The sequence below is a fragment of the Chiroxiphia lanceolata genome, chromosome 1, assembly GCF_009829145.1.
Source record: "Chiroxiphia lanceolata isolate bChiLan1 chromosome 1, bChiLan1.pri, whole genome shotgun sequence".
NCBI lineage: Eukaryota > Metazoa > Chordata > Aves > Passeriformes > Pipridae > Chiroxiphia > Chiroxiphia lanceolata.
Genome location: NC_045637.1, coordinates 80,651,960 through 80,796,138, shown reverse-complemented (window position 1 = coordinate 80,796,138; position 144,179 = coordinate 80,651,960). Strand labels below are relative to the sequence as shown.

The 144,179-nt window shown below is 34.4% G+C and overlaps 1 protein-coding gene across 5 annotated transcripts; it reads left to right on the top strand.

The window, feature by feature from the left end:
* The first annotated feature begins 35,092 nt into the window (after positions 1-35,092).
* On the top strand, positions 35,093-135,050 carry CDH10 (cadherin 10). Of its 5 annotated transcripts, none has more exons than XM_032698125.1 (13): positions 35,340-35,635; positions 68,354-68,465; positions 75,636-76,014; positions 100,372-100,666; positions 109,937-110,056; positions 110,638-110,805; positions 115,738-115,925; positions 118,711-118,964; positions 121,728-121,864; positions 124,125-124,246; positions 130,864-130,972; positions 132,864-133,115; positions 133,977-135,050. In XM_032698125.1, exons 3-13 carry the CDS (start codon positions 75,784-75,786, stop codon positions 134,468-134,470), a joined length of 2,370 nt encoding a protein of 789 aa, XP_032554016.1. In that variant the 5' UTR covers positions 35,340-35,635; positions 68,354-68,465; positions 75,636-75,783; the 3' UTR covers positions 134,471-135,050. The 5 variants fall into 5 exon arrangements, with proteins under 5 accessions (XP_032554010.1, XP_032554016.1, XP_032554000.1 ...); XM_032698109.1 differs by lacking the exon at positions 68,354-68,465 and adding an exon at positions 62,609-62,760; XM_032698119.1 differs by lacking the exons at positions 35,340-35,635; positions 68,354-68,465 and adding an exon at positions 35,093-35,235.
* Positions 135,051-144,179: the final 9,129 nt, after the last annotated feature.

Genomic DNA, 144,179 nt, shown 5'->3' with positions numbered 1-144,179 from the left:
GAAGATAAATCAGGCAATCTTAGCAGGTCAAACATGATCTGAAATTCTTAGTAAAAATCTTGACAATTATATGAGACAATTGAATGTACTTCCTGAAATACAAAATAACTATTTCTTCCCTTTAACTAAGTTTGTATATTTAAATATTAGCTCAACTGTGTTACGTAGTTGACATTCTTTTTCCCCTGTTTTGTCATTTTTCATGTGCAAAATTCTTTAATAGACTTCTGTAACAAAAGCTCCATCAAAGCATGAATTCTTGCAGAGGAAAAAAGTGAAATGACGTTGAAGTGAGATCTACATCATCGTTCGAAGGAAGTAGCAAACTGTGTTAATTCATGTTTATTTTCACTACCACACGCAACTGCTGCCTTTCCGAAGTGTTTATCATTAATAGAAGGAAAATTGCTATTTTTTTTTTGCATGTGGTCCAAGCTGGAGAGAAAACACAAGGCTCTTTTGATGCAAACCTGCAATGAAAATATTTAGTTAAAGCATAGAATTAATGTGGACAACTACTCTATTAATTTGGACAAACACTCTAGTGTTTTAAATAATATCTGTGAAGAAACTTTTGATAAGTAATAAGTGGTACTATGCCTACAATGGTCTTTAGAGTCTTGGAAACATAATATCATCTAATATATGAAAAGATTAAATGGGAAGAGCAAAATTAGCTATAAAGATTTGTAAGCAATCAGGCAACTGAGTTACAAAAAAAGAAAAATTCATTTTGTTAATAGGCTCTAGAATGGACTTTGTATCGCAACAACTTATTTAGTTCACTGAGCTTGTATGTCAATCACATATGTAATGTTCTAAGACAGTGATAGTACTTTCTCTCTAGCTTATAAGTGATCCTTTTTCACAAAAGCAAAATCTGAATTCTTCCTTAAATGAGAATTCTTGAGACAAGTCAAAATACTAATGAATCTTGAAAGCACGAACACCTTACTGTATTATCACATTTGGTGATTATCATGTAATAATGTTTTATCAGGTTAGAGAGTTTTATTCCCAAAAATAGAGGCACTTGAAAGAAGATACTCTAATGGCAAACAGTGTAGTATATGGATGTCCTCTTGCCAGAATAATGGGAAGATAATTTTAAAATGTGGATTGGGGGGGGGGGGGAAGGAAAACTAAGTCTCTTTCATAGTGCAAATTATTTATTAATAGTTATCTATTTCTAAAGAAAAGAGACAATAAATTTCCTCAGAAAGATGGTAGGCTTGATAAAAAACAGACTGCCTCAATATGCATATCAATACTTCGTTCTCCAGAGGTCTCTGTGCTCCTCCAGAAGCCAATACTTACCACTGCTACTCCTATTATAATCTGTCTCATGTGAGATGCACACAGGTTCACAAACACTGTTCTTATATTCTGGATTCAGAAAACCTTTCAGACAAGGTAGGTTGGCTATGCTTAGATTGTACCTATGATTTGATAAAATGCTACCCTACACTGTAAAAACATCTTCAAGGTGAGCAGGCTTCTTGTGGAAGAGTGTTGCTGACCCTACAAGAGTTAACAGAAGCAAGCCAGCTGTCACACTCTCTGCTGACCAAATCCTTTTAACAAGACAGAATATAAAACTATGAGCAAAGAAAACATGTACTTTCCATCAAAAATAAAAATCTTGAATGGCAATCATGAACTCCCCTAATTAGGAGTATATTTGTGCAATTAGGTAATAACATATTTAGAAAGATAATCAAATCTCCAACATCTTCTGTGTATAATGTAATCTGAGACTGTATGCAGCCTCCCTAGACAAAAGAATGTATTTAGATTGCCCCAATACTTCCAGCAGCATCAGGTAGGCATGCGATAACAGATTTTCCAGATGCAGATTTCCTGTGAGTGCTCCATAATTAATTCCAGGCAAAATCAACCAGATCAGTCCGAATAGTTTAAACAGATATTTTGAGCACTTGGATGAACTGCCTTGTCAGCAGGGTAGCAGGGATGTTAGTTTCCATGTCATGTTGGTGGCATACAGAGCAGAAAAACAACAAAAGGAAACCAAGATGACATCTGTAGATATCACTAAACTGTCCCCTGATGATGTCAGGTCTAACTAAACTCCTGACAAATACCAAATCTTTTAATATATGAAATAAAGTTTCTGCAGCACTGTGGCCCATAGGTAAATCTTGTCATTTGTCTGATCACATTAAAAAACTCTTAGGTTACAGAAACTTGTTGCTAATAGTAACGAGTGGCTGATAATAATGTTTTGTCACAAAAACAAATCAGAAAACTTGAGTTCTATTGTTTAGGATGTTCTACTCTATTACTCTTTTAACAATAAATCATTTAATGCCTCTTTCTCCATTCCTCATCTAGAAAATGAGGATTACGTCAATGTTCTTTGAACTTGTGAAGTATCTGTATGAAGAAGGTCCTTAAATCACAGAATCAAGGAATAATTTAGGTTGGAAAAAAACTTTAAAATCATCAAATCCAGTTGTTAATCCAAATCCAACACTGCCAAGTCCACTACTAAACCTTGTTTCTAAGTATCATGTCTACACCTCTGTTAAATATCTCCAGGAATGGTGACTCCACCACTTCCCTGGACAACCTGCTCCAATGCCTGACTACCCATTCAGTGAGGAAATTTTTCCCAATATTCAATCTAAACCTTCTCTGGCACAACTTAAGGTCATTTCCTCTTGTCCTATTGCTTGTTACTTGGGAGAAAAAATCAACTCCCACATGACTGGCTACAACCTTCTTTCAGATACTTGTAGACAGTGATAAGGTCCCCTCTGAGTTTCCTTTTCTCCAGGCTAAAAAAACCCAGTTCCCCCTGCTGTTCCTCATCAGACTTGTGCTCCAGAGCCTTCACCAACTCCATTGCCCTTCTCTGGACATGCTCCAACACCTCAATGTCTTTCTTGTAGTGAGGGGCCCAGAACTGAACACAGGATTCGAGATGAGGCCTCACCAGTGCCAAGTGTTGGGAGATGATGACTGCCCTGGTCCTGCTGGCTACGCTGTTGCTGATACAGGCCATGTTGTTGGCCTTCTTGGCCACCTGGACACACTGCTGGCTCATGTTTATCTGGCTGTCAACAAGTACCTCCAGGTCCCTTTCCATCAGACAGTTTTCCAGCCTTTCTTTCCCAAACCTGTAGCATTACATGGTGGTGTTGTGCACTAAGTGCAGAATTATTATACATAGAGAAGAAAAGATAAGTGTTTCTTTTAGGATCAAAGGCAAAGTAAGACTCTGAAGGTAATTTTTTTGAACCTTTGTTTTGTTTTCATAATCTGTTATTGAACTTCTCTCACCTCTATGTACATGCACCCCAGGGGACATGTAAGAAAATCTGGAATATTTGATAATGATCTGTATGTCCTTGGAAATACTGTGTGTGCATTACAATTCTGGTGTCTCCCTTGAACACATTACCTATGTTGTTTTTCTTTGGAGCAGTGCATGGGTAACTGCCTATATTAGCTTTCTGTGAGAAACCATATCCCTCTCCTCTACCTTATCCAGAGGAATGCTGACATTCTTATCCTTCAAAATGTAAAGGATAAAATGTGAGAACAGAATGTGAGCGACATATACTCTGCTTCTGGGAAGGGCTTTTTGCTAGCATGGCTAAGGCATGATGTGATTCATCAAGCAATAATTTGAGTGTGGATTAGATTAGGAATGATTTCTTAAGTGATAAATTGAGCTGAGTAAACGGCTATCTCCATGAGAACCCTTTTCATTGTTCTGAATAGAGTAGAATATTGTTAAATCCTTTGATTTAATTGAAAATTTGTTTTCTTAAATAGCAGCTCCCAGAGTTGTACAGTTTTATGGAAATCTCAAGGTTTTTCTTACCTACTCCACCATACTTAAGAGTTCATATGTATTATTTAGATCATATTTGTCATCATAATTTTTTTCTTGATGATAAGATATGAAACATTTGAACAAATTATTGAGATATCAAAGGAGAAAATTTAGAAATATGATGTATTGGGTCTGACTGAGATGGTGTTCATTTCCCTATGGGAAAACACAGTGCAGTGCTTTACACTGGCAGCTAGAAGGGCATTGATAACACACGAGTGTTTTGGCTACTGCTGAGCACAGCATCAGCACTGTAACATTCCTTCCTCAATCGAGGGCAAGATCTTTGGACGGGATACAAGTAGGTCAGCTGACCCAAACTAACCAAAGGGATATTCCATACCATATGATGTCAGCTCAGATATAAAAGCTAAGGCAAGGAGCAAGAAGGCAGGTATTCACTGTCTGTAATGGCTACCTGATGAGGAGCCATTACGTGTGCTGAGGCCCTGCTTCTCGGGAGCGGCCGACCATCGCTGCTCGTGGGAAGTAGAGAATAAACCCTGCTATCTTTCGTTTCGCTTTTGCACACACAGGCTTTCACCTGGCTTCTGCTTTAATAAACTGCCTTATCCATACCCACAAGTTGTTTTCCATCTTACTCCCTCCCCTGTCTGACTGGGAAGTGGAGTGATAGAGCGGCAGGGTGGGTACCTGGCATCCAGCTGAGGTTAACCCAAAACACATGATAATTTGAATTCTTTTTTTTTTTTTCAAAGAAAACAAAATGCTACTCTCTCTTATTGCTTGTAAAATTCCCAGGAGCCCAGCAAGTTTCATGTAGAAGCCTTAAGTTGTTGTATATGTCACTAGCCAAGTGTAAAGTTTAAATTTTACTTGGGTAGTCCTGTTTAGATAATTTTAACTGGGACCAAAGGAAATCTTGAATGTGAAAATAGTATTAAAATATATTAATTTCTATATGTGAGCATCAAATAATGGGCAACATTTTAATAGGATTTGCCAATTTACTTTCTTTTTTTTGTAATTCTATTTCCATTCAATTTCTCACATAACAAATATTAATTTTTTTTCCTTTACAGCAAAACAGCCTTAGATATCAGTATGATCATTAATTCTTCCAATTAATTAGTCTGTTTAAGTACCTATTTTCCAACAAATGAAGGGAAAGATAAAAGACCAAAGCATTAACAATCAAAACCAGAAACATCCTTTCAGTTTATCAACATACTGGTATTTTCACTGATCTTTCTTCAACACTTTAAGTAGGAATGGGCTTTGGAGAAAGAAATTGAAAGAGTTTGCTATCACATATTGTATTACATGCTTTCAAAAAGTACTGCAGTGAATTGCACAGTCATCTGATCTGACATAGATGGTAGTGACATTCTCTCCTGTGTTTTAGAGCTACTATATCATATATTTCAAGTCAAATTTAGACAAATTCAGAAACTTTGTATTGCTAACACTGAAGAATATAAACTTGTGCAAAATATTTTGATTTTATGTTTAGAATTATTTTCTCTCTTTCTCCTCCTGTATTTCAGTGCATGTATTACGTATACAGTACATATGTTGCATACTTATTTGAAAGAGAGAAAGTCAAATGATATTATGCAATCTAAAAGAAATGGATGGAGACAATAATAGTGATTGTCCCTCCCCTGAAATGTATCTTAGATTCCTTCACAGAATTATTTTCAGTCTAATACAGATTAACATGATGATCTCTAGTTCTTCACATCTGTTTCCCTTATACCAGATCAATTGCTTCCACAGGCCTAGATTATTTCACCTGTATATTTTTGCTCTAGATATTGTCCTCAGTAAATTTGTGTAACAGAAACCTTCATATCACATAAAAACAAGTTTAGAAAGCAGTTAATTTTCTATTGCCAGTTTCAGAAATAAAACATAGGCATAGGAGAATGAAGTTCATTTTATTTGCCAAAGCCATTTACCACTGATTATTAGTTACATGTGTTTAAACAAAGAAACAAACAAAACAAAAACAAAAACCAAAATATGCAGGTGAAGTACAGTTTGCACAAATCAGTCATGGTTCCAAAGTAGTGTCTGTGCACTTTCATTCAGAGTGACCTGTATTTTCTCTATATATTACACTGATACTAAATCTACAGCTCTGATACGGTAAGCAGGTAAGATAATACACAGTACTGAACAACATATACAGAAATATCTACAACAGAACTAATTCATATGTACTGTAACATAGCAAGGAAAAGGATTTTAGCTTCATTCTTAACATTAGGAAGCTTTAAATGTAGGAATGTTTTAAATGTAAAAATATTTTTAATACTTTTTACATAAATTATCTCCAACTTCTGTGAAAAAAATAAACCACCAGTTCTTGAAAAATCAACATTTTATGTCATCTCTGATTTTGTATTGTCAGAAAGGTTTTTTTTTACTAATCTGATTATACTATTTGTAAATAATTTTTTCTCCCCAACCCTCTAAAAATTGAATAATTTAAATTGACACATATTCCTTTTAGGGTAATCAAGGTCTGCCTTATTTATACAATATAGAGTATACTTTTGTTGAGGTACATGGTACGTAACTGTTGATGTTCGTAATTGCATAGATATTATCTAATTTAGTATAACTACTACCACTATGGTGTGTCAAGAACACATTTCATTTCTGAGGATTGTCTGACTAGCATGGTTAATGTGAAAAGGCTTTGGTATGTCCTGGGAAATGGTGACTAATCACTAAATCTTTGCATCACTGAAGATCTCATGTTTTGGTCAGAGCTGAGATACTACAATGTATGTTTTTCTCTTTGTTAAGCATTGATCCCCTGGGAAATACAGTGGTGTCTTTTCTTTACATCTCCAAGTATTCTTCTGGACTGCAGTAATCAATGGATCTGTATCAATGGCTGATGAGGACCACTGTGTCCAAAACTGGAAAAATCTCCAGTGGTATCACTCTTCTCTCTGGTGACCAGTGACAGAAACTGAGGGAATGGCATGAAGCTGTGTCAGGGGAGGTTTAGGTTGGGTATTAGAAAAAGGTTCTTTACCTGGAGGGTGGTTGGGTAGTGGAACAGGCTCCCCAGGGAAGTAATCACAGCTCAAAACCTGACAGAGTTCAAGAAGCATTTGGACAATGCTCTTGGGTACACAGTGTGATTTTGGGGCAGTCCTGTGCAGGACTTTTTTTTCCCTTTTTTTTTTTGAAGGAGAGCGGGACATTTAAGTGAAAGAAATGTAGTTTTTAAATCTAAAACTGAACTTTTTATATATTTGTGTTATTATATTCTAATTTAAATTTCTTAAAGCCTATAACACTGCTTTGCATTCAACAGCATACAGCGCTTCTGCAGACTCAGTTGCAAAATATATCTGCAGTGCGAATTGGTAATGGGACGTTCAATCAGCCTAAAACAAATTCTTTCTACACAGAATATATTATAAGGTAGAAAAGAATTCTGAAGTCTAATTTCAGCTGTAGCTTTTTGCTTCAAAGATGTTTCGAACTATGCTTACTGTAACAGTTTATGTACTGAGTAGCATAGTTGGTAAAGATAACTGGAACTGCCTAACACTTTTATCGAATTTATTAATATAGAGGGGAAAACCAAACCAAATTCAGCTTCTTAATTTGAGAGGTCACTTGAGGCTAATCATGCCAATGTTTGAGGTCTATTTATTTAGTACTAATGATGCTTAGTAGATTAGCAATTATTGTAAGACATATTTAGCAGGTTACTGAGCATGACTTTTTTATATAAAAGAAATCATATGTAGATGCATTATTTGCTAGAGAATATTCTGTAAAATTCTGGAATATAACTGTCTTTTATCCAAAGTAAGATACTATTTAATAATTCTCATTTCTCTTAAACACACAGGAAAACTTTACCTATACCCCATATTTAGTGTAACATTTCTGCATTGATATTTCAGCTGAAAAATCAGGCACATCATTCCTAGTCAAATTTTTAATCTAAGATTTCTAACTGTATTCAACTATTTCACTGTGAAGTTATTTTCACTATGAGCAACCAAATAATGATGGTATGCAAACATCATAATGTACTGTTGAAGAGGAGTTTTTTTGTGGATTCACTGTATGTTGCAGTGTCCTTCATTTCCTCCCGCCTCCTAATCTTTATAAATTTAAATTTAAATTAGGACTATTAGCATCCTTCAAGCTGAAAATAGGGTAGTTTGGTTGTTAAATTCATATCAGCTAGTTCAGTGGTTATTCTCTTTCTCTGAATATGAAAAGTCTGTTTCATTTTCTGACTGAGGACACCTGATCCTGTGACTATGTCTACACTGAACAGACCATAATACAGCAAGTTATCACCATTCTATCACAATTGTCTTTCCTATTATTGCAAATATATGAACCTCTTACCTGTCTCTGTAGGGATTGCATGAAATATATGTTGAATGTCAGACCTGATGACCTGCTTACCCTCATAAATATTTTTCATAGTTTTCATTTAAAAAGTGAAAATAAAAACAGATCAATATTAATACAGTCATTCTTGATATTTAAAGAACTTTTCTAAGAAAAAAATGTTCTGTGGATTTTTAAAACATAGATAAGATAAAATGATGAAAATATAAATGTCTGCTCAGGAATGTAATGAATTTCTTTTCAAGTTATATACAGTTGAAGATGTGATGCCTAGTAAAGGAAACAGAGGATCCTATAAAATTGTATTAATGAACTATTAGACAAGCTACTTACACTGGAAAATGAGCTAGAAATAAAGGAATTACATATAAAAAAAGAGGATTTGAAATGTGTGAATGACATGATTCTTTATGCTTTCCTTTGAATTTGCAGAGTTTTGCAATATCTGAGGCAGGAGGAAGTACTTAAATCTCCAAATTTGATGTATTTATTTAATAATAAATTGTACTCTAAGTCAAAAAGCAAAATTAAGCAACTTTAAGAAACTTTTTGTACTGTTGTACTAATTTTCCTTTTTGTTTGTTTATTTGTGTCAGCTTAGACTCCATTACTTTAAACATAAGGGTCACATCTCTTCCTTCAGACACTATGGTAATGATTCTTCTCTGTATGTTTTGTTACTGTGTGCTAAAATCTCTCAGGCATATAAGAACTCCACAGCCATGCACTGGTGCAGTGCAAAACTGGCAATTGCAGGGGCTAGATTTCTGTTCCCATTTCTTTTTCCTTTATTTTTTCATCCACCCATATGGTGGAAGCACTTACCATTTTCCTTTTCCTTGGCATTAGGAGCAACCTGCGTGTCTTTCCTGTGTGCAATAGGGAAAGAGGTGCAAGGGGAGGAACTGTCAGGACATCATATAAGTTCAGTTGTATGGCCGGTGTCCAGAAGGATGGTAGTAGCTACTCTCAGGAGTAGCAACATATTGTCTTTCCCAAGCTATGAACAACTAGTAAGTAAACAGGTATTCCTCATCTTTCAGGGAAAAAGACGGCAGGCCAGATGGTAATGGATCTCCAGGGTGTCATTTGAGTGGTGCAAGACTAAACTGTGTCTTATTAATCAGTTTGATTCTTCCTCATTATCCAACTGCATTTGTCTAATGCAGACCGCTTTAACATCCAGATAGCCTAATTCATGTGTTATTTGGCATGTTAATGCAATGTGTTATTTGGCATGTTAATGCAGGAGACTGTTTAAGCTGCACTGTTCAAAACTTAGAATTCAAAGCAACTTTAATTGCACCCTCTATTCAGTTAAGCACAAGTGCCTTTATTTATCAAAGAAGCTGTAGAATGCAGAGGGACTAAGACAAGAAGATGACACATGAATGCTGTCTTTAAGAAATGGCTCATTTTTGTTTCTACTACGGAGGAAGTACTGCAGACACTCAATTAAAAATAAAATACCGTTTATGAAGGCACTGAATGACCAGTGTTGAAGAAGGATGTTATTCAAACTTAACTTCTTGCTTCTTTGCAGTATATTATCTATCAACGGAAAGAAGTAGATTTTATGTAGACAATTTGATTGTGTCACTTAGAAACAGTTTGCCAGTTTGTAAGAAACTTAACTGAATATAGTATTGACATGAATATTTCTAGCTTTTGAAGGTTTTGTTTTGCAAGCTACAATAGTCTCTCGGTATGAAAAGCAAATTTAAAATTTCTATTTCATTTTTAACTGATCTTTCCACTTTAAACTTTTTAAGTGACTACCCTGCAACGCAAAAGGACTTTATGAGGACAAGGACAATTTTCTTGTAAACATTTTAAGTCAACAGAGTATAGAGGAAAGAAAGTTGGAGTAAAGTTTTTATTCCTAATTCAAATTATTACTGTTAGTTTCTTGTTATCATGTATCAGACATGATCTATGCTGTCATATGAAATATATGCTGTCCTATGAAATACAGGTATTAATGTGCATGTTAGATAAATATTTCTGTATATACATGTATGCGTGTACTGGAAATTATAATCAAAAATCTTATAAGTCAACAATTTCAAGGTTTTACTTCTGTATGTAGTCAGGGACAGATATTAATTTGTACTTGGGATTTAATAATTTTGTAAGGTTTGATATAGAAGATTGACTTGTTGGCTTTATATTTTTCTTTTTCTTAGCAGTGTAGGGTACTTCATAGAATAAAAAACTTGACAGCATAAAGTGTGGTATTTCTGGAAGAAAACACTAAATGAAGACTTGATTGTAAATCCTTCTATTCATAAAGTGTATGAATAAGACATATTTTTAATCACAGCTATTATTTAAAATTTTATTTACAAATAATTATGTCAACACTGGCTAAAGCCTTCCTGTTTAATGATGCTTTACATCATTTTTTTTATAAAAACCATCAGCATAAGAAAGTTATGATGGACTGGAGTTCACCGAAGTTACCTTATTATCAAGGGATATACCTTGAAAATATCAGGGAGAGACCTGTGGGGTTTTTTTATAATCTGTAAGAGCAAGCAATGGTAAAACATTTTTCAGAACACTTTTTATCTCTTCTTTCCTATTCTTGGGAGAAGACATTAGGCATTTACTCATGGATGTAAGGACTTCTTGATCTTGCACTCAAATTCTTGACTAGTTACTCATAGTCCTCAAAGATTGTTTTCCTATGCTGTAATTCCCTATGGAAACAGTGTCAGGTAACCAGTGTACTTGAGCATGTTCCATCCCCAGCTGACTCGGTACACCTACTTTGAGGCAAGACAGATATGAACTTTCTGCAGTATGTCTTGCATGGAATAAATGTGCCCTAACAGATGGAATAAGGAATTTAGAAATATTTGCAGAAAATTGGGCAAGCAAAACGTAAAGTTGGTGATGCTGGAAGAGCATGTGGTATGGATCAGTGTGATGGAGCAGCATGTAGACATGGGCTGAATGAAAGTTGTTTGACAGTGTGGCCAAAACTGAACATCATTGGACGCTATACCAGAGTCATATTTTATCTTATTATCAAGAAACCATGGAGAAGAATGGAGATGGATAAGAATTCCTGTTTCTGATACTGCTGGTAGGATGGAAAAGCGAAGTACTAATGTTAGAAATTATCACCTCTGCTTATGACTGGCCATGACCAAAAAAGCTTATACTTTATTGGAGACAAGTTGCAAGCATTATAGGTTTCCAGGGATATAGCCTGGACAAAGTAAGCATCAGTGTAAAGTTATTTTGTTGCCCCAGGTGACCATGTTAAGGTCCATCTCATGTCTTAGTGTATCCATTCTTCAAAAACACCCACATTGGCTCATTACCTAAATCTGTGGATATGTCTTCATGGGTCACCAGCAGATAACTTGTGGCTTTTTAGCTAGTATGTTTAAAAAAACGTGATTCATAATACTGTAGCAATTTCTCACAATTCAGAAATAATATTTTGATCATCATATCAAGGAATTATAGTCGTAACATACTTTCAAAGTACCATGCACCCATTCCAAGTGTTCTTAGTTTGTGCAGAGTTGCCATATATCCAGAATTTATTTTGAGAAAATATACAGAAACATATATAGTAAACTAGATTATGGAAATATTTTGTTAATTTATGGCAATTTATAAAGCAGTTATTGGTTTTTCTTTTAACTGAATTGTATTTTATATTGATTTATGCTGGAAAGGAAAAGAATTAGGCCTAATTTCTGATTAAAGACAGCCACAGTAAAACCAAGCAAAATAGCCTTGGTTTGTTTTGTTTCTTGTAACTTTCTGATCTGTGAGTTAGGTCTATTGTAAAAAAAAAAAAAGTAAATTTGTTTGTGTAAGTACATGAGGAGTACCTTTTTTTTAATTTCTTCAAAAAAGTTCTAAGTACCATTGAAAAACTTTGTCATAGTATTAGATGAACATAGTAATTTATTGAGTTTTTTAAGAGTTCTAAAATATATTGTCAAGAGAAATTTTTTATATATTTAGAAACCATTACTAACTCAGTGGGTTGCTGCCATCGTTTTCTGTTAAACATGTCATATAAACTTAATTACAAAACACTTGATTATTAATTGCAATTGTGAACCACCTCCTCCACACCAGTTTACAGAGATTCACTCAGTACTGGTCTCTTGCACTGTGTCATTAGTAAAAGAACCCACTGTTTTACATTTCCTGCTGCCTAACAGTCTTCTCTTTGTCACCTTAGATTAATTTTAAAACTCAGCTGAAAAGTTTTTTTCCTAGCCAGGGCCTCTGAATATAAGGGTACTAAAAAGTAAAAGATTTTTTTTTTAAATTTAATTATGTAGATTCATCTTATCTGTCTCACAAGAAGAAAACAATTAAGAGTATTTCAGCAAAGATGGTGTCTAAGGTTTAATGCTGGTAGAACTGCAAGTAGGCCTATAGATAATTTTGGAGAAAAATATTTGAGGTATGTGCATCATGCATTGACAGTCATCACTGAATAAGTATGCAAGATCCTAACCAAAATAGGTAGAAGCATGCAAATTGTCTGAATATATACTACCTATTACATGAAAGATCTTACAGTTTCACAAATTTCATTATAAAAATGTCATTAATTTAATTATAGGACCTTAAAGTGAGAAAAATATCTGAAATGTTTTGACTGGAAAATCATCACTATAAAACTAGGAAAAACAATGGTGGTTTGAAACTCTTTAACTTCAGCTCTCAAAATGTGGGGAAAGGAGCCAGACTACTGAGAATTGAACTTTCAGGGCTGTTACGGGGGAAACATGGCCTGAAACCAAGAGCAGCCTAATCAGATGGAACAGAAATGGAACAACAGAGAACTGAAAGCATCTATGAGATGAGCCAAAAGGAAATTAGGTTTTTTTCAGAACTGTGGAAACTTAAATGTGAGGTACAAAAAGAATGCAAAAAGAGTGAAAAGATTTTACTGTTTTCACTGGATGAGATGAGGAAGGGTTGTGATCTAAAAGAAAGGGGAAGGAAAGAACCATAATAAGAACGAAATCTTGAGGGAAATATTGAGATGGATACAGTATTTTAGAGGGAGAGAATCATTTAAAAAGGGAGAAGCAGCTAATATCTTCATGCTTACAGCAGAAAAACTAACTTGCCAATAAAGACAATTAATATCTTTGTGAGGGGAATGAGGACTTATAACACTTAGGAAGATAGAAATTAGACTTTGCAATTCTCTAAAACTAAAATGTCACCAGAATACTTAATAATTATTGGAACCTGACATACACAAGTTCAGTCAATTTCCTCTCTTAACATTTTCAATTGGTCTGATCCTTTAACTTTTCTTCTTTAAAACTAACATTCCGTAAGGTAGTTGGGCAACAAGATCAATACTACCAATGTCACTGTGACATTTCATTAAGTAAAGTCTTGCCTGGTTTATCATGAGAAAATTCTGGATTCTCATTGCCAGAACTTAATTAAGATGCAAGTTGAATTTGCAAAGGTAATCAAATTAGAAAGATGGGAGTTAATTGTGAGCAGTGTTCAGAAGTTAAATACTGCCTAGATTGCCAGAACCATTGAGATTTGTTTAGTTTAGTCTTCTTATTTCCAAAATGTCTTTATGGACTAGGTACTTTTTTCTTTTTCTTTTCCTTTTTCTTTTCACATGTGAAACACGTGGTTTGATGTAAAATCTGGTTTCTATTTGGGCTTTAAGGATGAACAGATTAGATTGTGACTGCACTTTTAGTTTGTTATTTTTCTACTATAACTTTGAGAAACTTAGCTTACTTGTAAGTCTTCCTTTCCATGGCATAATCACAATTGTCTTGTTATCATGTCTAGCTACCTTCTGTGACCATCTAACCACTTAAATTGTGCTTAAATTGGTATTTCAATTTAACCTATAGTGTGGAGTGCTTGTGGATTGTCATTGGGTCTTTTGGCAAGGGTATTTTGTGTTGTGGGGTTTTTTTTGGTTTTTGTTTGTTTGTTTGTTTATATTTTTTCTTTTTTTTTTTTTTTTTTCAAGCTACAAAAAACCCCATGAAATATAAAACTTAATTATAAAGGGTTTTCTTTTTCCCATGAACAGAGAAAGGTATTGTACTTAGTCTCTGCATAGTTTTTCCGGAAAACAACACAATAGCTCTTGGTTTAGATAGAATTGTCTAAGTGAAACATTCATATGAAAAATGTGCATCAGCAGGGAGGCTATGTTTGAGGCCATAGGACGAATTAATGGCCATTACTCTCAAGCTACTGGGAAAAAAAAAAGGAAAAGTTGTGCTGAAGCAATTTGAGTTCACAAGGAATCTCAAATATATCTGGACTAGGAAGAAGCTAAAGCTCTCTCCTACAGACCTGCTACTCTTTTGAGTTTTTTGAAATGTCACAGATCTTGAAACAAGTAATTCATTTATTATTATTTTATTATATTCCCTTTTGCACAAAAATAGATATTGATGTAAAATCTATCATATATGTTTCCCACTGATTCTTCAGTTTAAGTTTTACGTATACAAATGAGAATAATTTTGGGCTCTCTAAAAACCTTAGTGACACTTGACATTATTCCCAAACTCTGAGTTTGCCAGAGGTCAGAAGTCTGCTGACCATCCAGCGATTAATTTTACGTAATAATTTCTAGCATTATTAAGAACCCCAAACAGGTATTTCAAAATTGGTCTGTACAACTTGTAAATAAATATATTGACCCAAAACTTGCTTGTTTGTACATCATCTAGGAGTCTATCAGTCTAATCTGTGCTCACAGCAAGTCCAACATCATGTTGTGCAGCACCTAAGGGATAGGGCTTTAAGGGATGGAGAATTTGGAGATGGGTTTACTCACAAGATGTTGCTACAGTGGGCAGTAAACCCTGTGTGGAGTGGCTGCAGCTGCCCAGTATGGACACATAGTACTCAAATCTCTTTTATTTAGAAATTATTTAGTTTTCTTTTTTCCCTTTGATTGTAATTGGTAAGAGATGTCTCTGTCTTTATTTCAACCCATGAGCCCTTTCATCCTTTTTTCTCCCGGATCTGTTGTAAAGGGAGAGTGAGAGAGTGGCTGGGTGGGCATCTGACTATTAGTTATGGTAAACCCACCATGTCTCCCTTCAAGGTAGATGTATATAGCAATTAAATCACCCTTACACTTTCTATTCTTAAAGGCAAACTTTTCCTCACCCTTGTGGCCCTTTGCTGGAATCACTCCAGCGCGTTATCTTCCTTGTACAGGGGTCCAAACCTGGACACAGATTCCACATGTGGTCTTGTAAGTGCCTGTTACTGAACTGAGATATATATTTCTGTGAATGTTATCTCTCTGCTAAGGTTAAAAGCTAACATCAACATTTATTTGAAAGACTTTTGCATCCAGTAGTCCTCTTTCTGTTCTCTCGCCCCTATTTATTTGCTCTACATTTCTAGTTTTCAGCTTATTGCATCATAACAATGAACAAATGTCACATTAATTTTGTTACTTAAAAGCTTTTAATTCTATCCCTTGCCTCAGATGCTTTGAAATATCTGAAATGTTTACTTTTTTTTTTTTAAACAGAATTTTAGATTAGGTTTATTCAAAACTAGCATTTGGTTGGCTAATAAAATATTTCAGTTTCAGTTACAAACCAAATCTTAAATTATCTTTATTGAATGGTTTGAGATAAGTATAGGTACTTAATTTTGGAGATTTGTTATTGGGCAAAAAAAAAATCACAGGATTTCTCCTACTTATTAATGTTCCTTCCTTTGCTTTCCAGTAATTACTTTTCAGTTTCAGCAGTTTTTAGTTTTCTTAGGTATGAGAGACTGAAATGTTAATGGTTAATGACTCAAAAAATTGGCCATGTGTAGATCATGAAGATATAAAATGCATGGTATCATTTTCTTGCAAACAGTTGCTTTGAAAGGGAGAAAATATGATACAATTGCAATGTTTCTTGAAATAATTTTCTCCAAAGTAATACATACAATTTTTATGTAATGCACTATATATAAAAGTGTATAAAAGTGTACTCGTTAAACAGCATTATTTAATGTGTCTTCCAAATGTACAAGGTTAACAAGACAATTAAACACTTTTACAACACCTTTCCAAGAGAAATTAGGCAAGGAATTAACTACTCTGTGTAGCCTCCTAACTTAAGTCAGAAGCAAGTTAATTAATTCATTTTTTTATGATACCTAACACTGAAATCCATTGTAACTTTTGTTAATGAAGAAATTACTAATTTCTAAAAAGAATGAGAGAAGAAAAAGTGTCAGTAACAGTGTAAATATTTTCCCCTTTGGTTTCAGACCAAGAGATTCTGCATTATTAAATATATTAATAACTTCTTGGTATCAGTTTTATTTCCATCCTGTATTGTTTTTCTCTAAATTCTAGAATATGTGTCTCAAGGGACTTTAAACACCCTAGAGTGTACTGCTGGTTTGAAAAAGAAGCTGAACACCGACAGCAGCCTTTCCAGGCAGCTTCAAATACAGAAACCAGTGACTTGTCCAAGTAGAGTCAAGCAACCATGTACCTCAGATGCAGAAGATAGTCAATAGATATTTGATATATATATTTGAGATATATAATCAATATACAAGCATCAATATGCTTTGATAATCAATAGATATTGACTATCAAAACAATAGATAGCTGTGAATATTCTTATTCACTATGTAGTAAATATTCTTAGAGAGCAAAAGTAATCAGAACGTTATTAATACATACAGTATTGGACTTTCAGGGAGCACACCTCTAAGTAACAAAAAAATAAATGAAGACATCATGCTGAAATTGCATATATTGGTATTTTAAATGGAATAATTTTAACATTCAAAACCAAATAAAAAAAAACAACAAACAAACAAACATAATCACAGATTCATAGAATGCATAAGGTTGGAAGGGACCACAGTGGGTCACCTAGTTCAACCTCCCTGCTCAAGCAGGGTCAGCCTAGAGTACATGGCACAGAATTGCATCTGGACAATTTTTTAATATCTTCCACAACCTCTCTGGGTAATCTCTTTTAGTGCTCTGTCACCCACACAGTAAAGAAGTTTACCCTCATGTTCAGGTGGAAGTTCAATATAACAGAATGAAAAAGTGCTTGCTGTCCTAGTGAAGAAGTTTCTGCTTCCACAGATAGGGACTTGATGACTTTTGATAAATTATGTCACAATCAAAGATTTTTCCTTCAACTTAAATCAAGTTTTACCTGGAGGAGAGGTGAAATATCCTTTTGATAATTTTTAATAATGTAACCAAGGTTCAAATATCATCTTTCATTACACATGATCCTTAATGCCATTTTAAAATCAACCTGTCCACTCTGGATGGTAACCTAATGGTATGCAGACAAATCCAGGCAATGGTTGGTGCCAAGTAATGGCTTGTGATGTGTACCAGTGTCCTAACCTCTCTAGTTGTTATTTAACTATTATATTACTATTATATATTTACCAAAAATTCAACTTGAATGATAAATTTTCATGCTAGTATTATCAGTTTGCAGATGTTTCCTGGGCTGCCAAATAACTGATTTTTTTTTTTCAGTCAGTCATTACTGAATACATAATAATAATGCCTCCTGCCAATTGTGTTCTGTAGATTTTTTTTTTTCCGAGACAAAGTGATGTATTTATTTCTGGAATAAGTTTTTTTTAAATTATGGAAGTAAATTGACAAATTATATAGATGCCACTTCCCTACTTCATCTCAGTTGTAATAGCAGGAAAGGTTTTTGTAACTAATGGCTCAGTCTACTAAAGTAGACTGAGATAAATACTCCAGATCTCTTAACTTGTTAATTAACTTTACTTAACTCTGTAAGCAAAGTTATGCATCTGTCAAGGGAAAGAATACAGTTCATTCTTTTAGTCATTAATTCCTTTTGGAACTTAACCTCAGAACTCAAACAAAATAAGGTGTTTACCGGCCAACAATAATATATTAGTGGTAGAACTTGTTTTCAGAGAGCCACTGAACTGGAGACCTTCTAGATATTGCACTGACATAAACAATAGAAATAAGAAAATATATTTTTGAGGATCAAATAAATAAAAACAGGTGGGGTTTTTTTAATAGTTCTCTGAGTTATTGGAAGACTTATGAGCTTGTAGGAGGCTAATTTCCAGTCCATTTGTTCCTTCTTGTTGGCTGACTCTTTAAGCTAAATTGTGCTAAAGATTTAGTGTGCACTCACCCCTCCTTAGATACCGGAAAATGCTCATTCAGGAGAAATGTCATATCTTGGTCAGCATATCTTGTGACACAATCAGAGGTACACACTCCCACTGTCAATGTCTGCTAGGTTTCTCACTGTTTCCTTTGTTTTTGATGCATAGGCTAATGTTTTTTCATGGTATAAAAATGTTTAGTATTAATCACTTTTTTTTGGTATCTCTAATTCCTTTAGGAATTTATTTTTTTATTTTAATCTAATGTTCAAATCACACAGCTGCCTACTCCTCCATCCCAAAATATGCTGACATTCAGAGGGATGTTTTATTATATATGTAGTAATACTTTTATATGAAATTTCATAGGTTGTGTATGTATGTCATATATACAACTGTCTTACTGTATGCACACAATTTTTTTATTATCTTATTAAACAAAATCTGTGTAGGAGCTTGTGCATTACTGTGATTTCTTCTGCAAACTGCCAAAAATATATACAGCACAAAATTTAGTGTGTTCATATGTATCTAAATGACACAAAAAGGGAAGAGAAATACCTTCAAAAATGATGGAATATCGCCTCTGAGCAGTTTAAGGTAATTGTATATACAGCTAGCTGTGTTTTTCTTAGATTAAAAAGTGTAGTTTATTTGGAAATTATTTTACTTTATACATACTATTTTACTGTTTGACCACCTTGTGATTCACTCACAAGATTTACTTTAATCAAAGCTGTATTTTTTGTTGTTTAAAAGCTGTGAGCCTTTACATCTCAAGATGACAGGACATCTGAGGATGCAGTACAGTGTGTACTCCAGTTCTATACTGCATCCTGATTTGGCTCAGTTTTTTACACTAGAAATTAGTTACTGCTGCATAATCATCTTGAGCTAATATTTCTTTAATCCCTTCTTTATCAATTAAATGGTAAGAGAATTATACGAAGAAAACTTACTAAGTGTTAAAAAAATTCAGGGTCGCTCTTACATACAACTGCTTCCTTTTCCATTCTTGACAGAAGAAAACCCACATTATACATCCTCCTAACCCAAAAATAAAGATTTGTTGTCTGTATTGGTTTTCTGCAGAACACCCTGCCATATGAACAGACTTTTTTCTGAAATGGAGGAAAAGGCTTTGGGGTATACGTAACCTAGACCTAACCTATTGTACGTACCTGGAGGTATTGTATACGACTAACTAGTAACTTAGGGCTCTGGGAATAATAATTAAAGAATTATTGTTGCAGAAATTGCCACAACAGTAGCAGTTTAACCCAAATAATTTTTTAAGTTTAAAAGTTCTTTTGCCATGCAGAAAGTTTCTCAGTTCACAAGAAAAAGTAACAGCAAATAAATAAGAAACACCGTGCTGTTTTCCTGAATGACATACAAGAATTAAGCTTGTATTCCCTGGTTACTAATTGATTTACTTATGCATTGCTCAAGAGAAACTGAATGATTTCCGTAAAGCTGGTTAGATTAGAACTGCTATATTTTTTTTTTAAATTCAGTGTATGACTTAGATGAAGGTTTTCCCTAAATTTGTTTGACACTCCCATCTTTTAACAACTACTTCTATTGTAATGAAGTTTCCCTCTTTATCCCTCTTTTCTATTCTTTTTCACAGGAAAATAGAAATCCAACAGCAGTTATGAAGCAGAAACTGGATGCTGGTTCTTCAAAAATGAACTAATGCATACTCAAGGTAAGTAGATAACAAAATAGTCTTTTTTTAAGGATTAGCTTGTCTTATTTCAAAGCCAAAGAATTGTAAAGGATGATTTCTAGCTTGAAAATAAAGCTAAATGCAATTTTCAGAGTTTACAAATAAGTCTGAGATGAATGTATTTTGAAATTAGGGGTACATATATTACTGTTTAAATGAAGTGCTTTTTAAATTGGCTTTCCATCACAGTATGTTCAAGTTCTTTTCTGAATGCTTCCATTCAAAGTAAAGGAGTTTATTTTTAAAAATATTTCACATTAAAGATGCACAGAAAGCTAAACAATGAAACAAAGCACATCTTGATATGGCTATTCACTTACTTGTATATTCACAGCATATCTGAAGGAAAGTCAGCAGGTACATGACCTAAATGTAGTATCTCTGTCATATGACAGAGGCTAACTCTGTAGCAGTACCTGTCATCTTGTAATAAAGCACAGTGTTCTTGCTTCTCAGTTGTTATTTTGTCAGAATCTGAAGGGACATTTCTAATTTATACCTTGAAAACAAAAAAAAAATACTTATTCTAAAAGGATTGAAACTTCAGAATATGACTGTTGTATAAGAGTGTTGCTTTCAATATTCTGGCTATTTTAATAAGATTAATTTCTCTCTCTTATTCCTGCACTTAAAGTGAAAAATAAGGATTTAAATCCCAAATAACTTTTAAATATAGCATGCTTTTATAAAATAACAAAATTGTATCTTGCCTGTATGATATGAAGGTTACACCAACAAGGCATATTACATTCACCAGAAAACCTGACTTTCTGTAAGCTTGACTCAGAAAGAATGTCATTTTGAGAAAAGCAGTATGTCTTCAATGAACACAACAGCTGTCTTACTCTGGTTTTTTTTTGCTTTCCTGGTGATCCATAGAAGGTTTGTTTAATCCATTTGCAGCGACCTCAACTCTGGAGGCTAGAATGTTTTGGGTTGATTTTTTTTTCCTTTTGGCCAGTATTTTCTATTTAAATATTACTTGACACAGTGAAAATGTAACTGCTACTCTCTGCAAGCGCTATTTCCATCTATCTCTGTCTTGGTTCTCACTGTGGATTAAAAGATTGTTCTGGGGAAAATCTTTTCACGTTTCAATGGGAGTGGTCATCTTTCAAATTTGTCAAATTTACTGAAAACCTTAGAATTGTTCTTTCGCACCCAAATAAAGCAAAAATAGCAAAATATTCTTATAAAAATATAATGTTTTTAATACGTTTTGTAGAAAACATATAGTCACTGTAAATAAATTCTTTTTATAGCTCTTATTGTTAACATCCATTGCTTTCTAAGAGAATGGTATGAACATTAGTATGATACTTTTTACAGGTCTTGGGAAAGCCAATGAATAAAAATTAAATAAATACAATTATTATTTGGTAGTTCTTACTGCAATTATTTCATGTTCTTTAACATCAGTTGAGATATTATTTCCCATTATATTTCTGCCAATATTTTTTGGTTGGTAACAGAATTTCAATTGTTTAAAAGCTAGACTTACACAATCAGAAAAAAACCAAACCACATATTATCATACATTTTTCAAGAAAAATTAGCTGACGTTGCCTGAGTTTCAGTGGAAAACAAAATTGTTAGCTGAGAATTAAATGATTAATTACGCAGGAGAAATGCAAGGAAACTGTAAGCTTTGCATGAGTAATTTATAAATTGAAGGTGAAATATATTCATTCTGTAATTAATCCCTCCATCATAGTGATGGACACAGATAAGTGATTGGCCAAAACTCCAAAGAGGTATTTATGATAGAGATGGAATAGAGGTTATTATCTCTAGAACTTGCTATGTGTAATTACTGTTAGACTAGACAGATTTTATAGCTTTTAAGCTACTGTATAATACCTATAGAAGAGATTTTCTGCAGTTATCAGCTTCTTCCAAGTACATATTAATAGTGAGTTATGTCCCATACATCATCTTATAGCCTTCACAGTTTAGCATTAAATTTTACATTTTTTGACTCATTTAAGTTATGCCAACTTTTCAAAAATTCAGGAGTGTTCTTTTCTTCACAATGAAACCTAGAAGGCTGTCATGGTATTCTCTCTGAGTGTACTGTGTGTTTTTTATTTTCCATACAATTTAACTGTCCTGAGACCTAATAGACCTGAGACATTTTAAAGAAATTTCCTTTTTTTTTTTTGTACTTAAAAAACTAATCAAGGGTAATATTATATTAAAAATGTTAAACTATGATATTCTGTTTTCCAGGGTTGTGTTCTTTCTTCTGTGTCTCTTAATTACTAATTCTGCATATGGCATTTATGACAAAATGAATATTAAAAATTATTTGCTAGGTCCTAAAAAAACTATGCTAATAGTCTCCTGTAGGCCTTCATTAAACCTTATAACTTCATGTTATACTGCACAGAAGCATAATTAAAAAATGCCAGAAGTTGGAACTCTTGAATATTTGCTTTTTGGGGATCAGAATGTAGCACAATAAATGATCTGACAAGACAATATACCCAAGCTTCTTGTCTCATGTGCAGTTTAAAGATAAGCTATACAAGAGTTTTGGCTCTTTTGAGTCTTCCTTGACTTTTTTTTTGTTTGCTTGTTTGTTTTGGTGGAGTTTGGTTTGGTTTGGTTTGTGGGTTTTTTTTCCTTTTGTAATCCTATTTTCCTGAGGCTAGAATATTATGATCTTTTAGAAAGCTGTATGAAGAATTCATTTTATGCTACGTTGTGACATTTTTGAACAAAAAAAGAGAAAGCATTAAATGATTGAACTGTGAATCGTTGTTTAAAGGTTTATGATACTATTATATTATTATCTTAATAAAGGCCATATTGTGCTGAAATGATCAAGGGTCAGGGTTTGAAGGTAAATTCTTTTCCTACAACTTTTAGGTCACTTCCTGACTCCTGCATAAAAACATCTTGTTAAAGAGGAATATGTTCCTAGAAAGGTATCTATTTAATTTTATTCAGTATATGTATCAGTATATTTTCAAAATATGTGTTGCAACCTATATGTTGCTAGTAGCATTGTGGTAACAATATGTGTATAAACCTCAGAGAAGTTTTACAGCTAGATTTGGAATAATATCAATTTAACAATTTCTAAGTTGCAAGTAGTGATGAAAATAATTTACATCTGTTGCTATCAAAATATCTAACAAAACACAAAACTAGCACTTTCATTTTTGTTAATGCCAGAAATATACAATTTTATACAAAGAAGCATAAAACTATACACAAAAGTAATATGTGGTGACTTTAAAGTATTGGTTTAACTGTGGTTTGTTATACTATCAGTAAGAAATTTCATTTGTCTTATTTTGACTAAACCATGAAAACCAGCAAGGCAGCAACATACTACATGCATTAGCTTTCATTTGATTTTGGGACAATCAAATGTAACTGATTGATTGATTTTAAACTCATGTGACTTCCTAGGTGGTATTCTGTGCTAATGTTTGTCCTTCCATTTTTATTTTGGCATCAGAGGTTATGCTGTCACCTAAGAAATTCTCCTTTCCTTTTCTGTTGAGTCTGTTGACAAGGTTGCTACCCTAATGAGTACTGATTTTATGTGTGCATATTTATGATGTGGGTACTTATTTGTTGGGCAGTTGTCCAAGTAACAAAGTGATTTTATTTAAACCACTAACTGGACATTAAATGGTGAAGACTTCTTATATTAAGTACAGACTTAATTTTAGTATAAGGTACCTGCGTAGGCATTTCCTCAGTTATGTATATATTTCCCTATTCTGGAAACATTAATTTCTAAAAGGAGACTTGCCTGTAGCTATCACATGATTTGGAGTTGCAATTAAGTATGTTGTTATTTGGCTAAAACTTGTCTTTTGATGATTAACATGTCTTTTTCAGAGCTTAATGATAATAGTTCTGCACATAACCTAAGTGCTGATCTTTTAGCTGGAAACACTAAAGGACAGATGGACTTGAAAATGAGTTTCTTTTGGTGACGCTTCAGTGGTATTCTTTTCACCATACAGAAAGATCAGATTTCAAGGTTCCAGGAGGAGCAACTGTGCCATCCAAACACAGACAGAAACATTTGTTGACTTCAAGTGACTTGCCCTTGGGGTTAGAGTAGAGCAAATACCTGCACTCTGAAGTCTTTCCTGCCAGGTGAGGAGAGTTGTTCTTCTGCAGCCTGCAGTTCTGTGTGTCTTTTGTATCCCACTGAAATATTAAAAGCATGAACTCTAATCTAGGGTGCTATTTAAAACCTAAATCCCTACAAGTCTCCTGACTGATCTGTCTCTGGTATAGGCTTTAGAACAGAGGAGATGATGATTTCATTAAATTTTCCAAAAAAAACCACCCAAAATTTAAAACATGTGAATACAGAGGTTAGAAAACAAACAGATCTGCTCGCAGATATTGATGATGGTTTTGCAAACCACTATGAGTGATTTGACCTTGTCTTTTTAACCCTTCCTCAGAGAAAGATATTGCTATTCCTGTAGCAAAGTTGAGGAAGTTCAAGACATGCTAATATATGGAGGGAAAAAAAGAAAAAAAAGTGCTATGTGCACCAGCTACATTGTTTTAACACATATACAGAGTTTCAGTGAATTATCTGCTAGGTTTCTTTTTGTTTGTTTGTTTTGTTTTGTTTTGTTTTTTAAAAAGCATAATCCCTCTATTTTATGGGAGCCTGTTGTTGGGCATTTTCACCTTAATTCGACATAAATCATACAGAGAAGAGATTCAACTTTGTGATTGGGAACTCGGATACTAACTTTATTTATTTCAGTACCTTGTTCTTTTACTACAAAAATACTAAAACTTCCTTCTGAAGCTTGCTACATGTCTTTTAACATGCATCTATACAAGTCATAATTTTATTTGGTTTACAGTGGCACTTTAATTTTTCCTTACCTTTTATTTTCTTTTACATCTAGTCTAAAATGTGTTAGTTAAGCTATATATTACTCTTCTCTTTAAGGTTCACTACCTTCCCAAGTTTTCTGCCCTTATACTTATTTTTTATTGATGCTTTTATTTATTTCTATTTATTCTGACATATTATCTTCAAATCTTGAGTTAGAAACACTTTTAATTAGTCTCTATTGCAAGCACAACTTTTCTAGGGTTATTTATCCTATTAGTGCACAAGAAAACAAAGAGAGGCATTTGTAGAGGACAGTTCTGTCAGTCTAATGGGACCAATAAGACTCTTCCTCATACTGCCATGGTCTAACCTAAGTGTCAGGGGACAAAGCATTTTACATCTCTTGATGTTTCAGTTTCTTGAAAGCTATCAGGGACAGTAATGGCCTTAAGGATATCCTTCTGAGGAGAAATTTGTCATTACATGTGAAAAAACCAGATCACACGACAGTCCAAGTAGAAAGGAAGAACACTGCAGCCTTTTAGGTAAGGATGAAGCCACTATATTGCCAAATTGGATCAGCCTAGGCAACAGAAATTTTTAATTTCAATCCCGGTTGAAATTGTGAACCAATTTTACATTATTTCTTTTTCACCCATTGTCTGCCTTGTTTCTTTGCTGACTATATGATTGCATTTGGAGTCTCACACTGTTGTGTACTAGTTTCTTGAGTTCTCTGTCAAAATACAAGCAACTCAAAAGCTTCTGATGATGAAGTCAGTAAACACTGAAGATATTATCCTGGGTGGAAAATGCATTTTATTAAGACAGAATAGGTCACAGTGGGAACATTTGGTGGGATGCAGATGGCAGGTCTCGTCCAAGAATTCCAATGAGGGACAGCTAAAATATCAGACCAAGAAATAGTTTTCAATATGACAGAATATTGGAGTTTAATGAATTCAAATGTATAAAACCTGTATTTGACTTCTAGTAGAAGAGGAACACATTTCTATGAAAGATTAGCTGATTTGGTTTTGATATATTTATAATTAAAACATAAGAAATCAATTGTTACTGATACTTTCTACCTCCTAGATGTATGCTTTAAGCATAGATAAAAATTTCTAGTAATAATTACACATTCCATGGAAAACAGCACTTACTGAGCATCTTGACTGCCTTCACATTATGAACATCACATTTCTCAGAATAAGATTTCACACTGAAGAAATTAAAAACAATATGTGGCAGTCCTCCTCTTTAATCCTTTTGTTAATAATTGGGTCAGATCCTGCGAGGTCTAGGAGAATTCTGACACTGTCAATAGAATGATCACTACTGTCATATTGTGTCCTAAAAGATGTGCATGCCATTTTCAGGTACTTGAGTAAAATGATTTTTAAAAAAATATTTGTTGAAGTTTTACAGTGTCCTAATTTCATTTATACTTGATTCATGTGCAAATTGCTGTTGCATGAATTTTTGCCAAATTTTTTTGGCTTTAATCATGACAGTTCTGGAATTCATGCTAATACCACTGATCACATACAATATGTGAGTCTGAAATATAAAATCGAACCTTCAACAGTGACAGCAATAATTGAAAGGATTCAACCTTTTCTTCCCAAAATTAAGAGAGAATCATTTGCTGTTCATATTGTATTCTGGTTAAGTTTTTATCTATTTCTACTTTTAGCTATCTAGACTTCATCAGGAGGTGAAGCTATGCCAATTTACTACCAACGACTCAGTTCTTACATCTGGATATTGGACTATGTGTGACATTGGACTTGTATGTAATAGCTATAAGCAGAATCTGGAAGTATTTGATTTGCATTTTGTCAATCTGATTTAATTTTTGGTAAAGACCCTAGGTTCTGTCTTATCACTTCTGTAGTGTTTAAATGCATGTATTTTAAGTGTATGAACTGAAACATCTGTTTTTCTCTTTGAGTTTTGGTAGTAAGAAATTATACAGTGAAGTCCCCCTTTGCCTATTCTCAAAAGTAAACTAGATTATTGTCCAGACTGTCTAGAATAGATAGAAATATTTTTTTTAATTATTTGGAAAAGCCCAGGTTGATCTTCCACAGGGGACTTATCATTACTGTTATTTTTAGTAGGATGTGAAACATTCAATGCCACATCACTTTTCTGTTGTTAGACAATTTCCTTCTCTCTAACTATGAAGTTTTTCCTTATGCAACTATAGATATCAAAGAAGAGACCAAATATGCCTAGACTTGCAAATCAAGAATCATAAAATCATAGAGTGATTCAGCTTGGGAAGGGACCTTAAAAATCATCTAGCTCCAACCCCCGTGCCATAGGCAGGGCCACCTTCCATATGACCAGGTTGCAAAGAGCTCCATCCAACCTGGTCCTGTACACTTCAAGGGATGGGGCATCCACAGCCTCTCTGGACAACCTGTTCCAGCACCTCACCATCCTCACAGTTAAGAATTTTTTCCTAATATCTAATCTAAACCTACTCTCAGTTTGAAGCCATTCCCCCCTACATGTTCTTGTAAATAGAATCCGTAAAAAAACAAATCTCGAAACCAGTGCTAATAAAAATAGGAAAAAAAATACCTCTGCTGTTACATAGTTTTGTATTGTCAATCAGAACATGAATTCTCATCCAGTCACTAGTATAGGCTCTACTAAGGAGGTATTTCAAAGTAAAGGTGGAGTACAAGCACATGGTTGATTCCTATTGGGAGAATCTGTAGGTGCAACTTAGAAGAATCAGGAAAGACTACAAATTGAACTTCCAGACCTGCTGGTTGCAGCTGGACTTGGTAACTGCAAATCATTTAAGACCTGTTAAGAAAGATTTGGAGCTGAGAGAATTGTTTTTGTTGTATTTTTTTCTTTGTCTATCTTGTGGTCTCTATTTGTCATTCTCTTTGAGGTAGGTTCTTTGGAAATAGAAGAAAAATTCTCAGGTGTACTGCTTTGTACATTGGAAGCTTGACTCATATCAGGGAGAGCATAAGAACAGATTCTTTCTTTATTTCACTTCTTATATGCTAGCCTAACTTGAAGGTGTATCTCTTGGTAAGTAGAGCCAAGTGCTAGAGTAGCACTTTTCATAATCTGTTAAAGCTGAAAAAAGTCAAAGTGGATCCTGCTAATTGTATATGAACAGTTCAATGAATAAGGAGCTTAAAATATCCCTAAGTCACTGAATTCAAATGTTATGAAGCTGTATGTTATACACATGTTGAAAGGGAGTATTTCTTTTTATTTTTGTCTTTTTTTCTGAACAGGGTTATGGTTTACTGTTTGTTTTTGTCTATGAACATAATTCCTGGTATTGTTTAGACTGAAAATGTATGCTTAACTTGATTTTGTTCTCTGTGGAAACATAGCTTCTTTCAAGTGTAAGCAATTGATCTAAAGCTGTTTAGTGGTTTAGCTGTTCTTAACATACAACCATCACACTTGCCAAATGCAAAATTGATACATTTAATCTGTGTTCTTCCAGATATGTTATCAAGGGAGGAAGGATTTCTTGTGTATTTGTTCATTTATTTGCCGTTGTGTATACATCACATTCTTATTTAAGTGTAATGGAATGACTCTAAACCTTCTTATAAACCTGAAGAGACAGATAGATGTATAAAACATTGGTATATGATAGTTAAATGAAAACCATGCAACTAAGGCAAATATCTGAATAAGCCCAAATATAAAAATATCATCTACTTATGAATGCAGAGAGATGTATTAATGTTAGATGGGAATCAACAAGCTTTTGGAATTGTTTTTAACATTTCTGTTGTGGTTGCCACTGAATGGAAACTAAGAAATAGAAAGATCAAGGAAAAGATGGATCTGGTAACCTTCACATAACTATTACTAAGGACATCTTGCATTGCAGTGTTGTGTTTACACCATGTAACATATATTTGCAAGTTAACCTCAACAATGCACAAACCAGTACTAACAGAGAAATAACAAACAACCAGCTGACTTGAAAAGGGGAAATCCACAGAACAATTTTAGTGAAGTCAAGTAAAGATATCTTTTGTTATATTTATTTTCATATAATTATGCAGAAATAATTTTTGTCTAAATAAGGGGGTATCTGTTCTATCAAAAGACTTCTGCTTGCTTATATTAATACAGCATTATTTCATAAAAGTAGTCTCTCTGTTCTAAATTCTAAAGAAGTGATGGGTGATTTGAAGACTTCTACCAATAATCCATAAAGATTTCTCTCTATGGTTGTTATAAATTTTTTTCCATAATCATTAAGTAAACCATAGACAATATACAATTGTCTTTTTATACAATATAGATGTTTTATTGACATTCTCCTTAGTAATTTAATCTTTTCTGGATGTAGTCTTCTGTATGAATTATGTTCTCTTTTTAAATGGAACATAAACCCATGTTTATGGATATTTTCTAGGTAACTATAAATTTTTTTAGTTTCTTGTACTAAAATTCACTTGTATCAACAGAAAATATGCACTCTAAGATAGAAGAGTAGGAGGGCAGGTGATTTATAAAAACAGAAGAGTTTTAGCAGATGCCCGGATGTGTGTACTATGGAATAACTACAACAAATGAAAGAATGGCTATTTGATTCTTTGGAGGCAGCTACTTACTTATGGCTTTAAATAACTACAATAAAGGGTATGTGTTTTGATTAAAATGAGATGCCAGAAACTCAAAGAAGTCAAATAACTTTCTTGGGTTTTTTACCTATCACAGTAGATAAAAGGGGATTTATAAAAGAAGTTGGGGCATTGCAAGACATTGCTGAGACTACATGGAGAATTAAAGGGAATGGTGGTATTTTTAAAGCAGTAGCTGGTACGAACACTACTGAACTGAATGGAGAGGTGATTTACTTTTAGAAGAATAATATTTTGGACTGGGTACTGTTCTGTTGGATTTTTTTTTTTTCTTAATGCATGTACTCTGAAATATTTTGCTCCTCCTTCCTTTATGAGCAGCCTTTTATTCCTAGCACTGTCTATGTATTCCTCCACTTTACTTAGACTGTTTGACATGGGAATCTCTGCTCCTTTATTACCACCACTTCTCTCTACTATTTAATGTCATTCTTTTCCCGTATTTTTGTCTGTGTGTTCTCACAGAATGACTGAATGGTTGTGGTTGTAGAGACCTCTGGAGGTTGTCTTGTCCAACCCAGTCCAGCTCAGGAAAGACCATCTAGACTCAGTTTCCCAGGACTGTGTTTAGACAGCTTTGAATATCTTCAAAGATGAAGACTCACAACCAGCTGCACAACCTGTGCCAGTGTTCAATCACCCTCACGCTACAAAAGTGTTTCCAGATGTTCAGAGAACCTCTTGCATTTTGTTTTGTACCCATTGTCTCTGGTTATGCTACTGGGTAATTCAGAAAAAGAGCCTGACTCTGTCCTTTTTGCACCCTCCCTTCAGGTATTTGTGTGCATTGACAAGATCCACCTGCACCTTCTCTCCTCTAGTGTGAAGAACTTCAGCTCTCTCAGCCTTTCCTCATATGTGAGGTGCTCCGGTCCCTTAATTATTCTTTGCTGGACTCTCTCCAGTATGTCCATGTCTCTTTTGTACTGGAAAACTGGACACAGGACTCCTGGTGTGGCCTCATCAGTGTTGAGCAGAGAGGAAGAATCTCCTCCCTTGACCTGCTGGCAGTATTTTGCCTAATGCAGCCATTAGCCTGTTTAGAGGAAGGGCACATTGCTGGTTCATGTTCAGCCTGGTGTCCCTCAGAACCACCAGGTCCTTTTCTGCCAAGTTGCTTTCCAGCTGGTCAACCCTCAGCATATATTGGTGCCTGGGGCTGTTCTTCCCCAGATGCAGGACTTTGCACTGCACGTTGTTGACTTCATGAGGTTCCTATCAGCCATTTCTCCAGCCTGTTGAGGTCTCTCTGAATGGCAGCATGACCTTCTGGCACATCAGCCGCTCCACCCAATGTGGTGTCAGCAGCAGACTGGCTGAGGGTACACTCAGACCATCAATGAAAATGTTCAACAGCATTGTACACAATATTGATGCCTGAGATATACCACTAACTAGTGGCCTCCAACTATATTTCATACCTAAGTACCTAGTACATTCATGGTCATTTCAAGAATAAATAGTAAACATTTCATATGCTGATGTGCATGCAATCATTGTAACGCTACTAAGACTTCAGATTCAAACATGCAGAACTTAGGGAAATGTTAAAATTATTTGCTTATCCCACACTTAACAAGAGGTGTACAAGAATAATGATATTTTGGTATATTATTGTATTAAAAGTACATATTTTCTTTAATAAAAATTCTGCTTCAATGTCATTATTTGGTGTAGTTTATGGCAATTTTTCTGGCTTCAACACTACAAAAGACAATATTTTCTAGACAACTGTTTCCATGCTGTGACTTACCCGTAGACCAGTTCATCCATTAAGGAGGGGTACTTTTGGAGTTTATGAATGGAGATGGAAAGTGATTAGGAGATGTGTGCAATAAGTTGACTTATTTTCATATATGCATTATAATGTGTTTTAATTTTTTAATTTTATTTACCATTAACAAGCAATTCTGGCCTTTGTTAATTTTGGAGTACTTGAGTTTTATTCTTAGGTTTCTATGTATAGTTTTACAGAGGTTAAAAATATATCAAACACGGAATAAAACTATGGAGAAATAGCATCATCAGATTACATACAACTCATTACTAGGTTTGGAGTCTTTACAAGCACCACATTGATCATTATTTCACGAGCTCATGAGGCTACTAATGTGCTCTCATACTCCATGTGAGCCAACGTTGAGTGGAGAGAATTTCAGTAGGTTTGACAAAGATTTACCAATAGCAATGCTTAGGAAAATACTGGGTCTAATTCTACATATTTTCTTTCTCATTTTTCATATACCTTTTCATCTTCCTAAAAATTCAACTGTTGGCTTATTGGATCTCTGCCGGTATTGCAACCAGAAATGAAAAGCAAGAAAAGCATCTCCACTCAGTCTAAGTAGGTGTTATACTAGATATATCACTTCAGAGGATAAAATTGCCTACCTTGAAGACAGAGATGGCAAAAAGAAATGTTACAGTCGCTGGTAAGGTCTTTATCTCTCTTTCTGAAATTTTATCTCGCATGCTTCTTTTTTTACCCTTCCCTCCCTCCCCACTGCAGGTTTCCTTGTTCAGTCTCCTTCCCCCTGTTCTACCACTGTTTCTTCCTTCTTGCTTCTTTATCAGAAATATGTTGTTGCTTTTTTTTTTCTCTTTGCTGGTCAAGAAGGATTCATCCTCCAGTGTCCACTCCTTCTGCTCCTACCACTCTTTCTTTATTTTAATGCTCCTTGACCTAATCTGTCGCCATTGGTAAGCTTCTCTGATTCAAAGGCCAGCTGTACCCTGTGGAGTTTCACATTCTACCTTCAAAGCATGAATGTTATTTTATTGCTGTGAGAAAATTTCAACTCTATAATTTTTCCTGATTCTCTGAAATTTCAGTATCATTTTGGCTGAAATGTTTTTAAATTATTTCTGCCCAAGGCAGACCACCAGTGTAGAAAATTTAATCCTAAATAATTTGTTTGGTAAATTTATAAGCACTCTAAAAGGATTCTTCTAATGGGAATTATTAAGTAGTGTTGAAAAATAGGCTATGATGCCACCTTGTTTTAAAGTTACTGTCATGTGTATGAATAAGTATACGGTTGAATAACTGTTTTGCCTTAGATGCCCATGTGCATCTATACTATTCAGTATACATAGACACTGGATTTTAAGCAACTGACCATATCAACAGAAAAAAGAGTTCATGACAAAGTATGTCTTTTCTAGGGTTAAACCTTAACTCCCAAAATCAGTCCAGTTTAAGGGTGCAAGTGTGATTTGCAGTAACTATGCCAGAATAAATTAATATACATCTAAGATTAGATAGTTTCACTCTAACTGAATAAAACCCTAAAAGAAATATACCAAAATACTTTGCAGAAAAGGGAGCAAGCACACATTCATGGTCTCTGACTTTCTTGTTCCAGAATAATTCCACTAGACCATTTATTTTCTTTGACTTCAGAATGTGGCATAGTTCTGTCTCCCTCTCCCTCTGTGTGTGCGTGTGTGCGTGTGCGTGCGCGCTTGTGTAGGATAGACTTTTGTGTCTATACAAAAATTGTCATTTATTACCTACTTCCTGGTTGCAACTTAAATGACAGAAGAGAAAATGTTAAAAGAAACTGAATTTTTAAATTTCATATTTAACACAATATTCTGTTCATTGTCCAAAAAGCAGTCCAGCTTTAAAAAGCTATTTCCAAGCCATGTTTCACGTTTCCATATATTTCCACATATTTTTGTCTCCCTTCATCATAATTTAATTTGTTGGTAATACCAACCAAAATGAAAGTGAACATTTTATTCTAAGACAATTGTCAGCTTTCCCCTATGGATTCAAAGCCTAGTTCTAATATTTTAGGAGACAAAAGCACAGTTGGTACTTTTAGAAAAGAAAGTACGATGAACTTTACCTTCAGATCAATGTGACAGGGTTTGTTCAAAATAAAAAAATCTTACATTTCCAGTTTTGCACAAATAAATGGGTAAACTTGGAAGAGAGCATAGATCTCTCAATATTGTCAGTTCCAAATTGATTACTGGGAACTGTGAATGTATCTTTACATAGCACAATATCAAATTCTGTCAGAGACTAGAAAGCTTGAAAGTTAGATTCTGCAACCTCCTCCTTTCCTCTGAAAGGACTAAGAATGAAAGGTCTAAGAATGAAACCAGGAGCAGACAGGTATACAGCAGTTCTGATTTTTATATTGATACAACAATGAGAAAGGGAAAAGGAAAGAATTTTTTTTTACAGAAGTTTTATACATGGCACTGTGTATTTATGTGCCCAAGTATAGTGAAAGCCAATGAATTTAATTACTTTCCTTGAAAGATTAAAAAGCTGTGACAGTAGATAATTTTTTCAGAAACAAATCTTTTCATATATGGCAGTAAAATGATACTCCCCCTACCTTTCGTCTTGGGATTTTGCTGCTTTACGTGTTTCTATCTCCAGATGATGTCTTCATATGCTAGTATAGCATGTTACTTAAATGCTGACTTGCTCATCTGCCAAAAGGTTGTGCTTAGGTGATGGGTCATTTCTGTTCCTCCTGATTATTACAAATAAGGGAAAGCAACAGCAGGTGGTTACATTAGGAAGTGATGCCAGTCATGATAAGGATCTTGCCTTTTTTTTTTGTTGTCTTTTCTCCTGACAGAAGTTGAGAACAAGCAGAATAGGTAACACAGCTTAACAACAGCCAGTAATCTATTTCTGTATTAGATTTTCTAACAATGAAATAGTTTTCACTGTTACTTTCTTCCTCACTCCCAAATACATTTTTCAGCTTCTATTTTAAGAGAATTTGGTTAGGTTTTTTTCTTTTTTTGGAAGACTTTTCTACAACCAGAGAAAGTCCCTTATGACACTTCTTAGATAGAGCAATACTGACATCCATTGGTTTAATCTTATGTGACTATTTGTTAAATCTCTTCTAACTAATGTACACATAACCCTCTACAGTATCACAATGGAAGGATTGAACTTGATATGATCCAAGGAGGATTGTACTAAGTCCAATTTGCTGTATTAGAAACATGAAACCCACTCAGATTAACTCAATGAAAAGAAACACATTGCAAAATGTGAATTCCAAATACAGTGACTGAAATAAAAAGAGATATCACAAGTATCAAAAGGGGTAAATATTATGGCGAATTAGTAGTGATACTGAATTTTTTTTGTAACCTCTGGAAATGTGAAAATACCTGATTTTATATGAACCTGTCTTGTTTTGTATTAATCATAACGCAAAATAGAGAAGTATGAGGAAAAATCTCAGAATCACAAAATGTTTCTAACCTAATAGGAAAAGCAGTTTAATAATCAAAATTACTCCCTGGTTTCTTCTGAGCCCTCCAAGCCTTTCATTTAACTTAGCAGCATACTATTTTTTAAAATATGTACATATATATTTAATAAACATTGCTGTAAGATCACTGGTGACACAGTAAAGTGGTTATATTTAATCAAGAAATACACATCACAAAAAGCGGAGGTGTTTTCAGTATTCATTAGTACGACAAGCTAAGCAGATGAGGCTTAGACTTCAAAACCAGAGAACCATTCTGGCAGTGAAGGGAGGGCGACAGGCTTTAACAAAAAAAGCTTTCCGTTTGCTGTACCCTCCCACCGCATTCACTTGCAAATCACTGTGTGCTCGGAAAAGCCTGCGCTTCCCCGATCTCCAATCTTCCCAGGGTAAGTGCTGCGGCTCTGTCAGCAGCGCCTCTCTCCCGCTCCCCTCCTCGGAGGGAGAGTGACAGCGTGTGTGTGTGTGTGTGTGTGTGTGTGTGTGTGTGTGTGTGTGTGTGTGTGTGTATCTGGGCACTCTGTGCGTGTGTGTGGTGGTGTTCCTTTCCCCCCCCCTCACCCCCCCCTAATCTGGAGCTCTGAATGAAAGCCAGTCGAAGGGAGAGCTCCCCCTTAGCTTTGGTTCCCGACTGTCCAGAGTTAAGTGATGCTGGGAGAAAAAGCCTGAGTTAGATCCAAGTGGGATCAGTCTTAAAAAAATAACAGGAGAAAACAGACCCCAAAAAAGGACTCTAATAGCTCGTTTTTCATTTGGTTGGGGTGGACTTTCTCAGAAGCAGAATAAAAGGTAGGAACCTTTCTTATTTTCTTTCTATTGATATTATTATAATTATAGCAAGAGCTATAGCATGGTGTTTAATGCAATTCATATATTTGTTCTACTATATACAACTTTTTACATTTTATAAATATGTGTCAGAAGTAATGACACAAGGGATAGGAAATAATTGCTGTGCGTTCGCTCCTCAAATTAAACCAATATCATATGTATTCAAGATTGAAACACCAAGTATTTTATGTTTTTTTTTTCTCCTAGTAAGCAGACTCTCTTTTAAGTAGCAGTTTCCATCTGTATTCAGTTCTTGCAAATTCAGTGTGGGGGGAACAATAGTGATTGAATTGAAAAAAGCACAGTTTTTCGTAGTGTAACAGTTATGAACATAGCATGAAACGTACACATATGTGCCCTCACTTACTGTATACCTGTGCAAGTCTGTTGCAGCTTCCACTGTTATTCATTCTGCCCTGAACTGAATTTCAGAAAAATTATCCACACTCACACTCGCAGCAAATGCTTCTTACGAAGGAAATCCCTGTGGAGAGGGATAGCAGAGTGAATACAGGCAATATTTCAAATATCTGTACAGAGCTATTTGCACGCAAATGGGGAAAATATCGCCTGGTTTGACATTTCAGTAAAGAGGGAGTGGAGGGAGAAGGGAAAAGGAGGGGGAAGAAAGGAAAAGGTGGAGGGAAAAAAAATTTTGTCCACACCTGTGTGAGCATTTATTGTCACTGACGCAATAAAATCCATATTTGATATGGTGTTAAATTAATGCAGCACAATACAAGTCTAAATCCATGCTTCCAACTACTAACTATTGATGGCATTGTTAGCTGTGTTAGGAATTTTCAATAGGCTAATACTGTACATGAGTCTACTTGTAGCTGTAGAACTCTAGCAGTCCTTCAGCTTAGGAGAATGCATCTGCACGTGCAGTCAGTGACAAGTAGCAACCAGCATTTTAAAACTGACCTATCATCACTGTTGCCTGTAATCTTCATCTTTCATTTCAGTAAAAGCATCTGTATTATCCCAACTGCATTCCCATTGCTTTTAAGGTATTTTTTGAGTTATACAACTTGTTGTACATGTTTGTGTATATGCGTATATGGGTGTGTATGTGCACAGGGTGAGGAAGCAGGTTTGTAGAAAATTGTGTGGGGTTTTTTGTGTTTGTTTTTGGGTTTTTTTTAAAGCTAGTAGGCTTTAAATATAGATGGTAACATTACTGGAGGGGAAAAGCAGAGTGGGAGACTGGAACATACTTCTGAATCTCTAAATCCATTTAAAATATGCTGTTTATTGGGGATATTATGAGTCTGGTACAAGCATTTATTGAGATTTTTCCAGTTACTCAAAATTTTATGTTAATTGTTTACTTTTTGAATTTAATAGTAATCTGTGCTGTTTCAGAGGAGGAAAAGAAAGAAGGAACTTAGGGAACTAAGAAAAGCAAGAAGGAAACATAAGTTATCTTCCTCAGGAGTTGAAAAACAGCTTTGTAGAGTCAATATGGGTTTATGTCAAGAGAGGAATACTTCTTGGATTATAAACTGTTAATCTAATTTGTGCCTGAGGGAGTCTTCTCATATTTTTATATACTTTGTTACATAAAAGTTTGAATGAAGAAGTGAGGTCATTTCTTTAGCAGCTTCTGTTAATTTTAGGTTAGATTTCTCTCTGGTTTTTTATGTGTGGCGTCAAGACAATTTTGTACACTCAGGTAGGAACTTTGAAATGTCTGAAGAGTGCTGACTATAAGGCATATATTTAAGCTTGAAACTGGTTCTGATTATTTGATTTTTTGTTACTTTGGATAGCATTGGAAAATACGTGTTGACTGCTTGCCTTGCCAACTCTTTTATATTCATAATGCTTTGTAACAGTTCACGGAAAAGAAAATAGCAAAATACATCTTAAAGAGTGTATATGTAGGACCTTATATATTCTTAAATAGTTTTGTTGGTTTTGCTTTAGAGTAAATGAATGTAGATTAAGACTAAAACTTCATACTTGCATGTTCTCAGTAGACAAAGGATCTGTGAAGAAACTGATGAAATACTGAAATGTGCTCACAGTAGACACTGTGGTTACTGTTCTTTTCTGTGCCTAGTTGCAGTTGAAAAACACACAAAAATAATGTTATATGTGGCAGCAAATGAACACATAATTAAATGTAGAGAGATATTCATAAAATACACATTTATACATGTAAAGCAGTATACAAATTTCAGTTGAGTAATGTAAGGTTTTTTCTTGTTAAATAATTAAATGGAAAAGTCAGAAAATGTAATTTGAAAATAATATCTGCCTCTGATTCTGAGAGAATAATTTCCTGATCTCAATGTGATTTCCCAAGGAAATGTGAATGAAATAGAACCTGTCTCATCTGGATAATTCTATGCAGGTGACTTAGTTGCTAGGTCTGTTAACCATATTTATAGGCAGATTGCAGGTCAAAGAAGAATAATGTTGTACCCTATCACACCACTGGGTTGCAGCACTAGTACAGGGGGGTCAAATGAAGATTGAAATACTGTTGAATAGTAGTAATGGGATGAATGTAGGGTTATGATAGCATTGTTTTAATTGATTAATTATTATCACTTGAAATCAAGTTTGTAAACACCAAGGTACTTTAACATCACATTATGTCCATCATAAATTGAAAAAAATCTACTGTATAATTAATTCTTCAATATTATGTGGCAGACAGAAATGGAAGCAAAACACTGATTATTTGGGCAGAAAATAAGGGTTTAAGAAACATTCTGCTATGAGCTTTTTAATAACATACTATTCGATGTATCATTTATTGTAAAGGAGGAAAATTGAAATTAAAAGAATATAAGCTGTTTTCTTATGAGCAGTTTAAAATATGCCTGAGTAGAACATTATGAAGAGAGACTTCACTGCACATAAGGATGCCCCATCATAACATGCTTTCAATTTCTCCAAATAGTTTGGAACTATCAATAAAAGATCGTAGAAACTAAAGGTACAGTTCACTGAAATATTGATTGACTAAACAACACACACACTGCACATCCTGCACCTTCAGATCTACTAATATGAACACTTGCTTTTTGATAAAAACCCCATACTTCCTCTGTTGTCCAATTTCTGGAAAAACTTGAAAGCCAAAAAAAAAAAAAAAAAAGAAGACACAGTGGTAATGTGAGCTCTAAATATTACCCAAATCTCTCTTCAGGCCAAGAGGTACTCCTATGTTAAAAGCTGCTTGTGTTTAGTTCCCTGGATTTACAGCTCTTCAGCTTTGAATCCTTGGCATGGTGAATTCTCTAACATGTCTGTTTCTGTGGGTTAACAACTCTACAGCAGAGCAATAGGAAAAATCATCATCTCTAGGGAGCTAAATGTGTTATCAGGCTGCATTACCACACACAGAAGAAAAAAATCAACTGGACCTGAGCACTACTCTTTTCCTTGCTCTGTTTTCATCTGGTGGGAAGCCAGAACACCACCCAACCAAAGGCTACTGAGCTTATATGTTCTCTTTATTGGTTTATCAGTCTATTTTTTAATATGTGGAGGATCTGCCAAAAATCTGCCAGCTGAAGCTTTATACACATTTCTTTTTACATGCAGTCTTCTTGATTATTAAATGTCAGAGACAATTACCTCAAATACGTGTGTGTGTGTGTATAGAAGAGGTAAAACAGGGACAACCTTTAGCTGGTATAGGGATTGCATTCTAGCAATCAGAATACTGTAAAGTTTCTTTCTTAATTTATCTCAGCATTTTATTACTTGACTTTTTCTGTAAGCTCCCACTACTGTTTCTTGCTTTTATGAACATATATGAAATAGATAATGTTTATCATTTGTTTGTTAAAGAAGTGTGTCCAGCAGGAGACATAAAGCTCTAGCAACACCTCAGAGGTTCTCCCCAGCTTGTACTGTCACAGGACAACTGCTCTGGGATGCAAACTCAAGTCTGCTAATATCTGTACCAACAAGCTGCATCAGGGGAATACAGAGATTTAGGAAGTTAACTGGGTACAATGAAAAACAACATGGCAGGTGTCCTTTTTAATATTATTCCCACGTGTACATCATTCTTCACATAATGTTTTTTATTTATAACTTCATTACAACATCTCTCAATTATAAATCAAAGTGAATGTTGAATCATATTCAAAGAGTAAGGAATCATGTAGGGTAGAGGGCATGTGTGTGTGTTTATGAAAAGGTAATGATCCAAAACATTATTTGTAAATAGGTGTTTCCAGAGTTCTGTTGCTCAAAAGCTGTAACTGTGTTCTTCTGTGTTTTACAAAAATGAAAAACCCTCTCCAAATATTTTCTCATGAAGAACTGTGTATGATATGACATACCTGTATGAAAGATGTATGTTTAGTGATTTTATTGTTGATATTCCATCACTTATCACATTAGAGATTGGTTTTATTGTATCATCCTATTGCTGTGCTTTGCATTACAACATAAAGAACACGAACATACCGTCACTTACCTAGATCAGATCACAATCCTCAAAGGTGAGTGCAATCCTCATGAACTCTACAATGCTATAATATCCAAACTTTTAGGACACAAAGAATGGATACCAATGTAATTTGAAGCACTATGAGCAAGGCTCAAAATGCAATGTCGAAGAGGACTGTTATTTTTTCTACTCTAAACTACCATAAAATATATATATAATTGAAGTTTTATTGGGTGCATGTGTCTACCACACTTCAGTAGTTCAAATGATATTTACACCTGTTTAATGAATGCTACCCCAAATAGCGAACATAAATAAACCAGATAAACCTGTGTCTAGGAAACTTAGATGCTGTGCATTCTGTCACTGGTTCCTCTAAGTATCACAGCCAAGTCTTACTTCCGCTGGAATCAAAGAGAATTCTGACCATGTTTCATATCTTACACATAAGGCAAAATACATGGAGAAAATTTTTGAGTGTTTAAATGAGGGTGAGAAAAGATGTAAGAACCCAAGGTATGTGTAACTATTTGGAAGTAATATTCAGAATAGAGGGAGAATGATCAAGTTTATTGTGCTTCTAAGGATTCTAAGAAAAATTATCCCGTAAATGTTTAAAACTCCTTTCTCTTACAAATAATGACCTGCCATTTTCCTGATGTGTTTTTCACGGGGAGTGGAACTGGGAAACATAAATGCACATCGATTCTGTTTGTGTGTTACTTGAAAACTAGTTAAAAGTAGACATTTAGATTAGATGTTAAGAAGAAATTCTTTATTCAAAAGCTTGTGAGGCATTGGAAAAAGTTGCCCAGAGAAGTTTGGATACCCTATCCCTTGAAGTGTTCAAGGCCAGGTTGGATGGGCCTCTGAGCCACCTGCCTAGTGGATGGCATCACTGCTTATGGTAAGTGAGGGTTGGAACTAGAGGTTTTTCAGGTCTCTTCCAATCCAATGCTTCCTATGACTGTAACAAAATGTCATTGATTCTCTCCATCATGAAAATTATAAGTAATACATTTACTAGAAGTTTGCACGTGCTAATCAGATTGATAAGATTTAATTCTTAAGTTACTGTTGGTTGTTTTTTTAATGTAGGGGTTATTTAGAAGATGATCTGGATTGTCAGATTTTAAAAATGATTGCAAAAGAAAATCCAAAAAAAATAGGAAGAATATAAAGAAAAAAATAGGTGAAATGTGTTTAAAACAAAAAAAACCTCCAAATATGATGAATTGAAGAAGAGAATGACAATACTTCAGTTCTTATTTTCTCTCCACCTGCACATAAATTTTAATAGCAAATTATGCAAATAACCCTTCACCAAAAGTTTACACCATGTTATAGATCATATATTCATTATGAGTACAGATATCTTCTAATTTTTTTTCATTTAGTACAGAAAAGATGTTTACATGTCAATACTGTTGTCTGCTATTATTATTTTTTCTTGCATCATAATTTTGATCCTGTGACATAAGCTATCCAGAACTACTAGCCTGCTGTCATAACTTTCTGCTAAAAAAAACAAAGCAAAAGCAACGTTTAATTAAAATAGTATTGTATTAAATGGTAAATAATACTGCAGACCTCGATTTTTGAACTAATTACTGGCATACACCTAATTATTTTGCACCGAAAAGAAACCATTTCCTTCTAAGGTTAGGGAAGCAAAACATTTCATTATAACATGAAATACAGTTTAAGATCTGCTTTAGCATATTACATCCAAGTTCCCTAAATACGCTACTGCTCCCCACTTCCCATGGCCAAGTTTTAAATAGCATTTTTGTCTTCTACTACTATTTCCCTTTGGGATAGTTTCCATAGGTTTTTGGCAGAAATCTGTAGAATCTATAAAAGAGCAGGATGTAGAACACTGTTGTGAGAACCATTTGGGGAAGTGTGATTTTTTTCTCCTTTGTTGGACAAAGTCTTTTCTGTCATTCGTGTGCTGAGATGCGCCCTTTCCCTTGAGTAAGAGCATGGTGCTCATGGTGAAGATATCACTGAACCTGACATCTTGATTAAAATGAGTGAACAGTGCCCCAGGTATATTAGATACAATTACTTCTCTCCATGACTTAATACTTAGGAGCATTTTATTAAGCTTCTGATTCAGAAGTTAAGGCAAGTGTTATGTGTGACTCGATCTACTTTTTTTCTTCTAGTTGAGACTGAATGGCATGTGTACAGATACATACTAAAATGGATTTTCCTCTGTAATAGTACTCTTTTATAAAATACATTCTTTTTTTCTAGCTTATACAATTACTTCAAATTTCCCTTCTTAAGTGTTTTCAAATGAAGTAGTACCCTGATTTGACTAATTAATTTGAGAAAATCTTTCTCAAGGTGAAAATGTTTTACTTTGTTTATATTATTTAGGCAGTCTTTAATCATTCTGATGGTCAGAAGAAACTGACATCTTCTCTAAAATTTATGTATATATGTGGAATATACATACAGGATTGAAAAATAAGACAAAATCATACATTTCTTCTTTCTATCCTTGGTTAGTAAGGCATCTGAACCACTCCGAAATACTTGTGCTATTTGCGAATATATCTTTATTGTGTCTTGGTTTCCTCTAGTTTTCTTTTGAGGTCAGAATAATGAGAATTAGAAACAAAAGAAGACCTAAGGTATAGTGCATTATAGTAATAATCCCTTTAAAGTTTTGATGGGCATAAATCTTCAAGAAAATTTAGGTCACTAGGCTTGAGATATTCCAAACTGCATACTCAAAATTTTGTGACAAAGAAGGAGAAATCATTTAAGTTCTGAAATGAGAAGTTTGGGTTTAAAAAAAAAATAAAATAACAGCATAATTGCATTTCACCACATTCAGAAGTTTAAATGATATTTGTTGTATTGTGTTTTAGAACTGAACTTACAGTCATGTACAAGTGAGCTTTTAAGTTTTCACTTCTAACAACAATCACTTAGCTAAAGTTAAACACAAATGGTAAAGCTCAAAGTAGTTCAGCCTTCTAAATTACAGGATCAAAAGCCCTGTGTTAACACACCAGTAAGTTCTTGTTAAATTTTGGGTTATGCACATTCAGGAGAGAAAATACCTGCTCATTCCTTTCTCCATGGCTGCAGCCATCGAGATCCAACCAGTAAATGCTTATGTATGTACTGCCTAAGGTTGTTTTGCCCCTTGAACAGACTGTGAAAGTCAGGTCTAATGGCATGAAAGCAGCCTAGGTGGATCAGACCCACAGCTACCAGTTAAATGGTTCAAGTTCAACCTCTGGAAAAGCACCCAGACAGTCTTGTCTTAGAGGTATCTGTGACTATTGGGTCATTTTAGATTTTAGTGATGTGACCGGTTCCTTGTTATTCTGGGTATGCTGGTTGGAGTCCATTTCTAACTCTAGTATATTAAAATCCTTCTTGAAACTGGGCTATTAGTTGTCAGGAAAATAGCATGAAAAAATGGTTGTGTAATAATGGTATGATGATTGAGAAAAAAGAATAAAGAATAAAAGTCAATTCTAAGTAAACAAAATTCATCTAAATGATTCTAATGTTTAATCGAGCCCTGACTTCCAAGTAATCTATTAGTGCTTTAAAATATATGAGCTAAAATGAAGTGATGTGAAGAAAAAAATGTTTGAGGGTAGCTTAATATTTTTCTGTACAATCAAAAATACTGACAATGGAGATCATGACAATACTGACACTGTTTTTAATAGTTGCTTTGCTGGATATTTAATAGATAAATGAAATGTGTGACATGAAATAATTTCCAGTGAAGTGATTATGTTTTGAATTTTTTTTGTCCCACATGAAGCTTTGGGGTTTTCTTTCAGTTTGGCTTTATGCAGTTAGTCCACTCTGAGCTGTTTGTGTCGTTTAGTACTACTCTTTGTGAAGGATGAGGTTTTGCTGTGGGAATAGAAAAACATTCACTTGACCAGCTGATATCTTATAAGCTAGAAATATAGTTTCTTCAGTATTCTTCACATTATATACCATACAGCTTTTGAAAGAGTTCACTAAATTTGAGATCAGCTTCTTTTTTTTTTTTTTTTTAATTGCAATTGGGATGGAAGATTGAGTGCAGTAAAGACATAATTCCTAATACATAGATTGTTGACCTTTGATAAATTTTCCTTAGGGAAGACTATAACTTTTTGATATTTTTTTCTTATGTCTGTTTAGTTTTTTATTAATATATCTACTGATTATGTTCTCACTTCCCTGTCCTAAAGAGGAAATATATCATTCTGAATGTCCACTACTTGTTCTTTGCAATTTGCAGAACACTTAAGCTTTAGTAAAACAATTTTTCTCTCCATATTCATCCACTCTATGGTAAGTCTCTACATCTCAGTGCTTGGTCAAAGCAAGCAGAATGGTATTCATAACTTGCTAACCAAATGAAAAGTCAAATACTGAAGACATTTCTTGTGAAATTCCCTGAAAAGTTTGTTCATTTTTTCAGATGGGAGCCCTAGGAATGCAGATATTTTTAATCTTTTAGTGCCATCTCGTGGCAAGAGGATAATTATATGAAACAAGGAGATAGTCTTTTCTAGCACACAGTTTCTATGCCTACCAGCAAAATTCCTTGCTTTGGCGATAGGTATGTACGTATGAATTTTAATAGTTAATGTCAAATGGCAAACCAAATCACTCACAGGACAAAACTCTCTTTGTTTTTTTTTTCTTTGCAAATGCCTATAAATATCAATTTGAGAAATCTCACAAAAATTGACTGTCATTACCACATAGAAATAGATTTTCAGTCTGTCGCATCAGATCCCTGTAGAACTCTTAAATTCTTAACTGATGCAAGGCAATTGTCATAGATTTTTATTGTATTAGTGTATTATATCTCTGTAGAATGCTTTAATACTTAGCTAGCTCAAGGCAATATCCACTTCAGCATCCTGTAATGTTTAACAGAAAGCCAAGATCTGTGGTAGCATTCTTGTTTTTCATTTTACTTTCTGGTTTTAGCTCAGAAAAATTCATACCAACCTGCATCCAAAAGAGAAGTAGCAGCACAAGAATGCTGTATATTTTCCTGATATTTTCACTGGAATTCAGCAAAATTAGTGATTTTGGTTCTGTGCTAAATGAATACTAATTTAATACCTTGGGTTTTTTTAAGATAATGCCTGTAGGTGTCTGTAATCAGTACAGATCACACTCTTGCTCAATTTCTGAAGGAGTTTTCTATGTCATAGTCCATATTTGATTTCTTAGCCCTAACTTCCATTCTGATTAAAGTTCCTAGATGCAAAAACGCTACTCCCTGTAAAAAGCTGGAAAAAAAATAAAGATGTAACTCCTGCTTATACTTAAATTTTTAAGTCGGGGTTCTCATTCCTTCAAAAGAAAGGTTGATTTTTTTTTTCTTTTTGAAAGACATATATTATAGTCTACTTCAAATAACATGAAAATATGCTCGTCATTGAAAATCTGTTGCAAATTATTACTTTGTGAGTTATTATTCCTCCCAGCTGAGGGAGTAAATACTATCAATCAAAATTAGTACTGAATGAAAACACTGTTTAAGATCTCACCTTTGAAATAGAAGTAGTGTTCCAATTGGATATTTTTGTAATGTCAGATGATTTCACTACTTTCTGTACACATGACCAATACTACCTTGTTCTGTAGTACACGCTTTCTAAATTTGTTCAGAAAATAAAAATATTATAGGAATAGCAATGCAAGATATGTTTTCTCTCAATTATATGGTGTATATTAAAATGTTACTCACTAGAATGTGATTTTTAATAAACAATCAGTAACTGAGGTACAGTTGCATACTGTGCCAACTCATCACTGTGATGAATCAGTCAACAGCTGAAGCATTCCTTTTGGTTAGAGATAGTGTGATTTTTCTGCTTAAGGTTAGTTGGGTTAGCTAGAGAGAAAACTCTGTTGTCTATCAGCAAGAATGGAGAGAAGAATCATAACATTAATGTAAGAAGATACAGAATTTCAACAGTTTTGTACATGTATGTGATAATGTCATGATTTCCTCCTCATCTCAGTAAAATTCTAGTAACAAGTAACAGACTCAAAAACTTTTCTTGATGCAAATTGAGCACAGAATATTTTAAAGAATATTCAAGAGAGGAGATGTAGAATGTTTTGGAGGGTGTTTTGTACATTTGGTTTAAGGGTTTCTTAAAACATATTCACTTATAAAAGCTTCAGGTAGGCAGACAACATGCTTCACATGAAAAACACGGAAGCAGACGGGTAAAAAATCAAGCACAGATACAGAAAGATGATGCAGAATGTCATAAATTACCAAAAAGAAAGTCTCCAGTGAGATGTGATTGTGTTCATGCAGTGCAGAAAAGCAAAAATATAACTGTGATAAGTCAGTTGACATTGTGGAGGAACAATGGATTGATTGATATGCATCCCTGAAGCACTTCAAATAAGCATTCACTTAATTTCCTGAATAGAAGAGTTTTGAAATTTAGAAAGTGTTGTAAAGGTTACATCTCTTAATTCACATGAAAATGCACTGCACCATCCTTCAATAAATGAAGGATAAAGCCATATGTAAAAGAAGCATGATATTCAGATAGAAGAAATAATAGTTTGGCCAAGGATTTGAGTAGAAATAAATTTGACATGAGATTAAGTGAATTTGCAGACAGTGCTATGTGGAAAAGAGGGACATAAAAGAAGGTGAAGGGATAAAAAGAGTATGTAGATAGCTAGGAAACTGTTTTGAAAAGATGAAATAATTCAACCAATCAAAGTCTTCATTGAAGTTAGAGAGGGAAGAGGAGACATGGTCAATTAAAGTGATTGTTCCTATTTGTGGAGCATCTGGAGGTGAAAAGAAAACAGAAATTAGTTATTTTGTGATTATATTCAGGAAAGTCTGGAAGTATGTAGAGGCCCATTTCAGAATATGTTTTTGAAAGAAGTAGAATTGCTAGAATCTCCTCATCTCTATTGTAAAATCCCTTGTATGACCTCTCTGCAAATTACACCTGTTGAATAGTAGATTTTTCTCTTTCAATCCCAGAGTGCATAATTTAGTTAGAATTTTAGGTAGGTAAGTAAATACATTATTTATGCTGGAAACCGTTAGATCCTGTATATAAAGGAGAGACTGAAAAGTATCTGTCACCTAACTTGTCTAGATGATCAAAAGGAAAAAAATGCTTTTTAAAACTGTTTCTGGGGTTAGACTGTCAGATAAGGTTGATCATTGATCTGTGGAACTTGTGTATTTAGTGTGTACTCCTGACTGTCAAAATTACTTATATCTAGTGTGACAACCATCTAGTCTAAGCAACATGTACCTTGGCTGTGGCAGTGAAACAAAAAAAACCCATCCTGCTGTACAACTGCAGTAGTACATAACTGACATGTTTCAGGGCCTGCATGCCTAGAGAAATTCTAAAGAAGACATAAAGGTCACAAAAGCACAGTTTCCCAACAATCACAACCGCTGTTCTTACATCCTAGAAGTAGGTATACCGTCTTTTCAGATACCTGCAGGAACAGTCTGAATGAGTTTGCTGCTATGACTTTACCCTTTGGAGATTACAATAGTCAGGACAAACTGAGAAGGTCTGTTTAAGTTGAAAAGAGAAGTGCTAAAATAGGAGCTGTGACACTGATATGTACTTTTTGACATTAGGTTAAAAAATCTTTCCTTTACCAAAGTGAACTTGGTTGTTTTCTCGTGAAGATGAACAGAGAAGACTAGGTATACATTAGCTGCAAATGAAGCAATTTTTTCCTTCCCTAAGTTTTACAGTGTAGAAATAATTTAAACACTCTTTGAAGCTTGAATACAGAAATAAGAAAAAAACTAAAATTATTTCTTACTGGACTGATGTAATGAAGTCAATGTGCTTCAGAAATAAAACTATGTTTTCCTGCAATGGATTTATATCCATCTTCTCTAATGTAAAGCACTATGAAACACTGTAGTGGAGATAACTGTCCCTTTTTAGTAAGCAAAGAGTCAGTGGAATTCACAGAATATTCTGAACTGGAAGGGACCCGTAAAGATCATTGAGTCTAGTCTTAAGTGAATGGCCCATATGGGGATTGAACCTTGGCAACTAACTGAGGCAACAAAAACCAAAAGAAATTGCAGTTTCTGAAAAACAGGAGCAAAATTCCCTGCCTTAACACATTTAAAAAGAATTTAACAATTTTTTTTAATAGCCTCAAGATGTCTTATGCAGGACAGAAACATTTTCAGAGAAACTAAATCCTTATGTCTCTAGAACTGCCTCTCCAAGAGTAATCAATCAAGTTGTTCTCAGCCAAAGAAAAAAAATATATCTCCAGATATTCCACTGAACTTATGCTAGTCTTAGACCAGGCTACAGCTCTTTTCTAGCTCCTCTGAGTTTCTGACTACTGATTTACACAAGAAAGAAATGGTGACAGTGATCAGCTCTCCTGCTTTCTCTTTGTTAGTCTACATTGCTATCCACAAGGACTCCACAGTTTTTGAAAAGACCATATTAGAGTCTTTCTTCCTACTCATTTAAAAAAAAAATCCCAAAGGAGAGTAAATAAGACCTAATCTGCACTGCCTCTTTCTGTGTGTTTTGGTACTTTCTCTGAAAGGCATTTTGGTTAACAACAGCAGTCAGGTGCTCTTGTCAATTAGGCCATGCTTGAAGTACTGTGTGCTTGTTCAAGTGGAAGAGTCATGAATGTGAAGAACAGGAAATTCGGGGCTGGACAGCACTGGGGAAGCTCCTCATTGTCAGCGGATTTCTGATGTCCTCTTCATAATTAGAGGGAAAAAGTTTGCCTCCAGGAAGGATTAAAAGCCACCTCCTACTCTGCATCGCAAACTTGGAGCTTGTATGAAGAAAACTGTAGAAGTTTGAGGGCCAGGGCATGTTGATAAACTCCCATGCTTCTGTGCAGGGGAGACTCAAGCATTTCAAAAATTATTTAAACTTGTATTTAATTTCCATAAGTGTTGACAGGATTTGATCAGATTTATAAATTTTAGCACATTTTATTTTTTTCTTTTAATGCTATGTAGATATGTACACACTCGTGCTTTGGCCAACTTAGTCCTTAATCAAAGCTGTCCTTATTTTGAGACTAATTTTCTAGCAGAAAATAAGAATAAAACAACTCTGTATTTCTGAGGTTAACTACTTTTAACTTCCAGTTAGCCATCAGTCTTACACACTTGTCTCAGTTCATGCTTAGTAGTACCATGTTTAGGATGTATCATTTTTTCAGACAATTCACTGGTTTCCACCTTGATTTTAATAAAAGCGTAATTTTAATTTCTCAAGAAATTTTAAGAAGGTAGTGTCTTTTTGTATAACCTTTCAATGATGTCCAGTAAGTATTTGTCAGGTAGTTGATTTAATTGATTTAAGGACCACAGTGCACATTCTGCTTAAGTAATGAAATGAAGAGGACACTGGAATGAATGAATCTTACATAGAATACACGTGATCAGAGCTTGTCCTGGCAGAGAAATGTAAAAAGAGAACGTACGCTGAGCTGATCATTCTTATTACCTAGGAAGCACTTAATTGTGCTTTTGCTTCAGGGTGCACTGAGTAGAAATTTTCACATCTAAAGCACTATATAAAATTATATATTTAATAAAACAATAACAAGTTATCTCACTTAAATACTACAGTGTTGTAAGTCTCACACTGCCAAATATTTTAGAATTATTAAATCTTCCACATAAGATTATAATATAAAATGATAAGGGAAATCAAATTACAAACTTTCATTTTTGTGCCTTTTTATGCACATATTTTACTCCTAAAATTTTAATGTTTGTTGTGTCATCCTTTATGTATTTCTGTTCACAAAGTTATAACCAACATTTTTGTAATGTTTTTCTATTGCCCAACTATTATCCAGAACTTGATCACCTACTTTCTTTCTATGCTGTGTGGGTGTTCGTATTATGTTCCTTTTATGTGTTATACTCTTTGTTTAGGACATATTTATGTTCATTACTTCTCACTTCATATTTCCTGCCAACCACAGATGCTTGACTTTCATCTGTATGATGTAATATAACAAATTAAAAATTGAATGCTTTGAAATCCTGGTTCTTGTGAAAGAACCAGGTTAAAAAGAGCCTGAAGTCCTTTGTGAGAAATTTTATTATGTAGCTGAAACATAGAATTATTTTTTATATCAAGATATATGAATTCTGGCTCGGCATACAAAATTCCTGTTTTAGTGTGTCACTAAGTACTGTCATATCTCTTCCAGGTATAATCTTCATGGGCTATATAACCAGGATCCACAAAAATTGGTTAAATTTGAATAGACCTAATTTTGGTAACAATACCCTGAAACCACATAAAAGGCAATTTGGCACAGTAGCAAGGAGAAACAGTAAAAAATTTTTCAGACATCAATAATCATGGGATGAGTCACTTTACATCTGCCTGGAAGCATAAACTATCTCCAGGTATCAGTACACACATCTAGATAATTCTGGAGATGCTATGATACTTTGCGTATGCTTACAAATATATTTTTTCTAGTGTTTCTTCACTCTTTTGCTCATTTTTAAACATTGATTTTACGGTGTACTCCAGTGCTTTTAAGAATATTCAATGCTCAACAGTGTTCATGATGTACAGCTACAGTTTCTGAATAATTTTCAGTATATATAGGTTATTATTTATGAAGATTTAATTAATGATAAGGATAAGTAAGTTTTTATCATATATCACTTATTAGCTACTGATAGGTATGTGAAGCAATGGGGGTTATTGAGTTGCAGCAATGTTTGTGCATAAGCACTGATCTCTTATCTATATGTGCATTGTCTTGTTGTTTGCATAACAGTAAAGATTTCAGAATTGCTGAAGGCTGCTTTTTGTCCATTTATTATATAATAATTAAGGAACACAACCACCACTAACCCCCCCCCCCTCAAACTGTATCCACACTACTTAGTCTGTAGTCTTATTACCTGCCAGAAATTTGAGTTATACAGGTGGTTGGGCAGCGCATGAAGGTTATTGAGTGAAATATAAAATAAATCATAATATCATAACTGATGGGGTTTTTTTGTTTCGAACTTAAATTGAACTAACAATCAGTATTCAGCCTAGAGAGGGAGCACTGCTATTACCACTAAATACCAAATAAAACTTAAAATCAAGTCTTCCTTTTTATTTGAGATTATACAGTTATGAGTTTATAGGTTTTGAGAACAGCACTCTATCTCAGTTTCATCCTGGGAACTTGTCCTACTAGTTGAGCTGGTTTACATATAATCTCTGGGGCTCTTTCCTTGTAAACACCCTGGTGGAATTTGGTTATCCTCTTCAAAAAGCTTCCATTTGTCTTGAGGTCTTGTACCATAATTGAGAAAAATTGGTTTATGGGGGAGAGAAGAACCAGGATGTCTTAGCTGTTTAATGGGAGATGAAACACATAACCCAGGGTACAGATAACATCTGAAGATATGCAACTTTACCCATTTAACACTACACAGGAGTGAAAAGCAAAAAAATACATCTTTCTATAGTGTGTTGGGGCTTCCAGCATTAAGTAAGACCTGTGTAAACTGTCTAGTCTAGGTGTTTGAATTTTCTTGTACTTCTGGTAAGTTTTTGCATTGAATTCTTTGACTAGTAATGTTGTGGCCTGTTAGAGACAGTCAAAGATATAAGGCATTTATAAACTAAGTAGACAAGACTGGGGAATTGTTCACAGAGTTTTGAAATAATCTGCCCTAACTCAGGTTCATCCATGTCCTCTGGCTAGGTATCATATTTTCATGTGTAAGTAAAAACATGCAATATATAATAAAATAAATCTTGAAACTTTCAAGTCTGATTAGGAAGTAGTTTACCAATTTAATAAAATATTGATTATTTTTCTTTTTTTTTTTAAGAATTTTTCTGTAAATTAAACTATATTGATTTTTTTCCTCTGCTTCTTTCCACCACAATCTCTTTGAAAACATAATATTTTAAGTTTGATGATAAAGGACATATCACATTAGAGCTAAGCGTGATTTCAAATGGTTGAAATATCTAAAAGAATCAAATATTATATTGGAGACTGGTCATCCTTAATAACAGTGTGATTACAGTTTTCATACTATCTTTCCTCTTTCAGACAGCATTTCTTCTGCACGCTTGGAATCATTCCATCTTCCTTTCCTTGAAGACACAGCGGGTATATAAGCATTAACCATTTTGTGTTCAGGCCCTCAGGCTGTTTTCTGTTTCCAGTGATGTTATAAGGTACTTCTGAAAATCCAGTAGTCTAAAGTGACAACTCTAAAAAAGCAAATGGACGGTGAGCTATTACTAAACAAAATATGAGTAGGCATTTAGTTTTTCAAATTATGTTTATATCCCTAGAGGGCTGTGGAAGCCAGCCTACAAATACTGCTTATGTTGAATCTAGGTTAACGGAACATTTTATTATTTTAGATTTCACAAAACTGTATGATTAAGATTGGCTCAAAAAACTTGATTCTTCTACTTTGTTCAGTTATTGTGCAGAAACGAAAGATATCTGAAAGTACACATTACATAATAGCCTTTTATTCCTTTTTTTTCAGTCTAAATAAAATGAAGTTCAGAGTTGGTCTTCTGGGTATAGCACTTACAAGATTAAGAATGGAGAGAGGTGGAAAAGGAAGTTAATCTCCAAGACAGTCTTAAGAGATGAATTGTACTATGTTAATGTGTGCTAGTTCTGTCTGTAGAAGCAATTATCATAAAAATTACCAAAAAAAATTAATTCACTGGGCTGGTTTTGTGTTTTGTTTTGTTGGGTTTTTTTTGTTTTTGTTTTTTTTTCTCAGCTACAAATTATCTCAGCCATTACTTCTTGCCTGTTCAGTAGACATGGATAACAGATAATCCCCTGTCCTGTTTACTGAAGTCTTTCATATTTCTAAGTTATAATTTATTCTCCTGTCTCATATGCCTTTGTTTTTTAATAACCTAAGGCCACCAGTTTGTTCACTTGTGCCAGTATAGTCATGACAGTTTCTCTTTTACTCTGATTTCTCCACACCTCTCTTAAGGTGTGGTGTTCAAATGGATCTATTATTTTAGCTGAGCCCTTCCCATGCTTGTCTGAGACATATATATATATATGTGAAGATAGACTTTATTTTCCTCATAGGTAGTAATCCTCCTTATATATTGGTCTCTTTTTTTAAATCCAGACAATGCTGTTAAATAATATTCAGTGATCTGTTTGCCTCATGCACATTTAGATGGTTGACATTTAGTAGTTTTTCTCTGTCCACAAGGCATGATAATTATTCAATCATAGGAAGAATTTAGAGAGGAATTGGAGTGGAAAATACATATTTTTAATCAGAGAATGACTATTCTGAAACTGTTTCAGCCAATTCATGTTCTATAGTAATGGCAAATTCATTAGACCCAGGGCTTTAAAAACCTGTAAATTGCAGTGAACAGCATGTGGTCTTTAAGCATTGTTGATTCCTATGCTGAGGTGGTTTTATTTTATCAACATAAGAATGCACTGCTACTGGGTTGCTGGGTTTTCTGAATGTCTTGTCACTGAACGAGTCACTCCATAACTTAATAGTTGCCTTGCTTACAGCTACACATATTGTCCAATATTGTTCTATCCACTTCAGGGGGAGTTCACATCACTTTCCACCCAGGAATTTTTTATGGATTTCTCCATTGTCTCATGGCTCTTGATTGTAAGCTCATATTGCTACACAGCTCACAGGATTGCAAAGCATGGTCATTCATACCTATGTTCTTCAAATAATCCTTCCCGTTCAATGCAGAGATCATAACATGTTGCTGCCAATAACAGTTGTATTAGCTACATGTCCTATATCTACTTTCAGAAGCAATGCTGCTGTGAGGACGTACTGTATTATCTGACTTCATTCATTCTATATGGAAAATATTATTCCTCCACTGAGTATTGAATCAAAATTTTCAATCGTGATTCTGTTTCTAATTCTCTTACAGAATTATTTCACCCTAGATGTCTCTGAATTTTCTTTCTGGGCCTTGACTTTGTCCATTTTACCTCTTTCTTTTTCTGTTATTCCTTTACATTGATATTTAGCAATACAGTGTATTTTATATTTCTGAGGTGCTTACTTCCCTATGTTTTGAATGAAATGATGGTGGCTTAGCCAAAGTCTAATTATTTACTGTATTTCCTATGCCTCTTTTGCACTACAAAACCTTTTGTTTGTGCCATACAGTTTCTTTCAAAAACTACTTCCTCCTTTGGTCTTCTTGTCTTTCCTGCACATAATATTATCATATTCTTCCAGTCCTATGGGATACTGCACCAGCTGTCTATTATGCTTATCATATGATTTTCAACTTTTACAACAAAACACTGTACAATTTTCTCTGTTCACTCAGTGTGCTTTTTGTATTAATACACAGATATCAAAGATATTTGATAGATGACTAATTCAGTACCTTCTTCATCCTTTCTGACTAGCTGTCACCTGTTCTTTTTATCCTCCTCTCCCTTAGACTGGTTTCCTATTTCCTGTTTATACCTAAGTTACACGACTGTTTTAGCGTACCCATGTTTCATCTTACTATATAATCCTTTTTACTTAGTACCTAATTCTTCCTTCCTTATTCCCCTCCACGTCCCATAAGAAAGAAGTCATCTTTATTTAATACCTCAGTGAAAAATGGCCCCTAAGTGAGGAAGGCTAAGAAGTCGAGGTCATGAATTTATTTCCAGAATATTGTTCTATAGAACTGATATTTTGTTCCTTATGAGAAGGTTCTCTATAAGATAAGGAATAAAAGGAGTTTCTAATGAAAAGAGTACAGTGATGTTACAGATCTTGATACTGTGGAAAAAACTTGCATACTTTGGTATAGATGAGCATTTGTAGCAGACCTCAGTAATTTGAATAAATAAAGCTCCTGGAGGGGAAATTAAATTGATTAAATTGGAGAAGGTTATCAAACAGGATTTGGAAAAACACTGATTCACAGAGGTATTGAAGAGGCTGGTGTCCTATTGAAGAGAAGAAGGGACACATACAGCACCTGTCAGGGTGGAGGATAGAAATGACAGCAGCAGTGCTGCTGCTGTGATCTGGTTGCTCTGTGACATGACTTCTTGCTGACCTCATTGTCTGTCAGGCAGCGTTTGATGTGTTACCTCACAAGTTGCCAGAAAAGTGCAAAACTTTCAAAGCTGGTTTTGGTATTTATGCTTTTTGTGGTTTTGATATTTATTTTCTTCACTATCATAAAGCTGTCTGTCTTAGAGTTGCACTGAGTAATATGAAGAAGAGATTGTAAGTTGGAAGGTTTGTTCACAGGCACAGGAAGAAATGACACTTGAGTTCTTAAATCTTCACTCATATAATAGTAATTACAAATGAGATATCTCTTTTACTTTAAAATAATATTTAAAGAAGAGGGAGGAAATAATTTTTTGACTTTAAGTTTTGCTGATGTTTATATATATATTTCATAACATTGTAGTTCTGTGCTTCTCATCACTGAAGAAAAAATCGATAGTTTCTTTCAATACCATAATACAGATTTTAAATATATATCACATTTTGCTCTGAGTGGCATCAGTGAATATCTTCAGCAAGTATACTTCAGTCACTTAAGTTGCTGCCTTTTTGTCAATGAAAATGAGAACAAATCCTTGACATTCTTGTGGTAAAATAAAGATAACACTGTCATTGCATTCTTATGCCAGTCTGCCTTTCTCAGACAAGTCTTTGGAAGAGGAGTAAAAGAAACACCAGGGATAAAAAGAAAACATTGAAAAAAGAAAGGATAACTGTCAACATGCCAATGAAAATTGGTGTTCAAAATATAGGCTAGAACAAGTAACTCAAGAGTGACACTGGATGGAAATTGGAAAAGTGAACACAGTGAGTCATAAGAATAAAAACATTCAGTGGGATGTATTACCATTTAATTTATGTGACCTTTACAGCCTGTTAAGAATCACTCTTACTTTCTGTTTAGAACCATTGATCCGTTGGACCTTAATAAATTGATGTAAGACCTCAAGTAACCTTCCTCCTGTGTTTGTCTAAAGTCCTAACCTTCTTATAATTGCTTTCTTTACTGTAAAGCAAGCTATAAATGAGAATAGGAAGTTTTAAATGCTCAGCATTGCTTCTTCCCATGCTGACATTAGCATTGGGTTGATGCATTTTTCTTGGCAGGTGCAACAAATAATGTTTGTAGCAGTACGACAGAGATCCTGTCTGATAAGCCTTCCAGAAGTGAGAAGCTGGATACCATCCTGTAAAAATATCAAAGTAGATTGGCTAAAACGGTAATTCTTTAGCTCCTAGTTAAGTCATGGTATGCTCTTGATGGAAATAGATTTACTTCCCCTGGAGTGATTTTGATAACAGATGGTCAACATTTCCTATATTGACACTTCCTATAATAATTTTTGCAGAAAGTGTCAGAATATATTGTAGTATGTGTACTCTTCTAGCTGCATTGTTATGGACTTATTTTGTAGCCAGCTTTTGGACAATAGTGTTACTAGAAGATGTAAGATTTAGGTTTTCCTGATGATTTTGTAACCTGAGAATTGTCCATCACATATACTTTTGTGATCTTCTATATTGTTTCCCTCCGTGCAATAGATTTGAAGAAATCTGCTGGTAAAAACGTACAGATCATCTGGTTCCTGCTATCTCCAAGAAGTACCTTTATTTAAGATAACTTTCTGTAAGAAAAAAAAAAAAAATGGATGATGTTCTGACCTAACCCTCTAGGCAGCAAAGCGCCACACAGCTACTCGCTCACTCCCCCTGCTGAGGGATGGGGAAAAGAAAGAGAAGGGTAAAAGTGATAGAAAAGTGACATAAAGAAGGTTTAATAGGGAAAGCAAAAAATGAATTGAGGGATTCTAACATGTTATGCCTCTAGTGGGATTAAGGGTGAGATTTCTTTGCTTTTTCTGTAGCTGATCAAAAATTTTAAAGCATTAATTGTTTTACAGAAGTATTTTGTGTTTGTCCAAGCTCTTAATTGCTAGTGTCAAAAAACTCAGTTATTTGCTGCATGCATCTCTATATATTTCGCATATGGAGATTTGAAAGGCTTTGCCTTTAAATACGCAGAACTATCAAACTCCCGTTGTCCTAAGAAGACCTTTTTTCAGGGCAGCTTTCACAGGGATCTGGGTGGTATATAGATCATTATCTTTTCATTTATGAGGATGGAAGTCTGTTTATAACTGAGCTGACAGTTTGTGGACATTATTGACTCAAAGAATTGGAATTAGAGAATTATTTTTTGCAGTCTCCTCGTGGTTACCCATTTGCGATCTCTACAAGGGAGATTTCAGTTGCTGTTCTAGACATCTGATAAGTTTACAGAAGAATATTCTGTAGAGAAAAATGTGCATATATTGCCTAGGACAGCATTTCTCCTTCAGAAATTATATAAAAATATTGCATATAATATATCACAAGGTAGGATTAAAGTCCTGGAAAAACACTCTATAACACTTCTAGTAGTTTTTAAACTTCAAAGATCAATACATCATTAACCACTGGTAACTCCTTTCAGTTTGAAAAAATTACTGTTGTTTAAAAAATCCCTTAAGTTAAATTATAAGCTATTTGTATTGTAATGAAACAGTCCCTTGTTCTAAAAAAAACCCACAAATAACCCCAAAAAACAGAGGCTAGATGGTAATAGACAGGCATAAATTATTCTAATATTCTAAATGGCTTGTATTTCTCTTGTCCAATTATTACTCAGTCACATTAATTACAAATAAACAGGTTTTTTTTTCACACAGAAGTATGTTTTGACTCCTGATTGACTTTTGATCACGACTGAACTATAAGCATTCAGTTTCCAATTATAATAGTAATTTATTCAGCTTAGATTCAAAAAAGAAAAAAAGAAACCATTAAAAAATGTTGTAAATATTGCATGCATCATAAAATAGTTACTTATATAAAATCACAGAATTCACTGTACAACAGGTATATTGCTATAAATCATTGAGTTTTACTGGGGTAAATGTAATCCTACACCAGTATTGATTTTATAGCTGACAGTATTTGTGGAAATACATAATTTTAATTAAAACTATTTGTTCCTTAACAAGGGAAGGAATTGGATAAACCTATGAAATATGAATCCATTTTCACTTTGACCATGACAGTTATCTTGCAGTAATACAGTATTCTTAAGCTGCCAGGCAGCCTGTTTTAGTTGTTTGCTTGCTAGCTAAATGTGACAACATATACACTGTTTACATTTTGTTTTCTGAGTGTTGTGGGTGTAGCTGGAGAATCATTGGAGCAAAATAGCAAGACTCATTGTCACTTTGCATATAGGCAAAGACCCTGCTTAGTAGAGCCCCTTGCAGCTTTGCATTTTCAGTTTGGACTAAAGAGCTGTTAGGCAAAAGATTGTCTTGCTTGATGGGACAAGTGACATGCAGGGCTGGTTAATATTGGTTGAATAGCTAATATTGGTTGCTACTTTGTGAAGGTCCAACAGACTTGTAAAAGGAATCTGGGACTATAGTCATAGAGCAAAAACAATGGAAGGGAGGAAGGGAGGGAGGGAGGGAGAGGGAGAGGAAGGAAGGAAAGCAGAACAAATTAAGCACACTTGATTGGAGGAGACATCAGAGAAACAGAATACAAGTGGGTTTCCTTGAAATACAATATTGAACAGAATGAACAATCAAATATAAATCAAAGAATAAAACAAAGTCTTGATTATTTTTCTAGTTTTCTCTTGGTTTCCATTCAGAAGACATTTTTTTCTATCTTCATATAGTATTCCAACTACTATATATTTTACTGAATTAGTATTCCTATAGCTGCAAAGTTTATATATGCAGACATACTTATATGCACAGAAACAAAACAAACAAGCAACTGTACCCAGAACCGTATAACTTTAAATTTTATCAGCCATTCAACCACCTCTCAGATAGCACTTACAATAAAGCCTTAACTGTCTGAAGAGCTCCAGTTTTATAATCCCAATTTCAAAGCCTTTCATGAAATTGTCTCAGAGAATTCAGACGAAGAAGAAACCAGCTAACACCAAAAATCTATCAAAAATTCCAGTTCTAGCTAAGCTCTTTAAAACTTTTTTTCTCCTTTACCTTATTATGTTATTCTTAGTTCCTGATAATTTTAGCAAATAATTATAGGCCCTTATTTTACTTGTATGACTATTTTCTTCATTTCCTCCAATATTCATTTTTATCCAGGAAGAGAATTTCTTCTTTCTCTTGACTGAAATGGATGAAAACTTTCCAATAGGTGCTCGTTTTAGATAATACACCTCTAGGCATTGTAGGGGCTCTGTGTTACCTGCCAATTTCCAATTCACTATATTACAGTGTTCCAACTTAGAAGTCAGGTTGGTCAAAAATTGTTGTGTTTCAAAAAGGTAACATGTCACCAAAGTGAACCTTACCTAAGTTTTCACCTCCAAATCATTTTATAAATACCAAAAGCCAAAAAAAGTTTAAGCATTCCTTTTATTGTCTGAATTAATTGTCTGTAGTAAAGAAATTGTGTACAAAATTTCTTGAGTTATCTGCAAATGATGCTGAAACCTCATTCTTTTTATTACAGAGCATTACAAAATAAAGCTAATTTACTCTGCATGTGTTACTCTATGGCATTCTTTCACCAAAAAAACCCAAACAAACCACAAAACAAAAACCAGAATACTATGGTACTTAATGCATCTTATATTTTCAGTTTAATACAGTCTGTTGGATGATTGCTTCAGACTGTTTTGGAGCAATACTAGTGGTCACTGGGGATGGGGAAATGAAGAAGGACAATGGTTTCTGTCAGAAGGAAACCTGTTGAGGTGTCCAGAAGTTTAGAACATTTCAGTTTTCAAGTCCCTGGATAAAACAAAGTGGTTAGCCAGAAATTCGTGGGTAACTGGACCTACATAAAAAAATAGGTCTCGCAAGTCTCAAAATATGTCTTCAAAATGTGTTAGTGCCTTGGAAATTATTGAGGAAAACTTCTTCTCTTCCATTCTTTGGTGTGGTTCCTAGAGATACTAATTGGTGTTGCAAGTAGAAGGCAAGAGCAGGGAGAGATTACCAGAATGTAACATTGCCAGAATACAGTAACAACTGTAATATAATATTCTACCTGGCTTTGATTTTTCTTCTTCTGAGGCCTTTTTGAACGACATGTTTATTGGGCAGCTGTCATGCCATCTTACCTTTTTTTCTGTTTTTCATCAGCTATGAAAAAAGTCTACAGTGTGGAACAATTTCAGTAAGAGGGTGATGAGAGATCCTAAGACTTGGTGATCAGAACAGTCTTCTGGAGAGGAATGGCCTCAGTTAACATCTCTGACTGATTAGCTGCCATCTGTACTGATTTTGAGAATGACTTTGGAGTTAATGAAGTTACATTTTGGAAAGAAAATGTTCTGGGGGAAAAAAACAAAATAAAAGTCCTACCTTTTAAATAATCCTGCTTTCTTTTATTAACAGTTTTCAAAGTTTGTATTTTACAATATTTAATCATGTCTTAATGCCATGACATAATTGGAGGAAAAGAAAATGCAATACCACAATTGTTTGTTTATTTGTTCTTTTTAATGCACTCTTGGCCATGCTGATAAATTCAAAACTTAAATTCAACACCTCGGATCTTTTCTCTCGGATCTGTCATCTTTCCTCCTTCAGGCAGTCTTTGCAGACCGCAAGAAAACATCTCAGATGAATTCCAAGGCCTGGGTAATTTCCCAGACAATCTCTGGTTTTCTTTCCTTTACAGCCCTTATAAGAACAAGTTTATCTATGATCATATGGGATTATTCCAGGCTTTCTTAAATCAAATCACTACATTAGTTCACTTTGAGTTATACTGGAAGGTCTTTACAGCATAAGGTGAAACAAATAAATATGTACATATACCACTATGGGACAATAATTCCTTTTAATTTTTACCACGAGTCAGACTTTCTTCTTTGCTACTTGGCCCCTCTCCTTGAAAATGTTATTATTCTTGAATATCTTCATGCTTTACACCGTAGATGTTACTACTTGCTGCTAAGAAAGGTTTGGACCTGGGAAAGGAGATGCAGGTTGCTGATTTTCTACAGTCTTTTTTCTTGCTTCTCACTCTCCACTTTGTCCTATTTATCAATATATGCCTTGTTTACCTATTGATTCTCCAGACACCTGGATCATGCTTAGACCTTCAGGATGCAACTGTTCATGCACTAATTACAAATGTCCTGAATTTGTCTTATATCTCACATATCTTGAAGACAAAGGCTGCTCATGCTTATCCACATAGCTTGACTCAACATTTCATCTGAGACACAGGTTTCTTCACTTAGGACAGCAAAGCAGACAGTGTTCCTACGGATTAGGAAGATTCTGTTTGTTGTTACATTTTGTAGTTGCTCATCAGTCCACACTCAATTATATCAATACTGTATTACTTGAGTTATGCAGCTGTAACAACTTCAGTGTATTTATAGCTCTTCAGAGAGTTTACTATTGTTTTCTTGTCTACCACACTCTCTTCTTACTGAGCAGCCAAATGATTTAACTTGACGAATAGTAAATCTATTACTATTCATATATTAATGACCTCATGAAACAGGCTTGAAATGGGGTACATAAGTACAGGATACAAAATAGGAGCCTCTCAGAAGAGGATAAATGAAGGACCACTCAGTATTGTATCCTGAGACTTCAAAAGATGCAATTTGACTTCTTGCCTGTCACATACTTGCTATACATTCTCAGATGATCTAGAATAATAGCATAATATTTTATTATGTGTTCTGTAGAGTAATAGAAAAGCCTATATTCCTTCTCCGCATCATAGATGAAGCACTAATGAATGTCATAAAGATTGCTAGTGTTGCTGTAACTGTAATTATTCAAGAAGTTACAGTTGAGGTATAGTGTTTTTAATAAAGTCAAAATATTTTACTAGCCTGTCTTGCTGTATTTGGAAAAAAAGGAAATCACAAAACAAAACATTATTTCAGGCATGCAGGATGTTTTTTGGTTCTGAAATAGAAAAAGTGGATTTTATACAGAAGTTGAAGAAGTTTCTCTAATTTTAATTAGAAAGCTACATTACATTAATTCTGTAAATAAAGAATGCATATATGCATATATAGTTGTCACCAATGAAATAAATTGTTATGAAAAGAATGTTTTAGAGAATAACAAGAGACATTTAGCTCTCAAAGAAACGAGAGGTTTAGTTAGTTTGTAATCTGCAGACATGGAGGTTAAAAAGGAAGGGAGACAGAATATAATACTCTATAAAACCAAAAACTCAGCTAATTGTTTTTGGCTTCCAGAGGAGTTTTGAAGTTCTGTTACAGGTTTGTCTTTGAAGGTGTTTTGTTGGTTTCCCTTGAAAATCAGGAGAGAAAGATGAAATTATCGTTCTGAAAAAAATGCCACTTGTGGCACCTGGACGCGTATTGTGGCACCTTGACCAATTAGCCATGCAAGTTTGTTTCCAGTGCAAAGTGGTTGCTGATTCCCACCCATGTATTTCACAGAAAAGCATACATCACAGTGTGTGAAATGTGTTACATTACAGGGAGGAAAAAACCCCAAAGCAAACCAACCAAACTAAAAAAAGGAGAATTCAGTTATTTAGTTCTCCAGAGGAGTGTTCTTGTTGAGAAGAGTCCCTCTTCCCATTATTGAGGTGGGTATTATGAATGTTTTTCTGCACATTGATTCTTTGTCCTGAAATAACTTTTAAGTATATATTTTGTCAAGAAGTGTTCTACATAGATCATATCTGGACAGGAAAAGTAATCATATCTTTATTTGACTTTCATCACAATTTCAGTGATGGTCTTCAGGTTATCTCTGCAATAGTCCTATATTATTACTGCTTTCTCAGATGCTATGGTCAACATCAAAAAATTACAACATATAGAAAATCAGCAAACCAACATATATATATATCTGTATAGCCGTCAACCATGAAAGATATATCAAAAGAAGTTGTACTATACAAACATGTTCTTAAATGTCAGCAGGTTTGCCCAGTGAATATTTCTGAAATCCACAAATTTAACAGACTTTTCCGGCTACGCTTGCTATTACTTTGGCCTAACCTCTCTTGCCTTGAAAGCTGAGATGCTAACAGAGATTATATAAAGCATAGAACTCTACAGATATTGCAGAAGGCATTCAAAACACTCTTGATCCAAGTGTGGACTACAGGGTCAGACCATGCATAATTTAATTTGTCTGATCAATGTCTACCTCTATTTTTTTATACAGCAATGTTGGTATATGTATAAATAATGTTTTCTGAGCATAAAAAGCACTCCTGAGTGTAAGTGTAATTATAGTACACGTGGAGTTTTATAATGCACAGAAACATTCTCACGTGAAAATTTCCTTGCCTCCAAAGTTTCTAACTGTCTCGTTCCCATCAGCAGTTTATAATGCCCATACGCTACTTAAGAGCAGATATCCTTTTGCAATACTAGGCAATACACATCATTTTCATTACTTAGATATGCAAAAAGGTGAATTTTTATTATATGAATCGCAGGTCTTTACAGTTAATTCTGCTGTAAGCCTAATTTTGAAAAGATGTTGGTCGCAGCCTGATGTGTACGATTTTAAAGTAAGAATCACTTGGGAAAATGCAGGATGTGATCTTCTAATTAGCTCTTCATGCATACCTCATACAACAGATAGTTTCACATGGAAGAGGTAATAGCAAATATTATATTACCTAAATTGAAAACACAATGTACAGTACTTCATCTTGTTCCAATGCACTGTAGTTGGTATAATGTAGGGCACAAAAAGCTACAGATTATTATACACTATAAATATATATGGTATATTCTTAGGAGGTTTGTTTTCATGGTTTGACATTTATAACAGCTTACAGCCAAGTTATAAAGCAGAATCTATAATTCTGACTCACTAAGGGTGAAGAAATTATGATCATTTGATCCAACCACACTAGATAAGTATAACAAATGATGTTAACATTCCCTACATTTTTTTTTTATTTTTTTTTTGTAATGTCAGGTCATCCTGGCCCAAGAAACTGCAGTCACCTCATAAAAGGACTTCTTTGCTGTATAAACTGAGAACAATATAAAAAGCCATACCAGGACTTCTTAGTGTTATAAAATTATTATAAAGTAATTGAACACAAGATGAAATTCTATGCACTTTAAGAAATATTTACAGGAAAAAAATCAAATGCTTTACAAATGTACCTTTATGTCCTTCAATGTTTTTCTTAAATACCAAATATAACATTAATGAAATTTGTGAATAATATAGTGCATTTTTTAGTATTTATAGCTTTATTCTAACAAATGTGAAAGTTAAAATCATATGCTTCAACAAAATTTCTTAAAATGTGATCCTCCCATTAGTTTCAACTGTGAGTTTTCATGAGAAATGGTTGCTTCCATTTCTTCCTGATTGCTAAGAAAGAGTGTAATCCTTCTGCTATCATCTAATTAGCAGGAATGTGACTATCCATGCTGCAGGCACAGGCACTAACACAAGTTTGAGGAGCCACTGTGTAGACATCAATGAACACTTTATTAAATTACACAGTTTTCTAAGCAGGCACAGTCTCTCAATGCCCCAATTCTTTATGCTTTAGTGAACTGGCTCTGCTCTCTGAAGCTGTAAGGTTTCAACGTGAGCTGAAGATATAAACTCCTGATGAGATTAGAGTGAGTTTTTAGATATTTGGCACGCTTCTGTGCTTATTCTGTTTCTCTAATAAGGCTTAGAGTTTGCTGGCAGGTGAAAGCACTGGATAGCAAAGGCTAGGAGATTTAAAAATCCACCTGCCCTGAAGGAAAAGAATGTCTTTTTGGTAACTGTTCAGCATTATTCTTCATAATTCATCTCGGTCAGGAAAACAGTTCAGTACAAGAAGAAGGAATATTAAGTCACCAGTTCTAGATAGAGTGATCTCTCTGTTTTTGTTCTTGGCAAAATTCAGACAGAATTTTCTGCTATTTTTATTTCCAGAAAAATCATGGTCTGTCAAAGATGGAATGTAACGAACAAGCAAAAGAAAATGGGGTGTTAACAAAATCTTTTCAGCATATTCTTTTGTCAAAATTACAACGAGATAGTGATGGAAATAGATTTAATTTCACTGATTAGTCACCATTTTCTTCTTCAGAGGAAGAAAATAACATTCTGGAGCTTGTTCACTGCTTCTCATCAGAACAAGTCATTGTCCTTCTCTCCACCATCACTCTCTTCTACCCTTCACCTAGCACGCATGCTAAATATCACAACAGGTTTTTTTAATTGTGAGAGGTAATTTATGTTTGTTTTGGTTGGTTGGTTTTGGTTTGGTTTGCTTTTTTGTTTGTTTTTGAAAAGGAAGGAAGGAAGTGAAAGTGAGAAGCTAGCAAGCATAATCAAATACTAAAATATATGAAATAGAGGACTATTTTTTGTAAAAGAAAAAACTCTGCTAATGGAATTTGGATGTTCTAGAAGGCAGCATGGTCATGGTCTAAACACAAAGGGAATAATCATTTAGGTAGAAATACATGGGATGAATTCACGGTGGAGGAGGTAAGAGCTAAATTTACTATCTGGGAGAGCATAGCAGACAATTTAAAGGATAAATACAACTACAAAATCTTATGGAAGGAAACTCAAAGGACTGGTGACACCTTATCTAAATGGAGGGAACCATATGTCTAGGACTGTATCATTTGATGTGGAAAAGCATGCTCTACTGGCTGGCAAGCAAGAGAATTTAAGTCACTTTCAAGACACAAAAGTAAATCTAAAGCTGCTTTTGAGATGAAGTCAGATAAATGGAAAAGATGCAGTTGATCTGGAAAGAATGATACATACTCATATATAGGAGAATAGGGTGGCCGCTGGTAGCAGGGGCACCAGATGTAGAAAGACAAAATGAAAAGAAATAATGACATGGAAAAAGAAGAGACAGATTTCTACAGGATGGAGCTTGAAAACAACTTCAGGAATACTCTGGTCATACTGGCTGCAGGCAGCCTATTTCTGAAAGCAGTTTTCTCAGACTGTTCTTCCAATCCTTCAGCCACACCTCATTTCAGCTGCCAAATAATCCTGCAAATATATAGGAAGTTTTACTTGCTTAGCCTAAATCACCATGGTTGTGAGTGAAGTCAATTGCTTATACTATCTGTGGTGTGCATTGAGAATAATTTCTTATTTTCAATAGTGTTTCTGAAAACTACAATCCTACCACCTTTGTCTATTTTTCTTTCTTTACTGAGTAAATAGGTGTAGTTCTTGCCTCAAAAATAACATTTTTTTCCTAAACATTTTATTGCTAGCCAGACTTCTAATAATTTACATGTTGTAAATAATTAGATGTGTGTTCAATTGTGGACACAGAATTTGAAATGAGGCTGAGTGGAGAGAAAAGATTATTTCATACTTCTTAAACTTCTTAAGAATCATATTCCTGTCCACATTTCTTCTTTCTTCTTTTTCTTTTTCTTTTTCTTTTTCTTTTTCTTTTTCTTTTTCTTTTTCTTTTTCTTTTTCTTTTTCTTTTTCTTTTTCTTTTTCTTTTTCTTTTTCTTTTTCTTTTTCTTTTTCTTTTTCTTTTTCTTTTTTTCTTTTTCTTTTTCTTTTTCTTTTTCTTTTTCTTTTTCTTTTTCTTTTTCTTTTTTCTTTTTCTTTTTTTCTTTTTCTTTTTCTTTTTCTTTTTCTTTTTCTTTTTCTTTTTCTTTTTCTTTTTCTTTTTTCTTTTTCTTTTTTTTCTTTTTCTTTTTCTTTTTCTTTTTCTTTTTCTTTTTCTTTTTCTTTTTCTTTTTTCTTTTTCTTTTTTTTCTTTTTCTTTTTCTTTTTCTTTTTCTTTTTTTTTCTTTTTCTTTTTCTTTTTCTTTTTCTTTTTCTTTTTCTTTTTCTTTTTCTTTTTCTTTTTCTTTCTTTTTCTTTTTCTTTTTCTTTTTCTTTTTCTTTTTCTTTTTCTTTTTCTTTTTCTTTTTCTTTTTCTTTTTCCTTTTTCTTTTTTCTAATAAGTGATAAAAAAACCACCATATTGAGATTGTTCAGAACTATTATACTCTTTTTCTCCATTATTTTCTTTAGAACTGTACCTAGATAGTTGTTGGGAGAAGAGGGTTAAAACTGGAAGAATGGTAAGGAGGACGGTAGATTCACTCAAGTGATGTTGCAGTTGGGATTGCCAAGGCCTGGACAATAACAGTGTGGGAAACCCCATGTGTTACACCTACTGCTGTTTATCCTCTGTCTGTCTTGAGAAGTAGAATTTCTGTGTAGAGATAACGTAGGTGTTTTGAGAGACATAGAGGCACTCTCACAGACATTCCTGAGCTTCCTGTTTTGGGAGAGAGAAGGTCAAGAGTCAGAGATGATAAAAAAGCAGAGGAGATCACAGCATGATGGTATACTACCCATGCAAGGGCCCTTGATAAATTGGTGCAAATAGCAGGCCTTCTAGCATGGACTAAGCCTAACATTCCCACTTGTGGGTCTCAACCTGGGTGCTGCTTTGAGATCCTCTGGTTACTGAGATAATGAAATAAAATTACTCTTTGTATGTCAGCCATGGTTTTGTAGTTGTTCTGGCTGCCTGCCTGTGTCAACTCAGACAGCAGTTTATTGTTATGTTATGCAACCTATAATGATCTTTCCACTCTTTTTTAAATCATACCCTGCAAATTTCAGATATTTTCTTTCTTTCCTTTTTTTTTTTTTTTTTTAATTTGAGTTATTTTTCTTTAATTCAGCTGAGAAGGTTTATGCAGACTCTATATTTGTTCATCCAAATTATGCAGAGAAATACTGGGTAGCTACCAGGACCTGTGAAACTTAACTCAGTATATACAATCAGATAGGAAAGAATCATCTAGAAGGGAGAACAAGGTGCCACACATGATGAAATGATATAGGGACCTCACAGGGTACAGAAATTATAAAATTTCATATAAATTTCACGTGTCCACAAGTCACCTACCATTTTGTCAGTCCTGCTCCCATAACCTCTTCTCCAAAATTTTAGTGACAAAGGTAAATTTAAGTGTATATGTAGAGAACCACCATAATAGTGTCCTACTCTCAATGTCTTGCTGTGAGAAAAAGAGAGTTCATCATATGCAGAGAGTTAAGAATTATTGTTAGGTATCCAAGTAATTTAATTAATAAAGAAAAGCCTCATTAATAAATAGTCAAAATTTTTATGCAAGATAACCTAGTAATATCTTCTGCCTTTTCTGTGCTCTTCTGTTCACCATTTCAATGTTGCACTATATCTTAAGTCTGAGGGTTTCATTCTTCCTTAAGAAGACCAAGAAAGGATTGTGGCGAAGCATTCAAAAATCTTTACAGGGTGGAGGACTGTATTCTCCACAGCAGCGGAACTGGGAGGAGGTGAGGTTTGATACTTTCTTCCTCTTCAGTTTATTATCTGCTTGGATTTACTTTTCCCAATTTTTTTGCATTTCTGTTTGCCTAACTACAGTTTTGAATATCCAGTTACTGAACTACCATTGGAAAAAAGAATCTTTAGCCTTCTACTTTGAAGTCAATGTACTGCATGATAACTTATGGGTGGAGGGATGTTTAATAACAAATAGGATTTGTAGTATATAAATATTCTTAAAAATAAGGCATAATGTAGTCAGTCAGTTATGAATAGGCTTTGCAAATGAAGATTTGAGAAGGGCTCTATCCACATTTACTACAAGGACACTGGCGGCTAAAGAGGCCACTGTGAAAAAGACTGAAAATCAAGCCGAGAAAACAAAGGCAAAGGAAACCTAAAAAAATTGTGACGTCCAACATTTACTTTGCCTTTGTTTTCTCAGCTTGATTTTCAGTCTTTTTCCCCATGAATTATGAAAACAACATGGAAAACACTCCTTTGAGATAATAATTTTTGATGATTGGGAAATATGATTAGTATTACTAATTATAATACCTAATTCTTGAAATGTTAGTTGCTGAGTTTTTTTTAGTTTAGCATTGGACTATGCATATTTAATTTAAATTTCTAACAGATCAAGGCTTGCAGGATTTCATAAAGAGGACTGAATTCTGAAGTTCAAAGGTATAGCTGACTACTTTGTAAATCATGTTATAATTTAATAACTTGAAGTGCGGTCACTGTGGTGTATAAGGGTTCTGCTTCAGGCTATGAAATAAGCAGCTTATTGACAATTTACCAATTATCTCCTTATTTCAGAACTAAGCAATTAAATTATGAATGACTTCAGATTACTTCATTGGTATATAATACAAAAAGCAGTGAACATAAATCTGTAATACAAGGAATAACGAGTTTAGAATCCATTAAGAATTGATCATTTGACAGAGCTAATTTGTCTGTTTCTAGTACTTCTAAAAATATTCATAAAATGTATTGTCTTCTTTTTCCCTTAAGGGTAACTTACACTAATAGGTTACATTTACAGAGGGAAATATTTGTTGTGTTTTGAATTAGAGTCTTCTGTAAAGGTGTCTTTTTAAAGTACTTGCTTAATCACACTATTCTCTAAAGCATTAGAACTTTACTTCTGGTTTTGATAAAGAGATGGCAAATAAATTAAAACAACTATATTAGCTGAGTTGAAGGTTCTTCTGGGGCTTATTGAAAATGCATTTTTTTCTGCACTTGACTGACTTCCTACTTCCATTTTTACTAGCTTGTTAAATAGTTCCTATTATTTCAAAACCTAGCCAGAGTTTTGAATTTCATTTCTGACATCATAAGCCAGGAACCAGAGTTCTATTGAAATAGAGAGGTACCTTACTAAGTTGCCTACTTCAAGGAAGAACCAAAATGGTAGGAATTGTGTGTCATGGCTGACAGCTGTAAGAAGTTTGGCTGTAAGCTGATGGCTGTAGGAACTATGACAGAAGGTCTGCAGCCTGTGGTGGTAACTCTATACTGGTGACTAGAGAGGGACCAAAAATTTGGAGAAATGGGGCAGAAAATAAAAAAAGTTTCTCACAGTGGCTGTATATAAGAATAGCCCTCTTGGTGTCAACTCTGTAGAGTAAGAACAAAACAAGAACAAAACACACACTCTGGTGCCTTCCATTGTAATAAAATTAAATGTCATTCTCCTCATAAAATTCCGATGTAGTTTAACCTAATTTTTCAGGAAGCATCTTCAGTTCCAAAAGTATATGTCTTTTGTACAAACAGTAAAAAGGACCAAAAGACAAGATTAGATCTGTGAATAGATAATGTCTCCCAACTGAAACAGAAATGGAGAAAACAGGAATAGCATTGCATAAGTATCTTTCCTTAAACAAGCTTTTTGAAATGTCAAAAATTAAAATTCAGCTCAAGTTTGACCAAGGTTAAATACAGAAAAAAATTCTTAAATGGCAGCTATCTCAAGTAAATTTTTTTTGTTCAAATTTTCTTTTCACAAGAAAAAGAGCTTTACTAAAATTTCTTTATCAAAAAACAAACAAACAAACAAAAAACAGAAAGCAAACAAAGACAATCTTTTCGTCTATATTAAAGTTACTACTTTAAATTTAGTTCTGATGAATTCCAAAAACAACTATACATTAATGCCAAAAAACAGACAAAAAGAGGATATAATTTAATATAGAAATAGCATCCCTAGTGTAAAAGATCAGTCTCCTGGAATAACCAGTAAATGGAATTCTGAGATGTGCATTATTTAAAGGCATTCATGGCCCTTTATACAACTGTATGAAGTATGTTTTAATATTATTGGGAGGGGGAAGGTTGCATGACTGCGAAGTAAAATATAGTATTTTGCAAATTTTGCTAAAATTACCTTTGAAATTAGGGGAGGTTTAAGTTAGATATTAGAAAAAGCTTCTTCACCCTGAGGGTGGTTGAGTCTGGAACAGGCTTCCCAGGGAAGTGGTCACAGCACCAAACCTGACAGAGTTCAAGAAATGTTTGGATGATACTCTGGGGCATTGGTGTGACTCTTGGGGATGGTCCTGTGCAGGGTCAGGACTTGGACTCGATGATCCTTATGGATCTCTTCCAAGTCAGCATATTCTGAGATTCTGTGATTCTGTGGATAGAGTTGGAGTAGCATTAAAACATTTTTTTTTTAAGTTCTGAGAGATATAGAAGTGATCAACTTGTGGAAAGTAAGTACTGCTTAATGGTTTGAAAATTGTTACCTGAAAGCTCATGGTGAAATGATTAATAGCTTCAGTGATGATTAGTATATCTCCTAGAGATTGTTCCAAGAAAACTCATTAAAAATAATACAAACCCAAAAACCTGTATAAACAAGCACAGTTAGGCACAATATTCCTCCGTAGTAAGTTTAATGTAATTTAGAAGGATATTACACAGAAATAATGAACGTTGGATATATCTGATAGATTTTAGAAAGCTTTAATTTTTTTTTCCCCTTATTTCTTTTCTATTTTGGGAAAAATTCAAGAAGTGGACTTCTGGAAGAAGAACTAGAGGGAGATTTGGGGAGAAAGACTGATAAAGTAGTTTCATTTTAAATTATTCAAAGCTATTTTAAGCAGTTTCAAGTATTTTTTAAAAAAATACTTGAAGCCAGCAAAACTATTAAAATTCTTCTGAATTCTCGCATCTTCTTCTAAGATAGTTTTTCTGAAAAAATTTAGACAGTTTTCCAAATAGTTCTCCAAGGAATTAAAGAAAAAAAAAACAACAAGCAATCACACAGCACCTGTCTGTCTGATCACACAAGGGATCAGACTCAGGCAGCACGGATTTAAGAGGGGTAGATCCTGCCTGATCAACCTGATCTCCTTTTATGATCAGGTGACCCACCTGGTGGATGAGGGGAAGGCTGTGGATGTGGTCTATCTGGACTTCAGCAAGGCCTTTGACACCATCTCCCATAGCATTCTCCTGAAAAAGCTGGCAGCCCATGGCTTGCACAGGGGCACTCTCTACTGAGTTAGGAACTGGTTGGAGGGCTGGGCCCAGAGAGTGGTTGTGGTGAACGGGGCTGCATCCGCTTGGTGGCCGGTCACTAGTGGTGTCCCCCAGGGATCAGTGTTGGGCCCAGTTCTGTTTAATATCTTTATCGATGATTTAGATGAGGGGATTGAGTCCACCATCAGCAAATTTGCAGATGGCACTAAGCTGGAGGGGAGTGTCGATCAGCTGGAAGGCAGGAGGGCTCTGCAGATGGACCTGGACAGGCTGGAGAACTGGGCTGATACCAATAGGGTGAGATTCAACAAGGCCAAGTGCCGGGTCCTCCACTTTGGCCACAACAACCCCACGCAGCACTACAGGCTGGGGACAGAGGGGCTGGAGAGCAGCCAGGCAGAAAGGGACCTGAGAGTTCGGATTGACAGGAAGCTGAACACGAGCCAGCAGTGTGCCCAGGTAGCCAAGGAGGCCAAGGGTATCCTGTCCTGTATCAGGAACAGTGTGGCCAACAGGTCCAGGGAAGTGATTCTTCCCCTGGACTCAGCACTGGTGAGGCCACACCTCTAGTGCTGTGTTCAGTTCTGGGCCCATCAGTTCAGGAAGGATATTGAGGTGCTGGAGCAGGTCCAGAGAAGAGCAACAAGGCTGGTGAAGGGACTCGAACACAGGCCCTATGAGGAGAGGCTGAGGGAGCTGGGGTTGTTTAGCCTGGAAAAGAGGAGGCTCGGGGACACCTCATCACTCTCTATAACTCCCTGAAAGGAGGTTGTAGCCAGGTGGGAGTTGGTCTCTTTTCCCAGGCAGCTATCAGTAAGACAAGAGGGCATGGTCTTAAGCTCTGTCATGGGAGGTTTAAGTTAGATATTAGGAAGAAATTCTTTACAGAGAGGGTAATCAGGCATGGGAATGGGCTGCCCAGGGAAGTGGTGGATTCTCTGTCCCTGGAGGTTTTTAAGATGAGACTGGATGTGGCACTTAGTGCCATGGTCTAGTAACTGTGGCAGTAGTGAATCAATGGTTGGACTTGATGATCTTGGAGGTCTTTTCCCATCTGGCTGATCCTATGATTCTATGAAGCAAAGTCCCAAAACACAACAACAAAAACCCAAACAAAAGAAACAAGCAAAAAAACAACCCCCCCAAGAAACTCAAGCAGTTGAAAAATGTATCTGCCTCCATTGGCTTTTCCAGGCCTGGCAGACCAGCACACAATCCAGCTATGCAGTGTAATACAGAACTCAGACTTCTGTCTAGTTTCTGTAGTTATATAATAAAAGGTTTCCTTCATCTAATTCCCTTCAAACTTTATTCAGTGCTTTTTATTAGTTTAGTCCATTTTCTCTTGTTTGTTAGCTTATTTTTAAAGGTAAATGTTGCTGATTTAATGTACACTACTATCAAACTCATTACATTTAAAGTAGAAAACTGAACTCCAACAGCAGTCTCAAAGGAGGAAAAAGGCCTTACATCCATTAAACAACTGTGTTTGCCAAGTCCATGTGCATTAGCTACTTTTGTAAGTTTAACAAATTTCATCTGAGCTTTTATTCTGCTGACCTAATTTAACAAGAAGGAAATTCAATAACAACCCCTAATATTGAAGCATTATTTCCCAAGAGGCATTTAACAACTCTTCTACATCAAATAATAATGTGTGTATAATGGAATATATATACTAACTGCAACAAGAAAGTGAAAAAAGACCAAAAAAAAACCCAACAGAAAACCAAATCCACATAAAAAGAAAGAAGAAAATACCATATGCCCTTTTCAAATAAAATACCCAATAGTTTTCCAAATTTTAGGGAAACTGATAATACCTTGAAGAGCTAATTTCAACTTTGAATTTCTTATAGTTTTGAGAAGAAACATTTCTAATTGAGAGTAAATCATAACCCTCCTCTCTCACTCAGTATACCTTTGTCTCAAAAGAACACAAATACAAGCTGTGATAAATAGTTTCCTAGGTAGAGGACCACATCTCCGGGTTTTACATGCTGATGTAATTCAGCACGTTATTAGTAGCTTATATTAGAACAGATTGTTCTATGTAGTAATCAAAGTTCACAAATCAAGTAAATGTCAAAAATCTAGGAGGGAGGAAGAAAGGGTAAATTAAATGATACGTAACTTGATGTTGGTTTAGATAAATGGAAATGGACATCTGTGAGTTACTATGAACAGGCTTTAACAGCAGCAGCTTTGTGAAGTTATTTTAGTCTTCCAAATGTTGGGAGAGAGGGGAAAATTTTCTCCTGGGAGAATATAACTCTGAAGACAACAGCTGGTTGCTGAAAATAATCTGTTAGGTTATTAACACACACAGACACACACCTTCACACAGACACACAGTCTTTTAACTATATCACTATATTTCACAGTCTGTCCACTTGAAACTCCTGACATTTTGTCACAAGCTCTTTTAATGAATGCAGGTTTACTGGAAATAAAGTAGCACATCAGTATCAAACACACAAAAAATTTCTGAAATTTTCACATACATCTTCTTTGGAAAATAAAGATATTTAAGATTATAGTGAACTATAGTATAATGTTATTGAAAGCAGAGGACATATGGTATTGCTGTGTACAATGTTATTTACTTATCAAAATCAGCAAAGAGGAGAAAAAACAACCCAAGCTTTTTACTACTTAAGTTTTGGGTCACATGTGAAAGAATATAAAAGGAAATGCAACCACTTTCCATGCATTTTGTTTTCTATGGGCATGCAATCCACCCTGATTATAATTTGCAAGAACTATACCTTATTAAGATGAGAAATCATAGGTTTTTGTGCTTTACTGAAGGAAACAATTACCAAATGATCTCACTAACAAAAAGTGTTGTTCTTTAAATGTTGGAATGGAAATAAAGTGAAAAGAACCTGGCTAAATTTGCCTTGCTGAAATAACATCTCATGGTTCTGTTAGAAGGAGGGAAAAAATCAAATAAAATAAAGCAAAGCAAAAAAATGTGGAGACAAAACAAAGGTGAGTTGGGAGAGGCTTGCCTTTGTTCTGCAATATCACTTCCCACAATGAGATTAAGTTTAGTTATCCAGAATACCTGGAAAAGAGACCCTTATTTTTTTAAAATGCTTCCTGCATTTTAAGTCTTAAGATTGCATCACCTCATGTTGCAAGACCAGCTCAAGAACTTTTTCTGTTTAAAAGTTTGCTTCTTGTCATGTTGTAGTTCTTCTGATGCATATGATATTCCCTTTTACCATTTAAAATACCCTGGAGAACTGATGTTTTACCATTTCATAATTTCTAAAACTACTTTGTGTTAGAGTTTCAGGTCTCTTGATAGTAAGATTAATAAAACACTGGAACTCTTGTAAATCAAATTGGGTGGAAAACATTTGAAGCAGAGGAGGCATTATTTAATGTGTAAGTTTCAGCAATATCAACCAGTCTAAATAAAGAACACTTAGAAGTTTCTAAATTTAAGGGTTTTAAATGGCACCCTTACTTTTTCTTATCAAGTGTTTTGACAGCATCTACCTAACATATTCACAGAGTTCTCCCTATATGAACAACGTTTATATTCCTAACCAGGTTGCTTTCTGTATCATAATGTTCTGTATCTGGAGGGTACAGTAGTAAGGACATTGGACATTATGGAGTGAATGCATTTCAACTTACATTGTCTCTTCTCTGTTTACTTTCAGGATTTGGTTAATATGTACAGTTCAGAGATGTGTTGCTGGAAACTGCTTGTCTGCATCAGCAACTAGAGACACAAAAAACAAGTCAAGAAAAACAAAACCGTAAGGCTCCATTGCCGACCTGCTTGAAGAGGATCAGCAGTGGAGAATTATGACAATACAGCAAGTCCTATTACTTCTGCTGCTCTGGATGTGGCTGCCACATCCCTGCCATACAGAAATGCTGTTTAGAAGGACTCCTGATGTCAGACCCAAAAGTTTTGGAGGACGTGCATCAGGGAATGATGGGAAAGCAATTCACCGCCAGAAGCGAGGCTGGATGTGGAATCAGTTTTTTCTTTTAGAGGAATACACAGGATCTGATTATCAGTATGTAGGCAAGGTAGGTTTCTCATTAGGTTTTCTGTATAATTTTAAAGTTTGCTTCTCTTTCTACAGAGCCTTAGATTTTATGTTATATTCTAATGTGTAAAAAGCAGATTTCCAGGCAATACGTATATTGTTTCTCCTGCTATAATCATTAAATTAATGTTGTTAGTTAGAGCTATTCAGAAATATTTGAATGAAACAAATGCAGATAACTTTGACAGATATGTTTGCTTCAGCACATTTTTACTACCAGCAGCCCACTCAGTATGTTGTCTTTATCAAAATATATTATTTTACAAATCATTATAAAATACTTTTTCAACTTTATCTGAATATTTCATGTTTCTCACAAAATATATCATTCTTTTTCCATGCTCATGTTTGAAGAATGCAACTGCTTTTGAAGAAAAAACATTCTTCCTCTTTCACTCTCTCTGAATTTCAATAAACTCCAATGAGTAAAGTTTTTTAACAAACGTGATAGAAATGAGGTGGTTAGGAAGTGAACTACAGTAGAAGTCAGCAGAATGGTCCTTATGACTGGATAGTATACTAGAGGTACACAATAAAGGACATTGAAAGTGTCTTTTAAATTATTTTCTGTTCATGTTTATGTTTTGCCGTGTGATTTTTTGAAAAACTTATAACGTGCAATGCCACGATAATATGCAAATATGCAAATAATAGAAATTAATTAAAAATTATAATTTTCTTGAAATGAAAATTGGTGTCAGCAGTAATGGATACCAGTTAACACCAATGGTTGGTGCTAAACAGAGAAATTCAGTTTTCTATAAACTAGTTTTTCATTTCTTACATTGTTTAGAACTTGAAATATACTACAGTGAAATACTGACTTTTCGAAAATCACAGAATCAGAGCAGCTGAGATTGTAAGGCATCTCTGGAGATCATCTAGCCCAACACTCATGTTCAAAGTAGGGTAAGCTAGAGCTTTCTCAGGACTTTGTCCAGTCAGATTTTAAATAATTTCACAGGCAGAAACTCCATAATTTCACTGGGCAAACTGTTCAAGTGTTTGACCACCTACTCAGCAAAATTTTGTTCCTGTATTTAAAGGGAATTTCTTGTATTTCAGTTTGTGTCTATTGCCTCTTGGTTCTTGTCATGTCACTGAGCACCACTGAAAATAAATTGAGCCTGTCTCCCTCACTCCTTCTCAACATGCATTTATATATATTAGTAAGGTTCCTGCTGAACCTTCTCCAGGCTGAGCAGTCTCAGCTTTCTCAGCATCTCCTCATATGAAAAATATCCTAGTTCCTTAGTCGATTTACTGGCTACTTGCTGGACTCCCTTCAGTAGTTCCATATCTCTCTTTTCCTGGGGAGCCCAGACCTTGACACAGAACTACAGACTTGTCTCACCAAGGCAGAGGAGAGAAGGATCATCTCTCTTGATCTCCAGATGATGCTCTATCAATGGAGCCCAGAGTGCTCATGGCCTTTGCTGAGAGAGCACATTTCTGGCTCCTGATCAGCTTGCTGTCCACAAAGACTCCAAGGTCACTCTGAAAAGCTTCTATCCAGCCAGTTGGGCTCCAACATGTACTGGTGTATGGGGTTATTATAAAATTTTTCTTGAAAGAATCAAGAATGTTGGAGGATTTGTGAAAAGAAACACTCATTAAAATTTATGAAATTTAAATACTAGGTAAAAATTTAAGAGTCCAGGCTTATGAATGAAGATGTTGCCTTTTTGTTTCCCTTTTTTGTTTGCTCCTTAGTCCAAATCAAGCTGATAGTTGATGAAAATTGACCTTGCTCACAAAATAAGAAAGGGCACTGCATCAAAACATTATGCTACTGTATTAAAAGTGTATTGCTCAGAGAAGTCCTAGGATATAAATAGCTTGCCAGAGCACTTGGAGTTTCAAATTATTTAAGTTCCTTCAGAAGCCTGATGATTACTTTTTTCTTATTGCATTATTTTTGAATATTTATGGTTCCAAATCACAGTGTGAGTAGTGTTACTTCATAGTTTTCTTCCAGTCATAAATAAGTAAAGGAAGACTCTTTACATGGGAAAGGGTTAACATTTATGTAGGTTAACTCATCTGCAGTAGAAAAAGAGAAAGATGTTGATAAAAATGAACTACTTTGGCTGAGGGAAAATAAGTGTTTGCAAATGTGAAGTGATAAGTAAAGATAAGTACAATGACAGATTAAGAGTACAGAACTGAAAAGAAACTCGAGGAGCAGTTAAGACTGCACTTTCATCTATTTTGCTCTGCTTAGAATAAAAGAGTTGTTAATTTGAGGAAGCAAATTTAAAATTAACCTAAGTATATAAAGTTGCCCTATAGTAATTTTCTGACAAGTTGGAGAAAAGAGTAGAAAACACATACAAAATAAAGAGTATCATAGCATTGTATTTACTGAGGGAGAGTTTTACTCAAAGAAAGCAAATGAAAAGAGAGATGTAGAATTAAAAATTGATTGTTACACTAATTAATGTTTTAGTATGATAGTCCAAATTCTCAAATTATTAGGTAAAAAAATAATTGCAGATTAATATTGTTCTACATAAAATTTATAGTATCTATTTCTTTTCCCTGATATTGCACTCACCTTTCCAAGGGCCATCTCAGCTGCATAGTCAAAATGTTTCTGGATGTTTCCTTTTATCTGACCTTATCCAGAGATAAAACCACTTGGATAGGTGTGTGACATAAAATGCTACCTTCCTGTTAATTTCTCTGGAACATGTTTGGAGATGGTGTTTGAAAATTATGTGAGATAGTAAGAGGTCAAGTTAGAACTCAATGATTTTGATCGAGGACAAGGAGAGAATTTTTGTGATGGAGAGGTTTCAATCAAAAACAAATACTAAGCGTGAATTTGAAATTTGACAATAATAGTTAGAGGACAACCATTCCTTCAACAGAACTTCCAAAGCTGAGACTACCAGATTCATCTGGATTTATGGTTTATATCTGCTTGCTCTCTGAGCTCACGAACGATGTATTTTTTTCTTGTTTCTTAACCTGCATCTAATATATCTGTCAGAGAAGCTTGAAAAATGTTGACTATCACACTACTCTTGAAACTAGTGTCTACAATTTACAATGCAATTCGTGCATTCATTTGTTCACTGTTTAGATCACCTTGAGAATGTTCAACTAGAAAAATATCATGGAAATGAGGTTCACTGAATGAATGGGATATGTAATCCCATAACAACTGAAGTATTCCTTCAAGTCAACGATCCTTATGAAATTGTGGCAAAGTAAAGAAAGAAGATGGTTATCCTTTACTTCATGTAATACACAGCATTCTGCGAGTAGAAATCAAAATTATCTAAGTGAATTTTGAATATGCAGAACCCCAGATTGTATTTCTAGTACAGGTTGAAGTTATAAAAAAGAGCCATGTGAAAAAACAAACCTGTCTACATATTACACAATTTATCCTTGAGGTATCTTTGCAAAAATATACTAGAAGACAATAATTGTGAGAAAAAAAAATGCTTCTCCCAATTGCAGATAAACAATGCAGTAATATTCAAAAGGAAGTTTAAACCTCATAGCAGAAAACCCACTTTATTAATATTTGGGGTTAGAGTTACGGTCAATACCTCCTTTATGTCTTTTTTTCTGCAGAAATTCTATGTATACTCTATGGGAAACTGATTTATAATTTTTATTTCTTTTTCTTAGTATCCAGTTTCAAGGCCCATTTATTATTTCTCAAATAAAACGGTGCAATTACAAAGTATTATGCATTTGCAAACTTATTATGAAAAACTTCAATTTACTTTGAACATCTCCAGAAAAAAAACTTTTCTTTTAAATCTAAACATTATTTTAAACAAGTTGTTACCTAAAACAAGCACTACTGTGTACCAATATCGTAGTCCACAGTCATTAAAAATAAACTTATTAATAATTTCTTTATCCACATTAAAGTTCATTTTACTTCCCTATTATTTCACCAGATCTTGTAATTCATTGAGTTTTGCAGACATTTTTCCCACTTTGTTTTCTGAGATAGGAAGTAATTTTTTCTAGCAATTTTCAGTATGGTGGGTTTATTGCATAAAGGATCAATTGTTCACAAATTTTTCAGTACTTTGACAGACTGAAGTTCTTAGTTACACTGTAGTGGTTTTTATTATCTCAAAATATAATTTATAATATTTTTGTACTTAAATTTATATAAAATTTTGTATGTGTCATATTAAAACTGTTACTAGAAAGGATTATCTTGGCAGTATTCCCTGCTGAGTGCTTGTAAGTGTAGTCATTATCTTTGATGGTTTAAAGAGCAGAAGGTTAAAAGATGCAGAGGTTAAAAGACGCATTTTCCTGAAGATTCTTGTTCTGTCAACATAAAAGGATAAAGATTAGCGAAGATCAGATATGTATAGGTTGTTGCTCTTGGAGAAACAGTCAGTTTTAAGGAAAGATTAAGCAAAATTATTTCCTAAGAGGAATGAGAGACAGAAAGCATCCTGGGCAGGAATTCTGAATGGTCTTTTCTTTCTGAAGAAGCAGCTACCAAAAGGACTGATTTTGGAGAAGGTAATAGAAAAGAGCATGTTGTTTTGATTTTAAAGGATTCGCCATCAAGTGCAACATAGACAAAAAAAGATCCCAATGAAGTGTTGTTGTTGTAGTAATAAGATGAAGACTTACCAAACCCTTTTAAAAATTTCTGTATACTCTGAAGAGTATATTTCTATCATAGTTCTTTCTTTTGTAAAGATCTTTGGTGCTACAAGAGACTAAAGAGTAGGATTCTGAATTGCAAGTGCTCATATGCAGGTTTAATATTTGGTGTGAAGATCTGACTGAGAGGCATAAATGCCTTTCAGGTGAAGAAAATCAGCTATGTGGCACTGAAGTTTGCAGAGGCTGAATTTTCAGCAAGAGCAGATTTGTGTGACAGGGATCAGAATATTCTGCAAACTGAATAAATGAATGAATCTGTCAAGGTGAAAGAGGGCAGCTAGTCATTTAACAGTTTTCATGTGAGGTGTTTTTGGTGTAACTACTGGAAGGAAAAATGAAGGTACAGCTGTGTATCTTCAAAAGCCCTACCTCATTGCAGATACTACAGTGGGGTGGAATTGACACTTGAAAGACAATAAAATTCAGAAATTTATTTCTTTCTCAGCAAGACTTAAAACATAGGCTGTGAAGAGGGTTATTTAAGGCACCAATTCATTTCAAGCATATGAAAGTTTGCTTTTGGGCATACATGTGCAACCTCATAGATATTTCAGCACAGGTCAAAAGTGTCAGAGTGAAATATTGTTTTTTCCATAACATCAGAGGTATCTAAAGCTTCCTGTAGGATTGTCCTGAAGGCTGATTGATTCTCAGTGAGTGCTGAGAAAAAATTCATTCTCAAAGTCTGTTGGGACTCAGTTTAGTAGGAAGTTTATTCTATAACTGCTTAGATTCATCATTTACTCTAAATTGAAGTGTCCAGAGGGTTCATATTTTCTGTTTGTAAAAGGACTATTCTTTTGGAAGCCTCAGTGTATGTTGGAGGCTCTGACCTGCTTCATGAAACAGCAGCATAAGGTACTGGAGACCAAGAGCTGACCGGGCTTAATAGTAACGTTTTATTTTCATAAATAATTAATTGTTTGTTAGCTACTTTACCAGATGTATCTCTACAAGACATTGGATTTTTTTGAATTGCAGAGGATGGAATTTACAGACAGTTGTTGAGGAATGAAAAGGCTTTGTAGTATTCACCAATCTTTTAGTGAAGACCAAAGGAGCCACAGGTGATGTGTACCTGAATTCAAAGCTAGATATATTTGTTCAAAGACTGTAGATTCCCAGCCCTGGACAGATGTCTGTGCATATAAGTCTCTTTAAAGTGTTTTCTGGTCAGAAAGATAGAGAGGTTAAGCCATTTGAATAAGGCATATTGAGGGCATACTTAACCCAACTGCTTAAGGGGATGATCCCCAGTATCCAAATTATCTGATGAAAATTTTGCTCAGATATGCAACACACTGCCAATGAAAGACCTAAGTGAGCACTCCTAGTTGCCTCTTAAGACTGGTAAAATCTTAGAAAGCGTGAGGAAACACAGAGACCTACAATGAAAGTCCAGTGTTTCACAGTGAAATAGTACCGGAATGGATTACTGTCCTTTTAGACTTCATTTTATATGTGCAGGCCACATCCAACAGAGCTGAAGGTAGATGTTCCAAAGCAATTTTGCCATTCTCAGTCAGTCCAGTGTCAGTATTTGTTCCTTTAAGGAGAAATACTGGATGTGTTGAGTGTCTCTCTGCTTCTAGTTTGTCCTTTAAAAAATCAGACAGGAAGATCACTTGGAGCTTACTTATTACAGTCAATAGGACTGGGGAAACCAGAACCACCTAGCATTGCAAGAGACATGTTTCATAAAACCAGTGGGGCCTCATAAGATACTGGAAGTTCAAACTGTCAAGAGAGGTACTTGACAAATGACTTGAAGAGATAGGGAAGGAGGGAGGGAGGGAGGAAGGGAAGGAAGGAAGGCAGGTAAAATTAAAATTAAAAAAAAAATAAAAAGATGAAACAATAGGCTTGCTAACAGTGGTGTCATTTAATCTCTAGCTTAGAAAAGAAGATCTGGTTTGACAGAACTGAGAGGTAGTATGCCCTATATTTTTATTAATGCATTACGTAGACACAAGGGAAGGAGTTCAGAGCATACCAGTGCTGGTATGTGTACTGATAAGGAAAAAACTGTCTGGCTAACAGTGTTAATCTAGTTCTAATCAAATGGATATGACTTCTTTACCAACTGGTATCCCAAAAAGATGGGAGCACTGTGGATTCAGGTTTGTAGCTGCATCAAATCTTCACTGGTAATGAAGTTTGTGCCAGTTTCAGTCTCACATCACATATCCATACATAGCCAAATGCCAGAGGACCTTTTGTCACCCTTGTGGCAAGTGATGCACTGGTGAATAAAGTGAAACAAGGTCCTGGGAAGATTTAAACCACATTCTGAGATTGCAAGACTCCAAAAAGAGCATCAAGGCAAAACATATTTTAAAAAAAAGAACAGCGAGACACTAAATTGCTTAGGTATACATACCTATATCTTAGGTAGACACATATAGATGTGTTCATAGACAACAACTTGAAGTTAAACACTAAACCTAGTACTGGATCTTTTTCACTTCCACGGGTAGTTTTAGACATACTTTGCATAATTTTAAAGGTCAAATAACTGAAGGATTTACAGTGAAAGAAGTGAGATATCATTTCTAAAAGTAATATTTGCTCAGCTTTCAAGCAAATACTAATTTTATAATCTGTTCTTATTTCTTCTTGGCCTCTATAGGACTATAAGTATTATACTTAATAAGTTTAACACTTTTAATGTTTTTTAATTAGAAGCTGCAATAGACAAACACAAGAGGGGTTTAATATTTTTGTCCCCTTAAGGAAATCCTTAAACCTTAAAAAAACTAAAACTGCTTGTAAGACATGCAAAGTAGAGTAAAATACTCATTGAAATTTTAAATTTTGCCAAACAAAGTTGTTAAACAGTTGAAAATTAGATGAACTTAATAGTTCTTCATGACCAAAATGACTCTTTGTAGGCATTTAAAAGCTTTCTATTTCAAGCACAACTTTTGCATACTACAACTGGTATGTTTAACTTCAGAAGTAAAACACTAAAATACATTTCTTATTTGCTGCCATATGTCACAGGCAGCATTTTGCCCTCTCTTGTCTAGGCTTTCCCGGGGCTCTCACCCACCTGCCCGTGGCTGAGAGGCTCAACCTTGCCCTGCGCTGGGGCCGCGGGAGTTGCTGGAACCAACGGTGTCTGGGCGGGGCACCCCCAACCACTCCATATAGGGACATCCCGGCATGACTCTATATGGCAACATGCTCAGCTCATGTATATTGAAACAATTTTTTTGTTATTTCCTTGTCCTTGTGTCAATAGTTCTTAGTATTGTAAAATTGCATACTATGTTCATACTTAGTTTTAATCTATGAGTGCTTCGCAGTTAACACTTTTCAAAACAGTTTGGGGATTTCACTTCATATTTTTCCACATCTATTATTCTAATTACTTTCAAATGCTATTCTGTTATGCAAATACTTTTCAAATTACTCATAAACTAATGCAAGTATGAGTAGGGACAAGTCCTCCTTTTTCTGTCAAGTAATTGGAAGCTACATACCTAATAGTATTGGGTGCTACAAGGTAGCATGGTAAATGTAAAATACTGAGAATGTATTAATCATAGAACCGTAGAATCTCGAGAGCTGTAGGGAACCTACAAGGATCATTGAGTTCAGCTCCTGACCCTGTACAAGACAACCCCAAGAATCACACCATGCACCTGAGAGCATTGACCAAATGCTTCTTTAATTCTGGTAGGCTTGTTTTAATTAAATGGTTTAATGAAAACTAGCTAGTTTTTATACAAGAGTGAAGAAGATTATTTGACTTCTCCATTTGATTTCTTTTGCATATTGATACTTGAGTGTAAGTCATTTATCAATTTTACCAGAAGTGGTAAATGAGACTGAGTGGTCAGTATGGTTCTGTTAGTCACTGGTATAGGTTTCAGGCCACTGTCTTTTTCAGTTGCTGAGAAAACTTTGTTAAAATGTTTGATTTTTATTTTTTCCTAGTAATCCCAGTCGCAATAATCTAACATTTTGGAACTAATTTCTGAAAGAGATAATTCTGATCTGTGTAAGCACAAAGCGCAATAATGTCTATCAGCTGTCAGGAATATTTAGAGGGAAGATAGTCTAATTATGAGCATCCTTCCAGAAGGTGCAAAATCATTAATAAGATGCATTTTGCCTCCTTTATGAAGAAGAGCTGTAGTTCTCTTGGGTAGTTTTCATTCAGAGTTTGTATGTGATTTTGCATTCTACTTAAAAGGCCATAATGCTTCAAAATAGTATAAGAAACTGGGAAATAGTTTAGTCTGAACTCTCCAGTTCCTTTCAATTCAATTTATCTTTCAATTTTAAAATTGTATCTGCTTGTCACAAAAATATAGTCCAAAAAGGAAAGAACTGATAAAACTGAAATGATTTATATTCAAAACCACAAGTCAGGAAAAGTAGAGCCTACTTCATCACAGTACATTCATTCACTCAAGGGAATGAAAAACATAATAGAAAAGAGATCTTTAGAAATGTTTGACCTACACCTTGTTTGAAATTATAAATGTATAAATAGCCAATAGTTTCAGCAGCAATTCAAAGGGTGATGCTCCTTTGGGACTTTTTTTTTAACTATCTTGATTTTTTTTTTTTTTTTAAATCAGGTGCAGATGACCTTTTAAATATCCTGTATACCCACATAAAAGAGCCGGGAGTAATACTGAAAAAAAAATTGCTAACTTGCAACAAAATATCCATGAGGGAGAGAGTTTTAAGAAGTTAAAGTTGATATTTACTCTTTTAAAATATCTTCCTGCTGGAAGGTTTTCCTTATATTTAGAAGAGTATTTTTGCCTTTGAAGATAATTAAAAGTAAGGTGAAGCAAAAGGACTTTTTAATGGCAAGTTCTTTCAAACTCTCTTATACCTTCTCTTTTGAGGCAGTAAGTAGCTATAAAATGTATCTGAAGTCCCTGGTAGATAGACTTGTGGCAATGGATTTGCCATATGTAGGATGGAAGAAGTCCTGTCAGAGACGGACTAGTGAAGAAAAAGAAGAAAACCGCTCAAATGTTATAGAAACAGAAGTTTTTAATGTGGTTTAAACAGGTTTCAAAATGGCTTTTGCATTTTTGCAAAGTCATTGCTCCTTCTTCCCGACACCCCCTGTGAAGGACTCTCACCTCCCATACAGGAGTGTCCTGGGAAGATGTCCTGAGGTGTTTCTCATTGGCCTTTGTTAACCCCTTCCTATTGGCTGTTAACTCTTTACCTGATTGTTTTTTCTGTATGACCCTGAACCTGTAATTGGTCCCCTTTTGACCCTCCTAAAAGCCTTATAAACTCCTATCCCCACAATAAACTTCCTCTTTCGTCCGTCCCTCCCTGGTGGTCTGTGTGAGCTCCTTACGGGGTCACCAGGCCACGTGCCGGGGGCAGGGGGGAAGAGCATTCACCTTCCAGGTAATGGGCTGGCACCCAGGGCCTGAAGGTTCCCCATCCGACTAATCCACTGTATAGAGTGGGATTTGTTTTCAGGAGTAAACAAACATCATTGTCCAACTCATCAGTGTTATTTCTGCTTCTTGAGTCTTTTAATAGCTATGTATTTCAGAGCATTAAAGGAGTACTGGACCATTGAGGGGAAAAAATGCCCTCTAATTTATGACAATATTTTGGTCTGTAGCTATTTTAAGTTTACAACCCTAGATGAGTTCCTACACTCAAGTCTGAGAACAGAAGCTGTCTTAAAGATTCGATTCACAGACCATCCACTTGTCTGAAATGCAGGTGCAAAGGTACTTTACACATCTAAATACACTAAGAGCTTAGAAAATTGTTAATGAATGATTAGGTGGCTTGGCATACTAAAAAGGTCGTGGCCAAACAGATTGGATGCAAGCAGCTGGATGCAAAATACAAGCTGAATGAAGGAAGATTATGTTCTGAGATATTCATGTTGTACTTTTTAAAACTATGAAGTTACAAAGATTTCTACCTGCACTATAAGACTTAGATGATTGGGCATGCAAAAATTCTGTGTGAAAAAATTCTGGATACTTGCAAGAATGTGTGACAACTGAATAAAACCTTGGTGCTCAACTGTAATTATGTTCACTACTTCTTTACCCCTTATCCAAGTTGTAGAAAAGCCTTGCTTCTTTGTATTGCCTTGCACAGATATTCTGTACCTTTTTCTGTTTCCTAGGTCTGTGGTCTTCAGTCCAGTTATGCTATCTGGATTTAGCATTATTTATCATGCAACACAGACCCATACCAAATTAACTTTTCTGGGTGTCATTTTTATTTAAGCAGTAGCGTATGTCCTCTCTCTGCTTCTGGACTTTTAGTCCTTCAATCTTGCATTTCCTTTCAACTTGTTTAAGTATATATCTCAAAGCAGAGGGGGGAACACATGAGCATATTAAGTTTCCTCCTTGTATAAAATTAGGAGTAATCATACTGTCCTTCAATGCCAATATTTTAGTGACCTCTGATTTTTTTTCTATTTTTTTCCCAAGAATATTTGTCTCTTTGTAATAATTCTCAAGCAAATGATATTTATTAACAAAACAGGAAATAGAGGTTGGACTTGATGATTTGAAATATTTCAGGGTGAAACTGTGGTGAGGAAAAGAAGAACAAACAAACAAACAAATACAAATCAAAAATCACCAAAAAATCTACTCTGTAGAAAACATTGGAAGCCTGCAGGATACATTAGAGATGAGTATACAAAATACTTTGTCCCTTCCTTGTCCAAAAACACTTGAGTAAAGATGCAACTTCTTTTCCCTACCATTTAGTTTATAAACTGCCTTATGTTATGAAAATGCTTTTCTTGGTTTTATTCCTAAAATTTTTAAATTTTTTTTGCAGTTCTATGTAATTTAGAAGTACATATATTACAATATAAAGTTTTATACTTGATATGCAGAAACATGAAATAGTAATACAGATTTCTTCCTTCTATATTGAGAAACTCATCTTCTAATGACAAATTTTGCATATCCGTTTTTGAGGTATGACATTTGCTGTAGAATATACATGAATTCAAATTTCTGAGTCTCCATGTTTATGATTGTTAATTCCACTATAAATGGGATATTTAGGAATTAGGAATATTTAAGAAATATTATTTTGGAGTGAATATAATAATTAATAACTATTACTACCTAGGTAATCTTGGTTAGAAAATATATATCTTAACAATAGATTATTAAAATTATATTGATATTTTTAATTTTGGAAGTGAGAAAATTGACTAATGCAACTGTGTAAGAGGTGAAGTAAACAGGAAGAAAAAAAAGAGTTTCATTTTTTTAATTTTCTGTTTTAACAAGTAGGAATTTAAAGAAATGTCATGAAACAATCCATTTTGAGGAAGGAAACCAAAAAGATAGGTAGAATAAAACAGCGTTCCAGGCCATGTTAGTAAAATTTAAGAAAATTTTAGTGAAGTGGAAGTAGTTGTAAAGTGTGGAATTAATGTGACAAATAGAATGCATGAGCTTCAGGAGAGGTCAAATGGGCATAGCCATATGGCAGTAAATATATTTATGAGGTGACAGAGCCAGAAAAGCTACAAGACTTTCATAAATTGATATAAATCTTTCTACTTAGAAAATTTCACAGAACTCTCCATTCATGTTGTACTTTGAAAAATACCTGTCCTTTGGAAGAACTACTGTGCAGAAATATGGCCACATTTTTACACAGTGTTACTACTGAAGATGCCACAGAGGACTTGGAAATACCTCTAGCAATCAGTAGGGTGTCTTAGGTCATTCAGAAAGATAATGAGACTGCTATATAAATAATACAGTTGAAAGATAAGGAAACTGATTGCTTAATTATCTCTTTAGTTAGGTCAGGTTATTTGACAGACCGTTCTCTATGTGCCAAGAGTGGCATTTTGTCTAGTAAAAGCCAAGTAAAATAAATTAAATAGCTAGAGGACTGCTTAGGGCTGTGACACTGGAAAGAGTTGCATAGGATTAATCAAGGCTTACCATTTAAGAATAATGGAAGAGATTTCAATAACACTGATGTATTTCCTAGGAAGAGATAGTGACATGCCATAGAAAACAAAGTCATTAAAGGAGTAAGAAACACTATTTCAAGTTCTGTGTAAGACTGTGTACCATAAAAGAGAATTAGGAAGTTTTCTAGGGATAGTGTAGAATTCTTTCTACTGCCAAAAGAAAAAAGTAGGAGCTAATAGTGCACAAGGCAAGGGCTAAAAATTCATGAAAATAAACTAATCCTGGGGGGAAAAAAAAGAGGATGCAAAAGATCTCTGTTGTTCTACAGACAAAACAAAAAGAATAGAGGTTTTTGGTATAAATGTTAAGGCAGTAGAGATGTTAAAAAGAAACACACAAAGAAAATCAAACACCAGTAGCATAAATAATATAGTATATTTTATTGGTAATTAGGGAAAGGAAGATTAGGTAGAGGGTGCTTCTGATGTCTTACAAATGCCAGCAAATGTCACAGAAACTTTATGGAAATATAGACTGAGCCTATCAACTGATTACCAGAAGTCACGTAAATTAGAAATAATTTTTCGTCAGTGATGTAGTACATAGAATACATTTTTTGAAACCAGCAATCAACATTGCAAGGGAAAGTAGTTACTGTGGAGTATAGTTCCTAATTTGTAGGACTGAAGATCAGGATGGGCTTTTTGTCCCCAGTAAAATTATTTGAGGAATACATTTCACTGGGCTGATGATGCTGTCTTTTATGCACACACACATAACAGTCCAAGATGTATAGCCAAATCCGATTATTTTGGTATTTTACAGTCTGATAGAGGAATAAAATATGCTTCTTTGGTAGGACAAGTTTTAACTGAAATTTTAATTATTGCTACCTACCCACTGTTAATGCAAACATGATTAAATTCAGTTAAAGTTCACTACGTGGCTGTAATTCCCTAGGTAATTTAGGTGCCCACAAGGTGTCTACAAGACACCTTTGTGAATAAATCCCTCAATGGTCTCCAGAAACTCAACACGCTGGAATTCCTCTCTTAAATGCCTGTGTAGTAATATATGTGATAAGGGGAATAAATGCAACGAGTTAGAGACATGTATACACCTGCAGGATTGTGATTTTTTTGGGGTATGGATATTTGGTGGATAGTTCCCTTGACTGAAGTGCTGCAATTGAGGGATAGAGACTCTTTAGGAAGAACAAGAAGGGAAAACAAAGAGAGGGAGTTGCCCTTTATATGACAGAACAGCTCATATTCCATCTGCTCAGGGATGGAAGAGAAGCCAGTGGATTAGGCTTAGGTTTAAAGAGAGGATTAAAGAGAGGACAGGTAAATGTGACATTATAAGGAATGTTTGCTGTAGGCCACCTGACTAGGAAGAACAAGTGGGTGAGGCCCTCTAAAAACAGATATAGCCTCACATTCACAGGCCCTGTACTCTTGGGGGATTTCAAACTCCTCATTATATTTTGGAGAAATTTCACAGCAGGGCACAAGTAATACAGAAGGTTCCTGGAGTGCATTGATCATAACTTCCTCCAAGTGGCTGAGGAGCAAACATGGAGAGGTGCTTTACCAGATCTCATATTCACCAAAAAGAATGACCTGGTTGAGGATGTTGCAGTCACCACAAGATGGTGGAGTTCAGAATCCTAAGGAGGGTGAGCAGAGTGAAAAGCAGTCTTGCAGTCCTGGACTTCAAGAGAGCAGACTTTGGCCTCTTCAAAGATCTGCTCAGAAGAGTCCCGTAGGATAACGGCCTAGAGGGAAAAAAAGTCCCACAAAAGCTGGTTAATACTGAAGAATGACCTTCTCCAAGCTCAAGGCTGCTCCATCCCCATGAATAAGAAATCAGGTAAAAATGCCAGGAGGCCTATGTAGGTGAACAAGGAGTTCCTTTGAAACACAAAATGGAAGCAAGGAGTAGTAACTTGGGAGGAATATAGAAACATTGTCCAAGTCTCCAGGGATGAACTTAGGAAAGCTAAAGCCCCAATGGATTTGAATCTGACCAGAGGTGTCAAAAGCAACGAGAAGGACTTTTATAAGTACATAGGAGACAAAAATGTGGGCCAGTTGCTCAATAAGACAGACAATTGGTTTACACAAGACATGAAAAACACCTAAGTACCGAATGCCGCCTTTGTCTTAGTTTTTACTACCAAGAATAGCCTTCAGGAATCCCAGGTCCCAGAGAGTGGGAGGAAAGGTTGGAGAGAGGAATAGGTATACTTGGTAGAAGAGACTCAGTCCAGGGAATACTTGATTGGACCTTCATAAATCCATGGGCTCTGATGGGATGTACCTGTTAGTGCTTAGAGAACTGGCTGATTCACTTCAAAGCCACTCTCAGTAATCTTTTACTAATCATGGTGATTGGGAGAAGCACTCGACAGCTGAAGGAGATCCAATGTCACCCCCATCTTCAAGAAGGGCAAGAAGAAGAACATAGAGAACTACAGGCCAGTCAGCCTTACCTTGATACGTTGTAAGGTGATGGAGTAGCTAATCCTAGAAACAACCTCCAGGCACAGTAAGGACAAGAAAATTATCTAAAGTGTTCAACATAGCTTCATCAAGGAGAACAGTGGATAATTGTATACCTGGATTTCAGTAAGGTCTTTGACAGAGTATTCCGTAAGCTTTTCCTGTTGATGTACAGGCTGGATAAGCAATGAGGAGGACTGAAAACTGGCTTAATGGCTGGGTCCAGAGGGTGTTCATCAGTGGTGTGAAGTCTAGTTGGAGGCCAGTAGATAGCTGTATGTCCCAGGGACCAATACTGGGTACGGTCATGTTTAATATCTTCATTAATAATGTTGATGATGGGGCAGTTTACTGCTGACATCATATTGGGTGGAGTGGCTAATGGGTCGTGTCACCATCCAGAGGAACCTCAACAGGTTGGAGAAATGGTTGACAGGAACCTCATGAAGTTCAACAACATGAGGTGCAAAGTCCTGCATCTGGGGAAGAACAGCCCCAGGCACCAATAAATGCTGAGGGTTGACCAGCTGGAAAGCAGCTTGGTGGAAAAGGACCTGGTGGTTCTGCGGGACACCAGGTTGAACATGAGCCAGCAACATGCCCTTTCTGCAAAGCAGGCTAATGGCTGCCTTAGGCAAAATACTGCCAGCAGGTCAAGGGAGGAGATTCTTCCTCTCTGCTCAACACTGATGAGGCCACACCAGGAGTCCTGTGTCCAGTTTTCCAGTACAAAAGAGACATGGACATACTGGAGAGAGTCCAGCAAAGAATGATTAAGGGACCGGAGCACCTCACATATGAGGAAAGGCTGAGAGCTGAAGTTCTTCGCACTAGAGGAGAGAAGGTGCAGGTGGATCCTGTCAATGCACACAAATACCTGAAAGGAGGGTGCAAAGAGGACAGAACCAGGCTCTTTTCAGAGTTACCCAGTAACAGAACCAGAGACAATGGGTACAAAACAAAATGCAAGAGGTTCTCTGAACATCTGGAAACACTTTTGTAGTGTGAGGGTGATTGAGCACTGGCACAGGTTGTGCAGCTGGTTGTGAGTCTCCATCCCTGAAGATATTCAAAACTGTCTAAACACAGTCCTGGGAAACTAAGTCTTTCTTAGTCCTGGGAAACTAAGATGGTCTTTCTCGAACTGGACTGGGTTGGACAAGATGACTGTCAGAGGTCCCTTCCAACCCCCACCATTCTGTAATGTAATTGTACATAGTGATTTAAATTTCAACTTCTTTATTTAGTAATTGCTATATAGACAGGAGTTTTCTTGAGAATGCTATTTCCTAGAACACTGGATTTCATAATTTACTGAAAGAAGAGAAAAATTAAAAGAAAAAATAACAATGTGAGTTGGTTTTAAGAGCTTATAAATATTCCACCGCTCTTCTATCACTGATCCACATTTAATACCTTGACTATACCTTTAAGTTATCAATATATCTCTCCTGGATATATGGTTCCACTGATTTCATTTTGATTTAAATGAAGCCAGGATTGACCCAGGATATCTTTATCCCTCATTGTTTTAAATGCTATGTGAGATGTAGCATCAGTTCGGATTCATCAGAAGTCTCCCAAGACATATGAAAAAATATATCAACTCTCTCTCTTTCCCTCTCTTCCCTTCCTCAGGACAATTTAACAATAATAATATATTATCACGGATATCATTGTTTTGGAGGTTACTAAAATACCCACTTCATGTTTTTTATTCCTTAATTTTGATATCTTCCCTCCACTTTGTTGACATTTTCCACTTCCTGGATTGACAGACATTGTCATCCAGTTCTCCGTGGTAAATTTGTTGCCTTTAGGTGCACCTCTTACAAAGATGCATATAGAGTAGACAGGAGGAGAAAATGCACACATCATAAAGGTAGAAAACGTTCACAGGTCTTAACAATTTACATGTTATAATGATTTCAGATGGAAACAAAGACAGTGTTACTTAACACATTTTTAAATGATCTCCAACAGTAGGTGAAATAAATTAAGCATTGATATTCTAGACGTATTCTGCTTTTGTTTTAAAACATGCTATGTTTTATATGTATGGTGCCAATTGTACATAAGGATTTATAAAAAATAATGTTGTTTTAATGGTTATTTTGTTAGTGACCAGGCTACTTCAGGAAAACATATGTATGCTATAATAAAACAATTCTTGTTAACAAAAAAATCCCCTACAATTTCTTCTTGCAACTTTTTTATTGTGATTAATGCAGAGAACATAAATGGTGACTTTTCTTTTAAAAAACCACAAACTAAACAGACAAAACCCAAAGCTTTCAAATACCTGAAAGATGTTCTGAATTCAGTAAATGAAAGGTATGTATTTGCCTTCCTAGGCTGTTCCTTGGTGGAATAGAGGGATCGTTCTGGAAACTACTTAATTCTTTATACAATATTTAGTACGGATTTTTATTTTAGTCAAGAACCAGCAAAACAACCTAAAGCATAAAAAATCTGGATGTTAAAAGAACTTCAGCCAAGTCTGAGAAAGACTGCCACAGGTCAGGATTTTTTTTTTTTTAACAGAAGAATTCTTTTCTTAAGTCAAGCTGCCAGAAAATAAGGGCACTCCATGTCCGCTGACAGTTCTCTATCATCACCTGATGTGCAGACTGTATTTATTACATTAAAATTGGACGAGAAGATGCATATTGGTTCATGCAAGAACTTTTTGGTGTATGAAATTCAATTAGTCTCTAGTTCATCTTAGCTCAATGTTTGTGTGTCTTCTGAAGTAGAAGCTGCAAGAGCCTAGTGAAGCTGAAACTTCCGTGTTCTAACCCTCTGAACATCAGCTTGAGAAAGGAGATCGGGTATTGGTGTGTTGACTTAGTACTTCTATGTAAGACTCTTTGCTGCTCCTCATATGATGTGTCTTTAAAAAAAAAATCTTACCTTTCTCAGCTGAAGTCCTAAAATAGTTTGGTAGTGACAAGACCATGTACCTTCTCCATACCATGAATCGTCCCTTTAGAATAAGCTACAATAATGGGGAAGATGCAAATCTAATGATGAAAAAATACCTTTGTGTTACAGTTAGTTTCTGGAAATTGAGAATAGTGCAGATGATATTAGTATCAAAGTTTGTAAGAAGCTATGAAAAATAGCATTTCTATTTCTGTGATAGATAATACTTCACCAAGGATGTGGGGAAAAATATTTTAAAATTTACTAATTATAATTTTATTAATTATAAAAGTATTAAAATATTTTAAGTAATATTTTATTTAATTAATATTAAATATAAAGCTATTATTAATTATAATTACCATTATAGAACATTGGTAAGAGCAAACAAAAATTTTGAACAAGAAGAACTACTGTAATCCTTATCAATAAAAATCGTGGAAAGCATTTTTATCTTTCCTTTGGCTAATGAATCAAGTTAAATAAATATAATTTGAAAATGCACCGCAGACTGGAGTTTTTAATTTCTGCTTGTTGCAAAAGAATTTCAGAGTACTCATCTTGCGTTACTTGTTATCCTTCCATTTTAGTTTGTCCACTGTTTATCTTTCTCAGACTCACGAAACATTCTTTGAGAAATATGCCTTCTTCCTTTCTGCCTGTCTCCTCTTAAATAACATCCAATAGCATAGGACTGGCAAACTAACAACATAATGAGAATGAGAAAACTCTCATTCTGAGAGTTTTGAGACTGACATGTCTCAATAAAACAGTGCAAATTACAGAATCACTGAAAGGAGTTGCTTAAAATGTTACCTTTAGGATAAATTTAAATAAAGGAATCTCTTTGGTGAGTAAAATGTGGCTTAAAGCCATGACAGTTAAATCTGCCAACTGAGACAATACCACACAGGATATGAGCTGGTCTGAAAACCTTTTCAAGTAAGTGCAGTTAATGTTGAACAACTCCATCATTTATTAGTTCAGTTCATGATGCTTAAAATAAATATCTCTATTGTGGGAATTCTATATCAATTATTTTTAGCTGATTTCAAGTCAAATCTGCCCATGGTTGTGATTATGCTTAGAAAGACAATCATTGTTGTTCAACTAAGTGTCCGATGAACGCGCTAATATTATATATGCACTAGAAAACTGAGTGAAAAGGCAAATGCTTCCACAGTGTATTTCGGTTTCACATTGCTAATATAATCACTTAGAAAAGAGAGAATAGATTACATTTTGCCCGGAAATTTCCCCTCAGAATTAGGAGACATTCAAGACTTATTTGAATAAAATCTAAAAGATACAGTAATTCAGGAATGTACTGAGGTCTCATTGTTCCTTTGATACTTGGATTAAATCAAAAAATGGACACATTGCAGAAGAAAGTATCAAATTTCTTTTCTAAATTGTACATTTAAAAATGACTACTATAAAGTAAGAGAGTAAGAATACATTTAATAAGTTAATATTGAAATAGTCTATCATTTGGTAAAGACTTCCAAAACTATAACCTGTATTTGAAAGTGTACATTATAGAACATAAAATTAAGATTAAAAAAATGAACTGTATTAATGCCTATAGTAAGTTTCCAAACTAAAGATCAGTTTCTTAATACAGTCCTTTCAGTTCTCTGGTTATTTGAACACCAGTCACTGAAAAATCACAGAGGAACTTCTGAATCTCAAATTCAAATAGAAATAGGTGTGACAAATTTTAAAAATTTTAACTGGTATTGTTGTAAATCAATTCAAATTTCAGAACTCGTTTGTATGACAAAATAACTCTAGCTAATCCAATCCTCTCTCTGTTTTTCAAAGTAGCATCTTGTCACTTTTTGGTGAAAATAGGATTAGCACTTTGTATGATATTAGAAAAAAGTCCATAGCTTTTATATTCATTTGGGAGATTTCAGAATCATGTAGAATTCATGGAGGAGGAGGGAGGGAAAACCCCAGATCCTGTAATTGACAGGTTTGATTTAAATCACTGAAAGTCAAATAACACAACATTCCTGTGTTTTAATTTTCTAGTAATTTTTGAAGTAGAATTGTTATGTTGTTCATTTAAAGTCTTCTGAAAGTATTTTTACAAAAGTCTTTTACAGATCTAAAAAGATATTGAACTGAATTTGATTGCGACTTCTTTTCAATAAATCACTTTATTTACAATTGCATTAACCTTGAAGAAGAAGGTAATGTATTAAATTACTTTGGGGTTTTTTTCCTGCAATTTAAGACAAGAAAATCCAACTTTTAAAACCTGGTTTTGCCTCTGTTTTGGATTGGTAATTCAATTTCTTTTTTAAGTATTCACGTAACACTCCATTTTGTTTCCCTCTCTAAATATTATCTTCTTTTTAAGATAACCTTTCTTTTTCATTTACATGAAATCCTTCTGAATTTAAAGTTTGATCAACCACTTCAGGTAGGAGACCAAATAAGCAAAAATATCTTTCACAGAAATTGTAATTACTGTGTGATACACAGGGCTATATAAAATAGTACCAACAGACATTCTGATTTTCTATAAAGTAAGAAAAAATATACAGAAAATACATATACCCCTAAGAGCTGAAAAGGGAAGTATTTCTGTAGAAGAACAGCAAGAAATTCACTAAAACAGGAGTTTGCAAAATATCAGTGACAGATATGAAAACAAAACCACATCTTCACAGCTGATCATTTTGTGCAATAAAACTGCTAAATGAAACAGATGTCTCTTCATTTCTCAGCTTGGCTGACATGAATCACAGATACCCATCAGCCAAAATAACTATAGGAAACACTTTACACTAAAAGTAGCAGGGAAATATTTTCCAGAATGTTTTTTTAGTACTTGAGTAAAATGAAAAACCTTTACAGTGCTGATTGACACACTGGTCATGTATTTCAGAGCTGGGTAATGATTCACTGTACAAGGCTGTCAAGCACATAGGGCAGTCTTTAGCTACCTCGGTTCCTCTAATCGCATCCGGATTGAATTAAGAGCTAAAGAAAATGAAATGAGAGGTATTCTCTTCCCTTGCTTATATATAGTACATGTTTTCACTCCTTGAATTACGTCTGGAAGCCTTACTCCTTGTATCCGTAGTTTTCTGAAATGTCATTCTGAATTTGAAGTTTTTATACAATGACTGTGGACAGTTATATGTATATATGTATAATTTAAATTGGATTACCAATCCAAAGTAAATTTTTAACATTTTTTAGAGAATACAAAGTGTTACATCTTAAAGTGTTCTTTTAAACTATGCAGGTTGGTATTCCTTTTAAATATGTTACACTGATGTACAACTCTCAGCTCCCTAGAAGTTTTTATGTGGATATCTCAAAGTCTTACATTCAGCTCCCTTTCCAGAATTTTGTCTAATATGTGTGGAGGGGGGTAGAGGGAGGTGGGAAGAAAAAAAATATAGAAAGACCATGCCACCAAAACAAACAAACAAACAACCCCTCCCAAAAAAACCCAAAACCAAAACAAAAAAAAAAACTCCCAAACAAACAAACAAAAAAAATATGCCAAAAAAAACCCCCACTCAACTATAAAGCAGAGGTAAAGAGGTTAGTGATTTTGTGTATGGTGTAAAAATCATTTCCATATCAGCTTACTAAGACTCACACATGTCTGCAGGAGAGGCAATGGAAGGACATCAACATTGATAGCACCTTACATATAAAAATAAAAATTACACTAAAGGATCTTTACATGTGGAACTGGATCTAAATATAGTTGTTCAAAATCTTCATATTTTTTGGTGTAGAGATTTTCTTAGTTTTCTGGTTTAGTTCTGTTCACTGCATTGTTCAGGCTTCTAGTGCTAGGCAGCATTTTAAGGTACTAAAATATGGTTATTGGGATTGTTAATTATTTTACAAGTTCATGACATGAGTTTGCTAAATATCACTCTTCCAAACAATTTCCATGCATCATTTGTAAATTAAATTTAGCCAGATACTATTGCTGGGAACTGTTTGCATGGAGTTGTGCTATTCTGGAGATAGCTTATTAGAATGGATTTTGCAAGACCGCTAACGGATTTTGAGTCAAAGGACAGGCACTACAGCATTCATATACTATTGTCAATTTTTTAAAGTATTTACAATACTAGACCTGACTTTGGAAAGCGTATAGGAAAACTGCAATATGCCCATTTAAAGATTCCTCTTTTCCCCTCCCCACCCTCCATCTTTCTTACTCCAACAGAAATTTATTTTGTATTTCTGTCACACATGCCTAAGGAAGAACAGCCTCTTCATCACTCTGCTGTGAAAGTATTTTATTGAATGGTCATGGACGAGCAGTGAGTTCCTAGGACCAAAATGTTTTTGAAGATAAGATGATATCCTAGGAAGAAATGAAGAAGAAAACACTTAAGGACTAGTCACACTAAATGACGTTATAAAATGGACCACAGCCTTCAAGATACTGTCCAGTCCCTTAAAAAGAATGTTAATTAGAAGTGTGAAAGGTCATAAATTTAGTGGGCTATCAAGAGAGGAGCATGAGGGATTAAAGTTCACAGTAAAAATTCATTCCCCAAAAGAGTAGTGAGAATGGCTTGAAACCTTCAGTTTGAAGTCAGCGAGAGAAACAGAAGAAAAAGAAAGAAAAGGATTTATTTGCAAAAATATTTTTTTTAACATCTACCTTTGTACTCTTCATGTTTGGTGAAGTTTCCTATTTCTTTATTTATTGTGGAATGAAAAGAAGTAGTAAGAAAATGTTTATTTTGTAAAGTAAACATACATGTATGTAATGTAAGCAAAGTTTAAAAGGTCTAAATATTTAAAGTGTTTCTCAAGGTTTACTTCTGAACTGGGAGAAAACAGAAAAACTTTAATGTAGAAAATCAAATTTCAGAACAATGATAGTTTTCAAATTTCTACCATAAAGGTTTTGATCCAAGATTCCACATGAGTTCCTTCTGTTCCACATATTGCAAGTGTATGGGAAACATTCAGTGTTTGAAAATGTTGTAAGACAGAGGCTTTACTGTATGACTCTGGCTTATCCCACCAGTCCACTCTCTATGTTTGATTCCAGCACAAAAGGCAAGGAGAGCCACATTGGAAAGCCACGTTGAAAACCGTAATAATTAAATACTTTATTTCTAATACTTAAAATTGGTGGTAAGGAAGGCAATATGAGGGCACCATAGACAAAAAAGAGAAATATTTTCATAGTTGCATGCCAAGGGGGATATTTATACTAAGTTACATGTGTAACATTTTTCATGATCTGAAATGTGAGCTTAAATTAACAAAAACCCTTTTTACATGACTGGATATAATCTTACTGTAGATCTAGTTGATATTGTTAATATATGTTCAAATAACTATTTTTAGAAAGGAAAAAATGCGCTAGTTCTGTCTTAAACTTTCTGGAATATTCTGATATTGTTTGAATGTGATTTTAAAAAAGTTTATATTTGCACTTGAGTTTTGTAATTAGAGCTTCTACTTGATTTGATCCTTCTGCTGAACCCAAAAATAAATTTACGAACAAGAATACATTTCATGGTGAAAATAAACCTGAATGCCAGATTCTCTCAGCTAATTATGAAACCAATGAGATTAGAAGGAACTTTCCAAGAAGATGATGAAAGAAATCATGCTAAGTGTATCCAAAAGATCAAATGAGCCATCCACATTGCTGTATTAAACAACACAACTGAATAACTTTTGTCTAAAACAGTCAGGACTCTAAGTCTTATATGTGAAGTTAAGCTCTATATTACTTGTATAATGGGTATTAAATCAATACTGAATGATAAATAAATTTGTGGGGTTTTTTTCCTTTAGGCTATTTACATTAGTTGCTGGTGAGAAAATGATAATGACTTATAATGAAATGTTCTTCAATTTAGGAGAAATATAAATTATATGTAATGAAATTTTAAAAAATTATTATGACGTGAAACCAGTTGTTCTAATTTCCTTAATTGTCTTGTATTCAACCATGTTCTTTATCCACTTAGTGAGTTTATAACTAGCACAGCAGTTGTGAATTTTTAATAGAATCTCTTCTAGGAAGGAAAAGGTCAGTATTAACATAAAATTTTCTTTAAGAACTATGGTGCAAAGGTTTCTTAGCAGAGAACAGGTGTTGCTGCAAAACTAAAATCTGCCAAAACAGTCAAGTTAAAAGATTCTTCGAGCTAAGTTAGGAAGCACTGGCAGTCAGACAGTGATGATTGAAAATGAATTTCTTTTGTTGGTGGTAAACATATTTGTTGCACAGAGAATAGTTTCACATATAATTAATATTTTTGAAAACATCCCATCCTTTTCATTGGTTCTGAAAAAAAATGTTCTCTTCTTCCATTTCAGCTTCATTCTGACCAGGATAAGGGAGATGGATCCCTCAAATACATTTTGTCAGGAGATGGGGCTGGTACTCTTTTTATAATTGATGAGAAAACAGGTGACATTCATGCTACTCGGAGAATTGACAGGGAAGAGAAAGCCTTTTACACCCTGCGTGCCCAAGCTATCAATAGAAGAACTCTGAGGCCAGTGGAACCTGAATCTGAGTTTGTCATCAAGATCCATGATATCAATGACAATGAACCAACATTTCCGGAAGAAATTTACACTGCAAGTGTTCCTGAAATGTCAGTAGTAGGTGAGTGCTTTATACTGAGACACAAATACCTGTCCTATGTTACTCGACAAATTATTTCCCCACCCTCTGAAAAGTCAGTCATTTGTGGAATTCTACCTGATGAGTTAAGTATTTTCCATTTTGATTTGCTTATTCAATTACTGGAATTGCATCCAGAAACAGATTTTTATGATCTGAGATCTATTTCTACTTGGAATATTCAAATTACTAGCTTACAGTGCTTTGGAATATAAATATAAATAGAAAGTAGGTAATGGCGAATCATCCTCCTCCTTAAGACCTGTTAGAACAAGATGACTAAATTAACCTTTTGAAAGCTCAATAATTTTTTTTCTTTAATTTTCACTGGAGGTTGCCAGTGGTAATATGGAGAACTGTCTTCACTTTCACTCTCCCTGAGGCTGAGGAAAATTATATATTGACTCATGTTGTTGATGCACCGTCTGAACATAGACACCCTCTTTACTCTCTTTTCTTTCAGATTTTTAACCTTTAGACAAACCATCTTGTGCTTTCTGTTCCTCCTTAACTCCATTCATGAATGGCAGCTTCAAGAATCTTAAACAGTTCTTTGAGTTAATTTTTCTTCTGTTTGCAATATATATGCAGTTCCTATCTTAAATTGTGACCGGGATCATGCCAGCTTGTAAAATTTATAAACAATAACACTTTGGAATATGAGTGTTATTAATTAATGCACAAAATTCTTTAGGAGTAATTTTGAAAAACTTAAAAATAAATTGTCTCTTTTTAAAAATTAATATTATTTTTTCATCGTATTGCACTGTAGCTGTAATAATATTGAATTCCGAATATTCAGAAAACAAACAATAAATTTATCTTTTGTCTATTATTATAATTTTAATTACTACCACTGCCTGAACTAGATCAAACAGTGTTTTGAGATGTTTTACATATACAGGTATTGAAGAGGAAGAAAATATATAATTATTGAAAGATAATGGTTTTGACAAAGTTGTACAGCACTATGTGGAAACATAATACTAATAGCTTTCTATGCCTAATAAGATATTTCAATCTGCTTTTAGTTTGTGATTGAATAATTTCTAATAGTTCCAACATTTACCAAGCAGTTTGTATTATAAAGGAAAATAAATTAAAAAAAGAAAGAGAAAGTAATCTGAGAGACGATTGCATAAGGTTGTACTGAAATCTCATCAAACTTGTTCTCATAAAGAAGATAGTTGATAAGTCTTCTATCTTCACTCTTTCAAGATCTAACAAAATGTAATACCAATTACTAATTTACTAGTCAATTCTCTAAATTTCCATAAAATATATAGCTTTAGGCAAAGCATCTTGAAAGAACAGTGCTGCACTTTCTAGAGAAGCATATGGTAAGATTACAGTAGGGTTGAAAAAATATGTCTCAGGGTATCCATTTTGTTCCTTGTGTTCTTTCTATAAATTCCAGGAGGCATTGTTTAAAATGTGATTGGAAAGATCTGTGAACTTGATTTATTGTTTTTATTAAATATTATACTGGTATATAATATTCTTTTGATTCCTAATTTTTTCAGTCTGAATTCCATAAATATAATCTTTTTCTTTAAATGTTTTCAAATATTCAAGGCATTATTTCAATGATTATAAAATGTTCAGGCTGTAAGGTTCCACTGTAGCTTTACATCTACATAGATCATACAGATTTTGAAACTACAAATTTTTCTGCATCACAACAACAACAACAAAAGAGATAAGATGATAAGAGAAATATCCGAAAAATACCAATGGCTGAAAAAAAAACCTACAAAAAAACCTTGGGTACATTTAGTGTTAACCCTGTATCTTTCACAAATAGTTGTGCTGAAACAAGTAGACGTTTTCTGTCAATAGAATTACCATAATTTAGAGAGTTGTAACTCAGTTAAAATATTATCATGTTTCCAGATTTTAAAAATGTGCTCATTCAGCTGCTAGACTGACTGACTGCCTACCTTATAGGTAGAATTTACTTTTAGCTTTATGGTTTATCCCTAGAAGTGTATATCCATCTGTGGTCCATGAGGGGATGACATGTTTCTATAAAGTATTAATCAAATTTGATTCATTTCCTCATAACACCAGTTTAATTTTCCAACTTAAAAAACTCTACTCTGTAATCTCAAAACTAAAGACTGAATGGAGAAGGGGAGAAATGTTCTGAAAGAAAGATGCATAAAACTTCTGAGACAAATGTAATTAATTAGAAATTGCAAAGTCAATATGTAAAAAATCTTCATGTATTCGTATAATAATAGTATATTATCACACCAATTACAAAATCTTTTTAAATCAGTATTTTTTCTGACATCACACAATTCAAGCATTTTTAGTAGAGAAAATTTACATGAAAAATTTATGAAAAAAGAAATTATTATATTTGTTATGACAACTGGACCTCCCCATCAGAAGAAACATAAGAAATTCCTGCATTACTCTATTCACTCTCTCATTATTTTTATTTTTTAATTATAGTATTGCAAGTAGCTCATTACTAGTCCATTACTGTTTGTCATGGGCTAAGAAAGTGTCAGACTTGTTGATGTAAGGAATGCAGAGAGAAATTGAAGTCTTGGATGTAATTGTACTGTTGCATCGAATGTCTCCTGTAGTAATCACCTCTGTGAGAATATAGAAACATTTAACTTTTCCATATGTGATTATCTCATCCAGCATAGTCAACATAATATGGCATTATTATGGTGGGAGTCTGAGCAAGAGTTAAATTACTGGAAACACACCCTACCTTGCCTGGGACAGAGACAGTTCTGCCTGTGAGGTAGACAGAACACGATGTGAAGGATTCCCTACCCTCAGACTGTTCCAATTCACTGAATGTTGTGACTCAAGGGATGGGGGGGAACGGTGACAAGTTCCTGCCCAGTCCTGCAGGCATGTCTCTTCTGTGACTACCCCACCTTCAGAGGTACCCTTGCATAACAGGCAGGGGTAGATGTTGATCTTCCCACTCTGCTGATTTGCAATAGGACATAAGGAAATGGAATGAAATTTGAGCTTCAAGGGAAGCTCAAATTGGACATTAGGAAAAGGTTCTTCACTGAGAGATTGGTCGGTCACTGAAACAGACTCCCTAGGAAAGTGTCAGAGTTCAAGGAGTATCTTGAATGCCTCTCTTAGTCCGTGATTTAGTTTTAGTTAGTCCTGCAAAAAGCAGGAAGTTGGACTTGATGATCCTTATGGGTCCTTTCCAGTTCAGTATACTATGATTCTACGACAGAATTATTCACTAAAAATACATCTCTATGTTTACAGAATGCCTTGCACTACTGCTACTGTCTGTACCTCCAAGTTCAATAGTTTACTATCAGCCACTTTATCAGGTGTGAAGGTTGGACAGCTAGACAGGCACATAAACATACCCAAACAGTGGGGTTTTAAATTTTTATTTATTTAAACTGACTTTATAGAGAAAGGTCATTTTATATATAAGAGTATTGGTGAGTGGTAATAATAAAATGGGGTGGATAGCAAATGAAAAGGCATGGCTCTTTCACTACCAAAGGTGATACAGGACCTGCTACAGGTAACATTGATCAGATGTCTTTTACTGGGGGAGGCAACACTAGAACAGTACTTTTTGTCCATTGGATCCAATTCCTGTAGATGTTGTCATCATCTTTTATATGTATTTTCACCACACAAATGATGTTTTATAGAAGATAAATATGGGTTCTTTTTTTCTTTGTTGCACTTTAAGTCCAGGTCAGTCTGTAATATGATTAGTAACTTACAACTTGTATTTGTTCCCTGTATTTATGTTATTCTGAGACTGCATTCTCAAAACCTTTGCTATCTGGTGCCTGCCCTCTCAATCCCAGTACTGAATATCACTATTGTAAATGGGCTTAATCTTATCTGTACTTTAAGAAGTGTCCAAAAGTCAACTATTCTGCAGTTTTGTCACTGTTTTGTCAATTTATATACATCTGTACTGCAGCCATGGTGATGAGATGTTCATATGAACTCTGTATGCACTCATCCGAATAAAAGAAGATAAAACTGGTATCATATCATGCTAAGAAAAGAAAGAAGTGCACAAGTAGCAAAAACTTGAAATAATTGAGATCTGTGCACCCTTGTTTGCTCCATCCTAAAACACCCTGTACTATGAGGTACTACAAAGATGGCTAGAAAGTAAGAAACAGGCTATTAAATCTTTATCTACTACATCTGCCCCCATCCATAGGGTATCAAATCATGACGTAGCCAGATATCAGCCTTTTTCAGACAAAAACCAGTAGTTTTGATTTTTTCCTCAAATGTGGTATTAACCAGAGGGATACCTGAGCATGTAGCTATTTCTATTATCAAATGGAGTGTATTGACAAAGACTCATAAATTCTTTGTTGTCCTGCTCATATTTCTTCTGCTACTCATTAAACATAGGAAAGGCAGACATAAATGGGCCAACTTCAGGATCTTGCAACTCAGTCGATATCCTAGAAGATGACTTGTTCTCCTGAAGTCTTTTTACTGATTACTGGATATTTAATCTCTCCATTTTTTCCTTTTCTTACTTTCAAAGTTTATGACTCAGAATATTCTTATGGTTTTGATGACAATCTTCTGTTCTGTCCATCATATTTGTCCCATATCTCTATCTACTCATTAGATGATTTCTTTTCAGAACTGCACATGAATTTATTTTCCTCTATATGGATTTTTCCATGGATTTTGCCTACTAGTATATTTATAAAAACTTTCAGAACTTTTGATTTAAACTTTTTTTATTCCCTATATATTCCCTAATCATTCCTTACGCTTATTCCATCTTGTATCTTTGCTTCTAAATTAGGGATATCAATATATGCTTCAGAAGATGTAACCTCCCTCCGAGTTTACATGTGAAGTACAGGCTGTGTGTGCTACAATTAGCCTGTCATCTCTACCTCTCATTATACTTTTTTCTTTCTCCTCAGAAAGCAGTTAGAAATACTATTGCTTAACTTTTTACATAGGCTTCCTATATACTCCCTCATTAGTGCTGTTCACCAGTTCCCAATTCATAGTCCTCTCTGCCATGGCATTTATCTTATAGTATTTCCTTCTGGTTTCTTATTAACATAGATTTTTATTTTTTTTTTAGAGAGAGTTCTCTCACCAAACCCTTTCGCAACTTTTGACTTATAATTCTATATCAATAATGATAGATTTTGAAACTCCAAATTATTATAATTTTAGATTTTTATAAAGTTCAATTTCACTCTACACACAAATCCTGCTGCAAGGACATAGGATAAAAAGTTAAAAAAATAGATAAAACGAAGAAGAAACCCCCCATCAAGATTAAATATTATTTTTCCTTGAAAGGGACATCTTAAAAGAATTGAAAGTTTCCACTGATACGATTTCTGCACAAACTTACTGTTTTCTAAGTTACAAGAGTACCATGTAGTCAAAGACATTTCTGACATCAACTTCTCTGAATACGCAGCCCATTCAAGTTCTTTTCTGTATTCTGCAACACTAAATAGTTTATTTCAGGGGAGAACATGTCTTATTATTTCTTCTCATTTTCTTTAGAAAGAGCAGAAAATTTCTATTAATTTGGTGTGTTGTTTGTATGGATGATTTACTATGGAGGGTACTTGCTCTAGGTAAATATCACATAACTCAGTTGGGAGCAAAGAAAGGATAAAATCTAAGTTTAGAATTCAGCTCTACGATTGTTATTTTGTGCATTCCTTTTCCTAAGTAATTATCTTCAGTGATTTTTATTAACATATATGCATCATAAATGCACTCTGAGGTCGAAGTCATTAATACTTGTGTGGTGTTTGAAGATACTTGCACCGAACATATTAAAAAGGGCCAAATATATTAATTACTATTATAGTCCTAGATCCTAGGGAGATTCAAACATTATAATTAAACTTATGTTAAAATATGCCTTTTGAGAACTACAATAATCTGACAGAAGACTGTTTCTTTCTGGGCCAAGTTTACCACTGTATAATTCTCATTTATGGTATAGTAAAATTTGCAATTATGCAAGGAGAAAAGAACAGAATTAATTGGTGTTATTAATAACATAGATGGTGTCATACTCATAGATGTATAGAATAGCTTGAGTTGGAAGGGACCTTAAAGATCATCTAGCTACAACTGCCCCTGCCGTGGGCAGGGATGCAGGGTTGCACAGAGCCCCACATAATCTGGCCTTGAACACTTCCAAGGGTGGGTCACCACAACTTCTCTGGGCAACAAGTTCCAGTGTCTCACCCCCCTGACAGTAATGAATCTCTTCCTAATATCCAAACTAAACCTGCTCTCTGTCAGTTTGAAGCCATTCCCCCTAGTTCTATCACTATATGCCCTTGTAAAAAGTCCATCTCCAACTCTCCAGTATATTATCACTGTGTCATTCATGCCCTCCTATAGAGTTCAGATTAGGATCTGAGGGCCAAAGACCGACTTCATCAGAAGCAACTTGTGTCTACGTAAAAGATAGACCAAGGCCCACACCAAGCAGCGCTCACTGACACCCATAATGAAGTTTTTAAAGCTTGGCACAATTGATCATCTTAAATGCCTTTGCATTATGGGTCCAGGTTTCAGGCCAGTACAATGTATTTGTATTCTTGAGCATCAGTAATCTTCAGTGTACTGAAGCAAAGCAAAACCAGCTAGTGGTTTGACAGCTGATGTGCACAATGTAACTGATATATGGATAATACTATTCCTGTTTGCTTCTTGGGATGGTTTTTGTCAGGTTTTTCATAGGAATCACTGACCCCTCTGTGAAAGCCTAGAAAGCGTGTCTCTTTTGTACTTTTGAGCAAGAGCCAAGATCAAAATGGTGAGTTCTGCATCCTGAATGGCACATGGAAAGGTAGTGGTGCTCTTGCACTTGCCCTGCCAGATACCTAACCCATGGCCTGTAAAAGCCAAAGAACTGAGGTAACATTAAAAGGTACAGATCATCCCTACTACTTCTGCGTAAGAGGTGTACATTGTCCTGAGCATATCCCTCCAAGTAAATTGCACTGCGTGATAGTGATGTACAAGCCTCTTCCCACAGATTGTAAAGGAAACAGGTTCAAATCTACAGTTTTCAGAAGTGTCTGACAGATTTTATTGGATGTATATATGCAACCATGCTCGTTGCAGCTAGAGAGAAGAATAGATGACACAATTTGTTCTGTTTCCTGTGTATTAAAATAATATTAATGTTCATTGTGACACTCATAACTAAGGCATCAATAATTATTTTATACATACATCTTATTACATTTCGAATGGTACTATTATATTTTAGAGCTATGAAACCTGTTCTTTGGTTTTCTTCCAAATTATCCTTCAAAGTTGATTCTCCATGTTCTTTTAAACTAACATGAAATAAAAATCTCTTACAATTGGTCTATTCATGAATACTTCTAGTTTGAACAAATGAAGGAAAGGTGAAAATCAGAAACAAGAAATGGTACAGTTAAATGTATCAGAGACAAAATATTGCCTTTCATGGGTTTGCAGTGTAGACATTTCTGATTAATGCCTTGTGCTGTTGGGACAGCCTTGATTATAACTGTTCTGTTTTTATGAATATAAAATGGAGAAGTTGTAATCTTTACTTGGATAATCCTATGTTGGTCAATGTACTCAGTGGCTTGATATTTTTTTGCCTTTCTTCTTAAACTTGAAGCACTTCAGGTACTGAACATGATTTATCTTTCTTTTACACATCTTTGCTATTTCAAAGAAAGTATTCTTTAGGAGCAAGTATACATTCTAGCACTGCAGATTGCTATATAGTAGGATGGTCCAAAAAATGCATTTCAGAATCAAGGCAACAATCCTCAGAACTTAAATATATTCAACAAAAATGCCTCTGTATCTTTTAATGGAACAGTTATATATCTACAAATGGAGTCCAGTGTGGCTGAAGGTATATATATTCACATGTGTGAATCATAAAGAGACAAAGCTTTTAGGACAGATCTATCACCCCTACATTCTTATCCTTAAAAGTTATTTCAATTTTCATGTTCAACCATAGTCTAGACATTCACTAGACACTCATAATTTTATCTTATTTTCATTATAACTCTGTAGCAATTATCCTTTTTTTGTTTTATTTTGTGTTTGGGACTTTGCTTTCTTAAATCTGTGTTTCATTTCATTTTAATATGGAATATTATAACCAGGAATCTACCTATTTTGCCTTCTTTACAAAATGCAAGTAGTTTTTGGGACTCCCTCAAACAAGTATTTCTGTTCTCTAGCAGTTGAAAACTGAACATTTCTGAGAATTTATCAGTGTTTCAGCAGTTAGGTACATGCTCGTTCCCTTGATATTGGTGCCATAATTGAACAATTTACACATAAAAAGCAGATCATGTCATGAAATTCCAAATAAATGGAGGTAGTTTAGCATTTGCTTCTACTTGCCATTTTATATATATTAGAATAAATATGTAGCAAAGTCAAGCTATGAAAGAGAATAAGTAGCTTTGACAAGGGCCTTAGATTTACAGATGCTTTATTTTGTAACATTTGGCAGTATTTGGTGGGGAAAAGAATTTTGAAAGAATTGCAATAAAAGGGGAAAAAAGTTTTGAAGTCTTCTGATCATCAGATTAGCCCATGGCTAACCAGTCACATGTGTGTCATGATTTTTTTTCCTTTTTTTTTTAAATGTTTCCTATATTTTTAATTTTCTGTAGTCTAAATATTCAGCAGATTTCAAAGTTCATATGGTAACATTTCTTCTGGTAGTATCTATCCATAGTAACACTTGGAAAGCAGGGAGAATTGATGACTTGTTTTTCTCAAGTTCCAATGACCTATTTAATCATCTTTTTCTGTCATATTCCTGTTTATGTAATTTCATATCATCTTGGCATCATTAAACATAACAAAACAAAACAAAAAATCCAAAAAAACCACAACCACCCCAAACCTGGAAAAATTAGTGTAATAAAACCAAATGTCTTCTGAAGAATGTGAGTACATTGAATTATTGTAACTTGGTAAAGGTAAGAATTCATCTCAATCATAGCTACTGGTTACATTTGCTGATTAAATACTAATTATACTTGTGGGATTAGGGAAGTATAGATTAAATTTGTGCAGAAGACCCTAAAATAGGGAAGAATGTACCTGGAGTTGGCTATAAGATCACAAATATATTTGGAAAACCCAGCTGACATAGCTGAAATTCTCTTTGGTGTCTATTGGAATGGAAATTGATGCTCTTAGACCTCCACCTAGTGCCACCTGAAACTAACTTGACTTTGAATGTTTAAGGTACTTCCGTGGTCCAAGTTACAGCAACTGATGCTGATGACCCTTCATACGGAAACAGTGCCAGAATAATTTACAGCATACTTCAAGGACAGCCATATTTCTCTGTGGAACCAGAAACAGGTCAGGAAAAAATTTCATTATTTTTATTTACCATAAACTTTAAACTTTTTCTTTCATTCAAAAGATCTCAGATCACATAAAAAAAAATAACTCATTATTATTTCTTGGGTTTTTTTTTCATGGTATATAATTTTTGTAACACATATAAAAACTCTGAGTTATTACAACTGACACTGTGAAGTATAAGTAATTTTACAGCAGTACTATTGATAGCGTAAGAACTAAGTAACAGCATTTCTGACATAGGCAGAAAATGTTATTTTTTTCTTAATGGTTCTACTTGGATTAATAAAAGGTCTTCTTTCTACTCATAAACCTTGTGCATAAATATCTTGAATAATTTTTAGCATGAAACTGGAAAGGGAGATGTGATGTAGAACTAAGACTTCAACCAAGAGATAGCTTGTACAAAAAGACCATTATAAAACTTATGGATGGAAATTTGTACTTTGAAACATTAAATGAACATTTTAGAGGCAGATTTCAAGACTAATTAAAAAAAAAAGATGCAGCAGATTGCTGTACATAAAACATAAAGATATTATTAACAACTTTATTTTTTAATTCTTTATTTATTTTAGGCATCATCAGAACTGCTTTGCCCAACATGAACAGAGAGAACAGGGAGCAGTACCAAGTAGTTATCCAGGCAAAGGACATGGGAGGCCAGATGGGTGGATTATCAGGGACCACCACCGTGAACATCACTTTGACCGATGTCAACGACAATCCACCTCGATTCCCCCAGAGTAAGCTGCATTTAACAGTTGCCTTGTGCTGTAAGAGTTAAGCAGTCACCATCTGGTTTAATTTAGAGTAAACCTAGATTATGGGGCACACATAAACAAAAGGCTTATGTACTGATTATGATTATTAAAGCAGTATATTAAATGTCACAGCATTTGTTTGTTAGAAAACAGTTACATGGTCAAATACAACTGCAGTAAACCTGGAATACTTCCCAGTAGTATGTGAAGGGATGGTACGTGGACTCATAAGAGCATTAGAGCAATGTTTTTCTCTTTTCTTACCTATTGCTTAAATCCCACACACTCCCCCACTGGAGAATAAAACATGTAGTAATTCTGGATATGCAGAAATGTTTGAATTGTAGTATCTGCTTAAATATTTAAGCATGAAGACTGTGGAAAAAAAATTACTTGAAGGGAATCAAACAGATTTGTACTTTTTCAGCTGCAGAGCTACAAAACCTAATAGAAAATTTCCAAAAGTAAAGTAAAATACATTTAACTTTCTTTGGTAATTTTTGAAGCTTAAGTTTAGTGAAGCTTTTTATAATGCTTTTTACCTTCTGATAGTACAACTATCAAGACTTTGTATACTCAAACTAAAATATATGATTATTCTTGGTCTCTATCTAACATAGAAATATTAAACCATTTAACATCAAACTTGTAAAGGTTAAGTATTTTAAATATATTTAAAGCCTTTTGCATTAATTAAAGTACAAGATTATTTGGATTTAGGATTTAGAGTATTCTCACCAGACATTTTTTCTTCTATGTAACTCTACTGAGTCCAGTAGTTACAGATTCACTCTTTAGGATCAAAATAACAGAATCAACTTCAAATGATACTCTTCATGGCAGAAATGGAGGACATAACTTTGTTCAATTTATTATTGCAGTAAATATATATGATTTTAGCTAAGATGTTTATCAGTATGTGGTTTCATATATACACTCAAAATAAAAAAATCCTGAACAATCAAGTAATTAGAATTTGTGCATTTCCACAGAGGTCCTCTTCTGGACAGAATTTGTTGTTAATTTATCATTTTATCTATTCTATGTAAAACTTTTATATTTATTATTTTTACAATTTTCATTGGTATATAGAAGATTATGGTATTTCCATCACTGCATAGGTGAGGTATGCTGTATTGCTCCTCTCTGGACATGTTGAGGAAGATTATTCAAAGAGATGTCATGTTCAAAGCCTTACAGAAAAGAAAATTTTAACAGTTAAATTTAAGAAGGCATATAAGATTCGAACACGTATATATATTCTTTTCTTTTTCTTGTTTCTTAAACGGTGGGTAAAATTAGAAGTTAAAATGATGGAACCAACTTTCTAGACCATTTTTACTTGATTTATCTGGAAGTCCAAGATCATATTTGAGTCAGACGAGGACTTGACGTAGAATCTCTGCATTTTTCTTTAATGTCAGGTTAAATCAGATGTGTCCTTTGCTTTAAAGAACCTTTTAGTCTTACTCCTTATGAGTTTTTTTTGTTGTTGTTTTATTTTTCTCTCTACTTTCTCTCTGATAATTTCTTTGCTAGATATAAATGTATATTTCACTAGTATTGAAAACTAAAACATTTATAAAGATGACTCACTTTACTAGATATATATAAAAGCAAAAATAGCTATTGACTTTAGAAAATCATTATATTTAATCTCAAAATGCAAATAGACATTATAATGATTCACGATTTTAACAGAGTTTCATGAGACTACTGGAATTGAAACTGATTAAGTTAAATTATTTTTATTCTGTTCCATTAATAAAAATCCAGATGTAATAGGTTCATGAGACAATAGTATTCATATCAGATTTATGAAATACCAGGAAAAGTATTAAAATGCCCATTATGTTTTCACAGGACTCAGCATATTATAGCTATATGTTTCAATAAAATGTTTCAAACTAGCTTAAATGTCTCCCAGAAGAAACTCATATTACAATTGTGCAAAATTCACATAACTCATTTTATCATAGTTTCAAAGACAAAAAAATAAGATGGAGCAAGGGTTCTTCAGAATATCTGTCTCCTCCTAAAGATATACTGAAAACCATACAGATAGCAGTGGCTCTTCTTTTGAGGAAACATGATAAAATTCTCTGTGTTGCAGAAAGGTCATCAAAGACCTCACACATTGGATCTCTGTTTCAACTGTAATATTTCCCAAATGTTCTCAGAAGTAAGGAGATAGTGTTGTCCAATGATAAAGGGATAAGCGATTTATGGGCTTAGAAGCCTGAGTCTGACTGAAACTCAGTGCAACTAAATTACGGCAACCCATGTTTCCTGTGAGACTATAGACTGTAGTACTCTATGAAAACATTTACATTATATGCGTATTTGAGAGTGAATCAGAAGAAGGGTAAACCAAAACATAAGACTGATTTTTCATTCTTTATGGCTGACTGAAGTATTTGCAGTCCAAAGTGTGTAGACTTTAATCTTTCATCTGATTTCCACTCTCCTTAGTATATGGAAAAGTTTTCCTTTCCTTGATCCTCCCATTTCTTTTCCTGACAGACAAATGAAAAAACATCACCCACTGAAGTAAATGCAAACAGTAAACTACTTTCCCTGAGAAGCGAGAAATAAGATTGACGGCAGAGTTTTGCAAGCGTAATTCTAGTTCGGTGTAATTTGTGTTCTGAGAGAGTGTATAAAGCTGCACTGCACCCCATACTTAGTCAATGCATAAATGTCTCCAGTGACATAAATAATAAAATGAAGCATCTCATACTATGGTGGAGATTTCTATAAATGGACAAGTTAGATTAAAAATTATCTTTCAGATTATAAATTTCTGGTTATTTTCACTCTCTGTTTCCACTACCTTATTAGTAATTCAAGATATGAGCTCCTACCATTTTGTAGACTAAATTAATGACTTGAGTATTGCACTGGGAGTCAAAGTAATGTCCACAAGGCATAGCTTAGGGATGTAGTTTTAAGCACTCTAGAAAAAAAATGTGGAGAATAGTTCGCACTCCATAAAAATAATTATAGTGTATGAATATTAACTGGGAAAAAAACAAACCACAGTCTTTCACTATAGTCTCACATAGTACTGATTAAATATTAATGGGTACTGAGGCCATTTTTTTTATCTTTTTTTTTTTTTTTTACCATTATATAAATGATTAGAGAGATTCTCTACTAATGTAGCAAAGTGTACAGATTTAGGTATTAGATAAAGGTAATAAAAATGTTAGAGTAAATACAGGATAAATCACTCGATTAAACACCAAAATGTAACAGAGTAAAAATAAATACATGTAAATAGAACATGGAGTATACATGGCCATAAAGTATTCATTCTGCTGCTATCTGTCAGTTTCATATTAAAAACTGCCTAAGTAAAATTATATGAAGAGACTAAAATTCAATATTTTTCATTCAAAATTTAATTGCAAGCTATGTGAACATTTTTATTTTTTAATTTTAGGAGGTTTTTTTAACCTTGTCAAGTGGTAACATAATAATAGAACAGAAAAAAATTAGTTCTGTGAGTTAGCTCTGTAGAAGCATAAAAAGTCTCAAATGATCTGATGAATAATAGGGTTTTTTTCACTGTGTCACTCTGTAGCTGACTTGTAATACACCAATACTCTTCATCTGTACTTTCCTGAAGATATGTTAAAATCATGTTGCCAGTGGCTTTCTCATACAGCCTTGCCACTGCTCTCTCCTCATGATTCTTCTTGATTGCACAAAACTAATAGCAATCCTTATGGACTTTTCTGTACTGCTTATTTATGATAATGTATATGTGTCCTGCTTTTTGGGTAGGCTGTTCAGTTTTTTCCTGTTGTAGTTGCTGGCCTTTGCCACTTCCACTTTTATTGTTATTGTCAACTAAACTATATTTCTAACTCACTCAATTTAGTCCCTAAGCAGAACAGCAAATCTTGGAAAACTTAACTAAGGTCATAGAAGGAAATGTTTTTCAATAGAGATTTGATGACTTCACTTTCATCTTTGAAATGACAACCATATCTGCATTAATTTTAAAATCTTTTTCTGAGGATTCATCATAGTGTATTATGTCCCCCACATGTTTTTATAACGTGTGTTCTGACAGATGGGACCAAATATCTCAAATCTTATTTACAGTTTTCACACTAAGCCTAGGACATAGAACACTAAAATATATGGTAAGATGTTTATTTCAATTTACTGCAGCACGTCTGAATGATGACAGTTTTATTCCTTTGTGTTTTATCAGCTGTATGACACCAAAATAAAGGGATGCAACTGAGCTAAGAAAAGTAGAAAAACCTCAAAATTGCAATGTTCATAAGCTAATTTAAATATGAATTAACTGCTTTAAGAAGTATAGGCACACCTGCTTGTGGATTTTCAAAAATCTACCCCTGCATTAATATATTACTCAAATTTATTTAGTATGATATCTGACTATCTAATTTTGAAAGCTGAAATGTCAGTCTGTTGCTTAGAATTGACCAGTGAAGTCAAGGAATTTTGTTCTTTGTATTGCTTCCAAAATAAAATAGACGTAAAATGTATCCCTAAGATTAGATATTAAAGGGTAAAAAGTAGAGTGAAAGCTGGCAAGAACACAAAGCAGTCTTTCCACATGATGTTACAGGAATGAAAGAAAAAGAAGGGCAAGAGAAGTACAGACAGTTGATTCTTTGAGATAGAGATCCTTCTCAAGCCTATTTTTCTATGAACTTGTTTTTTCTACAATTTTGTTTGCAATCTTCTATCTAAAGCTTTCCTCTGCATAGTTCTCTGTCTCAAATTTTGCTCCTCTGCTTGGTATTAAATGGCAAGGTCTCTAGAATAAAAGATACACAAAAATATGTTATCAGCTACTGTGTGACACGACGCTACTTAATGCGTGTCTGCCAGCTTGTGAGTGTCCTGAGTGGCTCTTTGTCTCTTTGACAGGTACCATCCACCTCCGTGTTCCTGAGTCTTCCCCAGTTGGGACAGCCATTGGCAGCGTTAAAGCCACAGATGCAGACACTGGAAAAAATGCAGAAGTAGAGTACAGAATTATAGATGGCGATGGGACTGACATGTTTGATATTGTGACACAGAAGGACACACAGGAAGGCATCATTACTGTGCGAAAGGTGTCTATTAACAGCATTCACTAAATGGTTTTTGTGTTAATATTATATCACACATATTCATTGCTTAGATCATGAGATGAAGTGCTAACTGCTTAACATTTGCAAACATCCTCAATCACTGACTATTTCCTTTTAAGGTGAACTGGAAATAAAAGTCGGTAACTATATCTGAGATGCAGCATAGGTGTAAAGTGTTGTTGCCAGCAAAGTATGAAAAAAGGGACCAGACTCACTGATTATCTCTGTGTTTTTAAACACAGACTTCTTTCATATTCATGTAACCTATTTTGTTCAGCAAGCGATCAGCAGTTCACTCATTACTTGGAGACATAGGTTTTCCTTATCTGTGAGATTCTCATCTCCTTGCGTGACCAGTGTATGCCAGAACACAAACACACTCATGAAAGTTGAGTTGCAAGTTCAAGTTCCTGTTTCCAGCATATCAGATGGTTACCATAGGAGCAGTGTGTACATAATGATGGTGTTCTTGTTTCAGAGCTAGCTTTAGTTGTACCCTTTTTCTTGCATTGTCAGGACACTTTCAGATTCTTATCTTCTAAGTGCTTATCTCACAGTTAGAAATGCCACTCTCCTGCTCCTCAACAAATTCTTTTCCAGAAATCTCTTGGTCCTTGTCTTTGGGCTTTTGAGATGTGTTTCTAAAGAGTTCAGGTATTATTTCTATCATAAAGCACTGTTTATATTAGCTTTTCGAACAAATCTCCTTAAGCATAAAATAATGAATTAAACAGTGATATAAAATATATCTCCACATCTCTTGATAACAGCAACCAAGGAAAAGATAAGTTCTGCAAAGATAAGAGAGTGTTACTCTTCAATCTCTACATTCTTCTGTGTTCATAGTCACTGTAGTAGTTTACCTGGGAAAGAATGACCAAACAAAGTTTGGAGTCTGCTATTATACTGAACTAATAGAATCTTGAAAAAACAGTCCAGTAGCTGAATCAAACATAAAAAAATTTGTGTTATGATACAGCAGTTCCAAAAATGTCACTACTAAATACTGATGAACAAGATCTTCTGATTTTGTCACTAACAGTCTGACAGAATATGCATTTTTCAGGATGCTTTCTCCTATTGATGAATAAGTAGTTTATTGAATACCATAGACAACAACATTAACTAGCAAGGGAGAAGATGAGAATGCTGAGTTCATTGATTTAGTAAAATATTCTGGGGGTTTATTATTATTATTTATCCCCTTTGATTGTAATTTCTCTTTTTAGTGGTGAATAACTACAAATAGTTGGTGCTCCTTTACTGAGCCCTTAAGTTATTAAGTCTGATTTTAACATCTACTGTAAAAGAACTTTTTCTATACAATTTTTTCTATACAAGTTCTCATGGACAAAATAATTGATTTGCCACAATTTCATATATTTGGGCAACAGTTTAGTTCTGTTACTGTTAACGTGTTGGAATACCTGTTTAATCCACAGGTTTCATATTCATGTTTTGCAGTGTAGGTGGAAGAGATGTCCAAATTGGATGTGTATGTTGTAGTAGCAACTTTACGTATTCATTGTGCACATTCTGGCAAATTAAGCCAGCTAACTAGAATAAGACAGGACTAGCATTTTTTCTTTGCTTCTGGGCTTGAAGCCATCATCCCTTAACAGTAGCATGCTCCACTTTATAAACACACCAATAGTCTCAGATCTAGGTTAAATAGTAACACTGTGTTGCATTTTTCAACTGTATTCAGATATTCTACCATCTACTCTAACTACTTTTTTAAAACAAATCTGGGGCAGTGAAGAAACTCATTCTTTCACTGGACTGCATCTTTCTGCTCTTGAATAGTGTATTTAAATGTTTAATCTGTCACTTTGCATCTTTTGTGAACATTAATTAGTATTTAAAAGCAGTTAGGAAGAAGAAAAATAAATCTTCAACCACCCATTTTGATGAATGAAAACCACTAGTTCTATATTTCTCTGAGATTTTGTGAGAGTTAATGAAGTCTTCTTTGTGTCAGAAAGGTAAATTCTCGTCTTGCTCATTTCCTCAGAATCATTAATTAGCTAACATTTTTCATCTATGACAGCTACAAAAATTTGAAGGAATAGAATTCTTTTCTATCCAAAGTGATTTCTAATTATAACCCTGAGCCGTTCCTCCTTCCATTTTAAAAAGGAACTGCTGACAAAAATGTCAACTCTATTTTGCAAAAAACTCTGATGTTGGATTCATTACATTAAATGAAAAGGAACAAGATTAAGCTCTTACTGTTTCTCTAGATATAGAGAGCTTTGACACACACACCTTCCCTAAAAGACATCTGAAACATTCCTGATATTTAAGACCAACTACGTAGGTTTGACAATAAGAATACTCTGGCCATTTTAATTATCTAAGAGTTTACAGTATTTCTTGAGAAAATTAGTATTAAGTACCTTGTTCTGAACTGTTACTATTTCCACTCTGTATTTCAAATATTTTAAATGCTTCTGTGATTGTTTCAAATCCATGTTCTTGTGAAACAGCTCCAAAGTTCCCTAAATAATTGGTTTATTTGCACTGAAAATCTTTTTGTCATTGATGCTGAGATAATTCAACTAATGTTTAGGAAGAGACACTTCCTCTAAAAACCACGGAAATTTCTTACTAGACAAAGTAATTCATGTAGTGGGGAAAATTTAAGTTGTGTTGGTGTTCCCACAATGCAGGGCAGTATCTGATAAGGCTTGAGTCCTCTTCAGATTCCATTATCTGTCAATATATAAATGTAATTTAATAAGCTTTGTCACAATTTTTATTTTAGCCACTGGATTATGAGACAAGACGACTTTATACTTTGAAAGTAGAAGCTGAGAATACCCATGTGGATCCACGCTTCTATTATCTTGGGCCTTTCAAAGATACAACTATTGTGAAAATCTCTGTAGAAGATGTAGATGAACCTCCCATTTTCAGCAGATCTTCTTACCTTTTTGAGGTGCATGAAGATATTGAGCTGGGGACAATAATAGGAACAGTAATGGCAAGGGATCCTGATTCAGCCTCAAGTCCGATAAGGTAATATTTCAGATTCTGTAAATCCATTATGTGATAAAGAAATTAAGATAAATAGTAATGCAGCTTGAATTTTCATGTACACGTTATTCACAGGAATAAGGTGGTAGTGTTTTTTGTTATTTATTAATGTCCCATAGATAGACAGAACTGAGAACTATGTTAATCTGTTAACCTCCAAACACATTGGGGAACAGCCATTCACTTTCACACAAGAGTATGTTATAAATTATATTTGGGGGGAGGGGAGGGTATTAGTTTATTTTTCTATAATGCTTAAGTTTTAAGAAAAATGTGAGACAGCGCTTTCCAAGGATATATGCTGTCTGAAATGCCAAAAAAAAGTACCAAATTTACACTGTGATAAAAGAACTGTATTTACTGACTTTATGGTCAATTGCCACATATTTCTTCATAAGGCCCAGGTAGATTGGAAAGTGAAAACGAATCTTATTTTCTCCTATGGCAAATCACGTGTATCGAAAAGATGAGACATAACAGCACACCTCTAAAATTTCAGAATATATAAATAACCCTGCAACTTTATCTACTCTAATTACATGAGACAACTGCCAGTTTCAGTAATTATACTGTCTTAATTGTGACTGAAAAAGAACAAACTTGGAACTTTTACTCATTTTGTATCTGACGCAACTTGAATTGAAGAACTGTTGTAGGCATTTCCCTCACCACTATTATTTACAGAGATTAGTAAGCTAAAGATTATTTTATATATTTTTTTACGTCCTTTTGATTTTTAATTTAGAAGAATAAGGTGGAGAAAACCAATAGTTACAAGAGCAAAGAAATTTGTAAAAAGTTGAAAGAGACCACTGAACCTAGATTTAGTTCTCTTGAAGAAAAAAATCAAAGATATGTGTGATATTGTTATTCATAGTACAGTAATTTCAGTTTTCATTTAATGTTATCTATTTGAAAACAAGAACTTAAAACAATTCGAATGGTATTTGTTTTGTTCCTCAATTTTCAAAGCAACCTTGTATATTCATTCAAACAATAACTACCTAGGATAAGTTTTTACAAGTTTTTATTTCTTACAAGATCAATACCAAATGCAAAGCACAATATGTTTACCCCAGAAGTTAACAGCTAACATTTAGACTAATGTTGTCTGAAGGCTGGCATATGTTGAAATTAGAGCAGTTTCTATAATACTTTAACACTTTTATTTAAAAAAAAAAAATCATAGATTCAGGATGTGGCATTGATTCGGGTTTTGGTTTTTTTTTTTGTTTACCTGTTTTTAAAAATACTAATTTCTCTTTATTAAACTACATGCAAATTAGGCTTCCTGCAAACTGAGTGCAAATAGCTTTCTGTTGCACTAATTTCTATTTCTGTTCAATGAATATGAAAGTATTTTCTGGAAATAATAATTTTGGTACCATTTGGAAGCCATTAGAAGTAATATGATGGGGTAAAAATATGTGCTTATCTCATGTTTTAATGAAGCAATATAGAAAAGATCTTGTTAGCTAGAGAAGTGATTATTGCCTTTTGAAAAACTGTTAGGTAGAGTGCTGATGATATAAGTTCTTGTCTTCAATAAAACTAATACCACGGATGAAGTAAAATGAAATGCTTATCATATAAGCCAAATAGTCTTAAATATAATTTCTCTACAAAATAGCAGATTTCTGTTTCATTCTAACTGAGAGTTATTATAGTGAGCTAACAGTAAAAAAAAATAGTTTGAGCAAGTCTTTATTGCACTTTCAGAAGTCTTCTTTGACTGTTCTAATTTTCTTTTGTTTTGTTTTTGTATTCATTTAGGTGTTGACTTGTTTGTTGGAGTTTCATTTGTCTGTTTTACATATTTACTTCTATTGTGTCTGGTAGACTGAGCAAACAATAGCCACCAAAACTGTATAAATATTATTTTCATACCACAGCATTTTTTTTATTTGGCTCAATTTATTTAAGTACTGTAAGTGAAACCAGATACACTTGATGAACTGTTTAGATCACTCATAAAATTTTATAGAAACATGTACGGTTTCTACTGCACTATACAATTGTACTAGCTAACTTTTTTGAAAATTTGGCCCAGTTCTGCCACATACACTGATAAATGCTCTGTATTTGGAAAAATCCTACATCAAATTCCACATCAAAGGTTCAATCCTAATTGAAAGCAGTGTTAAATATCAGGAAAAAAAATGGGGAAAAGAGCAATTTTCTGATACTAGTTTGACACCATCATATTATGTTAGGAGTTGTTTTGCCTGCAGAAGTATAACTACAGCAATACAGAAGGTCCTCTTCATGAAAGTTCTGCATACAGGTTTTTTTAACTTGATCTCTAGTGAATTATTATATTCTGAAGTGTAGAAGCTAAACTTATAGCAATACTTCTGAAAAGCTCATGAATTACTGTCAGTCTTGGTCTGAAAAAAACAGTTTATCAAAGACAAGTTTCCTTTCAAGATAAAAAAATTCTTTACTTATTATTTTGAAATTCGGACTTTTTTTATGATTCTCATGTATGTCTGTAAAAGTTCTTATTATCAAATATTACACTACTGAATCATATTTTTTAAATTCTTCCAATTTTCATTCCTTATTCTGTGGAGCTAACATTCAGAATTTTCAGAAGTGTTTATAGAAACTAAATATATGTCATTTCAAAACTAACCTTTGTAATGGAACATATGGAATGTAAAATCTATATTGACTTGTGAAATATATGCTTTCTTCCATTTTCTATAATTTTGACAATACTTTTTATTTCTTTATCATATATAGGTTTTCTCTGGATCGTCACACTGACCTTGACAGGATATTTAACATTCATTCTGGAAATGGGTCCATCTATACTTCTAAGCCACTTGACCGTGAAATATCACAATGGCACAATCTTAGTGTTATAGCATCTGAGATCAGTAAGCCAATTTGTTTTTTCTTTTTCCTTTCGGTTTTCCTTAGCTTGTAGAGTTACACCTGTGACTTTGTGAGTAAAAAGGCCTCTCTTCCTTACTCCCCGCCCCTTTCTACTAGATATTCTGGAAATCAAGCTGTGGGAAGTTAACAATGGCTGTTTCCTCACTGCTTTCTTCCTCACCTGCTTCCATCACTGACCTTTAATGTCCAAGTTATTTCTCAAATGTACCAAATTACATAATAACACTGGAGTAATTCTGTTTTTTTTCCTTTTCGTGGAGGACTGTAACATGATTTTGCTTTAAAATACCAGAGTTTAGAATGATAGTCTGTGTTTTTGTCTCTATTGTTTTCTTCATTTCCTTTCATTATTTCTTCCTATGGTATCTACACCTACAGCTCTTGGAATCAATATATCTTACAAGTTCTGTTCAATTTGATCCTAAACTGTAGCATTTCTTGGACTATTTAAATCATCTCTCTGTAGATATTTTCATGTTAACAGTACAAAGAGAAAAGCAGAGGTCCTCCTAAGCCTGCTACATTATTGAGATTAGGTCTAATCAATGGACAGAATATTTTCTAAGGAACAATATTTTCTAAGGGACAAAGTTCTGATCTTTGAAATCAGCTACTACTAAGAATCACTTGTTTTCAAAGTCACTTATTTTTTAAGATTAGCTCTAAATCAGTAAAAAAAAAAAAAAGTAAACACTGATCAGCAGTGAAACGTAACTGGCAAGAGCTACACTGCAGAGAACTAAATGGAACATTGTGCCCTGCCGATTAAACACTCTGTAAAAAAAACCCCAAAACCAAAAAAAACAAACAAGTCTACTTTTTTTTTAAAGTCTTTTTTTTTTTCTTGTGATGCATTGACCTGAGCTTGCAATCCTTCAGAGTGCTATCAAATGTGTGCAAATACTTTTCAGATTTATATATTGCAAAAACTTTGCCTCCTTATACAATTATATCTCAGTGCTCAACTCATTTCTTTGTCACGAAACTTACAGCAAATTTACAGTCTGGACATATTGCATTCTGGGAGTAGCTAGCATTCTCCAAAGAGGTGTGTTAGTTTTGGAGAAAGAAGTTAAGGAAGAGATTTAGGTCTTTAAATCTGTAAAAATTTTACCCATTACAAAATGGAAAAGCAGTGTTAAGATTAGAAATTATTTGAAAAGTTAGTACAAACATGCAAAAGGCTATGAAAAACTCTGTCATAAACTTGGCATTTTAAACAATTCAGGATGTCAGAAAGATCCTCATCATACTCTTTAGAAAAGGTCTTACTTATGACAAGTGAATAAAATTCCAAGTGGTCCTAAATGTTTACTCTTTTATTTGAAGCAGAATAAAAGAGGGGAGGGGGCAAATCAGTAATTTGGAATTATCTCTCACTGTTGTTAGTTATACCATTCCATTAATGTTGCAAAATCATATAGTATTTAGCTGCCATCCAGCAGAATTCCAAGAAATGGCTGCACTATTTTACACCCAGGCATTATTTCTTATTCTTCGTATGACAAGTGAGAACAGGGACACTTGTATTCCTGACCTAACCCATAGTAATAAAAGAGCACTCTAAATAATAATAGGGTTTTGATATTTGGCAAGGGGGAGGTTACTATTCTTAAGCTGATGTCTGAAAATCTACCTTCATATTTTTTAAGGACATTTAAATATGTAAACTCTTATTTTAATAAATTCTGAAGCAGGTTCTTTTGGGGGGTAATTTCATCTGTTTTGTTGGAATTTCTTTAGGCACAAGAGAGGAAAGTCAGGCTTGAAAGATGTTCAAAATATATATGCATGTCACCAACTAAATTAACTATATCCCAGTGAAACCCAACATAATGCATAAAGTCAATAATATCTTCTCTCCGTAAAATAAACCAAAACACAAATAATTTTAAAATTAAAGATAAAAACCTTACAAAACCTTGAGCCCACCAAATAATCACATTTGTTATGATAGTAGGGGCGTACTTTAATATACTAAATTTGAATAGATTAATATTTGCAGCCCCTATCTTCATGTAAAATCTTAATTGCTTACTAGATACTAATACTTTATTTACTATAAACAAATAATTTCCTTATTTTTCAGAAGGCCTGATTCTTGCATGTTACCAGTTTGTATGCTAAATATTGACCAGATTCAAACCCAATCTTGCAAGAATAATGTTCAAGAAATTTGGAAGAAAACAGAAAATTCCTAGTAAGAAAATGATCTCATTTTTCTTCTCTCTTTGCTGTCAGACAACCCCAAAGATACTACTCGTGTTCCTGTCTATGTAAGAATTTTGGATGTTAATGACAATGCTCCACAGTTTGCTGTATTCTACGATACTTTTGTATGTGAAAATGCAAGAGCTGGACAGGTATGCCTCTGATAAACACTACCTACTATTCAGTTTTGCTACAACATGCAACTGTAGATCATTCTTGTCTGTTGCTCAGGAAAAATCATATCTGAAATAATTTCTGAAATGTTGAAAATGAAAGTAAAGTAGTTCTGTAGGTGAGGCTTAGAGTGAAATCTCAATATATTACAACAACATCAGTTTGAGAATTACCACTTTTCTTTACCTAACCCTGTACTACTGTTAAATCCTGACTAGATGTGTCCAAGAAACATGGTCATAATTTGCTTTGCCATAAATTTCATAAAGTAAAACACTATATGTAACTACTAAAAAGTTTGATCTATATTTTCAATACCTCTCAAATAGCAAAATTCATATATATTTCAATCCACTCTGATGGTGATCATAAACAATTACATCTGCCACACTTTTTTTCTTTTTTAAATTGTTAGATTTATCTTTCATTATCATACCAAAAACTTCTGAAAAGGAAAAGAAAAAACAATCATACATTTTTAAACTGATAACATAATATTTTGGTTTGCCTCTTAGAGGCTACACAATGTGTACTTCAATTTAAGTGAAATGACTGCACTACTTAATATCTAATTCCTAATAGACAGCTGTTTATTAGAACTGTTTAAAAAATGTTTTCCTATTACATTAGAACACAATCATCCAGTAATAAAGCCTTTAAAATTGTAGCAGTAATAGCTCAGTACAACCCCTTCAGTACCTTTGAATAGAATGTGGGAGAAGTGCCAGCTTGTCTTAACTGTTTGAGTCTCACAGGTATGGCATTCAGGTTGTATTATAAATTTCACATTCAGGTTGCCTTTCTTCAATCCAAAGTGACACCAGTTGGAAATTAGAACAAAAGATTTAAGGCCCAAATCTATAATACATAAAATATCTAAAGGTACTGAGCAAGGGCATTTGTCTGGTTTGACAGTTGTAAGAGAATTCAAGCTGTTAGATAAAGGGAAAGCAGTGGCTAAAAATGTAGAATTTTTGACAGTTGTAGTTTCTTCTATAAATACTAAAATAATGTTTTAATAATTTTCAATATGACATAAGCGTTAAGAATTGGAAAACAAGAACATTGAATTTTCCTGTTCCAGTTTCACCCAAAAAAATTCTAGGTTAAAAAAAAAAAAAGTCTAAATGCATTAATCCATAAATTTTACTCACCTGAGGTTCCAGAATTTGTTATATACAGGATACTAATAATGGAGGGTACAGAAAATGTTAGTAGAACAGTTATGTTTCCACATAAATGTATTTTGAGGAACTCTGTTTGTTCTCCACTATCTAGATTATCGAGGCCAGTATAATTTAGAAGTAAATAGAAAAGGTATTTGTACATTCCACTGTTTTTCTGTTTACATTCAGAATAGGCTGTCAGTTAAAAAGTTGAATAAGACACTAATCATTTATGACTGATAAATGAGAAGCTAAATAAGTGTATGCACCCACAAATGTTTATTTAAATTGTTATAGAGCTCAATAGTGTCTTTTTATCAGAAAAAAAACCCTGCCAAATTTACTAAAATGATCATTAATATAAACATTTCTTAAGAAATCTGAATTGCGAATGATGGCTTAAAGAAAGCAATTCATAGGAAGAGAAAAAATGCAATGCTGGATAACATGAATAATCTATTTGAATGTAATTATATTCTTCTTGTTTACTGGTAGATCATAAATAAGACTTGTTATTTTCAAATCCAGTCTGTCCTGAGAGACTGAATCTAATCAATCCCAACTGAACATGATTCTCTAAGCTTGATTCCTCCCACATTTATACTATCTTTCTTCCCTTTCAGGTTTCTGTAATTACTTCTGATCCATGATCAAATTTGTATCTTCCATTAGGTCACTGAAAATAATGATGCTTCATCAGTCACAAATTTTGTGGTATTCATTTAAATATTTTAATCAATATTATAGTTTTCCATTTACTTAATTTATAAAGAAGCCTAAATAATATATATACATACTTACACATATAGACCCACACACTATATATAATACCTATAGATGTGCATGTATATACATGTATATATACATACATACAAATATATAGCAAGAGAGAAATGTGACTTTGTAGACTGAATGACTCAAAGGACCTGTGATGTTTTTCTGCTTGCTATTACTGCTGATGTCAGATTTGTACCGTGACCTTACAAACAATGTGAATATCCTATCTCAAAAAACTCAAGCAGCACCTCTGGCAGAATGCTATTTTGGTGGTTGCTGTTCTTTCGACCCCCTGAAAACGAGGACAGTCTTAGTGTGATGGCATAAAGAGGACACAGGCATTCATGTGAGCTGTACAAAGCTGACTCAGTAGGAGTTCAGGGAAAGAAAGCAGCGACGTGCTCAGACTGCTGCAACTCCATAACCAAAGAAGTTCAGCTGTCCTCCAGCCCCAGGTGAGAAAAGCCAGGAGCTGGGCATCTGGACAGATGGAATCCCACTGGTTTTTGTCAGCTCCCAGCTGTCACACGTCTGGCAGCTCAGCAGACAGCCTCCAAAGATCCTCTAGTGTAAAAGATAGGAAGCAGTGTAGAAACCAGAAGTCAGTCCTGCTTTAGAGAGATTTTGCATGGAAACTGAGTATGATTATTCTATACATTTTTTTTTCCCTATAGCAATGGTCAGAAGAGATGCCCTTCTTCTTTCTTTGCAAATGACCTGCCAAAAGAAAAGAAGGCAGGAGCTGACCTTGGACAGCTTCCAGCCACTTCCTCCCTCCTCAACAGTACAGGGGGAGAAAATATGAAAAAGGAAATGGTTTGAGACAAACATAGACTTAGCAATTTCCATCACTGGCCAGACAGACTCGACTTGGGGAAAATTAATATAATGTCAGTTAAAAATAGGGTAGGGTGGTGAAAAACAAATACAAAAGAAAAGAAACTTTCCCTTCATCCCACTTTCTTCCCAGGTTCACTTTCACCCCTTCACTACTGACTCATCTACTTTCTCTTCTCTGACACTGCTTCCTCCTCATTCTTTTTCCTGTTCCAGTGTGCGTATTTCTCATAGATGGCAGTCTTTCAGGATAAATCTCCTGCAGCATGGGGTCACCTCCAGGTCTGCAGGGAAACACCTATCCCACTGGGATCTCTCCCAGGGCCGCAGACCCATCCCTGTTAGGGTCTCCCCTCCCCTCCTGCCCTTCTCCCACTCTGCCCTCGGGGTTCGCAGGGTTGTTTCTCACCCGGTTCCCCTCCCTCAACCCTGGCTGCCGGGCAACATTTTGCCCTCCCTTGCCCAGGCTTCCCCTGGGGCTCTCTCCCTCCCACCCATGGCTGAAGGGCTCAGCTATGCCCTGCGTTGGGGCCCCCACCCAGGGGCCGCACCAACAGACCCCTACTGCCAGCACTGGGGATACCTGCACCTGACACAACTATATTGTGATGTCTAAATGGGAAACTGCTTACTTTTCTTTCATTTCCCTTTGGCCATTCACCATCTTCTGCTCTGGGTCATTGTAACTCCCCGTGTGTGTATGGGAGGGTTATATACCTAAAATATACCAAACCACATACGGTATTGTGTTAATAGACCCATACGAACAAAGGTGCCCAGTGGCGTTCTGGTCCTTTGTGTTCTTTTCTGAAGGACTACCTCCGTGAACCAGAGATAGGAGTAGGTAAACAACACAGCTCTCTTCAGCTTTCAAACCCCTCAACAGTAGTGAAGAAAGATGTATTTCCATCCATTTGGGTCTCCAAGCACACTTGTTACAATCTTACTATTATTAGCCTTCATTTTACTAAATCTATACGTGCCCACTCTTCTTTTCACATGTCCCTCTGTTATATAAAGAGGTCTAGCTCATAATGGATTCTCTTTTAAAATATGAATGATTTATTCTTTTTTTCCTATAACTTAATTCACCAAAGATTATATAAACACACTAGGTTTCTCGAATTAATTCTTTTTATGTTGCTCCTCTTCATATCAACTCATCTGACCCATATAACAATCTTCATCAGGGATGTTTTTCTCACTAAAACCTTGCTTAAACATGACTTTTGGTATCTTTCTATTTCCAGAAATTTCCTTGTTATATTCACCAGGTGTCTTTCTAAAAATGGTTGAAAAACTAAATTCCTTGTGGTTTCATTTTCTAGCATTCAATTTTCCTTTCTTATTTTTAGATGTTTTTATAGAACTTTCTTATATCCTTCAATCTTGAAGTCTTTTTTTATCTGTGTTTATTGCATCTTCCTCTTTTCTTTTGACATACTACAATTTGTGGTCAATTTACTTGAAATTTTTTTTTCCTCTTTCTTTTCCAGGTCCCCTGATTCACTCTTACCATAGTTTTTTCAGTATATTTCCATAGATCTGATATCTTCCAGTGGTTTTACTAGTATTAGAATTTTCCTTTTGCCTTACTTTTTTCAAAAACTCTCAAAGTTTTACTCTTTTTACTCTGGCAAGAGAAAGTTTTTGAACTGTAAATTAATTTACAGTTTCTAAAGAGTTCTGCCTTTTTTTTTTCTTAATAGCACATTGTCTGTTCTATTCTTTATACTGCATTTAAAAGTAAACATATAATGTATTTAAAAAAAAAAAAGTTTACTTAAACAGTTGATAGAACTGATGCTCAAAGATGACCTATCAAGCAGAAAGATGAATTTTGTTGGAAAAAGCAGACTATACAGGAAACTTGTTTCCACTTTGTAATCATTTTTTTAGTGGCTAACAACCCCCGTGACTACTTAATTTCCTGACTGTTATCAAACAGTCCTTGACTTTCCTGCAGTTACTGCTTTACAGCATTCATAGCAAGAAGCAGCAACTTACAGTGGGTGTAACAGGTGTAACAGGGGTTTCCCATGGCTGAAAGTCTAAGAGGAAAAAACAGTGTTTGAAACCACATGTAAAACAGGATATATCACCTTAGAAAAGGAACCAATATTATCAGGAAATAATTTGCAAACTGTGCAATATAATGCTTTCAATTCTACATACTCTTTTTAAACTACGAGTATGGACACTCAGCAAATCAGTTTATTTTCATCAGCCTAACACCAAAAACTGACTGTATTCATGGTCTCTAGTCAAGAAGTAAAATGGACTAGTGTTTCTTGATTTAATTTTGTTGATATCTCTCAAGATTTATATGCTAATTACTCACATAATTAAACTCAATTAAATAACTACTCAAATAATTTAAATATTCATTCTTGAAAAATAAATAATATTCTATGCATGGATTATTAGTTTTGTTTGTTTTATAAGGTATGGGAGGATCATGTGTGAAAACAGATTTAGAGAAAGGCAAAATGACAGTTGAGAAAGTAAGGAAGCTGCTACATTAAAAGAAATACGATCCTTGCCTCAAGAAGAAATTTATTGCTGTTTTCTGGATGGACAATAGAGAAGTTGGGAGTTAGTCATGCATTTGTTAAGGCAAACAGGAGTACATTGCAGTTGTTGACATTAAAGATGATCAGACCTGACAAAAGCTGTGATATGAAGAGAAATGGCTGTATTTGAAAGAATTGGAAGAGGAAAAACAAACAGGGTTTAACAAGTATGCCACAGGGAATGAGTAGTGTTAAAAATTAGATGTAATTCCATGGTTGAAAAATCAGTGCAATTTAAAATGATGGATAAGAAGTGAAGAAGAAAAATGGCCTAGACTAAAGATTAATCTATTTTTGGAAGTTAAACTTAAGAACATAACTGAACATTCAAGCATGCATGCACAAAAATCCATCCATAAGTTCATTTTTTATTGCTGTGATATAAAAAAGTCCCAGTCTGAAATTAAGTAATAAATATGCCAAAATGTAATTTGTTTGGGAAATAATATTTTTCCTCTCTTAGATGTAGAAACTTCAGTGAAAAATGCCACACATTCACTTACTTGACAGATAAACAAATGCTGATAAAGGGCTTGCCATTACTTTCCCAAAAATACCCACAATTTTTTGTAGGCATTGGAGAAAACACTCAGCGGAAGTATTGAACTGATCTTATGTAGCTTACTCTGAGAATTGTGACATCTGATTCTCATCCCACTCTGAGGTGGTGCATCTCCAAAATGTGCTATGTTTTATAAGAGTTGAAACATAATCTAACTGGTATTTTTCATCTCAGGAATCATATTGATGTGTTTTGTTATAATAATAAATAGAAAATCACGTTTAGAAACAAATGTTTTAATTTTGAAATTTAATTTGAAACTTTAAGTTCCCTATCAGAAATACGTGTTTGATAAAATACCTTTTTTATCACAAAACCAAAAAACTTCCTGCGAATTACTATCCTAGGTTATGATTTGAATTTAAAATGATGAATCAGAGATGAAGAATAAAAACTACTTAGTCTACAACTGAAACTATTTTTAGTAAGTTTTGTCCACATGTAGCTACAAAAATATAGGTGTACATGTACTACCACACGAAAGATAAAGATGTTCTTGTGGGAAAAACTTATATAGTACACTTTTTTGATATTCGTTCAGTTAATATATTGTTAAATCAATATGTCTGAATATTGTTATTTTAACATTTTTCATCTTCTTTGATGAGACAGAAGTATCAAAAATCTAGATGTATGTGGGGTTTTTTTTGTTGTTTGTTTGCTTGCTTTTTTTCCTACAGCTTATTCAAACCATAAGTGCAGTAGACAAAGATGACCCTCTTGGTGGACAAAAATTTTTCTTCAGTTTAGCTGCCGTTAACCCTAACTTCACTGTTCAGGATAATGAAGGTAATATTCATACCTCTTTCAAGGAAGGAATTTTGTCTTTGCTGTCTCACTACATTCCTGAAATGTGTTTGCTTTTGATGTCTATCAGTTGGTAGAGAAGCTGTGAAGATTGCTGCTAGCAAGAAAAACACTTTACCTGATGTTTGAGGTTTAGGACTTCTACATTTTTATCTGTTTAAGGGAGGCAAAAACGTGATAAAACAAATTATAAAGAAAATCAGTATAAGTGTTGTTTTGGGGTGAAAGATACATGAAATGCATGACTAAAGGAGAAAAAAAAAAATCTTTCAAAAATGCCTTCAGCTGGCAAGTTGAGATTTTTCACTTTAGCCTTCTGTCACATAGTTCTGATTCCCTTGGCCTTCCCTTTTACTTCTTTCTGATCACTAATGTAAATAATGGGTTTGAAAGCATAGTCACTTTGGCTTTTCTTTTGATCCTTTGTCAATCTGTCTTTATCAGAGAAAATTTTCAGAATCTTCTGTTGGGAAAGGAGGACTATGCATTTTGGCCTTCTTTATAAGTATGACTAATTGAGAGGACTCTAGATTACAGAAGAAATAAATCAAGGGGAACATGGTATCAGTTTTCAAATGTCTTGCAGGCATAAAGGCAATGGGAATAATCCCGCTGATTTCAGGAAGTAATAGGCTGCAAATAACAGCAGAAAAAAGAATTCTAATCCAAAGGAAGTGAAGACTTGAAATCAAATACTTTGGGTATCTTATAAAATCTCCAGCAGGAGAGGTATTTAAAGATCCATCAGATGCATAATTTTTGATGTTGAGTGAAAAAAAATAACATAAAAATGCATAAAACCAATGGAGGGAAGCAATAAAGGAAAACTTTGTCTTTCACATCTTGAAGTCTATGAAAAATTTAATATTTTAAACAAATATTATATCCTGGTGACTAGGTCCTGAGTGCTCTTTATTTGCTATCTGCAATGATTTTCTTTCTTTTTGCACATGGGTTATTTTCATTCAACCTGAAGTTGGCTGTCAAGATAGCTAACCACTGAGCTGAAGCAATCCAAAAATACAATGAAAATTAAATTTTCCTTTTAGTGGAGACTAAACATTTATTTTCTCTCTTTTGGACTAAAAATTTAACAACTCTGGTGTTTGCTGACACTCTTGTGTTGTGGCTCTAACAACAGAAGAAATAGTCTCCCTGTTATTCATTCCTTCTCTTCCTTTCCTTCCCTCTGGATGCTCAGTGAACAGCTTTTGATGCTGAAGCATACTGCACACAACTAAGATTTGCCTGCTACAGATACAGTTTAGTAAGTTCACTTCTCAAAAATGTGCAGGTAAATCTATTGTCTTTCACATTTTCTGAATTCCTAAGACAATTTCTATTAAAAAAAATCTACTCCATGTGCTAAGGTACATAATTTATCGTTCTACAGTGTGTTGAAAGTGTTTTGGTGTAGCAAATCTTATTCTGAGTTGACAGATAGCATTCCCATGGATGTTGTCACAGATGATCCATAGAAAGAATCTTTCAGAGCAGAGTGCCTGTTGAACTGTGTGAAGCGGAAGGTTATTTTTTCTCAGTTCGCCGCTGCATTTCAGGGCTTCAGCCCTGAACTATAACTATGTCACGCACCACATGCATTAATCTATAAAACATTTTAAGCTTTGAGAAATCCTCTTTTCAAATCACACGCAAAAGTGGTGCAGAGGCACAGACACGCAGGCCAGATGTACCTAAAAAATTATAAATAGCTTTCTGATCAAATGGGAATGTTGTTAGAAAAAGAGAGCTATCACCATGATACCAGGAACTATTTCAAAGTGTAACTGCTGAGGTAAAATATGGTGGATTGCATATAAATTATATGTTTTATGTTCTTATAGTCTACAACAATATATTTTAATCAATCTAGATAACACTGCCAGAATTTTGACAAGACGGAATGGCTTTAGTCGACATGAAATAAGTACTTACCTTCTACCAGTGGTGATATCAGACAACGACTACCCGATCCAGAGCAGCACGGGCACGCTGACCATTCGAGTGTGTGCCTGTGACAGCCGGGGGAACATGCAGTCCTGCAGTGCTGAGGCCTTGCTCCTCCCTGCCGGCCTCAGCACAGGGGCACTGGTTGCCATTCTCCTCTGCATCATTATCCTGCTAGGTAAGGAAAGAAATGCATCTTCCCCCACCCAGGAACAAATATTTCAGGCAGACCTGATTCATTTTACAAAGCTATGCAGGTTGATAAAATCAATGATCATGGATTTTGCAAGAAGAATTTAACTACAGCTTGAAATGAAAAAGAACCAAAAGCAAACTCTGTTTTTCTGTTAATTGGACACCGTAAATAAGAATTCAAGCCTCCGACTGTTAAAACTATCACTGTGCAAACAGAAGCTCATTTATGTTCTTTTGTTAAGTTGACCAAAAAAAGAAATATCAGAGGGGAGGAATAGTATAATCAAAAACTGTTTTCATGTCTTTCATTTGAAATTTTTCTTGAGGAAATGTCTCTATTTAATAAACTATCTAAAGTCAACATACAGTATATATTTCACACATAATAAGACAGTAAGCTGTATTCTTTTATATTAAAGCACTGTCTATCTGTAGATTTCTGTGCTGTAATTAAAAAAAAAAAACCTCCATTTCGTGGTTTTCAGAATATCACTTAATGACCTATAATTCACCTCACTGTTTTTAACAGTGTACTTTGAGCTTGAAAGAGGGAAAATATCTTCAGAATAGGCCTGGCTATTTTAAAGCACATTACAGTTACAGGATGAGCATGCAGAGAAGCTTGCGGTCCTGTAAAGCAGAGCACACAATTGGTGTGCAAAATAGCACTTTTTGATATAGACCTTACTGTGTTACCATAATAGGGATAGAGGTGTTTATCCAATTATCAGACAGAAATGAGTTGCTGAAATGTAGTTGAAACATAGTTCTTGTACCTGGTGAATTTACTGCTAAGAAATTGTTAAATAGAAATCTTTACCCATTCTTTGTTTCTCTCTTTAAGTTATAGTGGTGCTATTTGCTGCTCTAAAGAGGCAACGAAAGAAGGAGCCTTTGATCCTCTCTAAAGAGGACATCAGAGACAACATTGTGAGTTATAATGATGAAGGCGGTGGAGAGGAAGACACCCAAGCCTTTGATATTGGCACACTGAGGAATCCCGCAGCTATTGAAGATAAGAAGCTTCGACGAGACATTATCCCTGAAACATTATTTGTACCACGCAGGACTCCTTCGGCACCAGACAACACAGATGTCCGAGATTTCATTAACCAAAGGCTAAAAGAGCATGATACTGATCCTTCTGCACCGCCGTATGACTCACTTGCAACCTATGCCTATGAAGGAAATGATTCAATAGCTGAATCTTTGAGCTCCTTGGAGTCAGGTACCACTGAAGGAGACCAAAACTATGATTACCTCCGAGAATGGGGCCCTCGGTTTAATAAGCTAGCTGAGATGTACGGTGGAGGAGAAAGTGACAAAGACACTTCTTAACCTACAGTAGCTTCATTTTTTTTTCCTTTGAGTGGAAGTAATTTTACAGACACCTTCTGCACTCAACAATATTTAACATTCAGGAAATTTTTCCTGCCACTCAGCACAATGGTTTCCTTTTAAAATTTGTTTTAAACTTGTACATTAATGTCATTCATTCTTTCTAGTAGGATGCCACTTGGAATATATACAGCATTTTATTTAATCAACTTCCAAGAGCCAAAGCTATGGAAATTCAGTGTTGTCCATTTTAGTAAATAAAATAAACAATATCTTACCTTCAGAAATTTGAACAGGGTGATAATCCCTTAAGCAACCTCATGTACAAGCCGCTTCTGTTAGGTACATGTCCTATCCCTGCAAGTGCAGCTTTTAAGATGGCAAAGAAGAAAAAATCCAATATGTCCTGTTCTGTACATTAAAATAAAACAAAATGTACACGTGGTGTTAATAAGTGTAATATGCAGCTGGTTTAAAAAAAAAAGTTTGTGCAACTTCATTTCATCAAATTCTATCTGCCAATGTTTTATATTTATATTTTTGTATTTATTTTTAAAAAATAAACCAGTTTTTACAACTATGTTGCTGCATGCCTGCCTGTTCTGGCCATGAATTTCAGGCTTGAAGAGAACATGGAATTTCTCCGATAACAGCAAAGCCAACTGCTCGTACTTGTGTGCTGCAGTATTCACCATACATACCACACAGTCTGAAGTGCTTGTATTCACTGAGAGAGGATCAAGTTATAGACTTGTTTGTTTTCTCAAAAGCACTACTTCTTACAGTTTAATGTTTAAGACAATTTTTTTATTTTATTTTTGCACTCAACTAATCATATTCTAGCCTAAAAAGATGAATTACTGTTTTGTCGCAACTTGAATTGCCTTATTTTAAAAACATCCTTGCACAACTAATCTATCCAAACACACAAAATTAGTTTCAAAAGCTCAATTTATTTATTCTATAGTTCTCCATTTTGGATCATAATTGCATCATTAGAGATGATCTGTAACTGCAATGGGTAAAGTGTAAAAATATGTTTAAATAATCATTTTTAAGCTCCATTTTTCCAAAGACAAATCATTTGATGACAAACCACTGTGTGTTGTATTGCAACCACCTGAGGATAACCTAATTCCTTTAAAGCTGTCAGTCTGAAGACTGGGAAAGTGTCAGTAAAACTAGCACAGCCCCCACTCAGTTTACTGAGATTTAAGATATTTTGGAAAAGTCTAGTAAAAAGAAACCTGAACAACGAGCCAACTGTAACCAAAATTATACTTTAGTTATCACAAAACTAAGGAGGTATCTAAAAACATTTTAAAATGTCTCTTTTCTCTTTTTTCTTTCAATTTTTTGGTTACATAAATTTTATACTAAACAAACACTGCAATTTTGAAAGATTGCTGAGATTAAATAATTTCAGAGCAAAAGCAGGATGTCATAAGGTCTGTATTAGTTACTGTGGGAGAAACACATCTGAAGGATAATCCTTCCTCTGTTTCTCTTTACTTACTGGCTTTAAAAAACAAGATATATTGTAAATATATTAGTCCTTTGAAAAGTGGAATGCTGCATTCTCATTTGGTTGGATATTTCAGTCTCCTTAATAGACTGATTAAACCCAATGAAGTTGAAAGCTGAATGCAGTACCATTATGCAAGCTATTTTGGTGTAATGGAGGTCAAATTTTTATTGACTTGTTATCAAGTTAAGCTACCTGATCTATTAAGGAATTGTGAATATAATGGATTTTTCCTCCTTTCACTCAATGATGTTTTCATTAACTAAGGATTTTTTATATTTCTTACTAGAAAATGATTCTGAAAATATTAAGAAACACCTTACATGATCGACATGACAAAGCTTTGCGGAAGTCTTACAGGTGATACAAACAGTTGATCTTCTTAATAATTATGAAGTGAATGGGACCTAATTCTTTTCCTTCCTAATCTCCATTACTCCTTCAACAACATGTAATAGGAAGAAACAAACAAAAAATATTCATCCATTAAAATCATAAATAGACAAAAGAAACTCTTTCAAAACTATTTTCTATCTACAGCAACATTGAGATCAGTGTCACCCTAGGTATTTAACCAAGTATGTAGCAGGACAGAAAATAAAATAGACTGTAAAGCAGTTGGGTTTTTACCTCTTTACTGAACCCAAAACTTTGGTTAAATAGGTCCGGACAACTCTGTAAAACTCTGTAAAAATCTCTCTTTTGTTTCCAGAAAGAAAAAACAAATGCACGTAACTCCCTCGTTCTTCATACTTATCAGCAAATATCAAATAAGACTCTATTATTTTGATTTGCATTAGAGTATTAATTTCCAGATAATAACTATATAGAAATTTTTGTCGACCACTATGTTTAAGGAAGTTATTTTATAACTGTTCAGCAGAATCTGAATCACATTGTGAAAGTATAAACAATATATAAGCATAGTCATAACATTATTATATAAATAGTATAAATGAAAATTTCTTTTACTTGTTGCCGTATCCTTGGAGATTTATTCCCCAGCACATTTTAGGAAAAACTAACCCCCAAATTTCATTTCAGCACTATAGATGTTACTCTGCATCACCGTACAAATTGATATACCATTTTACTGTTCAATACTTCAACATAGTGAAAGTGTGCACAGGAACATGAAGTCATCTGTGCAGACAATTAGAAAAAGCATTCTGGAAGTCATAATTCATTGTCATATCTGATTTATTTTGGGACCTGTATCACTTGAGCAACTGATTCTGATCCTTAATATTCCATGCAGTAACAGAATAGTCCACAATGTTCTCCAAGGTCTAATACACCATGGATAAGTCACAACATCTTAGTCAAGTGTAAGGAAAAGATAAATGCCATGCGTATCATATGTCATGAAAAATGAAAAGAAAGCAATCAAGGGCACTATCACAATGGCTTCTTACAGTGTCAGAATAGTGAGGAATTGGAAAGTGAAACTCCTAGACAGTTTAAAATGGAGAAAATATAAAACAGGATACTTGCTTCCCAAGTAGCACCTCCTCAGCCTAGCCACATAAGATTGTATGAAACTTTACAAAGCATAACAACGTGTAGTAAACAAGATCCTGATATTGTTTACTCTGAATGAATTTTCTGTATGTTCTTAAGACAAAAATGTCACAGGACCACAGAAAACAAAGAAAATACATTAATATTGCATTTCAGGTGGAACTTACAAATTACTTACAAAGCAGACCTTCTGAATGTTTAAAAATTAAGAATCGTATCAAAACCACTCCAGCCACTGGACCCCCAGGAGACAGTGAATTCTTAGAGTTTGTTGCAAGAAAATATTTTTTTTTTTTAGAATGGATTTTATGGAGGCAGATGTGTACAAGATCCTATGCTAAAAACAACAGTGAAAAAAGTAGTATTTCATAGGACCTTCAGGGAAAAGGTTGATAGTAGGAACTGTCTGAGCAGAGTAAAAAACCCCAGAGAATAAAACAAACCCCTAAACCAACAAAATCCTCACACTGCACGTGGTCAGGTCAATATTCACCAGGTGCCAGCTCCATATATGCAGATTTTTTTCACTCTTTCACTCTTATAAGATATCTTATTTTTACAATTTGTCCTTCAATCATATGTAATACTATTCCCAGGCCAAACTATTTATCAATTACGTTACTGTCTGTCAAGAGTTTACGCCTCATTCCTCTCACTCATTGTCCAGTGTGACTTTGTTGCTTTTGAATCGAGGTTCTTATAATGATTTTTTAAAATTCTTCTTATTCTACATGTCACACAAAGTTGAAAGAAAGAGAACCAAATTTGCTACATTATTCTCCTTCAACCCTGTTCTTATAATTTGATTCTATTGGGTTAACTACAAAAATACTTGTTATTTGCTACAGAGCTACCTGTTATGCTAATGGCAGAATCACAGAATATTCTGAGTTGGAAAGGTCCCACAAAGACCATCATGAATGATGGAGAAAATTAAATCCGGTCATTGCTCTGAGTTGCTTCAGACTGTTTAGCCCTTATCCACCAGAAACAAAATTTTTGATAGTGTTCCTCTAGGTTTATCCAACATTTGTGAAAAAGTAAATACTCTCTTTTGGTACATCATTAAATACTGAAACGAAAAATTAACTAACCTTTTAGGAAGCTAGTTAGTAAAATACATCTGATATAGGAATATCAACAATAGAGTTTAGGTTTCCTTACTTTTTGTCAAAAAAGTGAACTAGAAATCTGACAATAAAAGTTACCTGAAGCCTTCAAACACTATTACTTGAACAGCACAGAAATCATCCAGCAGTAATCCGTTCACAGCAAGATGCGCAAGATGCTAAAACAATTTCATTTATTCATAACAGTGTTATCTATTATGTCCAAAACCATCACATAAATAGTAAACATAAAGAGGTAATAGCAAATATAAGGAGACATTAATACAATTTTTTTTGGAACAAAATATCCTAGGCTTCTCTATTGTCTCTCCAGTTTTTCAGAGGCTTATTTAAATTCTATACTAATACAATTAAACTGACTGAAAAGTCATTTCTACATGACAGAAGACGTAAAATCTAGAAATAACAACATCAGAATTCATAAATACAATAAACTGGCCAGACTTTTTTAAAATTCTTTTGTTTTTTTCTTCTTCACAGCTATTGTTGTTTTCATTTTAAAGGAATATAATCAACCATGAGATCAAAATGACAGTTTTTAAATCAACATTTTTTCTGAATAAGAGTTTCTCTTTTTTTTAAAAAAAAATTAAAATAAAACATTTAAATTTGAGAAAATTCATTGTCTTTAAATTAATGTCAACCTTAGTGAACAATGAAAATTAAAAATCTGTTTGAAAAGAAATATGAAATAGTCCATCTTTTCTTTTTGACTACAAACCAGAGATCATTTATATTTTGAACTTATACCTAGAAAAATAACTCTGTACATTTCCATTAGCATTTACAAAACAATATTTTGATTGTTGATTAAGAATTGGAAGGAAAGCATTTTCTAAATACATTCGTACCCGTGTTTAGGTACCGTGTCTGGAAACTTTGGGCAAAACTTTTTGAGAGAAGCAGAACAAATTCTAATTTATTATATTCACTAAAAGAACAGAGGGAAGTCAGCAGTTAAATCTAGAAAGTACCTTTTATCTTCCAAACAGGTTATAGGTTATAGGATGACAAAGTAACTTGACTTCCAGCTCTACAATCACAGAAAGTGCAGCAAATAAAAGAAATCAATTAATCAGTAATGTCTGAAAAGTTTTGGAATCCATAACACTGTTGACAAACTTTAATTTACACAGGAACATTGTTGGATTTTATATAGGTGCATAAAGAATATCTCCATCATAATGCACATCTCTATTATGTAACTCCCCACATGAATTTCATAATAGTAAACAATTACAGAAGTACTGTATTTTTGTAATTTTGGCTGGTTTCTGGATAGGGTGGTAATCTGCTTGTTCACAAGGACAGAAAGTCAGAAGATCTGACCACTTACATTTACATGCCACGAATTAAGACAGTCATAACTTTTACATATAGAGGAGGGAATTTCAGATTTCATAGTCTGTTTAGCTTTCCCAAAGATGTTTGACAAGGTCTGTCATCAACACTCCTAAAGAAATTAAGCTGAAAAGTCTTTTCCTCAACAAAATACAGAAAATCATATAGATATTCAATGGTCCTAGTAGAAGAAGGACAGAAGTGGAATTCTTCATGATCTGATCTTCTGATCTGGAAAAGGAGATGACTAATGGGGTAAGACAGCTTATTTAAGATTGCTATTAGGACCAGTTAATAAAAAGGTCATTCGAAAGAATGTGAAGAGATGGTGTGATGCAACAGAGTTATTCACAAATGAGATCTTGTACTCATAATAGCTAATTTTGTGAAAACCTTGCCTCAGAATTAAGCAAATAAAGGAAATAATATATTAAGAATTATTAGAAAGAATAAAAAAATCCTATGCTACTGACTATGCCCTTACATAGAAGGTTTTATTGCTGCCATTAGAATATTCTCCCCCAGACAAGATATTCTCTATCTAGCAAAGATAAAGAGGAAAAGGGATGATCAAAATGAGAAAATGGTTTCTTTATAAGGAACAATAAGGCAGACTAGCATTCTCCAGCTGACAAGAGATAGACAGACATCTATGAAAACAAGGATGAGATGGAGGATATACTATTCACTGTGCTTTTAATAATAGAAACAGGAATCTTCTAGTAAAAACAACAAATAGCAGGTTCAAAAAGAAGAAAAAGAGTTATTTTTCAGATACAAAAGACACTTAAGGTTGTGGAGTTACTTTCTGCAAGATTTTATAGATCCTAATTACTTAAATAGATTACAAAATTGTTGAAAGAAATGTTTCAAAAGCTCATCCACGTAAGTTATAATCATAAGAAGCCCTGGACTTTTTTATTGACAGTGATCATAGAAGTAACTTCTATATGTAAGTATCACTACATGCTTACTTTATGCTTACACTCTTCCTAACCACTCACAGCCGGCCACCATCAAAGACAGGCTCCATAAACCTTCTAGTACAATGATGTTCTCATTTTTATGACATTCCCCCTGCCATCAAAAACAAAGTCCACCATATAATTCTCAACGCAAATGGATCAACAATCCTTGACATTCTTTCTATATATCTGCAACTACTGCTGAATCATCAGGGGATAATTTTCCAGAAAATGTTCTAACAGAAGCAGAAGTAAAGCAGATCGACAACATGCTAGATGGCATTCATAGAAAAACTCTATTTCACCTGTACTCAGCTAAACTTCTCTTCCTTTCATTACATGTGTGTTTTAATACAAGTGGGGTCAAAATACAAATTTATTCAAAGAAAATATAGTGGGTACATTTTCAAGACATTGCTGGCATAACAGCTAACAAACATTAGATTTAATGTGACTAAATTTAAATTTTCATTTAAAATATTTCACTCTGTATAAAAGTCCATCAAACACAGCCAAGGATATATAGTTAATTTAGCTGCCATAAGCATCGCTTTATTTAGTAACAGAAGTTGGTAAAATTTGTTCGTAACTCAGAGGCTGATGAAAACTATTACTGGAAGAAAACTGTTGTCCATCTGTCTCTCCTCAAAATTACTCATGTTTGAGAAGCATTGTTTGCTTGCTACTCTTTACCAATTTATTCAAGGCAAAATAGAATCTAAAGAAAATATTATGTCTAACGTTTATATTCTATATATATGTACAGGTATGTATGTGTGTTCTAGATAAACATATGTACACATGTGCAAAAAATATATGCATGAAAAGGGCAACAAACATTTCATTCCTATTAACAAGACACACGTTTGGAAATGTCACAGTAACCTTTTTAAATGACACTCCCAGCAGAGAAACTTCACACAACTCCTATGCACAATTACACCAAAGATATATAAACCTTCCTGCATCAACATCTCAGAACAGCAATCTGAACAACCTTGGTATAAATGAGACTGGAAGACAGAAAAAAGAAAATCATGAAGGTTTTCTTGTGACCTTTAATTATACCATTTGAAAAACAGTTCTTGTAAAAAAATGGTCCTTTGTAGCTAAAGGCTCAGTCTGGCCTTCTTCCATACTAGTGCACTGTTGAGAGAGAGAAAAACAACTTTTTCCTTATTGCAAATTTCCATATATTCCAAATATTATGGTAACTCCTACTCTTCCCTATTGTAGTTCATCTTGTTCTATTTTCCTCAGTTACACACCAGGTAGACTTGTTTTGGGAATGGTTTGAGGCTACTGTATAATGACTATTTTGTGTAGAGATTTGCCTCATTTCATATCAAGATTGTCACTGGTAGTGAAAATGCTCCAAAAAAACCCCTTACACTTCCCAGGTAGCAGTTTTCTATTTCTACTTCAACTAGAGAGTCTTTAAATAAAATAAATATTGGTAATCATAACCTATACAGTTTTGAATTTCTGAGCTCCAAGCTGGTGGCAAAACCATCAATCCTTAAGACCGAGAATTCACAGCTACATATCTCAGCTAGAAGGTGTTTTTATCCTTTAGTAGTTATTCTTCAGCTCTTATTTTAAAAGACATATAAACAAACCTTTTAGACCATAAGGATTTTTATGACTAAATTAGTTGCCAAACACTCATCTTCTATAGTGCTGAGCACAACAGGCATTCCGGGGAAAAACAAAACAACAACAACAACAAAAAACAAAACCCCAAAAAACCCCAAACCAAACCAAAAAACCCCAAAACAAAACAAATGAAAAAAAAAACAAACAAAGCATAATACTCGATAGTCCACCCTAATCAGAATAAAGCAAATGAAATGTATGGCCACTCATCGGACAAGGACAATAGTTACTTACGAACTGCAGGCCAGCTTTCTTTCAGTAAAGAAAAAACCTGAACAAAACATATGCTTCAAACTCACCCATAACACACACCTAAAACCTCAATAACAACATTTGCTGAGTTGCCTTTACAATTTTAATTTGCCTCTAATTATGTTAACTATAATACTATTTCTGAGTATGATGCCCATTACTATGTGATGAAATTAATCAGATTTTTCTTCTGAAGTTCCAATTTTTTTGTATTGTAATGTGTAAGGAACCATTTCATAAGTAAAATTTGTAAATGTGACTGTTCCAAGATTCCCTTGTAGTTTTAACATTTTTAAAAATTGAAGTGTATTTGAAATGTAAGGAAAACTTGTTTGCTTCTTTGTCTCATGTAAATAAGGGTCTACCAGATTATTCTTTTCTGAAAAATAGAATCTTCTATTAATATTAATAAAACTTTGGGGTTCTTTGCTGCTACATATCAGGATTTAAAAAAAGTACCAAATATAAAACAAAAAAGGAAGCCTTGCTATCAGCAGAGACATAAAAGCAAATTCTGTTTCCTAAAATTCCAGTTCATAGAGTAAAAATAGGATTGAATAATAAATTGCAAGTATTCTTAAAATAGATTTAGCAATTTTGCTCTATTTATTCCTTTCTGACAGCACATTAAGAAAATCCCAAACTGTCTTATTGTTGTCGTTCTATTCATAGGCACATTCTGACCAATACTATAGGCCTTCCCTCTGCTCTTAAGAACTGTCAGAACAACATCAAATATATAATATGAAATTGTTTATGTAAAGTGTTGTAGTCTTATACATTTTGTTCAGGACACAACATTTTTGCAGATGTAAAACATGCTTGCAATCTGAAATGGTGTCTTTTAGCTAGGAAGCAAACAGTCCTCGGTGCATCAGCATTCTAAATTCATATTTTTGTAGTTCCAGAGTGACAAACATACTTGATATGTCATTACAGAAGGATGTTAGTTCTTTCAACATCAAGTACAGCATTTTACAAAATAAGCAAAGCCCATCTATTCCTCCAGAATGCCTCAACACTATTAAAATGAATGCCAGTAAGCTTCACTGAAGGTACCTCAAATCGGATTTGAGAGTAACATTAAAGAATTGTAAGAAGAGGAACAAAGCAAAACTTTCTCAAAGCTTTTTGTAAGAAATAAACAAAACAACCCACAGAGCTTACAAGAATCTGAACAGTTAAGTTTCAGCTTTGTAGTTATTTATCAGTTTTGTCTATTTCAATGAAAACAAAATATTTCTGTGATTACCTCGATTAATTTAATTAATGTAAGTAAAAGCAATAGTAATCAACAATCATGTGTGCAGATAAAGTCT

Coding starts and splice junctions, on each gene's coding strand:
- CDH10 (XM_032698119.1), top strand. CDS start 75,784: ATGACAATACAGCAAGTCCTATTACTTCTGCTGCTCTGGATGTGGCTG. Junction 110,806..115,737: donor TCCACCTCGATTCCCCCAGA/GTAAGCTGCATT, acceptor TCTCTTTGACAG/GTACCATCCACCTCCGTGTT. Junction 115,926..118,710: donor GCATCATTACTGTGCGAAAG/GTGTCTATTAAC, acceptor TTTTTATTTTAG/CCACTGGATTATGAGACAAG.